General features: G+C 42.9%; 2 protein-coding genes and 1 long non-coding RNA gene across 6 annotated transcripts in view; 2 read left to right on the forward strand and 1 right to left on the reverse strand.

Annotated features, from left to right (window-relative positions):
* Window positions 1-14,165, forward strand: part of LOC113966011 — an 18,757-nt gene extending 4,592 nt beyond the window's left edge. Inside the window, exons 2-4 of one of the 2 annotated variants that reach the window (XR_003533691.1) lie at window positions 3,846-3,909; window positions 4,811-4,927; window positions 14,054-14,164. This is a non-coding gene — a long non-coding RNA (uncharacterized LOC113966011). Of the gene's footprint in view, window positions 1-3,845; window positions 3,910-4,810; window positions 4,928-14,053 lie in introns of both variants that reach the window. The other variant, XR_003533692.1, reaches the window with a different exon arrangement.
* Window positions 14,166-43,409: 29,244 nt separating this feature from the next.
* MRTFA (myocardin related transcription factor A) lies at window positions 43,410-92,363 on the forward strand. The gene is made up of 14 exons (XM_027680170.1): window positions 43,410-43,914; window positions 61,980-62,045; window positions 76,565-76,620; window positions 78,527-78,602; window positions 79,295-79,456; window positions 80,884-81,059; window positions 81,503-81,658; window positions 82,172-82,422; window positions 82,763-82,934; window positions 83,214-84,329; window positions 85,523-85,636; window positions 87,460-87,633; window positions 88,011-88,071; window positions 88,504-92,363. The coding sequence occupies exons 1-14, from the start codon at window positions 43,788-43,790 to the stop codon at window positions 89,001-89,003; spliced, it is 3,207 nt and encodes a 1,068-aa protein (XP_027535971.1). The 5' UTR covers window positions 43,410-43,787; the 3' UTR covers window positions 89,004-92,363.
* An 836-nt stretch (window positions 92,364-93,199) lies between these two features.
* Window positions 93,200-121,489, reverse strand: SGSM3 (small G protein signaling modulator 3). 3 transcript variants are annotated; one of them, XM_027680174.1, is made up of 23 exons: window positions 121,438-121,489; window positions 120,590-120,638; window positions 112,149-112,232; window positions 110,798-110,883; window positions 109,541-109,607; window positions 107,936-108,144; window positions 107,680-107,787; window positions 106,593-106,736; window positions 106,013-106,208; window positions 105,654-105,799; window positions 105,006-105,233; window positions 104,073-104,127; window positions 100,411-100,538; window positions 99,950-100,105; window positions 99,343-99,397; window positions 98,863-98,912; window positions 97,488-97,640; window positions 97,319-97,389; window positions 96,933-96,981; window positions 96,629-96,714; window positions 96,162-96,284; window positions 94,727-94,787; window positions 93,200-94,371 (listed from the first exon to the last, which is right to left on the reverse strand). In XM_027680174.1, exons 3-23 carry the CDS (start codon window positions 112,153-112,155, stop codon window positions 94,288-94,290), a joined length of 2,262 nt encoding a protein of 753 aa, XP_027535975.1. In that variant the 5' UTR covers window positions 112,156-112,232; window positions 120,590-120,638; window positions 121,438-121,489; the 3' UTR covers window positions 93,200-94,287. The 3 variants fall into 3 exon arrangements, with proteins under 3 accessions (XP_027535975.1, XP_027535973.1, XP_027535974.1); XM_027680172.1 differs by having other exon boundaries at window positions 107,936-108,147; XM_027680173.1 differs by lacking the exon at window positions 121,438-121,489 and having other exon boundaries at window positions 107,936-108,147; window positions 112,149-112,227; window positions 120,590-120,611.
* Between the last annotated feature and the right edge of the window lie 407 nt (window positions 121,490-121,896).

Genomic DNA, 121,896 nt, shown 5'->3' on the forward strand with positions numbered 1-121,896 from the left:
GAATGATTTTTTAAAAAATTATTACTACTTTTACCCTCTTTAGTGATCTTTATAGCAATATAAGAAGTTTTGCAACATAATGTGATTACAGTCTGCATTGTAACTTAATTTCTGTCCCACTGTGTAAGATGGACCCAAACCTGGATGAGAGTTTTCTTAAAATGATTGGTAGGACCAAGTTAATATTAGGCCTAATATTACTCTCTGAATTCTCTCTCATATGTCCTGTCGGGCATGCTTTACTGGAACAGATCACTTGGAGTCTGAATCTTTTCAAAGCTTCCATCTGAGAGGCAGGATGGGTGTTGGAAGGATGTGATATGGGTTCTGCATTGCCGTATTCAGATCAGACTTGCGAATCCTGTCAGTGAGTTTCTGTGTTGTTCAGACGTGCTCAAGCTCCAAGTCACCAGTGAAGGCAATAAGCCATTGTAATCACCGGAATAGCAGCCATTTGGCTTGAACATGTAAACACTGACATATAAACATTTCCATTGGATGGAGAAGTTTATCAGCAAGATGAGGCTTCTGCATTTCTTAGAGATGACACTATTTTTTCTTCAGAAAATCTAGGACAGTAGAGTTTTGCCTGCATTGACTGTATAGTGGGAGGAAAAAGGAGTGTTGGAGGAATGTTTTGATTGTGCTATGAGCAAAGAATAATAAAAGCAGTTTAACTGTGGAATTTTGCCAGAAAATGTTTCAGTTATCAGATTAATCTTTGCTCACTTGCTGTAGTATAGGAGGAGCAGTAAAGAGCTTGCCTTTCATTACACTTGTAAGGCTGTTCTGCTGAATTTTTGTGAAGTTTGACTTGGTTTTGAAGGCAGGGTGTGTCTGTGTTCTGTCTTCAAACTGGATTGAAATTCCATGGAGTGAGTGAATAAGGATAATGACAGGAATATATTATACCTGCAGCATCTCTTAGCTTAATGGCACACACGTATTACAAAAAAGTTGACGACTGTCCGTGCCTATTGCAAGCCAGTTTGTCTCCTACTTGGGGTTCAGATGGCTAAGAGTAAATCTCAGGATGCAATTCTTTAACCACCTCTGATTGAGCAGGAGCTTCGATGACAAATAGGACTGAAAGTTTTAAAGTTGACCTTTTATTGGCCAGAGTATCTGGAAGAAAACTTTAGTTCTTCGTAGAGAAAGAAAGATAAATATCTGGTGTCCTGGAGTATGAGTTTTACATGGGAGAACAAGGATGTCTGGACTCCTAAGAAGACTGATGGAAGTGCTGGAAAGTCAGGAGAAGTAAATAAACTGAGGCAAGGAAGTTATTGCAATAATCAGTCCTGTTTTCTGAATGTGTACTTGCAGGTACACACACACACACACACACAAGTTCTTTTTCACAAGGATAGTGCTAAGTTTTTGCAAAGATGCCAAAATCACTGAGTGTATGTGTGTCCCATATTGTGCCAGGTGAGCTGTCTGTCCGGCCTGGTGTTTGACTATTGATTACAAATGCCTTGGAAGGGATGTAGAACTGGGGGTGTACAGAGAGGTTCTTCCCCCTCTGCCTCACCCTCCAGCTGAGTAGGAATAGCCTGATACATTCTTCAGACCTGGAATATTTAACAGTTTGAAGTTTTCCAGAAAAAAACTTGCTGAAGAAAACACAAAGATTATTTTGGTTGGTTCTGGGGTTTCACTTCTGTAAAAGATTAGCAGATGCCCTGTACCAAGTGGTTGGACTGGGTGATCAAGAAAAGACTCAGTGTGGGAGCTGTTTGGATTCAAATAAGATTCGGGAGAACGTGGATCATAAGTGCTGGAAATTAAATGCAGCAGCCTGATGATTGTCCAGCTTTATCAGCGCTGTTGTAATCTAATATTGGAAGATAATATTCAATGAGCCAAGATTACTGGAAATCAGGGATTGTCCAGCAGAAATCTTCAAATGAAACACATCCCTAACTTTTCCACGCTTTCGTGTGTGAAAAGTGGTTTCAAGGGTACCTGAGTCTCAAAAAAACCAAAACCCCAAAGCAATCAGCAAACACCAAAATAAAAAACTACTCAAACTCAAAAGATAACAAAAACTGGCACTAGGGCAAAGATTTAATATATGGATAAATATCACTCACTTATAATTTGTGATTTAACAAACCAACACCATCACAACCAAACACTCCATACCTGAATTTTGATGTTATATGCTTAATGCTGTCAGAAGAATACTCCAGCAAAATTATTTTACCAAATTATGTCAGGTACTTTATTATCATGTTGGAATAGCAAACTCTTAACAATGGTTAATTGTTTACATCTTTGTGGAAGACTTTCCTTGACTTTCTGAGGCCTTTTTGCCTTGCCTTTTAGGAAATCTAGGATCTGCAATTCTGTGAAAAGTACATTTTAACTATATACTTGGTTTTGTAGCCTTGCATCATTATCATGTTTTCAGTTGTATCAGTTTGGCTATTTATTAAAGAAAAGTAATTGCTTGTTACAGATTCTCACGTTAAATTAATTAAATGGTTGTAAGTAATTCTAAATATTGACTTGATGACAAATACTGTAAGAGGTGGCAGAATGACTTCTTGATTCTGTGATAGAGCCATGATTAATGTGTGCTGACACATTTTATTCAAAGAAAAATAGAAACATTCTCTGTAAGGGAAGCCTCTAAAGTAGTAGTGTCACCTTTTTTTTTGATTTGTATCTATATTGTAAATCGCTTCTTCAAATTGTTAACTGGAGAGTCGACCTAGTAGGTGTGCAATTCATTACTGTAGCTGCTGCTAAACCGTGGCCTTCTTTAATTTGTTCGGTGGGGGTCAGAAAACTTTCACATTTTGTGATATGCCAACTATCCAAGCATTGAGACTAATCAGTCTAATTGGTCTTATTCCTTCTGATGTTGAAGTAGTAGATAGCTCATTCTATTTTGCGTTTCATTGGAACTATGTTAATGCTTGTGTCCAAAGTCCATCCAGTCTGAAGTTTGTATTTGGGGAGGTGCCTGTTTTTTTTAATTTCATCTTATTGACAGAATATCATGACATCTCAACTGCAGTTCTGTGCTTCTGGTGTCTAGGAAGCCCTAAAGTCTGAAGAGCTTGGAGGAGGAAATGGAATAGAAACTTCATGTTTAAACCTTCCTATGATGATGTGTATTTTTTTAAAGGTGTCTAAGGAAATAGGAGTGAAAGTATGGCAACTACAAACCAACTTCTGATGCCTGCCATTTGAGACAACAGTCTTCCAGAGCCTCTGAAGTAATTTTTTTCTAGTCAAGTACTGCTATGCACACCCGTTCAAGCTGTATTGCCAGAGAAAAGTGGTGTGTTACTTCAGTACATTTAGGAGTTTTTAAGGTGCACAGGAGGGTTATCCTGGGCCCTCACCCCCCCAAAAAATGGAATTCCCATTGCAGTCTTGACAAATCTCTGAAATATACTTTTTAACTTTTCCCTGTTTTTGTTTGGATGGATGTAATAAACTAGTCTTAACAGGATACAACTTCTACCATCCAGTGTTTAAGAATGATTTCATTACAGGGACAAGAAAATTGAGTATCATTTGGTGAATATTCTGCCTTAGTAGATCTCAAACACTGCATTCTTCAGAACTGACTAACCAGCTGTCCTAAAGTAAAAGTTCTGCTCTGCAAGTAGCATGGGTATGTATATACAAGTGTGGCAGTCTTGATGGTATTTCAGTCCAACTTCTGTTGTGTGTGACAAATGAATTAAAGATTTTTTTGTAAAAAGAATCCTAGATAAAGAACTTTGCTTCTTACTCTTAAAGCAGAAAATGGACTGTGCTGTGTTTAGTGTTGTTTGTTTGTTTGTTTTTAAATCTCTGACTATTGGTCTTATTTTCTCTTTCAGTGACTGGGGAGAGAGCTGCTGGCATGGAAGTTAGCTGGGTTTGTCCGTGGGAACTGTGAGTAAGGTGTGTGTTGTGTTCTTTTTGCTGTCTTAAGTCTGCCCCTTTTGTTCTTATGTGCTGAATTGAAAATTGCTTGTGGTCAGTGAATGTGAGGGATAAAATATTTAAGTATTTTGAATTTGCATTAGTGTCAAGTGTAACAGCTATGCAGCAAGGACTTTATAGTGTTAACAGCATAAACAGCACACTTACCCACTTTTCAATGCTGCTGAGCAATTATAAGACTTCTTGTTTTAAAGAAAGAAGCAGAGCAGGTTGAATTTGCTATCCTTTGAATTGGCAAAGAACAGCAGCGTTCCAATTCCCCCACCCCTCTACCATGTTCTTTACTCACATTCATTAGATTTACATGTTAGGGAGCACTTCTTGAGTACTTGCTACTTCTTTTCAATAAACTGGTTAACTTAAGCAAGACTGTAATATTGACATATGCTTCTCTGTGAATCACTGAAGAAAAATCTTACCAATTTTTCAGTAGGGGGGAGATCCAAGGGTGGTTCTTGTAGGGGGGAAAAAGGGAACAGATCATCTAGTAACTCAGTCTCAATTGCTGGGATTTTCACTTAATGAATGTCATGCTGGGTAGTAGAATATGCCGATAAATGCAAAGAAATTTGAATTGCACACCCAGTGTCCGTTGATGGGGAGGAGAGACAAAATCAATTCAGATTGGTTTAATTTCTGTAGACAGTTTCATAGTCATGACTAAAGAATGTGACTGGAGTCAGAAAACTTCTTCCAGACTCTGTTTCAGACTTTGGTTTCACACTGTACTTGAGGTAATTGAAAGCTGTCATTTTTTCAATGGACCTTGCTCCTGATTTTTTGTTTGTTTGTTTAGGTTTTGTTTGTTTAGGTTTTTTGTTTGCTTTTTTAATGAGATCTAACAAATCTGTGGTTACAGGGCTCAGATTGCTAGCACAGTGGGAAAACAAGCATGTTCCAAGGTGTAGCTTTCCATCAGAACAGCAAACTGAATTGACTTGCTCTGTGGCTGCAGTCACTACTTGAAGGAGAGAAGGTGAGAATTTCAAACTGAGGTGAGGTGATGCAATATGGACCTACACTCTCAGTCACAGCCTAGGATCAGACTGAATTAGTTAAAATATAAAACTACTTCCTCAGGCACACTAAAGTAAGTTACCAAAAACATTGCCTTAAAATCCTTAAGATTCTATAAGTTCTGCAGTTTTGCCTGCTGCTTTGTGCTGACATGAATGCTTTTGCCAGGAACTGAACTAACTGAAATCTAACTACTTTATCTTGTTTTAATTCTTTTTTTTCCTTTTAAAAATTTATTTTCTTTTAGTCTAGATTTGTTCCCTGGGCTGTCTTTCCTTTCTTGGTCAAGTCACCACTTTATTATGTCCCAGATCATCCAGTTCTTGTCCCAAATTCCAAATCTTCTTGAAGATTTGGAAAGTGTATTGTTTGAAAGTGTATTGTTTCTTTTGAGGTCTTATTTCCACGCTTCTCTTGTCCAGTGAATTTCTCATCCCAATCTGCCCTAAATCCACATTCACCAAGAGTTTCTTCGTATTTTCTCAGCCATGAATTTCCAAGTCAAAGCTCACATCTGGCTGCAGATTGTCGGCATTCCCTTTTCTAGTTTGCTGCAGTCTCCCTGTTTCCATTGGTTGTTGGCATCTGTTGCCACATGCCTTTGCTGCTGGCTGAATCCATTGCTTCCACTAGTTGCCCCTATGGGGTGGGAAGGAATGCTTTGCCTCCGACATGAAGGAAAACTTAAAAGATGCATCAGATAGCAGTTGCAAGGAAGTCAGTCAGAAGGTGGTGAAAAACAGGCAATCCTGTTCTAAACACACTGCAGTCCATCATGCGTTTCTTTGGCAGCAGTGCAGGCTCAAACAGCTTGCTCCCTTTCTTGGCTCCCTCTGTTTTGCTGGCATAGCTGTTTTTGTGGCCATGGTGAGCCACTCTGGGGAACACATGCTCCTGGAAAGAAGTGTTTTCTCCTAGATTATTTTTCATCTGGTCTAGTACATGTTGTCTCTGTAAGATTTGTGTTGGTTTCACAATGAGGAAGGTATGAGAGCAGGAATGTGTAGCAGGCTGCTTAAGTTGGCACCACTGCTAGATGTTTAAGTGTGCTCTTTGACATTACAGTTAAGTTGATCTTTCAGTGTGCTGCTGTTGCAAAGGCTGGTCAAACCTCTGCACAGCTGTATGCTCCTACTTCTTCCTTTGCATCAGAGCTTGTGATTGTGCAGCCCCAGGGCATATCCAGCTAGCTGACTGATCCTGGAAAAAATGGTTTCTAATCTTTTGCAGAGTAGATTGTCTCTGGTTCGGCTGACCTGAGTCACCCTGTGGGTGCACAATCATTAGATCAGACGAAAGGGAAGCTGCAGGAACCAACAGCTTGGTGGCAGAAGGCTGGATTCCTCTTTTAATTAGGATGTTGAGCTATATCATGACCAAGGCCTAAAATATGCTGGTGTACCTATTGACACATGACACCTGAACATCACGTCTTTTTTGCTCTTTTGTTCTTTGAACTTCAGCGGAAATTGTTGTTTCTTCAGTAGCCATCATCTTTAGTCTCACAAACTGGATCATTCATTCAGCACACTAAGAGGTATGATAGAATTAGGTGTCTGTAAAGTACTTCACCAGTTTAAGGCTCAGCATCCTCTAAAATTGGAAGAGTGCCTTCCTCATTCATACTTTGAGCTTAAATAAGATCTTCAGAAATTGGTAGAGAGTTCATTGGTTTTTTTCCAGCAAGGATTGTTTATTATAAATATCACTGTGAATCTCAAAACTAGCTTTGGTGTTATCAGTTCTTCTGTGTGCCCAGAGGTCATGAGATTGAAAGCCACAAAGTTCCTCCAAATACATATTGAAGCATGAAAAGTATTTCTTAAAAATATCTGGAATGGCAAACTACATTTCTTAGCCTATTTGTGGCTTTAAGAAATGAATGTTTAACTATGATTTTTCAAGACCTCTTAAAGACTTTCTATCACTGCGAGACTGAGTGAAACAAATGTATTTTATGAAGGAAATACTTAGGACTTAAGAAATATCATTCTTGATGAGTGGTTATTAAAATTGTGTGCAAAGCTGTTTGTCTACAGCACAAATTATGCAGTTGATTGTTTTGCATCAGATATGCATCTTTTCTCCCTCAAGTCCTCACATCTCTATACAGCTGTTCATGCCTTTTGTCTGATAATATTGCTTGCCATTTTCTTGCTGACCCAAGCATGTTTTGACTCTTGTACTGATAGATTTGCTGGAGGTGGTAGCAGAGAGACACAATGATGATTCAAAGATATCCTCTCTTACTGTAGTGTTACTGGCACAGTACACATACAAATACAGATTCTTTAGCTCAGATAAAGTTGTGCTGATTTGAGTTTTACCAGCATCTTTGTTCACATGTGTTGCAGTCTTTGGCTTTATAATACAATCTTTGTAGAGTAGTGGCTTGTGATTATGGTAAAATGGACAGCTTACACCTCCAAATCACTAGTTCTAATCCAGAAAGAATTTGGTTACATTTTGACTGCTTTTGCCTCCTCCTACCCCCAATTACTATGAAAGTGAAGGAAGCTGATGACAGGTTTATTTTGCAAAGACAAATGTGTGTGGAATGTGTGTGTTAAAATAAAATTCCATGATCTAAGAAGGTCTCTCTTTAGTGATCTGCATAGTTTGGTTTCTTAACGTCGTTCCTCAGGAACAAGTTCTCAAGGCTGTACCCCCTCCAGGGTACAGTCTGTGATGTTGCTTATTGTATTATATAAGTAAGCCTTGTTGCTTACTGTATTATATATACTTTATGGACAGTTACATGTTAACTCTCAATTAAGTGGAGAAATAATTCTGCCAACAGTTGCATGCCTGAGTTAAGCTGACTGCCAGGAAACAAAATAATTTTTTTAATACAAGTTTGGAGGTCTTCCTGTTGGTGATTTTTCTTTGCTATCTAAAGATAAAAGGAATATCTCTCACTATGATTGTTTTAGCTTTTCAAGCTAATGTGATGCTTCTCTTCCAGCTGCTGAAAACTTCACTTCTAGGTTATTCTTTTGATTTGTGATGACCTGGGGGATAGAGTTGCCTTTGGGCATGCCATGGCATTCTCTTCCAGTCTTCTCACTCATTTCAAGGATTTGTCCACTTAAAGCCTCTTTGCCCCAAGATTGCCTCTTCTCTTGACTGAATGATCTCAGCTGGCATAGTCATTTAACAGAACGCTGCTCTTGAGTTTAAAATAAAAAAAAAAAAACAACTGTCTTCTCAAAATAGCCCAGCTGCACACACATGCTGTTGCTATTAGGTGCTGGAGGTTGCTTAGCAATTCTTAAATCAGTAGGAAATTACTATTGCCCTGGCAACTCGGCCCTAAAATGCAAAACAAGCGAAAGCTGTTTAGAGAGGTGTCCTTTCTTGATCTGGGAATTGTGCTTTCCTCCTCCCCCCTTTCTACCCCTCCCTCCAGTGCTTCTCTGATTTTTACATACTTATTTTTAAATTCCTTTTATGTTTTGATTTTAAATTTTAAATTCCTATATGTTTTGCTCTGGTTATTGAGGTTTCACATTAGGGAAGGTAGTACTGTTCTTTGATTCATTTAAATACTGTCAAGACCTTGATTATGCCATGAGTATGTGAATATTGCCAAAATCATGCAGGGGCAACACTGTGCTCTCAGGAGCCAGGAGTGCTCAAATTATGTTGCTATAAAGCACTAACCCACTGTCACAACAATACAAGCAGGAACCATGACACGAGGGGGAAGATGGGACTGCTCAAAAGAAACAATAGACACTACTTGTAAATATATAAATAATCATTATCCATTTGAGACCCCTGGTGGCCTAGTGGTTAGCGTGCAGGACTTTCACTGCTGCGACCACGGGTTCGAGTCCCCGGTCTCCTGGCCTGATGGAGGTCGTTAGCCCTGTGAGGCCATCCATCTATGAGAAGGTCACTCTAAACAAACCTACGTCCTGAGGACCTCACTGCCATTGTCCAAGCTTGCTTGGCCCCGGCAGATGAACCTTAGGATTAAAGGGTGGGCTCAGTTCAGCGCAGGCTGTGTCTCACCTAAAAAATCCATTGCGCAGGCTGGAAAGGTAAAAAGACCTTTCCCCAAATCTTCGTTCGTGAAGATGGGCCATTATTATATTATCCATTTCTGAGTTCTGAAGGCGTTCAAGACACTTCAATTTAAGATAGACAAACCAGGCAGAGTCAATTTTACACAAGGTACAAAATTAAGAACCGCAGCCATTAATAATTTTTAGAAAAATATTATTTTTATCAAACCTGCAAACTACAAAGACTAAAGTGCTCGGAAGCTTGTTTTACATGGTAGCTTTTTAAGTGCATCCTCTTGCCATTGCAGCACTATATCACAGTAAACACACAGTAAACCTGACTAGCTTACTTGCTGGTGAAAAAGGTATTCTACTTTGCATTTACCATATGACAAAATTACTTATAGAAATTTCTCTTAAAGCTGCTCATCCAGAAACACTGAAGGACAGATCAAACCCTGGGAGGGGAAAGGGGAACAAAATAGACAGACATATGCAGTATGGAGACCTGTCTGACCAACAGTAAGCTAGTGAAAAGAAAACTGGGAGGGGGAAAAGGGGATTAGGATTAGTTTCCTGTCATTTTAGCTCCATTAATCATCCCATCATAAGGGCAGGCAAGCACTAGTGTTGGCACAGGGAAGCAAAAAAGGCATGTATCCAAGACCGCCCTTTTGGCAGGAGCTTAGGCCAACTTAGCTGTATCATACAACCACATCCTCTGGTTAGACACAGAACTGGCATTGCCAACAAAAGGAGCAGTCCAGCCTGCTCATTCCTCACCGCCTGTCAGCCAGCACAAGCTGAACAAGATCAAGGAACTGATCTGTGTTAAATTTGACCTGGCCACACACAAACTACTAGTTTTAATCTGCACCTGTTGCTAATCTGGTTTGCCACCCAGCCACACAAAAACTTGGCTATCATGAGGGACTATAAAGCACAAGGAAGTGAAAAAGAAATCAGGATGGCTACCTTTGATAGCAGTCATCTGAAGGTTGGAGATAGTTTAATCTATCCAACACATGCATGGTGACACAGCTGTCTGTGTAGTTGGCAATAGACTGGGGAACTGATTTTGAATATTGAATATTCAGGACGAAATGGCTGGTTTTCAGCTAAATAGATTCCCCAGTTGAAGACGGGTCAGCGTAGGGATAGAAATGAGCAGCTGGACAGTGGAGGATTTAAGGGTTGGTTAAGCTGGTGTTGCTGCTGTAGAACATCCGTGTTATCACAGCCAACTCTTGTCCCAGAAGCAACTGGCCCAAAAGTAGAAAAATGCCATGATAGAAAGCTTTTGCCTGGTTAGGCAACAGATGCAAATCCTTGAGGCTACTCATCCTGAAGCCCTTATTGGGGATAAGAAATACTTGCTCTTAATACTGTCCATCAGCTTCTGGATGACTCACTTAAAGATCATGATATGGTACATTTCATTATGGGAAAGTTTCTAGTCTGTTTGGAAATGACAAGAAAACAAACATTGTAAAATTTTAATTAGGTTCTAAATATTAATCTGTGTAACTAACTGATTGATCATTTTACAATGACAGTTATAGAGTGGTATAGCTGCCTGGGAAGTCTAGAAGCAGCCTTATGTTGGTTGCAGACAAGGATTTCATGTCTTTGACAGGACTTCCAAATATTGCAGCATGAATGATTATAAATCCTCAAAGCATCTTTCAAATGCCTCTATGCCCTCATCAGGCTTTTAATTGAAAACATTAAAATCAAACTCATCCAATTACAGCTTTTATTGTAGTCTTGAGGACTGGATGCCTTTTTTTTTTTCAGTGTGGGAATATGTTACATACTAAGACTTGGCACTGATCTGAAAAAGAGTTCTCTTTCCCTTAGGTAGAGGCTGGATGTTTGTATGTAATAATGGTATAAGCTGGTTCTCTCCCTTGTGAAGTGCTGGGACAAGTGTTTATGATGCTACAGGGCAAACTACACCAGGAATCTGATTTAGCAGCAGTGTAAAGCAGAAGACTAGCTTTTACACCTGGGTCAGTTTTCTTGTTGGTTTTTTGTGTGTCATTGCCGATTCTTGTTCTGGCCTGAAATGGGAGATAATGTGGAGAAAGGAGAAGGCAGGCTTACCTAATGCATTTAATGGTTCATCCCAGTTTAGTTTTATTTGAGCTGCAACCCTGCTTGGAGTAACAGAATTGTTGTCCAGACTGCTTGAGAGTCTAGACAGTCAGGCTGATATTTTTGTATTTTGTGGTGATGTTCCACTGCACTATGCTGGTTCAAGTGTGCCTTGTATGGAGGAATTGATCCAGATGAAAAATAACCAAGGAAAAATTGCATTTCAGCTGAATCAGCAGGATGTAGGGGCAGAGCAAGAATGACTGTCAAGTCAAGGTTTGCTTAAGCTGTGTTCCTTTGATTTGGGACAAACACTGAATGACATGCCAACTAGAATTAAGCTGCCTTCCGTCTCTGTCGTTTTCTGCATGAGTTAGGAAATGTGCAAGTTCAGGTACAACTCTGGATAATCCAACTGCTGTGCTGAAGTTTCACTGAACAATTTAGTGGAGAAACTCTGGTTTATAATCCCAGTACCAATTAACACCATTTGGTATGGTGTTGCTCAAGGTCATGTAGTAAACTGGTGTGTGAGCACTGATCTCTTATTCCACTTCTTGTTGTCACTGGCTCGGCTGGACTGCTTTTACTGTGGCTTGGTGCTGTACTTTTACCTACATTATATAGTTCCAGTGGTCTGGATAATGCATTATATCTAAATTAGGGAAATAGATTCTGTTTTACAACACTGTTGTTAAAGTGGTGTTTGAAATGTAATTTTCCTAGTTCATGCAGGTTACAAATTCCTCTTTAAAAGAAAACCCATTATGTCAGAAGTTCCTAAGGGCATTTGCTGTTTACCTAGTTGAAGCAGATCTTATGTATTTGAGACACATGAAGCTTGGTTTTCCCCTTTTGGGAAGAGGAAGGAAATCTTTCTTTTTTAGAGTAGATTGAGGAGGGAAGGTTGAGTCTCCTGCCATTCCAAATCCCTGCAGGGTGGGTATTAGATATGTCTGTCACCTGTTTGTGATTTCAGGCCTGGCTGCGCTTGCCCTTCCGCATGAGCTGACCATCATGTGGAACCAGGCAAAGTGTAATGTCTCCAGTATGTCTCCTTCAATAAAGCGAATTGGCTTTGGCTCCTCTAAGATGGTGAGAGCAGTCCTTACCAGCCAGCCTCCTACCTGAGCAATTACTCTTCCTTTTAGCCCCTTTCCACAGGTTTCCCATCCTACAGGGACAGGCCTAAGGCCAACTATATCGGTCATGATTTAACTCTTTCCAGCCTTTGCAAAGATTGTTAGAGTTTACCAAACTCTGTTCTTTTAAATCTGTGGTTTAAGAGTGGGTGTTTCCAGGTTTTCTCTATCCATTGTAAAGAGAAGGGCATGATCCCATTTTTTTCTCTTTTCAGATTACTGTTACAATTTGCTTTCAAATGGATATGATTCTGTGTTTACTTTGGACAGGAAAAATATCAGGGCAGGGGGGGTAGGCACTTTCTAGCCAAATTTTAACTGAAGTAAAAGCAAATGCTTCGTGTGGCAGTAAGGTTTGGCTCAGTCTCATTTGTTTTGTTATAACAAGTACCATTTCAGTTTGGTGGTTTTTGTTGTTTTCTGAGTTTTTTCCTCCACCTTTCTTTTCTTTCCTTTCCTTCAGATCATGACGTAGGGTCCTGGGAATGAATGTATGACAGCATGGATGAAATAACGTATATTCATTACCAGTAAATTCTTACTGTTAACTTAAATATACATTGAACAAATTTTTGAAACAAATGTACTGCTGCTTATAACTTTGTTCTGGATATTATAGAACAAATGTTACTAATCAACTGAAGTATGAAACTGAAATGCAAGTGGGGAAAATTACTATTTGAACTCCTTTGTCAGCTATCAATTTGTTGTTGTTGTCACACTCATTCAGGTTAATTATGAGTGTTAAATGGAGAATACTTAATAAAAACTGTATTGTTAAACACATTGTTCCAAGTTAATGCTTTTTGATTGATTTCTGGAGGATTATCCTGATGGTTTTTACTTTGCTTCTTTGCAGGTTGCTTTACCTGCATCTTTTTGAAGCTGAAGGTTAGCCTCTGGAAGTACCTTTTGCTTGCTAAATTATGACAGTGCAGCAGAGTCTTCCGAGTTTAGACTGGTTGAAACAGCAGCATACTAAGAAGCAGGAGACTTCCGTCTTCATTAATCAAAACCAAATACGATTGCCCTTGTGTAATGTCTGTTGCTGTTTAAATGTTGACACAGTAACCATTTCACTGGAGAACTTACAGCTGGTTTGTTTCTCTTTAAATTACTGATCAGAAAAGAATTTTAATTTGAACATTGACTACTTATTTAAAGAATTATGGAAATATAATGAAACACTCTAAAATTGCTTATTTCGCTAAAGCCCTTTATATATTGCACATTTTGGTTACTGTAGCTGAGACAGGCAAGTTTGTTCACTTTACGTGGAATATTTTTCTCTTATTCATTTTCACTGATTGTGACTGGGGAAGAGAGAATGAAACAAGAACTATTTTTTGAAATGCAGTTGATTTTATCTGAAAATCCTCATTTGTTGTACTCAGCTGTCCTTCCAGATTTATTATGAAGGATTACTTTACCTGATTGGAATTCAAAGAGACAGTTGTTAGAACACTGTTGTTGATATAAAAGGACAGCAGTCAAGAGTTCAGCAAGGTTCTAGATTGAGTTGTTCCAGTGAAGTCAGCCTATCTGTGTCTTCTCAAGATTGGGTTCCTAAAGGACCAATAGTTGAGAATGTTCTCATACTTTTAAAGAAAATGATAATAATCTGTAGTTTCATCAGTAGTTGTGTGACGCTGTTGGAGGTTTATGTAGGTTTTTAAACTGCTGAGCATAGCAAGTTTCGTTCACTAGTTGGATTTGGATTGATGATGATAACACAAACTCTGTACTGAACATGTTTCTCTATAACGTGGAAGACACCACGATGAACTGGACATATGGCGGAGACTCTCATGTGAGATTTATGGGTTTGTCTTGCAGGTTGCCATCACGAAAGCCAAAGTGGATTTCTCCGGCGTGGTGTGCCTGCCCCCTTCCGTCATTGCTGGAAATGGGCTGGACGGAGGCGGGGCTGGCGAAAATGATGATGAGCCGGTGCTGGTGTCCCTTTCGGCGGCCCCCAGCCCCCAGAGCGAAGCTGTTGCCAATGAGCTGCAGGAGCTCTCCTTGCAGCCCGAGCTGACCCTCAACCTCCATCATGGCCGAAACCCCAACCTTCCTCCGCTCAGTGAAAGGAAGAATGGTAAGTGGGACAGTGCACTCATGTCTCATGTAGTGTGTCGTCACTAAGGAAGTACTGTGGTGATGTCATGGTACATGTTCTGATGACAGATCTGCTTTTTAGTGCTTCTTACAGTGGTTTTTTTTTATAAGAAGAACTAATAATGTAGAGTTCACAAGACTGAGTTACACTAATTGATTAGAAGGGTTGATGTTACTGGCTGTGAAGGTTCCACAGAGCTCCAGTGATAAATACTTTATATTATTGTTTTAGGTCAATACCAGACACAGCTTCCACGTACTTAGTGGTGACTAAATGTTGTGCAAAGCTGAGACAGTCAATCAAAGGAAGCGTTAGCTCATTTTCAGACTGTAGCCATCTGTAGATCCATTTTCTTTGCCACCTTGGTCTGCACTTACCAAGGGTGAGTAACTTGCTCACTGCAAGTGCCTGAAAGGTCATCAGACTTATTGGAAGGAGAAACAAGACCTAGAGTGAAAAATTTAATATCCTAATAGGCCTTCTGATCCTAGAATGAGAATGACCTGCCTATGTTTCTCAAGTTGCAGGTACCTTATTGGCAACTATTTAGTGGGTGACAGTTTAGTGGCAGAATACAGGGTCACTCAGCGACCGGAATTCCTGGCTTTGAAAGACTGTTAACTGTCTGAAGCTCAGGGTCACCAGGCTGCTGTGCACATTCAGCCTCATCCTGTGACAGACTGATGAAACCATTTGATGAGTGGTGGCTTCTGTTTGTGACTTCCTTTTGGTGATCTCCCTTCACTCCATCCTCTCAGGTGTACGTTGGTGACTCTTGGCAATATGAAGGTCTTGCTATAGTCTGAATTCATGCTGTCACCTGCGAGGTTACTCTGGATTTGAACATAGTTGAGTCCTGTGTGCCTTATAGTGTTGGACATTGTAGAGTTGCATAGCACAGCATATTGGAAATGCTGGGGACCTTTGGAGTGACTTTACAGCCAAAACAAAATGTTTATGGTAAAGTGATTTAGAATATTTGCAGTAATTTGGATTAGAGGGCTACCTCAGTTAACATGCCTAGATCTTTATGTCCAGAAACTAAGCATGCCCTTCTCTGTCTGAGTAGTGTATCAATATTTTACTGTTTGGAAGAATTAATTAACTTAAACCCAAAATGTTGTTTTTTAAGAGTATAAAAAGAGTTTCCTTACATTATATCATCATTACGTGATCACAGTTATGTTTACAGGCCTTGAAATGGAGAAAATAGAAACTGCAAAAACAGAACCAAAAGCTTCTAATACTTAATGTTTGCAGTCTTCTAAGTATAACATAAAAGACAACAGGTGGAGATAAAGGTGATGATGGTAAATAGAAGAAAATTGAAACATTAGCATGGTAGATTGATTTCAGCACATCTGAACTAGTGGTACACTGGGGTGTTTTATAGTTATGAAGACAAGGAGAGATTTCAAATGGAATTTAATTAAGATAGTATTGAAACTGATAGAGAGCTTGAAGGCAACATGGGAAAAGCACATGAGCCTTTGTTTCCAGCACCTGACAGCTGGCCACCTTAAGGTGACATTGTGATTCTTCTGGAGGCAGAGTTCTTCTCTTAGCGAATAAGGCATGATCAAAGGTCCTGAACTGGGAAGAAGCAGTTAATTCTTGATGCCACAGGGAAAGGGATACTAGTGTTGGGAACAGATGAGAGTACCTTTTATAAAAATGAAACTTCTAGCAGCACTTTGAATGATATTGTTATGGTCAGAGGAAAGCATATTCTGTTACAGGAATGAAAGAGTCTTTCAGTTGTTTGATTAAGTTTAAATATTGGTATCTTGGGAATATTTTACAGAAATAGATGGTTTTCCTCTATCAGAATAATGTTATTTTTATGGACTCAACCTTGGAGCTATTATCACTGTGGTCTGCAAATCTGCTTGACTTGAACAGGTTGTGGTTTAAAAGTATTTGAAAAGGAACACCCCTGCCCATACCTTTTGCCAAAGAAAATCGGGATATTCCCGGAAATGACTCATTAGGTGGGTCTTTTCAGAGCTGATTCTTTATCAGGGCTCAGCACAATAGTGGAAATTTTACTGCTGGAGGGGCAGCTTTTCAGACTAGACGTAAAGTCCAAAGTTCCTGATCTAGACTACCTGAATATTCCTTATCTTTGGAGGTACACAATGCTTTTTTCTCCTAGGCTGCAGTATGCTATGTGTTGTTTGTGTGTACATTCATTAAAGTATTATGGGACTGAAAAGTGCTTTTGAAATATGGTTATCTGCAAACTGTCACAGCATAAAAGAATACTTGGCTTTGTGAGCTGTTGAGAAATATAGCTGATGCATTTTGAATTAATAAATGTCTTCCTTCAATTGGGAACTTCTCAGTTATCTTGGGGTGGAGGTTGCACAGTGTTGAAAGCTCTTGAGCTTGTTAAAGCTCCTTTTTTAAATGTGGTACATCTTTGTTGTTGTGCCCTCGGCTTCAAACATGTTAAAAAACCTTTAGAGATGATCTCCCAGTTGAGATGGCAATCTGCTTAAACATTTGAGCAATCCAAAGTGGTTGTAGAAGCATATCTTGTGCAGTGGAACTGCTTCTGTGACAACTTGCCAAATTCAAGGTATGAGGAAGATTCAAACTGAGCAGCAGTGGGAGGGGAGGAGATGGTAAGTAAGAGACATGCTGGAAGCTGCCTATCTGTGTCAAAGGGTCTCCTGTTTGCAGCTCTAAACAGGCACTGCTGACTCACAGCTAAACTAACTATTTATGCTGAGAGCTTCTAATAGATTAACTCTTTGTGTAAGTTTTGCTAGACAGACTTTTCTTATCTGCAGATATCTGTGGAAAAGTATTACATGGATTTGTACTGAATTTGTTACTTCAGGCTGTGGTTCTGGAACATAAACTATTAGCAGAGTTAAAATAGAAATTTCTTTGGCCTGTGAAGCATCATGGAATTATGTATCCCATGGGAGAACTGGGAGTGCAGTCCTGTATACACATGATGCCATATGCCCTAGAACAGCAGATTCCTTTTTTTTTATTTTTTTTTTCCTTCTCTTAGAACTGAAGAGCAGCAAGACACAGTTTCCGGGGAATTTGTTGTTGGGTTTGGTTTGTTTCAGACCCAGACCTTTCTTCATATTCTCCCTTACCACAGCTACATATTATCCTTATAGTCACGCCTAGCTAGAAGGATAGGTACACCTAGATACATGGGTGTAAAGACCTTGAACATCTTGACTGCATAGTTGTTACTAACTTACTCTGAATTGAAATGCCATAAAAGATAATAGGGATATGGAGCTCCAATATGAAGCATTTGAACATAAGAGAGAGCTTAGAAACAATTTTTTGTCACTTCAGTGGAAGGAAGCCTTATGTGGTAAGGTGTTAGTAAAGTATTTTGACACAATTATTAGGTTCTATTCATACATCAAGCTTCATGGGACATTTAAGGTGTAGATATTTAATTTGTGCTTCACAGTGAATTTTATACCCAAAAGTCACATTCCTTTTCCTTTTCTACCCATGTTTGTCAAGGCCTCAACTTTAACTATGAGAGATTACCTCTGACTGACTCATTTGTTGCCACATGAGCCAAAAAAAGTCATTACAGAGTCATCTGAATCTCTTCAGTATATCTTGATTTTTCTCAATCCCCTAAACTAAGATGCCCAGATAACTTTTCCCAACCCTTAGGGCAGGGTTAGAGCAAGTCCCTGATGAATGTATTTACAAAAAAAAAGAGAAAAAACCCAGATGATGCATATTCAAATCTTATGCAGTTCGATAATTTCTAAAAAAAAAGTCCTTCTACTTAACTTCCATTTGAAATTATGGTAATTGCTCCATTTCCCCCAGATGAATTCATAGTTATCTTTGTCCAGTGGACACGAAAAACATTATGTTACAACCCTATGATAGTCTTGGTTTCTTCTCTCTGTAGGCTTGTTTAAGATGAGTAGCATTCTTTTGAATGAACTGTTGCATTTAATGATTACAGGTTCGGACGAAACTTGTACCAGCTTGCCTGTGTTTGGGGTTTACTTGGTCTGGGATGCTTGCTTCTACAAAGTACCATATGTGTTGGGGGAAGAGAGACTAGTTGGAATGTATGGAATTTCAGTGTGACTCAAGTCATGTAACAGGCATGTGCCTTAGGTATCAGAAGGTACTCCTGTTAGCATTGTACGAAGCATGGGATAAATAGTTGCTACATAAGTTGTTGGTAATTATACTCACAGATTGCAGAGCTGAACTTTTTAAATGCTCCTGAAAAGTTTTAGTGCCTATGTTCCTGTGCCGATTTACTGTTAAAATACAGGAGTATTAGGGCACCTCATTTTATTTTAAATAATTGTGTAGGTGATTGCTCCTATAATTCTTTTATTAGGCTAGACATTCCTATCTCCCTCCCCTTCTTTCCCTTTCCCATCCAGAACTAATTACACTGAATGCAGTCAGTTTCAAATATTTCAACTATAACTTATTACAGGGGGTTTGCAGATTTTTTAAGTGTCTTCTTGCAATCGTGACTTTCGAAACATTAATAATGTTTTCTTAAAATCATGTCATAAGCTGTCCTTTTTAAAAGTTAATGATGTAACTTGCGAACTCATTTAAGAAGTTAGGCATGTTGACTTATCAACAAGGATGATATTTTGTTCCTGAGAAAGGGTTTTAAAGAGACAAGAGTATTCTGAAATGATTTTTCAGGTTTTGTGTGGTTTGTTTTTAATTTTTTTTCCTAGTACGTGTCTGCCTTCTGGAGTAGTGTAAGTCAAAGTTGCATTTAATTACCAAGCGGTGGTAACTGCCTCATCCAGAACTTACATGTGAAGAAGATTAAGTCTGTATTGCAAGAAAAAGACCAAGACAGGAAATGTATAGCTTTCTCTGATCTGTCCTTCACACACATTCCAATAAGGCTTGATGTTTTCTCTTGTGTGAGAGTAAGGGGAATGATTGTTAGAATAAAAACAACCAGTCTGTCTTGGATAGATTTGTGTTAAGAGACTTTATGTCCCTGGAGACTATAAATTTAGCATGCTGTCTGAAAGTTTCTGATGGAGCTATGAGATTCAGAGAGTGATAGAAATGACTGGCCTGTTACTGATGGGAGCTACCAAAGAGCTGAGAAGTGGTAATCTCCTTGAAATATTTAAAACAAACTTTTAAATAGTGATGGGGGAATAGTTGAGCTGGACAGGATAATGCCAAAGGCAGCTTTAATGTGGTGGCTTTAACAAGTTGGCTCTCAACAAAGTTTTTGTTTGTTCCTGATTGAGTTAACAAGACTACTGCCTTTCTCCAGTCACTGATTTGTAATATTCCTCTCCCTTCTGTTTTTCCTTTCCAGTTTCTCTCTTTTTTCAGTTTGCCTTTGAGGTTTCAAGGTTCAGAGGTGGATGAACATTAGATATAATTTGATAGCTGCTTAAAAAGCATTCCTTTTTCATGAATTTAAACTGCTTGCTAAACAAGTCAGGCCCAAATCTGGGCAGCTGTTTTGTCTGTGTTAAGGACGTCTGTTGCTGGTTTTGCCGTTTTAAGTATTAAAGGTAGGAATGGGGAAAGGAAGTCTGGCTCTTTAAAGGGAGAATGCCATTCAGCAGGATTCTCAATCTGTTCTACTTAAACAGAGAGTGACTACTTCATGCAAGAAAGATTGCACTATTTCACAACAGTCAATTACTGCTAGTACTTAACGAACTGAATCCTAGTTTTGGGATGCGTGCTGCTTCTGTAACATGTGGCTTTCCTTATGAAAACGTCAAGGTTTCTGTTTTTATTGGGATCCTATCAGCCACTTCTACAGCTGTGACTCTCCCCCTGCCTTGATCAATGCATTACCATGAAGTATAATGAAGGAATCTGTCCGAAGACATTTGGTAGTGCAATCTTCATCTTCCTTGCTGGTCAAATAAGCCACATCCTGGTTAATGCTTTAAATTTCGTATGTCTGTTCATGGTCACTGGTAGTGCATACTTCAGGGAGTTAAGTGATGTTCCTGGACACTGTAGGAAAGATTTCATTTCCACTTCACTCATACTGCTTCCTTGTATATTTTCAGGTATTACCACAAAAATAAATGTACATTCTACTGAAAATCGATGTTTTCCTTTATTTATTATGAATATAGATATTCAGGGTAGGTGTTAAAGTGACTCATTTCTGTCTCTAGTGTCTCTAAATTCTTGGGGTACAGTGCACTCCTACAGTTCCTTTTCATAAGGTTTGCACAGCAAGAATGAACATTTAGGCCTGCAATATTTGCCTAGTCTGCCTGCAAATGTAGGACTGCACAGGTGGTATTTGAGTATGAGAGAATCCCAAATGAGCTCGTTCTTGTCCTTTTACAACACGCTACTGATGTAGGAATGAGTGGGGAAATCAGATAAATACTACAACATCATCACTGTAAGGGATTTTCCTGCATTGTTTAAAGCTGATAAATGAGTTTTGCTACCTCCTTTAAAGCCCCAGAGGCGTTTCTATGTGGGAAGGAAGATATGTTTCTAAAACCTGCCATGCTCTTCTCTCAGCAGCCACGCAGCTGTTGGGGAGCTCTTGCATCTGAGTGCTAGAGAAGCCCTGGAGTTATTTAAGATTGGAGGGGTCAAAAAACAGTGCTGAAGCAGATTTGCACACCCAGTTACTCATTTTTATGAATACTGCTGTGGCAGGAGAGGGACTCGGACTTGCTACAAAGGGATTTAGAATCTCAAATTTGGTCTGTATCTTAGATGTACAGCTCAATATATTTTTGGGCTTGGTACAAAGATATGCAGTTACTTAGATGACCTAATGAGAAATGATGATGAGCCTTGTGGAAAAGTGGGGAATAAGGGAAAGCTGCTCTGGGGACAGAAGCATTGGAATTAGTTTGAGAAGATAATTAAATTATCTGTTGGGCAAATTACTTGAGACTCTTTAGAGACCAAAATTGAATTTCCTTTCTGTTGGGAGCTAGAATCATCTAGTGAGGAAAGACTTAATTCTATTTTTATCTTTTACTCAAGAAATATCTGTCTATAAAAGTTTTGTCCACTATCCCAAATAATTTTAAACTGCTTATCTGGATGTGGGAAATATGACTTAATTTTTTTTTTAATCTTTAGACCAGTTGGATGGAGGGTGTGATCCACAGGGGGAAAAGTCTGAATGAGAAAGGGTGGGTTTTTTTGTTGTTTTTAAGAAACAGACACTACCATCTGTTAGAGTAGCTCAGCTTTAGTGATCAGCAAGGGGAGTTGATTAGGGGAGTAGTTTAATTATTAGGAAAAAGGACTGATAAAGACTGAAGAACAGTGACTGATCTGTCAGGAGGATATGTATGTTTTCCACTGTGTTGTTTCAAAGCTGAGGATGTCTGCAAGTTTATGTTAACACTGGGTCTCCTTGTCCTTGGAACGAAATTGCCTCATCAGCAGAACCCCTTAGGGGATTGAAAGTCTGACCAAGACGTCATCCTCCTCTTATAAAAGGGGGAAAAACTGCCAGTTCTAGTATCTCTGACCCCTTCCTCCCCCCTCCCTTTTACTTACAGAGCATCAAGGGGCGGACCTTTCTTCTGCAAACTACACATCTTGCGTTCTCCTTTGAGTATTCATTTTTCTTCTAGCAGTAATTTGATTGTGGGCTGTTCCAACTTGCCTGTAGTGAATAAGCAGAGAACTGCATGTTGAAAGACTTGAGTTTTCTCACTAGGCACAGTTTTCATACTACATACGATGAGAATTTCTTGCAAGTTTTGAACGAGATTAAAGTTGAGAGGTCCTCTTGGATTTATTTTTTTTTTAACATACCTGCGTATCTCTCTCTCTCTATAAAAAGAGACATCTTTAAGGGCTTGTAACTGTTGAGAGAAGGATCGACATGACACTGCTGGAACCAGAAATGCAGATGACAACACTCCAATCAGGTATCACCCCAAACAGATCCCATGGGTAAATTTTGCTAGTGAATCATAGTCGCTGAACTATATAGGAAATGCCAGGAGGCTGTGTGACTGAGTAAAGGCAAATTGGAGAGCTGTGGTGACTTCATGTGCAGGTTGCAGATGAGGCTGGATGTTAAATACTGTTCATGTTAGAGTTTCGTCAGAGATAAAGTTATCTTTCTGTTCTTCATTTGTTGGTCTCCAGTGTTTAAATTTAAGTGGCTTATGAAGATTAGGAAGTCCCAGTCAAGGCTAGTTCTTTTCCTAAAGAAATTTCCTCCATTTAGCTTTTGACTGATTTATGTGGTTTCACTGTTAATAGTTACTTTTTGATGAAACATATTCTCATATTCATATACTTTGGAGAGCTTTTAAATTGCGTATTTTGGGAAAAACCCTTCTCCTTTGAAAATTCCCAATACTTGTTTTACATCTTGAAAGACCGTTTCCTTGGGAATGACAATGGTATTTTGTTTACATGATTTTGTCATAAATACTGTGGCCTCTTCCCGATACTGTGCTTACCTGTTAGAGTTGCAATTCTGTCATGTAAGACATGCTAGAGTGAGAATTATCTGTTACTGGTAGTATGATGTACTTCTGTACGGTGTTTTTATCTGAGGCTTTGGAACATTATGTAGTTGTGAAACTTAACAAATATATGTAGATATAAATGACCTTTGCTCTGTGGATGGGAACAGATACTGTAACCTTGGTAAGATTTGACCACAAACTAGTAGTAGCCTAGGAGTTTGGGTTTGCATTTGTATACTCCTAATCTCTTGTGCTGCATTACCTGAAAAGCAGCACATAGGTAATGCTGAAAGTGTCAAGAGCAAAAACAAGTATGTTGTTTCTGAAAGTTAAATGCTTTTTCTTTTCCTTAAGTAGTGACTTGGAAAGAGACAAGTAAAACTATAACTTCATAGTTTAATGTAAGGGTTTTTTTCCCCAAAAATTGCAGGGTTTTTTTTTTTCTGAATTTGTGGTGTTAATTTCCTTAGCTTAATCTTATGTTTTGTAAAATATCTGTGCAGATTGTGTATGTCTATAAAGATCTTGTATGACCTTTATTTTATAGTCTTGACACACAATTGTATTCTTTGTTGTTTAGTGAACCACAGTATGGGTTATTTTTGTACCTGTAGATAGGAAAGACGGGCCTACATCTTATGTGGAATACGTAGTGTTTGTCTCAATTCAGAATGGTGTTTGGACACAATACATCATTCCTCTAGTTGTACTCTTTTAGTCTGTGAATTTTGGAGGCAGGATGTAGACCCTAGCAAGGTATTTGGTATTGAACAGGATGCATATGGCAGGACAGTATCTAATCTGTGTTTGTTGTAAAGAAAGCTGTTATGTAAAGGCTTGAAAAAAAGATGTTTACCTTAATGCACTTTGTTTCTAATAAGTTTTTAAACTTTTTTTTCCCTCCAAACAAGGAAGAACCATGGAATTTACATTTCAGGGTTCTTTTAACTGAATTTGTGCATTACATTCTCTGGAAATTCATGTAATAAAGTAATACTTGTTAAAAGTAGGGAAACAGCCTTCATGTCAGTATTACTTTTTCTCAAAAGTTTTTTTGTGGCTGTGTTTCTTTATTTCTTTCAAATTATGGAAACTCCTGAGGCTCACATTTAATTCTTAGGGTGAGAGTTTCTTCCACTAAAGAGTACTTGTATGGAGCTTTCGCTTAAGTCAGCTAACCCTAGTCCTAGATTATGCAGTGGCGTTCTGCAGTGTTGAGGCAATTTCCTGGCAAGCTTAGCTCACATAATGAAGGATACAGATTTATTGCACCTCTTCCATCAGTGGCTGCTCTCTTTTCTCATGGATCAACCACTGCTGGAAAAATATTAAGCAAGAAGCGGGCAAATGTTTACGTAAATGGATTCACAAAATTGGTGGGGAAATGAAGTGTGACAACAGGATGGGAACCATGTGCTTAGTAAGTTTTAAAGATCAGTCTTGAACAATGACAGTGTATGACAAGCTTCTAGATAAGGAAAATGGCTACTTGATGATGAGACCAAATTGTTCAGTTGTAATATTTAGAGACTTCAGCTGCTCTTGATAGCTACTCTTATTTGGCTTAGTGAGGTAGTTGTCTGTTGGACAAACTCTGTGAGAATTTAGAGACTGAAATTGGATCTCCCTTCTGTTGAGAGCTAGAATGAAGAAATGAGGCAAATGACTTAACTGAGGAAAGACTTAACTTCTCAAATCTTCTTGGTCCTGATGTTCATCTCCAGAAGCCCTACTAGAAAGATGGAAGTCTGAAACACTTGTCCCAGTCAACTCATCAAAGTTTCTGAACAGCCATCGAAGAAATAGGAGGATCAGTGTCTAAGCTTGGTAAATAAATTATCCTGGCAGACTTTACACAAGCTCGTACTCCATAGACCAGATGTTCTTAGAGCCTGCAGGTCTTAAGGCTGTGCTTATTTAATGCTTGGGTATAATGGGAGTCCACTCAAGAAGTAACAGTATCTGAAGCCATAGTTGACCTAGGACATAGTGTTTGTATTCCGTGTTGGTGGGCACATAAAAAGCAACACCTTTGATACTAAAAATGAGAAAACATTCTTAATGTTTCAGAGAAAGAACTGAAAGGGAGATTGCAACTTCGCTATTCTGGGAGCAGAATAGCTTAAGAAGGGAGGGACTGTTTCTTCAGAACAAAAGATAACTGAAGCAAGAACAATATGACTAGTGAGAGGTGCCTGTTGTATTAACCAGAAAAAATCACACACACCTGTCAAACTGAAAAAATGAGTTGTAAAAAAATCAATGCAAGTGATGACAGCTGAGGAAGGAAAAAGTAGAAGTGAAAATCAGACTGAAAAGACATTCCAAAAAGGCAGTACACTCAGGAAAAAATTGCAAAAATGAGAGCAAAAGCTTAACTGCTCTATTTGGCCTCTCATTGGACTACTGAATTACTTGAAGAACTGTGGTATTACTGATCCAGTCATTCAAAAAGTGGTCATACACAGTGAGGAAAAGTTCTACATTTATTTCAATAATATAGTTTTGGAAACAGCCCAGTGCCATTTTGTGTGTTTTCATTCTGTTGAAAGTGAAGATGATGTGTAGATCTATAGCAAGCTCTTAGCAGTGGCAGCTCCCTCATCAGCGTTTTTCTCCGAGAGTTACTTGGTCATATTTGCTGCCTTGACTGTCTCAGCATCTGACTCATTTGTTTTCTTTATATTTATTAAAAGCTTGTTGTTTCCTTCCCATTATCTACTTCAACCTAATCTCCCTAAGTAGCATCTTTTTTTGTTCCCCTGAAGCCTTTTTGTTATTCATGTCACTGTCTAAATATTCTATATAGAGATCTTGCAACTTCTTTGCTGTTGGTCACTGTTCAGTCAGGATATGGACCAAATAGTTTTTGATATGACCTGGCTTTGTAACAGATTGTTTGGCCACTGAAAGAATGAGTCATGTTTTATTTCTTTTTCTTTTTTTTTTCTAATAAGGAGGCAAGAGTGCTGGAAGCATACATTTTTGACACAATCTACGAGTCAGTAACACTTAAAAATGTTTTTGGACAACCATATGAGGGACTCATTTAACTGAGGGAAATCTCAGGAGTCTTTGATGTGCTGCTGGCCTCTATATGCGAATTTTGTGCTTAATGGCAAATACAAACTTTCGAAGATAATTTCACTTTCTTTTTTATTTTAGTTGTTTTTGTCAGAAATTTCTTTTTATGACTTCTGCCAGGTGGCTGGGTAGAAATGTGTGTCCAGTACACATACAGTGGTGCAATCAGCCAGAGAGATAAACCCTAAATTTCAGATCATTTCTTTCAGAAGTTTTGCATGGATTGTTAAGAGTTATGGCCACTTAGGGTCATATAGAGTCTGTGCATTGCCAGAATTAATGGATGTTAGCACTTGGCCAAATGGCCACTTCCGTTAATGAATTCTATTTCCTTATAATTTTGCTCTACTTAAAAATCTTTGTTTACTGTTCTGGGTAGCATTAGTTTGTTTGCCCTGTCTTGGTGTATGCTGCACATTAATACTTGTCTCTGTTTAATCTTAATTTCTTTCCGTGAGTATACTGAAAAAAAATTAAGATGGTTCAGCACAGAGTGAGCTATCAGATACCATCTTTGTGTTTTGATATGCTTGTTTTATTGGCCTGCTGAAAAAATATCTTAGAACCTATTACAGATCAAGGCAGGTATGCAAACCAGAAGCAGGTTGTTCTAAACTGTCAGAAGTCCAGTTTAGATCAACAAGAGGATTTTTTCCATGCATATTTGTTGAACAAAAGAGATGTTTTGGAGTCAACACTGTAAATGAGCACAGAAATAATCTAGTTCCCTATAGTGGATAAAACTTGACTTCTGTGGTCTAAATTGCTTTGCATCCAACTAGTCTTAAATAGAAACAATTGTTTCAGCTGAAAATTAGTGTCATCTTGAGTCAAATGTAAAAATTCACTAATTTCTGAGGGAAAAGTTGGATTTTTGAGCCACTTTAGCATATTAGGGATACATTAAATTCAATTTAGGAAAAAACAATGCTGATCCCTTCATTCTTTCTTTCAAAGCACAGCTCTCTCTTCCCTCTTTAAAGGATTTAAGTTGAAGTACTTTAGGGATGTCAGCTGCTAAACTGCTTTTAATGGGAAGAAAAGGAACAGGCAACATATCTGTATATTCATAGAAAGGAGATGTCCCCCTCTTCAGCTGTTTCAGGAGTGACAAATGTCAGAGCTGGAGTTTGTGGTTGGTTTTCTCTTTTTCCTGTTTTAAATAAAGTTTAAATTCAGTATTGGCTTTTGGTTCGCAAAGAATGACCTCTCCTTTGTGCAGTAAAATGCCTTTTAACTTCATCTGGTCTTTTTCAAGTACCTGTTACTAGGATTTTTTTCATTACTGTTGTTTTCATTTCCTAGTGAGAGGTTTTCCTAGGTTTTTTGCATTTCATTTTGTTTGAATAGTAGAACTTTAAAAGAAAAAAAAAATGGTAATTTCCTTCCCCCTTCTACCCCCCCTCCCCCAAATTCGGAATTTCAAGACTACAATGAGTTCTTGAATCAGCACAATTGGAATTTTGATTTGGATGAAGGGTGGAGCTGAGGGGAAAACATTCCTAGCTTTAGAGTTTGCATCATCACTACTTTAAAAATAGAACTTTTGATTTCAGTTTGGAATCTATGGCATTTGGAAATGTAACCTTTTGTATCTAGGTAGCAAGTTCCTGGGGAGTGTAAAGAGTTCCCTGGTTGCTGGTACAGTTCCCTGAGTGTGTATATTCTCAGTAGTGATAAAATGACTCTTCACTGGCTTTTAACCAGAATCCTGCATGTGATTCAAAGACTGAACAAAGTTATGTGAGCTTCATCATCGTCATGCAGTGGGAATTCTTTCCGAAGCAGCAAATGGGATGTTCCTGAAGTCAGATTTAAATATGGAAATTTTTATGCCAGAGCTACTAACTGCACGAAGTTCTGGGTTGGCTGTTACAAGTCATGGAGTGAAGAGTGTACAACTGTAAGCTGCACACTACTGAGTTATTCCATTCATGAAAGATTTGAACATAACCTTTTACTACCTTTTATCCCTGTGATTAACTATTGAGTAAGCAAATCACTGTTGTTGTGTTAGCCAAAACAGAGTTAAAGGATTGTACTGAAACTAAACATATAAAGGATGCTTTTCTTTCTTTTCTTCCTCCCCCCCCCCGCCAAGAATGACAGCCTACAATAAAAACTACCCATAGAATCACTTAGTTGAGCAGTACCTATTTCTATGGACAATCTTAAATTTAAATAAGAAGCTCCTGGAAATCTATTAAAACAGGGAGTAAGCATTAGTTGAAGTGTTAAATCACCTTTTAAAAATAATATTTTTTCCTCCATCTCCTTTGAAAATACTCTGTTTATTCATTTTATCCAGTGAGCGTTACACTGTAGGTTGAGAAAGAGGGAGTAGGAAAAAAAACCATTCAGGCAGCTTTTTGTCCTTACCCATTCTATGAACTAAGAGGAACTTGTAAGGGGGCACACACAAGCTGCACTTGTTCTAAAACAGTGGAGATGTGGTAGACACAAAATTATTCACCGGCTCCTTTGTTTCCTAACTCTTCTTATAGCTCCAGCTTACTTTAACATGTACCTACTGAGAAATAACTTTAGGATGTTACTTTTAGGTCTGTACATGTGTGTACGTGTGTACATGTTAACCAGTTTCCAGTGTACATAGTAAGATTCTCATCATCATACTGCATTTTTTGTATCATTCACCAATTGCTATGAAAAATGAAAGTTTAAAATGCATGTGAAGTCGTGTCTGGTTTTATATGTTATAACTGTAATCAAAGCAGAGTCTTCCTTGCTGTGAAGTTAATGCATAACGTATAATGGGCCTGGTTTCATTTTTGTCATCATGCTCTGTAAGTTACCTACTCATTTACATGATGAAAATGAATCAACCTTTCTTTAGGAACATCGTTCAAGTGCATGAGAAAAATGAAATAAAAAAGAATTACTTAGATCAGGTTCTTGCTTGGGGTCTTTAGCACAATTGTATAGAAATTACTTAATGATTATGTTTGTAGGCTCAGACTGATCATTTTTATCTTTGTGGCTCAGGCAGATCATAGTCACCTTTGTAGCCTGTCACTGATTTAGGTTCTGGATTAATATCTGAATATGTGCTATGCTGAGTTTCTCTAAACTGGTGTGATGATTACACCACTCATACTTTGCCTAAAGGGATACAGCGCAGACATGCATCCATTCTGTCTTCCAGTTACCTGGTAACTCCTTGCTATCCAGTGTTTGTCAGATTTAAGAGATGACTAATGTTTAACAAAGTACTCAAGTTTCCATTCCTGTGTGATAGCAGAAATGTATATGAGTGTTTAGAATCAGGATTATTATTTTTTTTAATAATGGGATTCATGCCCAGTCTACATTATGATTGTAGGCATTAAAATAAAATTTTTTTTATGTCTGAACATCTGTGTGAATCAGTCTCTAATGCTCTAATGTGTGCCCAGAGCTGTATGAATCAGTGATGGGGGTTATAGGTAACTGTTGATGTTTTGGGAATGTCTCTGATGTTATTGTTTGATGCCATGAGGAAGCTAATATAAATAAATTTTAATATTTAACTGTTTTATCTGATTTTACCAGTCTCAAATGACTCCTGCAGCACAAACCAAACCCTCCCCCAAACCAAACAAAAACCCCCACAAAAAGTCAACCCCTGAAATCTGAAGTAACCTACAGCTTTGTGCATTTGGATTCTCCTTGCTGCTGAGGTGCTGCATGTCAGTTCAGGCTTACAGCACCCTCTGCTGTTCTGACCCTAGGGTTCTTCCAAGGAGAGACTGGCACTTGTTCCAAATTGCCTTTTCCAATGGAGAAACCTCAGCTGGTTATCTTGAGGTGGTCTGATTTTTCATTTGTGACTAAGGAAACACGAGCCCTGCTTTATGGAGGTGAAACTAGAATCTTTATCTTAATGGAAGAAATATTGCCCCACTCACCCATAAATTTCTTAGTTAAGAGAATTTTACTAACAGAATCAATATAGGAAACTAGTTTAATTACACTGGCACAGCTCCCTTTTGTGATTAACATTAGCGTGGTTTAAGAATGCTGTATAATTTAGCAATAGTTTAAGTAGGTAAAGAGTCATAAGGAAACAGAACTGGAAATACTCTTCAGGGTCACAGAACCCACTCCCCTGCTGCTGCAAGTAATCAGGTCATATACTCCCCTTCATAACTATATCAAGCACCATTTTAAAAAGTGTTAGATTTCTCACTTGTACTGGAAAGCTGTCCTAGAATTTCTCTCTGGTTAAAAATCTTCTCATTTTCAATATTAAATGAGCATGTGTGCCAGTGGCTTTCAGTGCAAATAACTTCTTGTAGTTAAGCTGATGCAAACCTTTAAAGCAGGCAAAATGTTTTCACTAAAAGAAGCTTCATGTACTTACAAGATCCTTAAGTAGGCAAGTGCTAAAATAGTATCTGCTAATGTGACCTGCTCAATGGTTTTTTGTATCTTTCTGTAGTGATGCTTATTTTAAAATATTCTCTAAGTAATGTTCGTGATGCTTCCCAAGCATTATGCACAGCATTGGATTCCCAACAGGTTAGGAACCTATTTAATTATCCAATGTGAAAAGTAGGTTGAGAAATGTATTTATGGTTCTTTGTAGTCTTCCATTTACTTTGCCCTGATTGTTTTTCCTCAAAAATGAGTGTATCCCGAATAAAGAAGTTGCAGCTTCTAGTGCAGCACAAGTGGGCTTGATCAGCCTGTAATGATAAGTGACCTTGATGAGATTTTTTTGCCTTTTTTTTTTTTTTTATTCTGCTGGAGATACTCTAAAGCTGTTGTTCCTTGTCTACATTTTTCAATGTTTGAGATTTAGATTTTGTGCTCATTGATGTCAACTCAAACATATACCTTTTAATAAATCAAAACCATTTATTTTTAAAGTTACTATCTTGACACTGAGGTACCACCAATTAAAAATTGCAACTTCCAAAACTTTTGGTTCAGAAAGTACCTTGAGCTTGACTTACTGCAAAACACTCCTGAAACTTAGAACTTTCAATGTTTTTTCACTAAAGGCTGAACTAAACAGAAAACACTTTGCAGTCTACCTTTGCTGACTTCATGTTACCGCTAACTAAGCAAGAACAAGATCCAGATTAGTAGGCTCCTTATGGAAAAACCTCTATTACTAATCTTATCTTGAAAACCCAGAGACTAATGTGAGGGTCTGGAGTATGTAGTGTATGAAAAGTGGTCTCTCAGGCAGGAAAACTTCAGCCCATTTAAAAGTCAAAGCATCTTTAAATTTAAGCTAGAAAGTTGCTGTTAACCTTTAACGGACCAGAAAAAATAGCAAATTTAAACAGACATGCAATATTCTACAGAATTTGAAGTTTGTTTTTTAATTTATTTTGATTTCCATATAACTTGAAGTATACAATACCCAATCTCAATTATTTTGTTTTTATTTCTGTTGTTCTTTTCTGATACTTGTTTTCTTATCCTTCTTGTACTGGGCTTTTGCATTATGGTTGCAGGCTAAGTGGTTGCTTATAATAAGAGACTGCTCCACTCCTCCCAGTTTTCCTTGGAGAGAGGCACTCACTGTTTGCTATGGTTGTTGATTTAGTGCCTGGGAAGAATGAGGTTTTTTTGGACCCCTTCCTCATCGCTCCCTTGCTAAGGGAGCCTGCGTCATTGAGAAATGTTTAACCTTGTGGCCCTGAAGCAGGACTGGAAACTTTTCTGCAAAATCTACAAGCTAAAACTAGATCTTGAAAATGTTATTTACGTGAACTACTCTTTCCTTTGATTTAATTGGGACAGGAGATTGCAGAGCTTGATTTAGAATTTTGAGTAGCAAGTAATTTGGAGAGTTAGCAGGGGGGAAAAATAATTTCTTTAGTGAAGATGAGTGAGTAACTGATTTAGGGGAGGAGGAGAGAAGAGTTGGGGGCAGAAAACGGAAAAGTGTGGGAGGACTGTGTGGGGAAAACTGTCCTAAGATAGCAGTTCTGATGTTGTCAAATACTTAAATAATTCTTTCTAATTCATGTAAGGAGGCTGGGTGTGCATAATTTTATTCCTATAACATGGTGTTTTCAAGATGCTGATAGCAGAAGAACATCCTCAAAAAGCATCATGGAGAAGGCATTTTCAGACTTAAACTTGAAGTGTGAGTTGGTTGTGGAGAGCCAGGGACCTAAATTGTGATGGGAATCTTATTTCCAGAGCTTTGATCTAATAACAGATACTGCTTCTCATATATGTCTGATTTTCCCAGACTGTCCACTTTTTAACTTCCCCTCCTCCCCCATCTGGGCCATGGGGGTTCTTCTAACTCTTGTGCAGAATTTCCAGATGTCTGGCTTCCCTGCTGGAACTACACTCCATTAACTGAGAGGAAAGAAGACATTCAGAAATCCCAGACATTTCTGCAACATAACCATAATAAATCTGACATATCATGAAAATGTTGTGCTTTTGCTAATTAAGTATATAGTGTGCTTGTAGTACAAAGAGTAATCCTGACGTGCCCACAGAGTGGGGAATTTATTTCACATGCTCCGGCAATCTATACAGCACACGTTTGTATGTTTATCTTCAAGATACTCCAAACAGAAATGTGGCAGCTCTGTCTCTCAGGGCCAATCTGTTTATGGTAAAGAGATTGAAACTAAAATGAAGAAGCTTGATTCAAGGGTGAAATAACAGGAAACGGTTTTAACTGACCCAGTGATTTGTCATGACCAATGGAAGGCGTGGGAAGGGGTTGTGCTTTCCTTCACTCCTCTTTTTCAGCAGTGGCAGCTCAGTGCACCTGCTGCTTAGCCCCAGCTAGCTTGGACAATTGGGCTTTTCTTATGAGAAGTCTAATTCACTTTTGAAAACAAAGCCATTAAAAAATACCCACTTTTCTGGTGGATCAGTGAGCCAAATTAACTCACTGAACTTTCTTATGAAACCGAAAGCCATCAAAAAGAAGGAATGGTGAGAAGTGGAGCAAAGTGCTAGATTATTTCATCTGGCTTGGTAGCATCACTGAAACTGTCTGTACTGATAAGTGAAACTGAGGAAACAGATAAACAATTTCAACTCTGAGTCATCAGTAGGATGAGAAAACAGCTGAAATCTAGATCATGGAACCAGTGAATGGTGGTAGTGGTTGGGCAGTAAGTCTAGGAGACAGGCAGCACAGAAGAATATACAATACATGATAGACTCAAATAATTAAGAAATGTATTAAATTAGAAATGAGTGATTTTTAGGAGAATATTAAAAATGAGTGCATTTCCCCAGTGTGAAGTTTGTCATGTTAGAATTTACTTTCTTTTCACTCTGCTACATATCTATGAATGGACAAGCAAGTCACTGGAAAACGGTGGTTACACATCTGTCACAGAATAGTTGAGGTTGGAATTAAAATCTAGATGTCATCTTCCCCAGCCCCCCTGCTCAAGCAGGGCTACCTAGGGCCAGTTGCCCAGTACTGTGTTTAGATGGCTTTTAAATATCCCAAGGATGGAGACTCCACAACCACTCTGGGCAATCTGTGCTCAGTTGCACTCACAGTAAAAAAAAGTTTTTCCTGATGTTCAGAGGGAACCTCCTGTGTTTTAGTTTGTGCCCATTGACTCTGGTCCTGTCAGGCACTGAGAAGAGCCTGGCTCTGCCTTGTTTGTACCTGCCCTTCAGGTTTTTGTGCTTATGGATAAGATACCCCAAATAAGATCTCCAGTATGCCCATGTCTCTCCTGTACTGGGAATCTTGGAGCTCAAGCCAACATTCCAGGTGTGACCTCATCAGTGCTGAGTAGAGGAGAAGGATCACCTCCCTTCATCTGCTGGGAATATTCTTCCTAGTGCAGCTGAGGATAGCTTCCTTAGCCTTCTTTGTCCCAAGGGCACATTGCTGTGTCATGTTCAACTTGGTGTCCAGCAGGATCCCCAGGCCCTTTTCTGCCAAACTGCTTTCCAGCCCCTCAGCCCCCAGCATGTGCCGATGCACCCTTTGGGTCTGATCATTAATTCAATTTTCAATCCATCTCACTGTCTCCTCATCTGACTCATACTTCCATCAGCTTCTCTATGAGGATCTTGCAGGAGGCAGTGTCAGAAGCCTCACTAAGTCAGGGTAGACAATATCCACTGCTCTCCTCTTTTACACCGGGTCTATCTCTCCACACTAGCTGAAACCTAAAGACAGTTTTGCTCAATAGCTGTCACGCGCAGGCAAAAATATTTTCTGATAGGAGGGAATTGTGAGTTTATAGTAAATTCTGGACTGACTATAGCATAGTAGCTAAAAGTAAGCATATAGCAATGTCTGTGCTGTTAAAACTGTTTTTGTTCTAAAGAGTTAGTTCGTGAGTGACTTCTGTTACTGGCTGTTAGATGTATTGGGAGTGAGCAGCCAAGTTCTGTCAGATCATAAGAACTGGCAGCCATTTAAAAACCATATCTTTTTCCTTTGCATGTTTGTCTATTCAATTAGGTGATGAACCTGTTTGCTTTTATGTGGTCCCACTTTAATGGTCCTTCTCTTGTGTATGGATTCATAAAATAGATTCAGTAGTCAATGAAGGATGCAAGGATTTCTAATTCCAGTTATGACACACGGACTCTGTGTTTTAACCCAGTTTATCCAACCAAACAGTTTTTTAATAGAATTGAATTGCTTAGAATCCATAAATGCACGGTTCTGACTGACAGGTTCTGGTAACTTATATCACGAAAGTCTTAAAGGAGTGTCAGGGAGCTGCTGAAAAATAGTGACCAAAGAGACTTCTCTGCATATTGTTTCAGGGGAACTCATAGATTTAGGAGGAGGCAAGCAGAACACAAAGCTGATGTCTGAATAGAACGTAATGTTCCAAGCACACTTATCTCTACAGTTACAACCACTTAGACTACAGGCCTTCCAATGCTTTTAAGTGTGTTCAAAGTTGGGGATTAAAACTCCTAAGATTTGGCAGGTTTTGCTGGGAAGAGGGTGCACCCTCACAGTTACTTACCTGTTTTATTTTGCTTTCATGCTGGGATTACCAGAACTCTTGGATATGAGATAAAATTTGTTTTTAAGGTAAGCATGCTCTTGGCAAAGGAGGCTTGTGTCTTTGCCCACCACCCCCTTTCTTTTGGGTAACCACATAGGTCAGGTCAAACCACATGCAGTATGCTGTGCTTTCCCTAACTCTAAATTTTCTGCCTTCAAATTTAGCCAGTGATTTTAATATCATGGGCACTTAAATTGCACTCTCACGTATGTGGAAAAGTCTTTGAGGCAGAGGTTTGGAACATGGATATGTGCAGGCTAAGTTTGGGATATAAAGCTACAGCATTAGTTTTTGTGGCAATTCCCAGTACATGTGAACTTACGCTGAGGTACCAAGCAGTAAAAGCAGCTCACCTGGTTTTCACTGCAGGGAGATCTTGTCCGTGCAAAATTGCTGCTTCTTGCTTGAGCCTGTATTTTGCTGAGCTTTTTTCTCCCATCCAGACATGATTCTTCTCAAATGCCTGGAAAATAAGATCTATTGTGAACTGCTTGAATGTTTTAGATCAATTGAGGTTGTTTGGGGAAAATACTACATTTTGGTCTGGTACCTGTGAGTATTGTGACCAAATCACTGGGGAGAGGCATAAATGATGTATGAACTGGGAGAAGTTAAACAGGTTTTTAAGATGAGACTGGATGTGGCACTTAGTGCCATGGTCTAGTAACCATGGCGGTAGTGGATCAAGGGTTGGACTTGATGATCTCAGAGGTCCCTTCCAACCCAGCTGATTCTATGTTTCTATGATTCTATGATCCAAAAGTCTGTCTCCTTTTATAGCCTTGAACAGCTTTAGATAAAGGAAAGTAAACCTTTGGTTGATGCAGAGTACAATTCATTTAAAAATGTAGTCTTTGGAGAAGGAAGGGTAGTACTGTCAAAACTGCATCTTCCTAAAGTGATGGGCAAGTAAGTGTCATGATGCAACTGAATCCCCTGAAAGCATTAAAGGACTTCCACCGTAGCAGAACCAGAATATTTTTCCTGCTAATCAAAAGCTGAAATAATTTAATGGCATGCAGGTAAAAGCTATCCCAAATCCAGTCTCAAATTCTCTCCCTCTTAAGGTTCATGCTTTATGTTGTACTTTAGGTCTGAAATGTCTGCATATGTGGAGGAGGGATGAATCCATACAAGATCCTGGAAGTTCTTTCCGGGATCAGTGTGTCCATATCATGAGTTTAAACATTGTCTCAAACCTATTTTATGTTGTAGCTGTGATTGAAACTCAAACATGCTATATATTTTTATATTGGAAACAGGAATTCAACTGTTGAAGCTGCCATGAAAGCTTGAGATTGGCATCTATCCAGAAAATATCTGAATTTCAGCAATAAAGGAGGAGTGAGCATTTGACATTGGCGGTGATTTATAGATCTTTGGCAATGCAAGAACTGAGTTTTGCATTATAAAGAAAAATTTATTTCCTGTATCAAATAATCCTGACGATAGCTATTTTTTACTGTGGGGTGAGATGAGCATCCATGACAATGGAAAAGGAGATCGCTTATAGTGGCAGCTAACCACTGAATTGGCTTAGAAGTATCATAAAACTTCCTCTCCTACTTTACCTCAACCAAACCTCCACTACTGTCTGATTGTGACACTTGAACCACTTTTACAGAAAAAGTTAGCAGTCAAAAAACCCCCACATCTAAGATTATTAGCATAGGCTACTAACTTATTAAATGAATGGGATGGTTTATGGTCTTTTTAGAATTATACCTCCCCCATTAGTGAATAGTTTTTTCAAGTTGTGCAGGGGTCCTCTGCAACCATAAAGGTCCTATGCAACCATAAACATTTTAATAAAAATATAGATTCTGGGATTGCAATTCTGTATCAGATTAACCAAGGATAATTATCATTAAGCCTCAACAGTGTTGTTATTGCCCGTGTAACTGATGTGTTTAGAGAAGAAACAGGAGCTTTCTGGACAAAAGTCACAATCCTGTAGTGATGGTTTACCTAGTAGCAATTCTGCTAGTATAAATTGAGAAGCAAATGAAGGATTTGCTAATCCTTTCACAAGCAGTGCATGAGCATCGAGTGGAGCCTGGCTGTTTCCTCTCTTGCTTAGGTAGTTTAAAAATAGACTACATTTTCCAAGCGTTTGCAGGTGACCCCTTTGAGCAGCAGGAGAGTTTGATAAGAGAATAAACCTTTTATTGCCAGAAACTGAAAGGATGTGGGAGGGAGAAGTGCAGGATATGTGTTGCTCAACAACCACAGAAATTAGTGACATAACTTCTCAAACTCTTAGACATGCCTTAGCATGAGGGGAAGGGTGTCTTTCTTTCTACTGTCCTTTCCCAGTTACTCCCTCCTGAAAAGAAATTGCTGTTTTAAGACAAATTCAAATTGCCTCCTTTTCAGCTCTGTCCTTCTCACTAATCCCCTTGGTCTGGCAGCCAGAACTTCCTCTTTTTTCTGCTCTTGAGAGCAAAACAAATGTTTTGGGCTTTGCTGTTTTCACTTGTTCATAGTGAAAACATATAGTTAAATTAAAGCCTGGAATATCTGTAGGAGGAAATGTTTTGAAAAGTCTTGTGCTCAGTGTTCTTCACTGGGCACAGTATATATTCACACATCAGTGCCATTCGCTTAAGAGTTGGTCTCGATGATCCTTGTGGTACCCTTCCAACTCAGAATATTCCTTGTGATTCTGTGTTTATGATTCCTGAAACCTCTGGATATTCCTGCCTGTGCGCAGTGGTGGGAGAAAATGCACATCTGCGTGTATGTGAGCACATCTGCCTACCCCTGGAGAGGTTAAAGTTATTTGAGGTGCATGTGGATATATTAGCAGACTAACTGTAGGCAGGAAGGCTGATAAGAACTATTTAAACTTGAATGACTCGCTCTGGCTTGGAACCTTTGATTCTTTTATAACAAGTATACTGTTGCTCCTAGGTATGAGCAGGGAACTGTAACTCTTACTTCCTTTGGTCTAAGCAATTACTTTAAGAAAGATGGGTAATAGCTGAACTAAAGGAATATCCATGGGAATTTTGTTGCAATTCCAGCTGGAGCAGCTCTCGGTTAAGCCCCTCCCTTGGAGATACCCACCCCACATTTGAGATGTGGTACTTGATGTGTGAGCTCTCACTGTGAAGCTCGTTGGCTTAACCAAGGTAATTTGAGCTAATCTTCCTAACTTTGCACTGGAACAGAGTGAGAGCATTCATACAGCCAGTTCTGGGGGCTCACCAAGGGGTGGTAACTTGAAGAAGGGCTAGTAATTTTGAACTGTAGAGAGGTATGCAACAGTGTTTGCATCTAACCAGAATTTATCAAACAAAATGGTAAAAATAACAAATAAAATGTGTTTGAATATGTGTTTTTAATTTGCTTGCTTGTTTTTGTTGGGCTTATATGCGCAGTAGGCTGCAGTTGTTTGGGAACTAGTTATAAAACTCCTTTCTCTTAATCACTCTGCTTTCCTTCTACCCTCTACTGTGAAGTTTTCTGTCATGGATAGAATCATTCCACTGCTTTGGTCAGAGAAATCCACCTGGTAGTTGCATTTCTTCTCTTGGCTAGAAACTTCTAAATGGGCAACACCTTTTTGTAGTCAAGGAGTGTATATGCAGCTCTCTAGAGCACAGCATTGACAGAATTGCTGCCAGTGGTTTTCTAAAGAAAAGACAACAACAACAAAAAAGTGAATTTAACCAACTTGTCTTTAAAAGTTGCACCATTTTTATTGGCTATGAAGGCAACATATTCTGAGCAGGTGTTACACTCCCATGTAGTAGTATCAGGAGCATGTGCTGTATAATACTTTTCTTTGGGCATGATCTAGAGTAGGATAGACTTCTGGACCATTTCCTTCTCTTTACCACACCCAACTTCCTGATTACAACAGGTCCTGGAGGGAGGAAGGACTGGCATGGTCAATAAGTGAACCAACATCTCCGCTTCCTCTCTCTCCTTCCCCTCTTTTCAGCCCTTTTAACAATATTGCCATAGTCTCTTTGCAGGTGAACTTTGGTTAGCGACTGATTTTTTGGTTTGGGGAGGGCGAGGTGGGAAAATCAAAAGTTTTGGCTTTATTCTGTCTCTCTTTGCTCCTCAGGTCCGCAGAGCCTGGGAGAGAGGCAGGGCTGAGGGACCCAGTGTTAGCAGAGGGGGATGGGATCACTGCTGCTGTCTTTCCACACCTCGCTTACCATGTTGACTTGCCTTTCTGGTTGGAAACTGCTTATCTACAGAGTTAATCAAATACAGATCAGCGGCCGCATTCCTTGGGCTGAACTGATTCTTCTCAGTCCAATGTTTTGCAGATAGGGATCGTGGATTTCATGTGCATGTTTTCAGGGAAAGACAAACTGACATCTTGGATGAATCCCAGGGAATGGGGTGGGTGGCAGAGTTTATATATGTGCTGGGGGTTGACTTGGCTCTAGCTGCTGTGTAAAGTTCACTTTGACAGCTGAAAGATGCAGAGAGAAGCACTTTCAGAATTAGAGACAGTGAGGTAATGAGAGAGTGACATAGGAAAGGAAGTGGGGAGGGGGGAGGTGGAGGAGAGGGAGGGCTCAAAACTCGCCTTGACATCATCTGATAGGTTTTCCACCCTGTGCAGCAGCTATTTTTATGCTTTCAATTCACAGTAATTACAGCTCAATGACAGCCAACTTGCCAAAAGTGGGGGTGTTGGTATATCCCGGAGTGGGCTGGGGAACTGAAGGGCTGCTCAAAGGCTGCGACAAAGGTCCAGGTTCCCAGGCATTGTTCCTGCTGCTGTGACCTTTTTTTTACATCTGCATGGTGGTTTACCTTTGGCTACCTGTCACATCTAGGAGTTTTCTGAATGCTGACTGGCAGCACTAGCTGTCACCAGTTAGTTTAAAAGATAAAAGTACGTAAACTTCAGGCTCTTCCTGAGAACTGGAGAAGCAAAAATGTACAGTGCTCCCAGCCTGGCTTTTCTTCCTCTTCCTAAAGGTCACTGTTGGTAGGAGGCAGGATCCTGGGAATATCCACAGTGAACTCACATTACATAAATGTGATCCCTAGCTGAGAAGAAGTAAGCAACATAAGTGTCAGCATGAAGTTTGTATTTATTTTGAAGTATAAAATGAATTGAATCATGAGACATCAAGGACATAAAAGCTTTACAGTGATATAGGTACAGCATTCTATTAATTTTCCAGCTTTTGTCTGCTTGCTAGAAATATCAGAAATAGATCTTCAAATATAGTGGGCTTCACACTTCTTTCTGAGGTTTCATCTTAGACCTCGACTGAGATCTTTCTCACATTGCCCGAGTGAGCATTTTTTGCAGCTCTTTGCCAGTTTTTAGCAGTACATTGTTTATATTTCATCACTAAATTGTGTGCATGCAGATCATTGCAGGCATTGTTTTGTCTGAGAACATTATTACTGGGGGAAGAAAGACAGAGAAACCCGCATTTAGCTGCAGGGAGGACTGGAGGTGAAAGGAGGAAAAAAACGCACATTTTAAGATGGTGGTGGGGATTGTAAACACATTTTCTGTCTGATTATTAATTTGAATTTAAAGAATCCATTATTTTGGTGGGGAGGGGGAACTAATGATGCAGTTTTGTGTAATAGCTGAGCTCATCCAAAGTCTACCCTGTGTCAAGATTGGTGTGTCCCCTTTCTCCCTTCCCTTGGCTTTTGAGGATAGAAAAATAAAAGAAGATAAAGTTAATGAATTCATTAAAATTTGTTCAAAGTACTGAGTAGGTGGTGATACCTGACATTCACATACAAGTTTTGCTTTCCTTGCCCACCAGGCCTCAGAACGAGCAGCAGTATCTGTGCAAGCTGTGTGTACACCTGATGCAGCATCTTGAAGAAGAATACATTCCCACACTGTGTATCTAATTTCATACTTGAAAGTCAAAGGATATAAGGCTCAATTGATGTCTCATAAGATAGATTATGAAAATTGGGCCTGATGTTTTTCAAATGAGAAATCTGTGGCAAATATGTGGGTCCCCTTGGTAAAGGTGATTGTTCTGCCAACAGCAGAGTAAAGGTTGTGCAAGATACTGAATGTTGGGCATACATTAGTGAGGGCTGACCCTACTCTTCTGTACTGGTTAGGCAACTGAAACTGCTGATGGAAATCCTACCTCTGCCGTGAAACGAACTTGCCTATCTGCTCTGCTGATTTCCAAAGTAACTGTCAGAACTACTCATCAGGCTTTACTTGTTCTTACAGTGCATTGATATTTCTGTCCATGTGACCATTGATCAGACTTTAGATCTTTTTTGAGTACATCAGGATCCAATAAAACAATTAAACTTTTGTTTAACTTTTTCATGCTCATAAATGTGAAAATAGTGTCAGTGTTTTGTACAAGACAACTTGTTCTTGGTCTTTACTTATCTATCAGAGTCCATGTTTTGCAAGGAGGTACTCCACAAGTGCTTGTTCTTGTGTTGATGATATCCTCCAACCTGGGCCCCTTGGAGTTTGTCTTCTTACTGCATGGAGGACATTATCCAAGTCCTTTTTGGAGTGCTGTGGCCCAGATAATTTGGATAATTGCTCCTTCTTTCAGAACACTAAATAATGCTATAGGACAAATTTGATGCTGTAAGACAGAATTTTAGAATATCTTACTCAGGAAATAAAAGATTTATCTAGCTACCATTGGGCCAATCACGTGTTTTTCTTTCCCAACTGTTTTCTACAAAGGAGGAAAGAAAAGTAGGTCTGTGTACCTATCTGCAGCTCTGCAATAATACATTGAGAGGATCAGATCTTCATCAGTTTCTTCATCAGAACTTGGACAACATCTTAGAACTGTGTTGGCAATACCTGGTACTGGCAAGTTTGCTGGATAGAGCAACTGGTTCACATTTCCCAGGTTTCATATGCTGTAGTGACCTGCTAACTCAGAGGCCCTGGTTGGCAAAATAATAGCAGGTTCTGACCTCTGTAGCTGAATCTTGTAATTTTTACCATCCAGACGGTATATTGCTTGTCAGAAAAAGTAGAACTTGGTCTGGCACAGGACAGTTGTTCTTTAGTTATTACAGTAATTATGGGACCTCTGCTCAAAGTGTCAGGCTTGACTCAATGTGCAGTTTTGTGTTGCTGCTGAAAGGGAAGATCTGGACAATGTGTTTCTTTATCTTCTTCTTCATCCTGGCTTTAGCACTCCCAGGGCAGTTCTCCACAGTGTCATCACTGCTAATGCTTGCACAAAAGCAGGCTCATCTATTTATGCAGTAGTTTTACCTTATTGGCTAAAGTTCACTGTGAAATTGAACCTTTATCTGACTTTTACAAATCCTAAATTTAAGATGAAAGTTTCTGTTCAGTATATGTTGGTAATTTAGGAGTAATGCAATTACAGAGCTTTAGATAATAACCAAAGGTATTTTTTAACCCACAGGAACATTAGAGTTTGGATTCTTTCCTGGGTGAAGGTTGAACATTTCAAAGTAAGAACAGTACCGTTGAAAGTACTCAGAAATTTCACTGATGCCATCCAGCATTTGGTTGAACACCACCTTTCTTAGGTATTAGCTTCATTATTAGAGACATTTTTTTCCCTATGATTGTAATTCCAGCCTTGCTTTATAAAACGGCTTGAATGCCTCTCCAGCTATTTGGAGATGAGAAATTTTTGTCTCAATTAGGATGGGAGCACAATATGAATTGGAGACTGTTCCTACAGTGTTTAGAGTATTCACCTCTTTATTTTTGTAATGTCCATGCGGTTATCTTTGTTTCAGGCTTGTAGAATGACACTGATTATTCTTTATCTTTTTTTTTCCTGGAAAGATACAAGAATACTTTTTTTAGGTATTGGACAACTATCTTTTTTTGGTTTTGTTTGTTTGTTTGTTTTTTTCACCTCAGACTTTATTGCACCTTTTGTGATTCATTTTTAGCAAGATTAAAACCCAACAAGGCCACCAGCTGTATGGTGAGAGTACCTCCTGGCTGTGGCTTGGATAGAATGTGTTTTCTCCTGGCCACTTCCAATTCCAGTGCCATGGTGGGCAGTATGTATGACCAAAGTTTGTCAACCATATGGCGTCTGTTCATGATGCACATGAAAAGAGCGCCAGATGAGGTGACTGTGTCCATACAAGCACAAATTCTGAAGTTCTAGTGCTTGCAGAAGAGGGTTATTGATTTGGGGTTGCAGATTATCTTCAGGTAGGTGTTTCTACTAGGTTGGTAGAAAGGATTTAAGGAAGAAGAGATGAGAATATGTGCTTGTACAGAAGTAGCCTGCTGTTATCTGTATGTGGTCTCAGAGCAAATGCATAAGAAAACTGTTTCCTGAATTATCTGTTCATCTTTCTGCATAACGAAAACTCTGAGAGTTTAAGCAAGAGGAAAGAAAAGGCATGTGGCTTCTGTGCTCAGAGCAGTGGTGTTCTCCTGGCTGTGTGCACAGCGTGCTTACAGTGGGGAGGTGCAGGGGGAGAGAGGGTACTGCTCAATCACATGATATTGCCTGTCTGGCAGGTGTCTGTAGTGTGAGTAGAGAAACCAACTGTTCACTATTTTGGGTGAATGAGGTTGGCTGTTACTGCAAGTGGCCCCACGAAGAAGTCCATGCATCTGTTGATAAGCAGTGCTCTGCATACTGGGATCCTGAATGCTTATAGCTGCTTGCTGAAACAGTGAAGATTCTGTCTCAGCTTTGAGATAGTAGGAAGAAAAATTTTTCCAAGAGACTTGCTGATTTTAAGCTTTAGATGTTGGCTGTCAGGATTTGTCTGTGCCTCCAGAACCTCTCTGTTCCTATGCAAGCACAGCCTTGGAATCTAGCAGTAAACTGATTTTTTTTTTTCCACTCTACCACTCGGTGCACTGACCGAAGCCTAGTAGAGAGGGATTGACGTTGGGTCTCTTGTGAGGATTTAAGCACCCCTTCCACTTGCCTGGGACGCCTCCTGCATTACAGAATCTGCCTTCAGGTCCAGGGATTTCCTCTAATATGTTGGATAAAGCCAAGACACTCCAGCCTGCCTATGTCGGGATTGTGCCGCTTGCAGAGACTGTGTCAAAGCAAGGGAAAAGCTGTTCAGGCACATATCAGGATTCATACCACAGCTTACGAGAAGGTTAGCAGACTCTGCTTTCTTTATTGTAGACACTGTATAATTAATTTGTGGTTTTGCTTTTGTTTTGGTTTTTGTTGGGGTTTCCCCCCCCCCCCTTGCATATTGAATCTGCCTGCTTTTTCTTTTCTGGGCAGTAGTCCAGATTTTGGGTTTCCCACTGAGTCCTGTGACCTGTTGTCCCTGAGGGTGCTCAAGCATGTCACTGGACAAGCCTGGAGCACTGTATGTAGTGACTTGCAGTGTTGGACCTTGAGACAATTTCACTTGCATTTGGGAGTTTTTAATTTCAAACTTTTTCTTCCTCTCCCCTATGTCTGTAGGGCTCTTGTGAACAATGTTTTAAGGCTGTTTCATTAAAGGTGTAAAGGCTTGTTCTGGAGTATCATGTTTTCAGTTTCTATATGTTGTTGTTTTGAGAGTGTGCAAGGAGTGTGGTGTATATGTATAAATGTGATTTTTAGATAGTAGCGTACTGCAAATATGTGTGATTTTTTTAATGACAGTTTGACAATTCTGAAAGATTGTGTAAACAAGCAGAGGTCAGGTTTCAGGGAGTGATACCTAGAAGGAAAGAAGAGGATCTGGAGGTATTGAAAAAGATAGAGAAGATGAAAAAAGGCAGTGATTGATTCATAGCGCACAGCATAATAAATAGCAACAAACAGGAACTGGGAAAAGATTACAGAGAAGAACGGCAGAACATCACAAAATGCCAATAGCAAACATAGCAATATTTGTGTTTTGTCAGAAATATTGGAACTGTCTGGCTACAAGTGAAATTTTAGCAGGAACTTGCAGGAGTGAACAATGATCTGGAGTACAGTGGCCTCAGAAGTAAGGTGGTGACTGATTTCAAGAGCGAGTAATGTCATCTGAGAGGAGGGGAAAATAACTTTTCAGTGACATTTTGGAGAACAAGGTAAAGTAAAGGGGGAAGGAGTTGAGGACAAGAATCCAAATAGAATAAGACCATGTTTGTTGCATAAAGATGACCAGCATGTAGAAGAGGATTTTAGCAGTTGCAGTTAGAGGATTTTTCTCTCATTTGTAGCTCTAGGCCTGCTGAGGCTGCCAAGTAAAACTGCTAAGTTTCTGCCCCCAACTGTCACTCCCCCTACCAAACCTCTTTATCATCTATCAAGAGTTAGCTTGTTATTAGCTTTTAAAAATATTGCTGGTTTTTGTTGCATGTTTTCATTGGAATATTCTTTGTTGAAAAAATATGGAAAAGAAAAAGAAAACTGAAGTCACAGTCCTCAAATTCAAGTTCAGGAGTTATAAATCCATTAGTATAGGCAGTGTTCCCAGATTACTTTATCTGCTCTGGAAGCAAAGAGCTGCAGCACATCAATCTTGTGAGATAAAAAACAACCCCAAATTTTAAAAAGCCAGAACTTGCATCTATCCTGTATTTGCAAGGCATTGATTTTCACAGAAGGTGAGCATTCTGCATTTGGATGTGCCAGGGTACATCTTTCATCCAGTCACTAAATATCACAAGCTGTACAGTGGGATAAAATGCAGAATGTGGAAAAAGCAATTCTGTCTTACTTTGAACAATATAAAAAGGTTTGTCACTGTCTCAAGTTGAAGTTAATTAAGGCCATTGAAATCTTGTATAATTCTGATTGTTGAAAAAGCTGTGTAGACTCTGCAAAGTAGCAACACCATCAGCCTACCCCACTGCTAATTCTTGATACTCTAATATCATATGTGATGAGGAGGTAACTGCTTTCCACCGGCTACCAAATGAAGACAAATAGATGCTGCCAGCTTCTTTCATATCAGATGAGGAAAATAATAACCCTTTAGCTTTGCTGCTGCTCCATTCAAGTCTCCTGCAGTCTGGGGATACCTGTTGTGTTTATGCTGTAGCCTGCACTGTATTTTACAGAGCCAAATCTTACTGGTAGCGGAGACACAGATGCACCCACGTGTAAACCCTTATGGAAGCTCTGGAAGTCCATAACTAGCATTGAGCTGAAACTATAATGACTGTTGTACCTTACTTTCTGGTCCCTCTAAAAATGGGATGGCTTAGTTTTGTTGTCACCCAGAAGAGAAAATTCATGCATTTCTCTTCCTCACTTTTTACACCTCTTAATAAAACTGGGCAAACAAGGGCTGTCTGTATTAATGCTCGCAGTGCTCATACCTGTTCTCTTAATGATCCTCATGAGAAGTGGATATCTGGAATAGACTATGTCTTGCTTCCTTGCCTCTGGAAAACAAATGGTCTCCTAAATCTGATTTATTTCCTTTTTTTTAATTAGGACTTGACATTGAAGTTTGGAAACTGGTGATCCTTTCCTCACATGGGGAAGTCAAAGAACTTATGTGTGTATTTTTCGAAATATGTGTTAGGGCAGTTATTTATAAAATTCCTAGAATTCAGGAATCCATAAACATGTTTTCTATTCAAGAATGCCTTGGAATGATTTAGTTTTCAAATAACAGAGCCCGGTTTGCAGTTCCTAGACCAGTTAACACAACCGTAGGGTACCCCCTCATGAAAGATATGAAGAGGGAATTGCAGAAAGCTGCTCAAAACCCAGTTAGTGTTCATGTGAGTCTAGCTTAGAATTAAATACTTCCAAAACTAAATTCCAACTTTTCCACCTCTGTACTACCTCTTTAATTCATTGCTCTTAAACTAAACACTTTTTTTTGGCAAGTCCTCCCTTCAAAAATGTTCAGTGTGACTCGGAGGCTGACAGTGAGACTCACCTGTCTTTTTCCAAGATTTGTATCTCAGGGCCCAGACACAGGAACAAGTTCCTGCATGCCATCTGATCTGCACTAACTGTGAGCACATTCTTGGTCTGCAGCAAATGGGAGGTAATTTGAGTTAGCTTAGCCTTTGATTAAACTATTAATATCTGTTCAGTACTTTGAAGAGATCAGGAGTCATACAAGTGCTTGTTAACATACGGCTTTCTTCAGGAGTGATCTAGACCTTGCTGTCATTACACCTGCGGGCACCTGAAGGTCCAGCTGGCCCGTGGCTGTGCCTCACCCAGTGGGGGTCAGAAGAACCTACACGTGTAGACTTGGAAGCTCTCAATCCCAGGGAGATCCCTGGTAATAGGGCAGCCCCTGTGCCTGAGGCATTTCACGGGAATGCAGGGTGACATTTTTCTGTAAAGGGTGATCTGTGTCTTGCTGCTTCAGAGTGGACCTGAAGATGTTGTGGTAGATGTCAAAGCGATGCCTCATGCAAATGCAGGGGTAAGCAGTGTCAGAAACCAGTCACAAAACACACAGATGCCTTTCTGAATTATGGCCTAATGCATCCCACTGTTCGGAATTATTTATGCAAGTAGTGCTCTGACACATTAAAACATAGAAAATGGTGTTGAACGTACGGGGAGCTCATCTGCTGGCATTTCGTGTGGCAAATCCAGAGGCACACCAGAGGTATGTAGTTAAGACTCCCTGCAGCCTCTTGTTGCAACCATGGAGTGTGACTATGCTTAAAGAGGTGCAATGAAGGTAAGATAATAGTATATTTATGTGAAGTGGCTTGAAGTTGGCTGGCAATTTTAATTTATTTTTTCTTAATTGCCAGTGTGCCTTGTTTGACTTTGAGGACTAGAGGTGTTTCAGAGTATTTGTTAACTTTATGACACGAGTGGGAAGCTTAGGGAAAGGGTTAACACTGAATGACCAGTGTTTTTATAAGTCAGTTGTTATCAGTGGAAGGAGAGTCATAACATTATCTCTGGAGTTGAATTCACATATTTTTTTGGTTCTAATGCCCTAATGTGTTTTTGGTTTTTTTGGATGTGACATGTTTTCCCCTCTTGCAGTTTACTGAACTATTCCTGTCAGTGTAATGATCCCCAGCTGTTGCTTTAGTCCTAGCTATTTTCAAGCTGGGAATGGGAAGAGGAGGAGGAGAGGGACAGAGGCTAACTTGTTTACCACACTGTGATATACTTAATTTGTCAAAAAAAGGCTACTGTGGTGCTTTCTTTAGTGCAAAGTCATACTAAAAGGAAAGAGTTGCAGATTTGGTCCTGCAAGAGGTGTAAGGACTCAATGCATGCAGAAAACAAAAAATAATAGAAAGTGGGTGTGGTGCGATGAGTACAGCTGTCAGTAGCATTTATGCAGACAATGCTTTGAACTAGTAACGATATCAAGTAAAATTTGCAGTGAGTACTTTCCTGCCCTGTCAACTGAATTTTCTTCACAGTTTAACTGAGCTTCGTGTTCAGTGGCAGTGGTGTTGAGGTACCGATAATCCCAGCAACTGGAAAACATGTTAATAAAGTTTGAAAAAACTTGGATGGCTTTCAACTTACTGATTTTTTTATAATTATCTGTTGTTTCTTTTTTGAAGAAAATATCTGTATTTTTACTTTTAAACAGCAAACGGCTGATGCTTAGACTTCCTGGGAGCTGTTGAAAAGCTTTTTTGAAACAGAACTATGATTTTTAAACTCAAATTGCTGGTTTTTAATCCAGAAACAATTTCTGCAGTTGACATGCTTGTTCAGAGTCCTTGCTAGGCAGATGTCACTGTGACTCTCTTACTCAAACATGAGGGTCAGTGACACTTGTGGTTTTTCTTTCTGTTTTTGGATCCACCTCAGGCTGCCTATGTAAATTTTATCTCAGTACTTTTATCATCTCTAAGATCTGTCAGTAACCTCAGATTTTTCATCACCTGCAAGTCGTTGGTCAACAACTTAGTGAATATCTATATAAAAAATAAGTGCCTGCTTAGATCTTTGATTTCATGCCTCAACTCTCATATCTTCAGTCTTTTCTGAGCATTGAATTACTGCTGCATCAATAAATTTTAATCCAAAATGTAAAAGCAGCACATTTCTTGGCAAGAACCTCTGCAGCCTATGGTAGAAAATGGGATATGACTCCTGATGTAGCTTAAGTTTATCAAGTTAAAGCGTGTAGTGAGCCTGCGGGGCAAAATGTGTTCCTTTTTCTTGCAGGAAACCTGTGAGCAGATGTATAATCTGCTGAAGGGCATTATCATGAAGCAGAGTTCATGGTTTTCTTTCTTTTACTTGGGCTAGTAAAAGTAGATGCAGTGTTTTTCCCTGGCATGTAAAATTTACTAACCTGGAATCTCTCCAAACTAAGAGCAAACCTGCAGTAGCTGAAATACTTTGCAATATGGTGATTACTAAGAAGAACTAAAAAATGGTTTTTTTGCTCATTAGTGTATTCAGGATGTTTCCTGGTGTTCAATGAGATGGGTAGAAATGTGCAGGTGACCTTCTATCAGAGTTTATTGTGTCTAATATCAACATTCTTCCAAGTAAACAAAGATTTGAACTTACCAGCCTGTGGATCTGCCATCTAAAGTTAGACTTGGCCTGATGCAGCTAACAAGAAATATGAAAGGCCAGTAATAAGGAAGAGGGTATATTGCTTTGTGACATGGATTCTTTGCAAAATTAATGGTGAAAATTGGTGAAATGCAGGCTTTCTGGACAATCTCATTTTAATACTGGCTTTCAGAAATAAACAGCTCTAAAGAAAATCTTTTGTTAAAAAAAATAGCTTTTTGAAAGTTTTCAGTGGAAGCCTATGGATTTTTGTCCATGATAGGGACAGGAATCGTCTGTTGCAATCATGCTTGTAAAGATTTCATTCTGTGGTCTCCATCCCCTAAGGCATCTCGTGGGCCTGTCACCATTCTGAGGGTATTTCCCATAATGACTGTGTTGCACCCTACCAGCTGACACATTTAACATCTTTCTGGTAACCTTCCTTACTGAAACACTTGTCAGGGCACAGCTGGATTGCTGAGGACAGAGCTGGCTGATGCTCTCCGGGTGATAGAAGGAAGAGATCCACTTTTGATTTTCTCTGTGTGGAGTTTCCCTAGCTTCATGCTGCTCCATGTTTGTCTAGTATTCAGTGCATGGAGACTATAGCTGTGGTTTTTGTAGGAATTGAATGTTGATGTAGCTATGTTCTTTGGTTACTCACCTCTGCAAATTTCACAGCAGTGCTTGAAGGCAGAACGTACAAACTTCCGTTGCATAATTTGGTCAGTACTACAAGCAGCATATAACCTGTCCCTGAAAACAGTGTGGGTTTCATTACTTATTTTGGTGGATGCTCTTTTGATGCGCTTTTTCATTACTTTCACTTTCCTAGGCTTTCATGCCTCTTTATGCGTCCCACTGATGTGTAGGTCCTTCTAAGCCTGCTTCCAGCTCACTCCCTTTTCCACGCTCCAATGTCAAATTCTCCCTTTTCAGAAGTGGAAGGCAGCATTTTAGAAGTAGATGCTAAACTAATAGTACCTTTGCGTCTCTCTGAGAGACTGTTTTAGTGCTGCTAATAATATCTGTCACACTGACTGCAAGCAGTTTAGGGCAAGGATTGTATCTTCAGGGCTGACATGTGACAGTTGATCTAAGTACAGCAGTTGCAAACACTGTCCCCACGTAGCCATCTTCTGCCTCACTGCTGGAGGGAGCAACAGAAGGGAAACGTGTCTGCCTTTCACTTGCTTTTGGTCAGTATGTTAGTGAAAGCCCATCTCTTTCAGCAGTTGGAGAGAATCTGGCAGTGTTTGTAATCAGTGTGGGAGTACCTGCTGCTGCCGGCAATGCCCTCTGTGCCCTTCAGTAGAGGACTGAGCCAGCAGGAGCATTTTAAACATCTACAGAATTTGTCCACCAGTCTGAAGTCAGTGGCCACACAGGCCATTCTGGACTGCTGGGGTTTTTTAGCTTGCTAGTTGACCTGTTACACAGAATTATATTATTTCAATATTTATAGCTATGATAACACTTGAGAACCACATTAAGCCTCATAGCTGGATTTGTTTTTAATGGTGTGGATCTTCCCTCATGGAGAAACCCAAGAAAGTCTGTCCTGGAGATCTGTAGTTCAGAGTTTTGAAAGAAAGTAAATATCCAAAGAGAAAGGAAGTAGAAAGCAGTAGATAGATGTTGTGTGGTCAGTTCAAAGATTTTGAGGGACTTAGATGTGTTGTTTTATGTGTAATGCAAATTTTGGGGATCAGCTTCCATGTTGGGCTACTGTTGAGGAACTGATATCTAATGTAGAGTGATATGATGGTCAAAGCTGAATCTTGTAACTTTTTTACATTTAGGAACAGAATTCTAATAGAATTTGTATTTAAACTCTAAAGAAGGTGTCAAACTGTTGCAGCACAGAGGCCAAAATCTTTGAACCTCAAATGACATGATTGTGGCATGTGTTCTTCGCAGTCTTTGAGAAAACAGCAAGGATGTTTCTCACTACCGTGAATTGAAAAAATATGGTAATTCCTTGTAGTATCCACCTGAAATTCTTGCTAAGAGAGGATGCTAGGGCTTGGACAGAAGCTGATGACAAGAATGCTAACTAGATAGGGAATGCTCTGAGTCTTTATTTTGCATGTAATATGCACATTGGACAAAGCCACTTTTGTTTCATGTCCCATGAAATAACTGTCAACACGATGAACCGTCTGAAGCTGGGAGATGCTCAAGCTAGCTAATTTAAAATTATAAGGGCCAGCTTTCTGAGTTCTCTATATAACTAGTTAATTACTTTTGCTAAAGAACTGCTGGATTTGTATTTAAATTTGCATACTTCTAAGTCTTTTTTTCTACCACTTGTAGAAAAACACATTTGCTCTCATTTGCATTTGGTTTCAGTCAGCCAAACATCTTTAGGTGGTTAAGAATCTGAATGGTTTTCGAAATACAGAATTATTCCATGTTTTAGTGGAAACCCCCAAAACACAGCTCATATGTCGAGGTGTCCCAGCTGTTGCCACAGAAGATCTGCGGTATCTTGACTATTAGATGATTCTTGTGAAGGAAACTTTTAACCTCTATCTGCAGAGGGTGCCCTGTGGCAGAAGGAAGGCTGAATCATTGGGCCAACAACACAATCTCAGAAATGTTTGAGGAAGTTTTCAACCTCGATCTGTGAGGCTCTTAGTACACTGGAGCACTCAGCTGTAGCAGAAATTGAAGTCTGGGAGGTGAACTATGAAGGAAAAATATTAGACCATGTCTCTTGATGCTCTCATCATCAATTTTAGTGTTATGAACGTGTCTAATCAATCATGTGTTTTATGGATGTGTCTTGGCACTGCCTCAATACTTGATATTTTTTCTGCTTCGAACCTCACAAAAACACATCCCTTGAGCCCAGAGTTTTAGATACAGTGAAAAATTGTTTGGATTCTGCTGTACCTCCAAACATGTTTTTTCTTTTTTCTTCTGTATAATTTTTCAGAAAAAATATAAAAACTCCTATTTCCCATCTTTATGGAAAGCAAAAAGGTTGGATCTCTTTCTTGTTATAGGCAGAGATACCTCTATCTTTACAAGAGAAAAAATGAAAAGGGTTCAAACTTGTTTTTCCCTTGTGTAGCTTGCCTTTTGTACTGTCATGTTAGTAGACAGCTGTAAATCTAATTGTCAGGATATATCTACCCATTCCTTCTTTTTTCTCATTTGTCCCCATCTGCCATGTCGTATTAAATTATCTGAGAGAATTTCTTTCTAGGGTTGTCTTTGCAAGGTGGTTAAGGGCAATGTTAGTTCCTCCTTGTTCATTGTTTCATGGGAATATACAAATCACTATAGACTGTGACTCACATTTTCACAGGAGTTGGGAAATTCTCTCTGTTTTTTCACCCTCAAGACTTCTCTTCCACCTACAGATAGTAACAATGAGTATATAGATGGCATCAACAAGCACTGATTACAGATACAACAAGCACTAATTACAGATAATATTTACTATATTATGATACCAGTGGGTCAATTTTAGGTAGACCTTTCCACCTAGGTATTTTGTTACAGGTCATCTTGTTGGATCATGCATGGTAGCCAGATTCCATAGATATGGATATGTGCCTAGTTATTCACACACTTAGCTTTCACCTAACCAGTATTACTGAAACAGAATGATTTTATAAGAATCAGTACACTGTACAGAAAGCAAACCAACTTTTCCTGTTGACAAGCTTGTTGCACATTTTTACATGTTGCATATCTTACTAAATATACCACGTTACATGTATTTCAGGTTAATTTCTTAAAGTTGTATTTTAACAGTTTCAGCAAGTGCTGAAATGGACTATTAGGCTTACCAAGATTTTATGGTCAAGAGTCGGCTTCTGTGTGTTCAATAGAAAGACTTACGTACTAATAGTAATAAATTTATCTATTTAAAAATTTTAGTATCAAAGAAGACAAAGCTGGCATTGCATTAAAAAGTAGCAGTGATTAAAATGGCATTAAGTCTCCATAAGTCTTATGTGTTTAATGGAAATGGCAGGAGTTAAGTCACGGAGAAAGAACATAAAGGTAAATGCTGTAAAATGCACTGGCTGTAAAACTGCTCGTCTTAATTATAAATAAACATGAAAAGAACCCTGCAAAATTCAGCATAACTTTTGTAGTAATAATCAAGTTTGCAAATATTTAGAGTCACATACATGAGTAGCACCTGTGAAATAAGCATGTTCAGTTGCGTGCAATGTTGAGGACTAAGGCTGTAAACTTCTAAGGCTATAAACTGATTCTTCCTTTGATATCTGCACATTTTACCACCCCAGAATGCCAATGCTGACTTGAGCCTTTGAGAACCACTAACAGGAGTAACTGTTCTGTCCTGTCTGGATCTTAGATCATATTTATATCTTGGTACTTGGATGGTGCTACTGTTTTTGTTATGTAATGCTGTGTCCTAACAAAACTAAAATTACTGTAAACTGTAGTTTTACCTTCTAAATACAGTTTTGAATTAACTGTGATCTCCACATGTATCAAATTTGGTACGAAGCCTGAAAAATTACCTGCTGAGGTAGCTTGTTGTTCTGTGCTCACAATGTGAGCTGGCTACCTTGTGGTAATATACAAGGATGGAAGGAGATCCTTTTACTTTTGACTGTGTACATGCTTCTGATTCCATATTCTTTGGGGACCACTTTCCTCTGTAGGTTGGGATTTTTGATTCTGATAAATTACCTGTATCAAAGAATCTGTATTTATCTGTCTCCACTAAGAGATCTATTTAATGCTTCATAAAATTGACTCATTAAAAGATAATACATGCAAGTGTTCCATCATCCTTTGAAAATATTTTTTTTAATGTTTCCTATTTCGTATTTCTTTTTCAGTAACATCCTCCCAACAAAAAGGGACTATTGCTCTATACCTGTTTTTTTTTGTTTCTAGTAGCCAAAACTAGTCTTCTGGAACATGGTCATATAAACAAGGCATCTAATATATCAGCAGACATATGTAAACTACGTGTCATGTCAATGTTTTTATATGACCCAAGAACATTTTGGGCTGTAGAAGCTTTGAAGAGTGTGATTATATCAGGAAACAAGCCTTCTTGTCCTAAGGGTGAGAGTCAGTTAATTTTCTCTCTTCCTTCTCTTTTTATGTTCTTAATTGACCAGTCGCTCCTTTTTCTGTACTTTTCAGCTGCTTTTAAAAGCTTCTGGGCATTTCAGAGCCTGAAAGCTTTTAGAAGTGCTGGATGGAAAAAGCCAACTCTAGTGTTATGTGACCCACATTGCATCTTTGGATTATTACTAGCACATCTCCTGTGAAATATTTTGAAAATTGTTGCTTTGGAGGTGAAGGATGTGCTCTGTTTTTCTAGAATCACTTGATGGAGGGTTTAGATCTACATCAGGCAGAATTGTATTCCTGTTCTCATCTGTACAAATTTTTAATGTTCTCATAAACTTCCTAAGAGGATAAGAAAGTAAAGGTGGTCATGAAAAAAGTTTCAAGTCCTCCATGCTAGACGCCTTTGAGGCAGCTGAATGGCTTTCTTGGTTAAACCTCCTCTTCAGCTTTGTTCCTACAATCATCTGTGTTGGACCAGCACAGCTGGGTAAGGAGTTTTATCAGTGTTCCCCAAGTTGGCATGAGACACCTTTCCAGCTCAGCATATTGCAGCAGGACATGCTGATTTCTGCAGTGCTACTAAGAAATCTGCTTTCATCATTCATATGATGTGCAGTAGGGAACTGCTCCTTGATCCTGGTTTTGTTTCCTGTTCAGGATCTGCTTCACAGACGTCCTCTTTGGGTGTAAGGGAGAGTGATCCCAATCCTATTCCTCACAAAGAGAAGACCACAGCATGAATATAAATAAGTGGCTTTTGCCTCTAGTGTGAAAGGTTCTTATAACAGTTGAAGAGACCAAAACAAATTTTCTTTCTAATCTTTACCCTCCCCAACTCCATTTTCTCCGTAGCATGGTTGCTAAGGAAGAGCTGAGGAAGCTGCCTGCATTTTAATAGCAGCCATTGTTGCCTGAGTAGAGAAAAGAGGTAGTGGAATGAGAGATAGTCTCAAATAGTAAAGAAATAAACTTCTACTTAACTGTCCCTTTGCCCAGGCTTGCTCCAAGATATTCTTTAAAATGCATTGAGATGAATAGAACCCTATGGCTCCTATTCCCAACAGTGGATGCTTGCAAATTGTGAGGATCAACAGTGTATCTTCTGCTTCTCCTTCACCCCACTGAGGGACATGAGTTTCTGGCATCCCTTTTCCAGGGCAGCAAAGTGTCATATAATCCCTGCAGTTTGGGTGTCATTTACAGTCTGCTTCACTTAAATGCTTCTCTCTTAACTGCACAGTCTGCTTAAATGCAAAGCCAGCATGTATTCCCCATCAGCAGTTAGTGGATTAAAATGCTGTTAGGCTCAGAAAAATGCCTTTAAAGAAAAGCCCCAAAAGTTAGCTTTTCTTTGTTGATAACCCCCATTCTAGCACATTCTGTGTGGTGTGGGGTGTGTTGTCGACAACATCAGAAAAATGCAACTCTAAAACAAAAAAAGTAATCCGCCTCAGCAATTTAAGTAGTTTAAAATTAATTTTGACCATTGTATTCTCACTCATTGATCACAAACTATCAGAGTTGAATTTTTCTTAAAGTTTCTTGTGGACACTACAAAAACTTTGGTTCACTAACCTCCCTTAGCTGCTTCTATACAGAAAGGTGTTGCAGCTGGAGTTTAGCTGCCCCTGCTGGTGTTTGAACAAGAATCTAATCTGGCTTCCTGTTGAAGCAGGAAATGGCTAACACAAGTCAATATTTGTTTTGTAAGGTGGCACAGCTGAAAAATGCTCAGAGACCATTGTATGGTGTGAAGGAAGGGTTTTCTTACCATGTTTCCAAGAGACTGAATTCAGTCAGAAATGTAGGATACGGCTTCCACCGAAAACAACAGCTGGTGCACTACATATTCAAAAGCTGAATTGGGCACTGGCTACTGGTCAAATGTGACTATTTCATCAGAAACTTAGAAAAAGGTTCTCTTCTCAATGTAATTAGAAGGGCTACTGGCCAAGTGGTAAGTGGAAAGGTGGCTTCATCCTTCAAAGCAGTAGTTACACAGCACTGTGATGTCTGAGTTAGGGGCCCCAGTTCTGCACAAACAGCTGTGACAATTTTGTTCAGCAAATATCCCATGTTGTCAAAGCTGTCTTTTATTGTTGCATATTATAATTAAATTGGTTGCATACAGGCTGTTGGCTTAATCTAACGGTGTTATACACATTGGACTAAAAAATTGGGCTTAGTGCCATGTTTCCTTAGGCTGTGTTCTCTGACCCTCACAAAGTAAACATAGTCAGACCTACTCAGTGCTAGCCCAGTGAAAATTCTCCTAAAATACCTTTGTTGCTACAGAAAGGTAGAGGTGTTGAACTAAGTGACAAGTTTCCATCCCAGCTCATGCTGTATTGAAGCTGTCTTGTGAGTTAAGAGGATGCTGTAGCACAGTGCATTCAAAATGGGCTGTGCATGCAGAGGTGGTGAACAGCATACAAATAAATGACTGTGAACCCTTATGAGCATTAAATTGCTTTTTAGTGCTTTTACTTACGCTTGCACTTTCCTCAGCTTAGATAATGAAGTTAGGCTAATTTCACTTGTTCTTCAGTGGTTTCTCTTCCTAATCACATGGTTTATTCGTTGGGTTGCAAGGATGAATTTTTCTATCAGGCAGACTGCTTTCACTGAATTTACGAAATAAATCACGTCTGTGAGCATTCAGCCTTCATAAACTTCATTAATATGAAGTTTATGTCTTGCACTCTCCCATTTTGCATGGGTATCCCAGCCTGAATTCCAGAAAGTTCTGCCTCCCTCAGCCCCTCTATAGGATTTCATTTATCCATAGCAGCCTTCCTTCCTTCCTGTTCTGCACTGCTGCTCGAGCTGTCTCTCTTGTAATCCACCCTATGTGGATTAATCATAACCTTGGTTGGGCAACCTTGAGTATCACTTGGGATTCCTTAGAAGAAAAGGTTTTGTAGCAATGTGAACACAGACTCCTTTTGGCAGTAAGTCTGTATTCAATATGACATTATATGAAGCCTCACCACAAGCTGCAGTTCACAAGCCATGTGTTTCCCTTCACTAGTTTTTAAAAAATAGGAAATGCAGAATATTTTTTTAATTTGTTGTCACAAACCTGTCCTGGTATGTGACATAGTCTTTAAAATGAGATTTTTATTTTTTTTTCAACCTTGAAATGCAGAGATGCAGAATCTGCAGTCTAGTCACACTACTAAATACAAAGTGTGGTTTAGAAATAGAAGAGCTTTCAGACATGTATGTGTAAGGGCAGGCACGCTGCTGCAGATTTAGACAACGAGCTGCAAAAAACAACTTGGCTCATCGTAGATATTTGTTTTTGCTTCTGCTTGCTACTAATGCACTGCTGTGCTACAACTGGAATTGTAAGTGTCCTGAAAGTGTCCATAGGGGTGCAGCCTCCCTATATTAAGTATATACTGCTGAATCTGAGCTGCCTCCAGCTATGAGTAGCTGGTCTTGAAATATGCCTGTGGCTTCCCTGTTGAGGAAGTTTTATGCTGAGATGAACAAAAAATAATCTGACTTGCTGTATTTTACTAACAGGGTATCTCTGTTGATGGTAGCTATATCGCAATATTATTTGTCATTTAATACATCCCCCACCACCTCAGTTCTCTGCTCCTTCTCTGAAACTGCTGGCAGCAGTCCTCTATACTAGCTCCCAAATTTCTCTGAAATGTTTTACTAACTTTTGGAACAGTCCATTAGTGATATAAAAGCCTTGTTCAGACATTAATTCAGAACTTTTCATACTTGTGAAATAATTAAATTATGCCCAGTTTCGAGTGGGAAAATCAGACAAGCATACAAAGCCCACAAAATGTTGCATAGACTGTGTCACAAGTTGAATGAAAAGGTGAGTAGAAGGGTACCAGTTTGGAACTTATTTTCTGGCCAGCAGTTATATACTCCCCTTTATATGACCTGATTTATTCTTAATTTGAAAATTAATTTAAAGGTTAATTGCAGGGATAAAGGAAACAGAAGATTGTTTATTTGTGATTGAAAGACTTACACTTCAGTCTGTCTTAGAGTAACTTTGAATTTCTCTGGTCATTCTAGACCTTTGGCTGAGCTCCATGTACAACAGCCTTGGATTGGTGCTTGGGACATCTGTTAATCTATATATAGGATTCACACACTTGCACATGTAAACAGGTGATCTCCTAAATATATGAAATGGCATTGGGAACTCCAAGTACTTATTTAAGCTGAAATGTAATCAGAAGTGAACTGAAATAATCCTTTTTGCCTTCTTCCCTGCCACAAAAGTAAGCTGTCCTGGGAAAAAAAGTGCTTTATGTGCTGATTATAACTTGTGCTTAATATATATGTATATTCATTCATAAATCCAAGGAATTACTTAGCGCTTATTAAAAGTATTCTGAAAATAATCCTTTTTTTATTCTCCACTTTAGTTCTCTTGATAGTTGCTAGTTTCTTACTGTTAAGGGACATAGGGTTTAAAAATAAAAGGTGTGTATCATGGGTAGAGAAAAAGGGTAGTAGATGGTAACTGATAAAGAAGTAAGATATATTTAGGAAATTCATAAGGGAAACTGAAGTCACAAACGGAATTTTAAGTCATTTGATGAAGTCTATAGCTGTCTGGCTGAGACTGATTCTAATAAATCTGAGAACAGCAGGGAGACTTCAGAAGAGCGAAAGACCAGTAGCATTTTGCCTCACTGCAGAAGGAGGATGAGTGAGTAAAGACTGGCTCATCTGCTATCAGTTCCAGGAAGAAAACAGTGGAAAATTTGATAAAGAATTTAGATGGTATAAGAACAGTATAATCACACTGTTCAGCTTTTTAGTTTGTGAAAACGGCTCTGCTCAAATGTTATTTTGTTGTTTGGGTATGTGAAATTTGGTTGCTAGAGGTTTTGTCTGTTTGTAATAGACTTTTATAACGTCTTTAACTTAGTAGTGTGGTATATTTTGGCTTTAAAAAGTATATTTGAATTTATTGAAGTACTGCTTAGTTGGATTAACAACTGACTGTAATCATCGAAAGCGTTTTTGGTTGGGATCAGCCCTGTGCCGTCTGGAAACAAATGCAAGATGGGTAACAGTGTGGACAGAACAAATACTATGGTGGCATAAATAATGATGTTTAAAAATGGTTTAGATCATTTAGGCAAACTGAGACGGTTGAGCAAAATGTGCATCAGTACAGGTGAGGAGAGTATGCACCAAGGAGCAAAAAGTGTGTAGGAGCTTTTTGCTGAAAATCCCTGACTCTGTGAGGTGAAAGGTAAAGAGTAGGTGTAGTTAGAACTGTGAAGGAAAGTAGGTGGTCGTAGCAAATGGCAAAAAGGGCTAACATACATTACTAGATGTGTAAATGGGAAGACATGAGTAATAATAAGATTATCTGCACTTAAAGCTGGGGAGATGAACCTGATGCTATAGGTCTGCACTTTGTCTGTATACATTTAGTAAGATGTGCTAATTTAGGGTGTGGATATGAGTCCCTGAAATGGCTTACTAGTGGAAATAATGCCATGCAGTGAGAGATTTAATGGACTGCTACCTAATGGGGCAGAAATCACTTAGTAGCAATCTGCTGTTGGAAGTAGGAAGTCTAACTCCCACCTTATGGTAGTGCTGGCAAATATCTGGTGTCCTGTTTGGTAAACCACAACTCCTGGCTATATGGTCACCCTCTTAACTCACTCATGAGAGAATTACTCTGTGTTTTCAGTGGGCTGTGGTCCATGTCGTGTCAGTGAGTCCATCCACCAGTCAGGTGAGATGATGGGGGGAGTGAGAGCTTTCACACTACAGCAGCAAGCTGTTGGATCGAGTGCTCATGTAGATGCAGGTTTTAATACCCTCAAGACGAATCCAGCAAATGAAGAGCTCTGAGAGGAGGCCAGCCGTGAGGCTGCGTTAGCCCTCACTAGCACAGAAGTAGGAGTGCAATCTCATGCTGGGTAGGAGGAAGAGTCTGGAACTACCACTTCTGTTTGCAGTTTCACAGCCAAACGAAGGGCCTGTTCCTTCCCCTCTGTGTTCCCTCCTCCTCATTCTGGCTCTTGGCTGATCCCACACAGAATTACCATGGTGCTCTGTACACCCTCCCTCCCTTTCTCACTTCCACGTACTAAAGAAAGTAATTTCCTGCCAAGGATGCATATATTAAGAAACCATAGTTTGTCTTAAGAAACAGAAGAGAGGTAACTAGTTTGCACACTCTGCACACAGAGGTGCCTCCACAGGTAGGAGGTACTCCTCTCACTGTCATAAACCTTTCAAAGAAAGGTACATCAAGAGTCAGTGGAAGTGGAAGCTAGACAAATCCAAGAAGAAAATTAGGTGTGCATTTAAGAAAGGGTGATTGGCTGCTGTGCAAACAACCAAGGAAGAGCTGGATCTCTTGTTTAATACATATGAAGACCAGAACCCTTATTGGAAGATGTATCTTAGTCAAATGCAAACTGCAAATAAGAGGTTGAAAGAAACAGGTAAAATGTGATGATGTCTGTAAGTAGATGTAGGGGCATCTTCTTAAATTTTTTGATCCCTGCTTTAGGGAGTGTACAGGACAAATTTGGATATAATGTATGAAATGAATGTACTGGACAAACAAAGTACTTAAAAAAGGAAGCATAAGAGTTATAATGAGATTGCATAGTTAGACTGTAGAGCAGTTTAGCTCTCTAGCAGTTTCACAGCATTTTGTGGACTTTTCTTATGTGGACTATACAATAGACATAAGCTTGAGAGAGAAATTAAAATTAAAACAGGGGAGATACCTTGCCATTAATTTTATAATAATTTATGTTGAGTATACTTAGGAGTTTGGGCTTGATTGCAAATGGGATGCAATATCTATTCATACTCAGGTTGTCCTAATTTGATGTTTGTGTCTACACATGCATGTGAATTTTTTCTTCAGTTTTGAAAAGTTGCTTTCATATGGAAGATGTCTTTGACTGTAAGAACAATCTAGAATGTTGCTTTGATTGTGTAGTTTAAAGGGAAACTGCTGTTATAAACTAAATGTTGAAACTATGACTATTCCAGAGATTGACATTAGAAAAAACCCAGCTAATTGCATTTCACACCGGTCATGAATATGTTCTGTTATGCTAAAATAAATACGAAAAATTCTAGTGATAAGGGATTTCTTCTGCAGTGGAACAAGGACACTTCCAGACATATCCATGGTATTTCACTTTCACGAGTTGTTTCTGAAGGTGAATTTCTGAGCTGAGGAAGGAAATCAGCCTTGTAATTTAGAGTAACAACCAACAATTTTGTCATATCATTTAATCTGCACATGGTAATTAGAGTTTTCAGGAGTCATTAGCAGCTGGGATGTCACTCTGTGTTTATTGGAGGACTGTCAGCCAGTGTTTGTTTTTTAATATTAATGGTTTGGAAAACAGTTGGTGCTCTAGAAAGAATTGAGAAACAGGCCTGGGTTTGTGGATTTTTATCACCCTGCCAAGACCCTGCGCAACTTCCTTTCCCTCTGCCCGCAGCAGCATACGGAAACCTGACTGCTGCAGGCCACTTCTGCAATTGCAGCAGGGCAGGGGAGCAGGGTGGGAGCGGGGTCTTTTCTTTCTGCTGTTGGCTAGTGCCTTGCCACCCAAAGAAGAAATTAAGATGCATTTGAAAATGTCTCTTCGGTTGTTTCTTGCACTGATGGGTTTCCTTCTCTGTCCTCTCTTTGCTGTCATGCAGTGCTGCAGTTGAAGCTCCAGCAGCGACGCACACGGGAGGAGCTGGTGAGCCAAGGGATCATGCCGCGTAAGTACCACTGGAATTCTTTGTCTTGGTGTTTTTGTGCATGCTTTTTTAGTGGAGAATGGTTTCCCCAATGATTTGAAAGATCAGATTCCCTGCTTCTGCATGAACACCATGGTATATGAGCCCCACCCTGTCCCACCCAACTTGGTCCTTCTGAAATGTTGGTGTGCTGGTGTGGGGCCACCTCCCATACTGAGGAAGAGAGTAATGACTGCAAGTGTAACTGTCCTCCAAAACAATGCTTGCATTTGATCACACTGCGCAGTCTTCAGGAGAACATACTACGTTAGAAGTGCCTTGTATACTTGACACATACTGCTAATCACTCTTTTAACAGGCTTCCTGCCTCTGCAGTTTCTGTTCTTGCAGTTTGTCAGCTCCCCAGACCTCTGAGGCAGTACATACATATTCTATAAACTGACTGAAAACAGGCAGTGTGTACAAGACCTTAACCAACAAGGGACCCTGTTTTATGTTTGTAGCTAGAAAACATGGCTAGAAAGAGCCATATGGGCATCAGCCATTCCTCTCCATGCAGGGGAAGGCAAAATCAGTGGAGCCAGAGAACATTTCTGGATGAACACAAGCTTTAATAAATTCACTGTGAGGTTAATATTGGAGAAGATATTTTTCTTTTTTGTTCCCCTTCTTCCCCTGAAAATGCAGAAAGATATCTGACAAATAGTTTTGTCATCCTTTGGTACCTCTGAACTAGATGACTTACAGTTCACAACTTGAAGCAAGATCAAAGAACGAATGTTTTATTTTTGAGGTCCTCTCACTTTCACTCATCACCTTTAGTAAAAGGCAACGGATCAGGTATGTATTTTCTTCTTTCAAAAGCTTTCCCGTTTCCCTCTTTCACAAGCTTTACTTGAAGACAGTGTAGTAATGTGGAGTTTCTCATTCTTTCTATTTTTGGGGTGCACAGTGTAATATGACACAGTGGTGTGACTTAGACTTTGCCGAAGGTGCAAGATTAGACTGTCAGCTCTCTCTCTGAATGAAGAGAACCTGTTGTAGCACTCTGTTGGCTGGAGTGGCTTGCTGGAAGGCGGTGATCTTCTCAAGATGTTTCTGGCACCCCTACTTAAAATTATGTTACCAAAGCATAAAGGAAAGATTGTCCTGTCTGGATATAGTACATCATGCCTGTTGTCTTATTTTTACTTGGGGAGCTTGTGTACATGCTTCTACAGAATACACTTCTTTTTGGATGAAAGACTAGTGTCCCAGTTAACTGTGCCTTTTTACTAATGCTTCTCAGAAGAAAATGTGCCTGACTTCTTTGTGGTCTCCTGTTTTAGGTGGATATGTATGCAAATACTGTATTAACTTATGTTCAGTACTGACTTTCTTCAAAGTGTGGCTGGCCGAACTTGTGATTCCTGAGAGGGGTCTGTTTTACAGGCCTTTTGAAAATGAGGCCCTTGCAAGTAATTCAAGTCAGGCATCCTGAATAATTAATGAGTCTTAAATTTGCTTAAAATATAGCCTAAATTACTAGTCTTTGCAGATTTGTGCCCTTCATTACTTCATTTTTATCTCTTACACGTGAGTTTTGTGATGGACCAAAGAAAAACGTTTAGTGAAAAATAATTGAGAAAATATTGGTGACACATGAAAAGGTCTTTTCTGCAATGGAGAAAAACCACTTTAGCACATCTGTTCTAAACATGATTTGAAATTAGTTCCTCCCAAGTAATGGTATCATTTACCCATACCTGCCAACTGGAAATAGCCACACATAGTTCCCTGAGCCATTTTTAATGAGAAGATCAGATGTGCGATAAATTGTGACACTTAAAACAAAAGACCCATTTTTAACCAGAGAAGTACAGAGGATGACTAGGGACCATGTTCCTCCTAAAAGCATTACAGAGGCATGACAGCTTTGCTTCTACTTTCATGAGTCCAGAATAGGTATTTTTATTGATGCTGGGAATGTGCAAGCATCCTGTTTTCTTTCATCTCTCTGACCTGCACCCCTTGTCTGTGAAAACATTTAGGTACTTAATCTGGTTCCCCTGCCATCTCCTACTGAACACAGCTATACTGGACTATGTGTCTCCCTCTTGAATTCGTTAGTCAAGAACCAGGCCCCACACAGCCCTTTATGATGATTCAATCATTATTTTCCATTTGGAGAGTCTTAACACTCTTGAAAGAATTGTGATGGTTGCGGTTGTATCTACATTACAGCTTGTGTCAGGAATGTGCTTTTGAAGTGAAGCTCCTGATTACACCTGCCTACTCTACTTTGCTTTGCACCATGAAATGAAGTTTGAGTGTTGGATTAAATTGGGATGAAAGTAAAGTGGAAAATATTCTGCCTAGAGCTAATATGCATTCAGTCCATGGGACTAGACTACAACTTGTCTGGTACCAAACCTCCATTTCACCTTCACTTAGAGTGTGGATGTCAGTTCCTCAGCATCGACCTTGTTTCTGTTTACATTTGGTCTTACTATGCTACCCCACATGTTCGTTTAGATTAGCCTTTCATTCAGATCAGTTCCTGTATCTTGAGGCAAACAGACGTGGAAAAATCCATGAGCCAAATATGGGAGAAGTAAAAGATTTGGTTACACGTTAAAAGCTATCTAGGATGAAAACTCACTTTGGTACCTTTGGTTCTCCTGAGTGCAGTGTAAATCTTACATGCTGTTTAGATTCAACTTGGTGCCCAGAAAGAGAAATTTCATTTCAGGCTTTCATCAACACAAGGTTTTCGGACAGTGTAAATGTGAGGAGTGGGAGAAGACACATTTGTGTCACCTTAAAACAAGCGTGAGAGTCACGCTACTCCTGCTTTGCTTGTTCATAACAGAACCGGGAATTACTTACTTAGTGGAATTTTGTTTATATGATACAGTGGAAAGGCAAATGTTTCAACATTTTTTTACCAAGTACACTTAATCTCGCTTGAAGAACCTTCCCAACCCACCAGCCACCTACAGTAGGGCTATACTTCACTGAAAGATTAGTGTATTGTACTAAGAAATAAAACATTTATAGGCAGTGACAGATGATTCAAAATAATTTGGGTTTATGCTTCATTAATTCTTCTTGCTTTTCTGTTACCACTTCGTGTAACCTTTCCCTAGCAGCAGGATTCATTAGTTGAAGATTAAAATTCTCAATTGCCCGTAGAAAAGAGATGGGAAGCAGGTCTTCACCTGCATCTGACGTACCTGTGATTAGAGCTAGAACGACCGTATCTTGAAAAAAGGAGAGCTGAGTTTTCATGTTTATTCGGGTTTTGGCCTATTTTTTGACAGTGCAAATAGACAAGCTTTTTTGCTATTTGCATTTTTTTGTAGCTATGCAGAGATGATTTTCATCTTCTCATCCTCACAAAATGCAAGTTAAACAAAATCTGCCGTCTGTGCTCAACTCTTTGAACTCTGTCATGCTGTAGAAGAACAGTCAGATGCTGTCATTTTTTACAGTGTCAAATTTAAAGGTTACAGGTATTGTAAGGTTTTTTGGGGGAGTATTAAACACCCCATTTTTCACCCTTGAAAAGAATATTTAAAACCGTAGCCAACGTACATCTGAGTAGAAAGATATGTGGAAAATATCTTCAACTAAAACAGCAAAAGTTTTTAGGGGAAAGACATTTGGCAAATGTAGCAATACTCTGCTATGCAAAATATGTGCCTCTTTTTCTCTTTTGCAAGATTTAAAGCTTCACATGCCCTTTGTTTTATCCATCAGGATTGTGATCTTTGGCTTCTGGCTGCAAACACAAAATGTAGGCAAGCATGCAAGGTTGTCGTGTGGCACAATCCTGCAGGAAAGCTGTTTTACCATCAGATTTATCGAAGCAGATGAAGCAGAAATAGATAATTTCTGGTAATGTGCCTTGTGTTGCTCTATAGTACTGCTTTGTGAGTATCTGAAAGATGACACAGGCAACCTTTGGAAAGGGCACTGTCTGGACTGAAAGCTGGAGGGAAGGCGGCTTCTGTATAGGCTGAGAATTTCCAGGAGCTCCTTTTTCACTTTAGTGTATCTGATGTTTGCCAGTTTTTGTGCCCACATCCAACTCCTCTGACTGTATGTTTATGTTCTGGGATGCAGTATATACAGAATGCATGGCTGTCTGTAGATCCAATAAGTATGGAGTTTGTGCTGGTTTTCTAATGTGACTGCTTTTACAGGTGCTGAAGTGTTTCCATGCCATAGGTCTGTTAATAACACTCCAATGCGGTTTTCCACTTGGATGTGCAGCCTGGTAGATGTTTGAGTGTGTTTCAGAGCACAAGATTTGTGAATCTTGTGCCGCTGTGTTTCAGACTCTCCTGAGTAGAGTGTATTTTTTCTTCAGACTACATGAAGGGAGCGTGTCATGGTTCAATTGCAATGTGTCACATGATTAGAAATGATTGTTATACAGCAGATATCTAATGATTATAATCTGACTAGGTCTCTCATATCACTAGCTGCATTTTTTTGTGGCCATAAGATTATTAGAGAAAATGTAATATTTGTTATAAAACTACAATGCAGTATTTGCTTTTTTGGTGTCTTTGAGACTTTACTGAGGACAAATTCTACAGAAATTGCCATTTACTGGGGTTACTTGGTGATCTAAGGTACAGAATATAGGTTATGCTTTGGCATATCAGTGTGGTTCATCATCTTGACAAAGCTTATATTTGGACTTCTACATCCAGCATAGCTACCATCACAAAAAACCAAGGATCTTTGAGGTACTGATTTCAGGAAGCAAAATGCTTTCCACCTGGGAGTTTCTAAAGTTAAACCATACCTTTAGACTTTACCATCTCAACCCCCAAATTTGGCTATACATACACACTTGTGTTTGTGTAGTAAAAATGCTATTTCTGCTTCAGCCTTTACCTGATAGTCTAATCACTTCTCACCTTTAAAAAAAATAGTTTTTTAAATACTTGATGAAAATTATGCACTTCCAACTTAATTGTATGGCTCTATATTTAATATTTATGATCATATTTTCTTATTTATTCTTACTTCTTATTATGAAGCTGGTCAATTTAGAATATGTGCTGTAATTGAAGGAAACCTGTCAATTGAGGATATAGTCAACTTTTGGCTCCTGTTACACACAATACCTACAGTAGAACATATTAAATGTCAGAAACAAAACAAAAGAAGAAAACTAGTTTTATAAATTGTTTAACTGTTAGTTGTGAAGGAGGAGCATCTTTTTATGTATGTCAAAGAAAGGAGAGGCAATAAGCTGTTGGAACATACACAGTTATCTAATGTGTAGTATTTTTCATGGCACAAACTATTCTGTCATCCTGCTGATGACTTCAGGTGCAATTCTTAATGCCTCAACTATATTTTGACTTCCACATAAAGGCTAGGATAGATGAACTGCTATGCCTGTGTGGAGTTTTACGGGTTCCATACTGTTGCAGTGTGGCCACACAGTCGACATTTCAAGGTTGTTGTGTGTTATATTTGAACTGCAGCTAAAGCAATTGCTTAAACACCCTGAAATAGCTCTTCCTGCTATGTAATGTGTCCCCGTCATTCTCTCACTGCTTTACATATCAGGTCTTTGTAGTGACATTCCTTATAGTTTTATGGAATCTTATTTATAGTAACAAAGCAAAAATACAAATGTTTACTTCCCTGCCATCTAGTGTCTGCTACTCTGCCCATTGACAACTGCTTCACTTTCATACTTATAAGTAGTACTTTCATTTAGGATAAGGAGTTAAAAACAAATGTATGGACTGTAAACATTGTTAACTCCCAGAGTTGTTTAATAAAATGTCCAAACCTGTAAAGTCTTTAAGATCTAAAAATAATAGAGAGTCTCATTGTCAGAGGCCTAATAACTTCATCTAGTTTCTTTGTATTTTTAGATATCTGTCTGTGTGTGTTTGCCATGTGTTTACATAATCTGTGATTAATAAGACATGATCAGAGGAATAGAGTTCATTGTGTTAGTGACGGAAATGTGCTGTTTGCCCTTTCTGAAATTGTAGACAAGTCTGTGCTCAGGTGTTTGATAGGCTGCATTTAGTCCTTGATCCCTGCCATGATAAAAGATTTAACTCTGCCAGTTGCAAGAGAAACATAATCATCTGGGGGAATAAAGTCTGATATGTAATGCAGTTTTTTTCCTGTCATATTCCCACAGTCGTCTTAGGTTCATTCTTACTTATTTGCTGGAAATGGTCTCTCCTTTTTGTGGCCTCACACCTTCCCTGCCCTGGACACTTCAGAAAGTTGTCGGAAGAGTTTGCAAAGGCTGATTATCCATCCAAGGAACAGGCATGAAAAGTGGTCTAGGAATGCATGGATCAAAGGGTTTCTGGTAGAATTTCGTTGTCTCCCTTTTCTTCTTCAGTTTGGACATGGTGTAACCTTAATTGTAGTGAAGCTTTACCTTTTTTATTTTTCATTGCGGCGTTTAGGGAGTCTTTTGAATGCCAGGAGTTACTGGCAATGGGCAAAGCAGGTTATACATTATCTGTAATTGCTGTAAATGTTTTTTGACACAAAGCCGTAGCCATAGTCACCCACAGATCTGATAACTGTTACCATGGGTGACAATTTCCATCTTGCTCCTAAAGGGGATAAACTTTCAGAGAAATTGCACATATCTGTTAGATTTTAAAATAACTCAGTGTTGGGCCTTGAAAAATCTTAGCCCTTTCTGTCAATAATGTTTACTATGACAAATCTATACTTCAGACTTTTCACAGAGTTAATGAAAATCTTAAACTGCATCATAAGGGATATGCTGCTTAATACAGTTACTGACAGTTTGGCTGAATGTGGGCTCTGGAGTGGTGTCTGGTCCAGGCGTTGGAAGCAGCTCAGCCGGTGGTGTTTCCATGGTGAGCTGGGCAGAGGCAGGGCACCAGAGTTCCACCTGTACGTGTGCTTGTGCAGCCAGGGCAAGCCCAATTCAGGGACCTGGAAAGTGGCTTTTTTGGGGAAAAACAGCTCCATGAGCCAGTACACTGTGCAGGCTCATGAGTGTTGATCCATGAGAAAGGGTGGCTCTATGATGTAGGGTGTCAGGGAGGCAGGACTTCAGCTCTGGCTTCCAAAACAGCCCGGGACTCTATCTGTGTTGATTGGAGCAGCTCGGTAGTAGGGAAGACTTGGTAAAGCTGTAGCACTGTAGCTGTAATGCCATGCTTTGGCAGTGCTGGCAACAGTAACAACGTGGGAAAGAACCTTTCTCCGGCATTTGTTCTGTTTGGGACTAGGAACACTCATAATTCTTTGATCACAATAACATTGTTATTGAAGGGTGTCATTGAAGGACAAAGCTATATTTGTTTGGGTGCCAGAGATGTGCTTCTTACCTTCATAAATATATTTAGGTTGGCTTTTTTAGGGTAATCTTAATTTTTAATTTTCTGAGTTTATGTAATTTGGGATTTGAATAATCACAATTTACCAGCTGTGGCTTCTTTTCCTATCCTTAACTTGATACTCATAGTTTAGCCTTAATCCAAGGTCACTTACCAATGTCGGGGTATGATATCAGCAAGAATTCTCAAGTATGATCCGATGTGTGTACTGGATGTGAAACTCTCCGGAGCTGCTAATGGAGAAAAGGGTGCTGATGGAGATCTCTTCTCTCAGCTGTGTAATCCCCAGCCCCTTTTCATATTTCTACAGCATATTGCTCTTTGATACTGCCCCACTAGCAAGATGACAGTCCCTTCTGTGTACATGACCCTGTTTTTGAATACCTTTTTCTTTCATGCTATGAGAAATGCTTTTTGGAGGTGGGGTGAAGGTGAAGCGAGGAAGAAAGTGCCTTGCTCTGTGGTTCAAGTTTTGTGTCTCTTACCAAATGCTATGCGTTGGGAGCCCCACCCTGAACCGACAGAGGAAGTCATCAAGCCTATTTGCAGCACTTTATTTCATCTTTTTACGAAAGCATAGTAAACAAGAGAGTGTAACCAGAATTTGGTTGAGAGCAGGGGGGAGTAACTGCAGCAGAAGGCCTTCTGCCGTTCTGAATTAAATCAGTGTGTCTGAGGTTGGGTTTGACGTGACACAATCTTCTCTTTGTCATAGCAAGGGAAGGTTTTTTCTTTCCCTTAGGAATGGATCTAACTGAAGAGCAAAGTATTTGACTCTGTATTCTGAATTTAGCTGTAGCCTTTTTACAAACATTGCATGTTGTCTTACCGACTGATTTGCAGTTCAAATGTCACCGTATTGTCTATGAAGAGCTAGATACTATGGCCAAGGAAAGCTCATGTGCTGCCTCTCTTCTGTCAGTCTACAAGTCTGATAGCCTTGAGTAGTGATCTTACTGATTGCAGAAGGCTTTGCAGCCTCTCCTCCCCCCAAGACACTTGAGCTGTGAGGATCTGTGTAGATCCTTTTGCCTTTCTTTCTTCCCTGTATTTGGTTCCTTTCAAACCTCAGTGTCTTCTGTCAGTTACATAAGTAAATGCAGGGTATATGGATATTTTGACCTCTTCTTAGTAGCTGGGCCAGTCCCTTCCCCTGCTGTGTTTCATTCTCAGTGTCTCAATCTAGTTCTGATTCCACTTATTTCTCACACTAGGTAACAGGAACCTGAAGATCTGCATATGAATGTATTTGAAAGCAGAGCTAAAATCTGCTTTTGTACACTGCAGGGTAAACCCTGAACAGTAATGTTTTGAGCCATTTTACCCAGATTTTTGTCTCTGCTGTTATACTGGAGATTTGGGTTTGATTCCTGGGCCTCGATTCAATCTGTTTATAACAGCACCAGTTTGGTGCTTTGCAGCAGTATCTCAAGGTCAGGCTGGATGGGGCTCTGAGCAACTTTGTCTAGTGGAAGGTGTCCCTGCCCATGGCAGGGGGGTTGGAACGAGGTGATCTCTAAGGTAGGTCCCTTCCAACCCAAATCATTCTATGATTCTATGTTTCATTCACACTTTGGCATCTGCAAAATGTGGCTTGGACTGAGGGAACACTGAAATCATGCATTGCAGTTTTGGTCCCAGTTTCATAGGAATTAATACATTGCTTTGAAGGAAAGATCAGCAACTTTTGTCTCTGTGCTTTGTATGGAAAGGTGTGCATCAATGTAGATGGTCTTGTGTGCTGCTGCTTAGCTTTGGGGGGGTCAGATGGAAGGACAGTCGTTGCAATGTATAGCTGCAACATTTTTGAAGCAGGGTGGAGGCACAAAACAGTTGCATCATTGATTTGCAGAGAGATTTCTCATGGTAGCTAAGGGTGTGACCACAAAGATACTAATGCTTCACGAATTCTGGAGATGCAGCATCAAAATGCTCCACAACAAGCAGCAGAGAGACTAAAAAAATAGACTGTATGTGGTGGGAGTTTCAGGAGATTCTTGCTAGCTAGCCTGTCTGTGGTAGGAATATCATGTCCTGCTGTCTGTCATCTAAAGGTGAGGGATAAAGCTCATCCTTCTGACAGCAGATGTTGCAAACTGCCAGACAGTTGTCCAAGTGGGACAAAGGTATGTACAACTCAGTGAAGGGCACCTGCTGGACTGTGCTGTCCCAAACCCTGTTGGTGATGCTATTGTCCCTTTGTCACTGAACCAATTTTAGTGCTTGTTCCTCCATTTGTAAAACCAGGCTGTTCTCTTGTGGAGGATGGGACGACTTGAAGATGTGGGGGCTGTGGTTCAGCAGCGTGAGGGCTCCTGCTGCAATGCTGGCCTTAAATCCAGCCTCTCATTTCTGACTTGGTCTGGCAGGGCAGTTGTGCTCAGCTTTGCTGACACTATTATTTGTGGAGCCATGCTCTACACCAGCATACCAGTCCAGGTTAAAATAACTCTTTCAAAACAACTGTGATCTGACTCCACAAATGGTTTTGTCAGCATAACCGAGGGCTAGCATGCTTTATCCCAGGCCTAGGTACAGGAACCAGGGCAGAAGTGTAACTGCAGTTTGCTGCTGATGAAAACACCACATACATATCATGTAGAGACAAAATCAGAAAGGCAGGCAGGAGGTTCACCTGACTGAAATTGGGCATTGCAGAAGTTACTTCTGCATTCTCACCTATTTCTTTTCTGCATACAACGGGAAACAAAAACTCAACAGCTAATACTACAGTTGTAGTTTGGCAAGTTTGGTGGGTTTTTTTGACAGAATCAACTAGGTTGGAAAAGACCTCAGAGATCATCGAGGCCTCTGGCAGCACTCTGTTCTCATCAGGGGCTCACTCAAAGTTGGCTAGTTAGTTGGATCAAGGATTCAAACCAAGGTAACTCCGGGGAGGGGCAAGTGCCATGGGGAGGTGCTGGAGTTACTTTATGGCGATAGTTCCGTAGTAGAGCTCCCTGTGCAGTGCAAGTACAGTTGGAGCATCAAAGGCAAGGCAGAAACATGTGGGACATGGGAATGGGGAGAAAAAGAGATCATTACTTAAACTGGACCTACCAGCAGACTAAATATTTGTTGAACTGCCTCCCAGGGAAGTCAGGGTGTTAAATATGTTTTTGCACTTCTTGGACAGTGCTTGAGACAGGCTTGCCTGATGTTCTTGGAAGCAACCTGGGACTATTGAAGCTGCCTATGCAACTGATGAGGGAACAGTACTGGAATACAGGCTTGGTGTTAGACTGGGAGGGTGTGCTAAGCAGGGCTTTTGGGTGGAGTGGGAAGGGAGAAGATCAGTGTTTGACATGAATCAGTATTTTCAGTAATCTGATGTAAACGAGGGAACAGTCTGCATGTTTATTAAGCTTGCAGGTTAGTAGGGTGGGAGGAAGACAGGATTGGGACTCACAGTATTTGGAGAAGCCAAGAATGGATGTGGGATAAAACCAAAGAGAAAGGCAGAATCTCTACGTTTTGTAATGCTAAGTCAGTGGCATGAATTAAGGATGGAGAATGGCTCACTAGGTAGCAGCTCTACAGAATAGGATTGGAGACCTTTCATGGTTTGTGAAACAAGCATAAGTGAACATTATGCATTTTATGTACACAAAAAAAAAGGCAAACTGGCTGGGACATATAACTGAGAAGTGTTATTTAATAATCATTTAACTCTATAAAAGCTGATAAATTCTAGGCTAGAATATATATCTACCCAGTTCTGGACACTATACTTCAAGAAAAATGCAGATCAAATGGAAGTCCAAAAGAGAGCAAACAAGCAAAGGTCTGGATAGTGTTATCTGTAAGGGGAGATTGAATCAGCTGGCTTTGGTCATTTATATAATGGAAGATTGTAGGAGAACCAAAGTTTTCAAATATCTTAGGGATAGATGCAAAGAGAAAGAGAATAAATTGTTCTTTTTAATGATTGCAGGTAAGGCAGGAAATAAAGAGTATAAACTGTAGGAAGGGAAATGTAAGTTAGACATTCAGAAAGTTTTTAAATAGTAAGGACATCTATGCACCAGGATAATTTCTCAGAAATAATATTGCATTTTTTTCATGAGAGCTCTCCCAAGAACAGGTTAGACAAACTACTGTAAGGAATTGTTTAGTATATTTTGTCAAGCCTGAGCAGTCAGAAAGCATCAGGTGATTGGAGTTTCCTCATCCCTAACCATCTGTGGTTGTATCTGCTGCTTCAGGTACTGAGGGCTGTGGACATGGATCCTGTCTCAGTGATAAAATGCTGCCCTGTGCCCACCTGGTTAGCAAAGCATTTGCTCCACCAGCTCAGCCACTCATTTAGGTGCACTGTCAGAATGAGCCAGAATAGCTGTTATGGCTTTATTGGGTAATTTTGGGTAGAATGGATAAAGCAGCACTTTGGTGCAAGTCAGACAGTTATGGGGGACAGGAATAGTTTTGCAGGGATCAGTGCTAAGTGGCCAGGAAGGGCAGTGGTAGGAGCTAGAAAAGGGGCATATCTGCACTGTGGGTTTCCTGTAGAGCTTATCCAGAGCCTTACTGCTTCAGAGTTCTTCAAAGGATTATATTTTTCCTTTTCTTTCATTTGCTATAGTTGAGTTAACTGAGTTGCTCCACAGCTCTGGGCTAAGTAGTCATTTCAAAGCCAGAAAAATGTGCAAGGCTTAGTTAACTTCAAATGGAGTATGATTTTACAGTAGACACCCTCTTATGACATGTCTGCCCTATCCTAGATTGCTGAGGGAAGCAGTGAAGGATTTGTGCCCTCTTGACATTTTCGGAGTTCGAATATGAAGTCCTCTGTCATGTTGCCAGCCCAGAGAGCCACATCTCAGTGCACGTTTCCAGAGGACTAGTCACGACAGACTGAAATTGTTTTTTACAGATTGTTCCTGTAGCAGCTCTGCATTGCTTACTATTTAATGTGCATGTGTTTCGGGGGAGGGTTTTTCTGTTTTCCTGCTCAGGGATTCTTTTCTCGCTTTGTTCTTCTGTATTGCAAGAATTTTCCTGGACTACCTGTGACACCAGCTGAACTCCTGAAGTTGACTTTTCTGACCGTTAGCTGTGGTCAGGGAAATGTCACTTAAAGGTCATCTACTGTCTCATACTGACAACAGAGGTAGGCAGGAGGGAGAGAGCAAAGAATTACTGCTGTGCCTGCACATTCTGGTGGTAGAGAGCTTTTGACGACTCAAGTCCTGCTTCACTTGTATCCAGGGTAGATGTTTATGCAGATTTATATATTGCATGCTATCTTTGCCCAGGTGTACCTGAGCTTTTATTTCACTCTTCTGTGATATGCATACAATGAAAGGTGTGCTTAAGTTCAGGCATGTACATATTCACAAACAGTTCATGTGACTTGAAAAGAGTATTTGTTTCTTGCTCTTCATTGAAGTGCGATGGCCAGACTGCCCAGGAAGCCTCATTGCCTGCATCAGCTGTGCCTGAGGCCTAGTTGATGCCTCAGCTAGCCAGTGAAGTTTTTTGCGTTATTTTTCTAGTTATTGCAAAACCATATCCCTACCATATCTCTTTGGTTTATCTCAAAGTGCATTTCACAGCTTGTGCAACTTTCTCTGGTTATTTCTATCCATAACCAGATTGTATGAAACTAATCTGAACAGGAACTATTTGCCGCATTGTTGTAGGGGTCTGTATACTCACTACGGTTAGTTTTCAGTTATTGTTAATTTATTCTACAGATTATTCATCATTCACTTCTGTAGTCTGAATTCCATCTATGATGCTGTGGTGTGTTCAGAATTCCTGCCATTTGGAGTAAATTCTACTTTTTAGCCCATTGATGTGAACCTAGAGGGACTCTCTGTATTACACAGAACACGTGTGTCCTAACACCTTGTCTGTGGCTACTCCATTTCATTCTGTAGGAAAGAGTTTGGAAGGCTATACATGCATTAGGAGTAGTTTCTTACCTTGCATTTATGCGAGGGCTTTTATTTTTGAATAGTCTTTTGAGATTTCATTATGAAGTTACATTTGAGAAATACTTAATCACTGGTCTTAATTTAAAAATAACATGAGCAGATTATGTTTCATAGGACCTAGATACAATACTTTAGAGCTACTAACTGCATGAGTTTAGTTTTCTGTCTTCAAAAGACGTGCAACTTACATTTAAAGCTAAAGTTCTTTAACTTTTCGGTTTAGTTTGATGGTAATTCCGGTAGTTTAAAATGTGAATATTTCAGAAATATGAAAAGAAATTATTATGGCCCCTTCAGCTAGTTCTCAATACAAGCCACAATATGATTGTTTAAAAAAAACCAAGCTACTTGCAGCTTCAGGGAAACTGTGAGGAGCTAGTGACACTTACCGTTGTCTCCCTCTTTCTCTGGTCCTACTGTGGGACGTGAGGTTTGTGTGCTCCAGAGGAGCCAGGCAGAGTGAGAGATTCCTCCAGGGTTAGTGCGGTCCTGGACAGCAGAGGATCAGTTTCTTAAAACATGATCCGTTTTGGCTCTGGTTTTATACAGGGCCCCAGGGGGCGAGAAGGTCTGTTATATGGAGAGCTGCTGTTAATTCCTCAAGTTGTGGTTTTCTGTCAGCAGACAGATGTGCTTTCCTGTCCAACTGTTCCTGTTCTCACGACAGTTTCTCTTACATGGAGCAATATATATGTCCTGTGGACCTGCAGAATTTGCAGCTAGCCCTTCCATGTACGCAAAACACAGGTGCAGATTAAGGGGAGACTCGGAGCTTCCTTTGACATCAAAAGACAGTAAAGAGGATTTACAGTTCATTAGGATTGTCCTCCACCCTTCCAACCATTTCACGTATCTCTTCAGTGTTTCAGAACCATTCTCTTAAGGGTCCTGGATATCTTACTCTCCGTTGAAGCTTGTAAAAGACTTTAGTTGGGGGGCTGTTTTTGATTCATGTTCTTGGACCCAACTGTGTGAACAATGGTTAGTTTGACTAGAAGTGTACCTGTATTAGACTCTCCAGCAGCCCACAAAAACTTCAGGTCAGTTCCTGTGTCTCCCGTGCTGTCAAATGGAGTATGTCAATTCACACTGCTTTATGCCAGCTGGAGATCTGGTCCAGTGTGTTGGAAGATGCAGGAGGCAGTTGCTGTGGTGTATTTGTTAACTTAGTTGGCCTGAAATGGTTGTGAAGTGAGAGAACTTCCATCATTCTAAGTCATTCTCCAAATGTTTTTCCTCTCAACAGCTCTGAAAAGTCCAGCTGCATTTCATGAACAAAGAAGGAGTTTGGAGCGGGCCAGGGTAAGATGCAATATAATCTTCAATGTTTTGGGAAAGTCAGGAATAGTATGTCTTATGTTTTGGGTGTCCGGTAGCTGTTAATGAGATGTAGAAGGGAATTGTTCATATTCTGGATGTAACACAGCACTGCATAGTCAGAGGTGTATTGGATGGGATATTCTGTAGCTTGCATGTGGTGGTGGTTAACCCTTAGTGAACTGGTTGTGCCTAAAACCAATTGAATATGGTGCCTGGATTTTCCCTGGAGTCTTCTTTCTGGAAGTCACTGATACTCTTCTTTCCCACTCTCCATACACTTTACATTTCTGTTTTTATGGTGTCTGTTTTTCCCTTAAGTGCTCTTACCATATTGAGCTCAGTTCTATCTTGGAGGAAAGGTTTTCTGTTACCTGCACATGCAATTGTGTATCTAGGACATTAGAAATTGAAAATTTAACAGAGAGGATCCCTCCAAAATCTTGTGACGCTGAAATTACAGAGACTTCTGACTCTATAGAAAGAGGAAGCCAGGCATCACACTTCATACAGCACCTTTGCTAACTAGGGGGTTTCTTGATGATTTCTGTTCCTCAAAAGGCCTCTGGGAATATTTTTTTTCTGATTAGCCTCCAGCAGAATGAAACCTGTTATGACTGCAAGGCTAAGTTTTGTTTTAAAGTGAAAGCAACATAAAAAAAAGAACAGCTGCAATTAAGACCTGTAAGGGAGTATTAGCCCTTTAAACTGTGGAAGGATTGGAACAGGGGACCCTTAAGACCAGTGATCCAAAGGCTTTTGCTTATTTCTCCTCTTTTTTCCTGAAACATTCTTATTAAGTTAATATTTTGATGTGGGCAATTGACCAACTGTGGTGCAGTTTTCTGACTGACTAATTTTTTTTTCTCTGAAGGCCATCCTGTTGGCCAGTACTTCCCAGTCTGTTACCCACTGCTTCCAGCTTCCCATTCCTGGGCTGTGTAAAGGGTAACATGTTCAGCCCAACAGGGTCATCTCTGTATATTGCTCTGTAATGCATGCTTCAAAGACAGAGCTAAAAGCAGCTCTGGAAGTGAAATGCGTATTTGGCTTCTGCCCACCAAGGGGCTGCATGGGGTCTTGAGCTTAACAAATAACATATCTTTAAACAATTGAAGAGTATGACCAAACCACAAGTCAGTCCTGAATGCCAGCAGGACATGAAAGTGTTTGCTGTGAACAATGGAACCAATGCATTTATCTTTAATGTAAAAAGAAATGTCATGAATTTCACCCTGACACAAGTTAGTGGTGGTGCATAAAAGGAGAAAAGAGAACTTTAGCTCTTGAAGAAGTCTTTTCCAGTTTCTGTTTGTGGAGCAGTGTTGTGCAATTAGACTGAGGTGATTACAGTAGAAGGTCATCTTTAGAGTAAGCTCATTGTCTCGGTGCTCTGGCACAGGTGATAGGCCCCTTCTCTGTTCTGTGTTTATTTAGATCTCAGTAATGACTAAAGGAGACCCCTGGTGGCCTAGTGGTTAGCATGCAGGACTCTCACTGCTGCGACCCGGGTTCGATTCCTCGGTCTCCCGGGTAGATGGAACCCGTGTTTGCCCTGTGAGGCCATCCATCTATGAGAAGGTCACTCTAAACAAACCTACGTCCTGAGGACCTCACTGCCATTGTCCAAGCTTGCTTGGCCCCGGCAGATGAACCTTAGGATTAAAGGGTGGGCTCAGTTCAGCGCAGGCTGTGTCTCACCTAAAAAACCCATTGCGCAGGCTGGAAAGGTAAAAGACCTTTCCCCAGATCTTCGTTCGCGAAGACTGGCCATTATTATTTATTATAATGACTAAAGATGGTTGTTTCTCTTCTTTGTGCCATTCAAGATTACCTCACTCCTGTGTCTGATCAACTGAAATTGGTTCTTGCTTGTCTGTTTTTGCTACAGACAGAGGACTATCTGAAACGGAAAATCCGGTCCCGGCCAGAGAGATCAGAGCTGGTTAGGATGCACATTCTGGAAGGTATGGCATGTGCTGAACACATTGACAATTGACAATTGACATTGACAATAAACTTTATCATAATTACTTATTTAACAGGTTTCTATTTTTAACAGCTTTTCTGTTGTGACTCCCAAGTCTTCCTTTCACTTGGGAGTGGGCAGAAGATCATGCCTGTTGCATGATTCCTTGGGAGGGATTCAACTCTGCTTGCTTGGAGATTATTCTCAGAAGAATCTGTATGTGAATTCAAATTGTGCGGTTTTGTGTAGCTGAGCAACAATGGAATAGAATGACCATGGATTGCTCTTCTACTAAGCTAAGACACTGTGAAACATCCAGGAGGAAGTGAGGCAGATTTGATCTATTTTAATAAAAGAGGGAGTGCTGTGCTGCTGCTGAGCAGCACATCTTTGGACACAACCGGAAAGGAAAAGATGAATGAGAATTGGGTGACATCAGTTTGAGAACAGTAAAGCTGTCTTATTCTGGAGTCACAAGGGCTACTGTAGTAATCCTTGTAACTTAAATATACATAGTATCTAATGTGTCTTTATAGTGCATAGTTATCCATTGTTATCTGCAACCATTTTTCTATACAGTTACCTACTGTGATCTACAGTTACCTTTCTGAATAGAATTAAAATACTGCTGAAGGGCATGGGTTGACCGTTGCTGGATTTATGCCATTTTATTTACTTTCCCCCAAACAGAGACCTCAGCTGAACCCTCCTTACAGGCTAAGCAGCTGAAGCTGAAGAGAGCCAGACTGGCAGATGACCTTAATGAGAAGATAGCGCAGAGGCCAGGCCCCATGGAGCTGGTGGAGAAGAATATCTTGCCTGTGGAATCGAGCCTGAAGGAAGCTATTATTGGTAAGGCCAGAGGAGGATCTATGCTGAGGGCATTTCCCACAGGTGGCTGTGATTAACTATCAGTTCACCTGCCTGTCTAATAGAGTGCAATGCCATGGCTGGCCTTGTTTTCCTATCTCAGAATCATGGGCTTTCAGCCCCAAGGATTCTGAAAAGCAGAACTCCCTCTGGCCCAGATAGTGCTACAGAAACATTAAATTACAGGGAGTGTGGACATCCCAGAATAATGTGAAAGGAACTGTATACCCTAAAGACTTGAAAGAACGTTGAAGATTGAATTCCCTAGATTCTCTCCTTAAAAATCTCTCTCTCCCTATAACATGTCAACAACCTTGGTTAGGAAGAACCCACTGACTTACTCAGATCAGCGAGAGGAGACAGGATATAAACAGGTGTGATGAAACAAAAGATGTCTGTGAACTTAAAAACTTCAGAGGATTCAAACCCTTTAAAAATAAACCAGAACAGATGTAAATCATGCCAGCGCCATTCCAAGGGCTGAAAGGAATGCTGAGGAATAGCCTTCCCACTGCCTCAGCAGTGCTCTTTCCTGTCTCCCCAGACTGAGCAGTCTGTGTGTCTGTGGTTATTCATCCCCTCAAACATGCACAGCTACTTTAAAGACAAATGGGACACAACTGTGAGCAAGACGGAATACTTTTCATAAAAAAGGAAAAGGACAATGTTGTGAGAGAGCATGGCTTCACTGTTGAACAAGAAGTAGTCAAGGGAGGGTGAGCTTGTGAACTGGATAATAAGAGGTGTGCCTTCCTTCTGACTAAGCAAAGTACACCTCTGGATTTCTGTTGCTTTTAAGTGAGGTGCAAATGATAGTATTTTCCTTCTTAACAGGATTAATTTGAGAAAATGTAGTCTAAAAAACATTGGTACATTACACATGTACACTCATGTGAATTTACCTGCTGGGCATGTAGATAGACAAAAATGTTAATAGCAGTCAGGGCCATCACCACTTAATCCATAGCCCTTTTTGCTTGTAAGACTAGAGGACAATTTGGGATTCTGTCTTCCAAGACGGAAGAATCCAAGAGAGATTCTACCTTCCCACACACAGGATGAACACCAAAGAAACCATAACTCAACCTTACACTGTCTGACCATCTTCTTCTTTGGTGCCATGCCACAGAGCTGGGTTTGGGCATAGTTAAGTGTCTCTTCTTATACTTACTGATCTTGTCTGGCTAAGAAGCAAGGGAAGTGGTTCCCCCCCAGTCTGCATCATTTTATTCTACTAGTAGCAGAGGTGAATGTGAACACTTAAACCTGATCCAGTTTGGGCTCTGTTCTCTCATGTTCAGTTGGTGCTTTAGGCACAACTCTCTCCATCACATCATTGTCTTTGTGAAACATCGCGTCAAGTGATTTCTTGTTCCGCTTTACAGACATGTTGATGTTTGTGTTTTCAGTTGGACAGGTGAACTACCCAAAGGTTGCAGACAATTCCTCCTTTGATGAGGACAGCAGTGATGCCCTCTCCCCGGAACAGCCAGCCAGCCATGAGTCCCAAGGGTCTGTCCCATCACCGATGGACTCTCGGATTTGTGAGCCTCTCCCTAGCACCACTGGCACATCACTAGCTCAGGTGAGAATGTGGAGGCCTCCTGCAGTGCCCTGGAGCTTCACTGCTGAGGATCCTAAAAAGTGAGACTGAGGGATCCTTAAAAGGTATAGTCTGTGAGATTTCACATGGGGTCTTGGCTCCGTGGGGTGTTAGTGACATGCTCTGCCTATTTAGAAGCCCTTGTCATGGTGTCAGGTGGGGAAGTGGATGATCATTGCTTGGTGATATAGCCTCTGTGCAACTGATGCTGGCAGGCAAAACTGGGAGACACAAGTGTGGGATTTTGGTTCCTTTTCTGCCCTAGGAAGTTGTGCTGCTTCTCAGGGACAACTGAAACAGTGGGTTAAAGGAGTCTGATTAATGATTTGAAGCCTGTGCTCCTTCCCTCTAAGTGGACACTTCCTGAACTCTGTTAATTTCCCTCCTCATAAGTGTACTCATTATGCCTTTTTCTGTCCCTGCAGGGTTCATCCCAGTTGCAGATTAGTGCAGACACCAGTGAAACTCTTTTCCTACCTGAGCAGCCACCCCCGCCTCTGCCACCTCCGCCTCTTCTGCCCCCTAGTCTTACCAATGGAGTGGCTCTTACTGCTGCCAAGCCCCCACCAACACTCATTAAGGTACTATTTTGGCTGATTTCTTCATTGTTGTAGTCTAAAGGAAGATCAGGTGGTTACTCTGAAGCAGATTTGGAGTTGGAAGTATTAGATTAACAGATGCAAAGGAAGGAAACTTACTTCTCACTAGTGTCTTCCTCTGACACTAGTTGTAACATACTTAATAGGGTTTTCTGCTCCATGATGTATTCATCTTCTATAAAATGGGTGCTGAATGCAAAATGTTTTGAATCAATCTGAATCAGTGTTATCCCTAATTAGAGTCGGTGAGTCTGCACTGGATGAGCAAATGATCTGGTGTGCTGGGAAAGCTGACCTGCATTATGGTGCAGTGTAAGCTGCTGCCGGTGCTGTGTCTACAATGTTGCCTGAGTTAGAGAAGCATGGAAAGACCCTCAGGTCAATGAACTGGAGAATTTCAAAATGAAAATCCCAGTGTGTGTTCTGGTTTACATGGGGTGTTATGTTATATCAGTGTTTCCATTCTTACTTGCTTCCTCCTTTTCTTCTAAATAGCAAAGCCAGCCCAAGTCTGCTAGTGAGAAGTCTCAGCGCAGTAAAAAAGCCAAGGAGTTGAAGCCGAAAGTCAAGAAGCTTAAATATCATCAGTATATTCCCCCGGACCAAAAGCAGGACAAGGGAGCTCCTCCCATGGATTCATCCTATGCCAAAATACTGCAGCAGCAGCAGCTCTTTCTCCAGCTTCAGATCCTCAACCAGCAGCAGCAGCACTACAACTATCAGACGATCCTGCCAGCCCCACCAAAGTACGGGTCCGCAGTGGCAGCTCCCTTAGGAAGCACTTGGTTCCCCAGTAGTGTTGCCAGAGATGTGATGTTTTTGGTGTGAGGGTGTAACACACTCAATCTTGTAGGTTACAGTGGGCCTCGAAAAGGGCCAGTGCCAGATGAATCAGACAAAAGTAGTTGAAGTGAATTGGTTGGCACAGCAAGGGGCATGGATATAGGTGAAGGCATCGGTGTGCTTTAATGTCTAGGGCAACAGTAGTGACCCAAATGTTTCTGAACTTATATGATTGTTGACACTGAGGGCCTCCAGTGCCTTTCCACCTTGGTTTTGATGTCTGTGTCTTTTATTTTCCTGTAGGCCTCCAGGGGAGCAGCAGAGTGGTGCCAGTGCCCCTGCCGTGCGCAATCTCTCTGCCACAGTCAGCAGTGCATCTTCAGGATCCTCCAGTTCCAGTGGGTTGATGAGACAAAACAGTAATGCTGCGGTGGGCAAGCCTGGCCCTCTCCCTGCCAACCTGGATGAGATGAAGGTAAATGCCCCGTGAAGCTGCACAGCCCCTTTTTTGCCGTTGTCAGCAGGCAGTACTGAACAATGTTGCTGTCCCAGAGCGGGGCTGAGGTGGACTGACAGGAGTTAGTGACAGCAGCTGGGATTGCTACCCTGCAGTCTGTACCCGAGGTGCAGGTTTGATGGCCTTCAGAAGGATCAGTTTAGTCCTTTGTCTTATGGCTCTGGTAGCTTTTGATAGTTGTTTGGTTAGGAGTGTGTGTTCTCTTAATGTTGCACTCTTTTTCCTCCCCTGCATCAGGTAGCAGAGCTGAAGCAGGAGCTGAAGTTGAGGGCCTTGCCTGTCTCAGGCACAAAGACGGACCTGATTGAGCGTCTCAGAGCTTACCAAGAGCAGAACGGTGCAGCCGGCCAAACAACCTCCGCTCCCAAATCCAGCACAGCAGCTGTCCTCACAAAAGCTGCTGAAGTGGTGGTAGCCTTCCCAGCTGCCAGGCTGAGCACAGGGCCAGCCCTTGTCACCACTGGCATTGCACCAGCAGAAGTAGTTGTGGCCACAGTCACAGGTGGCAGTGTGATGAAGTTTGGCAGCACAGGCTCGACTCCTCCTGTTTCTCCAACTCCTTCTGAGCGCTCACAAATGAGCACAGGGGATGAGAACTCGGGCACCGGAGATACCTTTGGAGAGATGGTGACCTCACCCCTGACCCAGCTCACCTTGCAGACATCTCCAGTGCAGTTCCTGGTGAAGGAAGAAAGCACCAAGTCTGCCTCCTGCAGCATAAATGCAGCACCCAGGTCAGAGCGGTGTAGCACTGGTAACAGCAGAGATGCAGAAATCAGGGACAAAGACCAGATGCTGCAGGAGAAGGACAAGCAAATTGAGGAACTCACCCGCATGCTGAAACAGAAGCAGCAGCTGGTTGAGATGCTTAGGCTACAGCTGGAGCAGGAGAAGCGCTCTCAGCAGTCACAACTGGCCCCAACGGCTGCGGGAGAAGGAACAGCCCTCGCCTCCAAGCCAGGAACATTTGGCACCCAGGTCAAGAGTGAAAACGGTTTCCTGAGTTGCCAGTTTGCGAAGCAATCCAGTGGCCAAACAGACCAATTCAGCCCTGCACCACCCGCTAGCCAAATGGACACTTCGAATCCAAGCCCAGTGCCAAAGAAAGCCGTGATGGTGAAGCAGGAGGTGCCAGCCGCGGAAGCAGAGCCGTTGTGCCAGTCCCACAGCCCGCGGCTTTTCCTTGGCCAGCAAGGGAGCGCCCTAAGTGACCTCATCAAGGGCACCCCTCCCCCCACCCTCATCACTGACTCCACAGGGACCCACATCGTCCTCACCGTGACCAAGCAGAGCGCCGAGAGGCAGGGCCTCTCACCCCACGGAAAGGCAGGGAGCAGCTGCCCGGCCTTGCAGGTCAGATCCCTCAGGGGTCAGATCCCATCGCTCCTGCGGGCAATTGGATTCCTCTCTCCACTTCCCACTCCTATGTCTGAGGTTACCATAGGATGGTAACTTACTTAACAGGGTGGAAATTCAGTGCAGTAAAAATACTGAAAGGGCTGAGCTGCTTGCTATGGTGGCCAGTAGATAGTGAGTGGCTTTGTAAAACAGAGCAGTGTAAGCAGATCTTCAGCAAAAAAGACTGGAATTTGACAATGAGCTGTGTACAGCAATGCACGATTGGCTATGTGCATCACAGGCTGTTCAGCATTCTTCCAAACACATGGTTCTGCCTTTTGTCAGGCAGGATCTCGGGCTTGGATGACAGGGTTTGCTGCCACAGTTCACTAGTTTTTGAAAGAACAACTACGCCCATGGTACTAAAACAAGCAGAGTGTATTTCACCTCTTGTCCTTTACTGGAGAGATCGTAGTTGGAGTGATAGATGGGTCACTTTATCTACCAAGAGCCGAAATCAGACCCTGGAAGCAGACAGTTTGCCTTTTGGCTGCTTTTTGTTTTAATGCGTGTCAGTATTTCAGTGTTAACAGAGTCTTTCATCAGAGGTGATTTACTATTCCCCTGCTGGCATGAGCTCACCACTTAACAGAAGTGTTCCAAGCGTTTCTTCCAGGAAGGGATAAATATGTCCAGGTTTTATAGCATAAGTCAAACCCCAGCATCTTCCATGACATCAGAGAAGATTTCCATTCTCTGCTGGTACATTTCTTGCACTTGCTGCAGAGCAAATAGCAGTGTCTGCCATCAGGGACAGGCACTGAGCAGGCTACGTTTGCTGCGTAGCAGGTGAGATGCCAGGCAGCTGTCCAAATACCAGCATCCATTGTCACCCTTGATACCCCCGAATATCTAATCTGAACTCCAGCTGTGCTCCAGAAGGGCACAGGTCTTGTGTCAGGTCTGTCAGCCCTCAAGGCATGTCATGGGTAGCCCAGGGATTTAGACTGGTACTACCTCCTCTTTTAGGAGTCTGAATCGCACCCCAGTCTGATTTCTCTGCTCAGTGAAACAGAACGATTGACACTGAATTTTCTAAAGAATAAAGAGTGGGGAAAAACAAACTTTATAAATCCTTTAAGAAACAAAAGCCCTGTTCCATGTGGTGCCTGGGGAATAACCTGTTATGGATACACTTTCCTTTTCAGAGAGTACAATCATCACCTGCTAAAACTCCCAGCCAAGCGCCGTGTCAGCCACCTGCAAGCACCCCCCAGCAGCCCCCGCAGCAGCAGCAGCCCAGAGGACTGAAGCAATCCAAGGTAGCTTGCTGTCTGCTCACTTTTTTCCTTGTTTGTGTTTGCCTGCTGCCAGAATTTGTAACACAAGGGCAGTACCAGTGGGTGTTTTAAACAAGCATCGTTTGTGGATTAAAAACGAGAGGCCAAAGTGGGCAGCCTTGGTTTATAGAGGTGTCCCTTACTCCTGAAGGAGTGCAGCTGAACTGAAAAGGTGGCTGCTGCATGGAGAGAGGGTGGTGTGGGCAGTGTGTCTGCTGCTGAAGATGCTGTGTGAGCTCAGAGGGGTAAAAGGAATGTGACATTTTACTCTCTGACACTGCTGAGCATGCTGTCATTTCCATTCCCATGCCTTGAGCATGCCTGTTAATTACCTCTCTGTGAAGTGCAATGCTGCTTCAGGAAAGAGAGCACCTCTGACTTTACCCCTTCTCCAGGTGATGGCTGTAAAGAGGATCTGCTGTGCATCTCCTCCCTTTCTAGCCTGCTTAGCTGTCTCTAATGTGTAATTAAGGTACAGAAAGATTACGAAGAGTTTTTAGAGCTTGGAGGATCACTTCTGACTCTGTTCCTGAAAAGGATTTGAAGACAGGAATCATTTCTAGTGTAGTCAGAGTGAGATATCTACTTTGCAAAGAGTCAGTCAGTGCCTTGTTTGCTTTGAGACCTTTGAGAAAGTGCAGAAGGTAAAGGAAGGCACCTGTTTTCCTCAGAGTCCCTTAGCCTGTGTGTTGCAGAGGCATCCGTGGGACTCTCCCAATCCTTTTGCCTCTATGCAAGGTCAGAAGCCAGGTCTGCAGGTGGTCACGAGGCAGCTGCCCCGCACCATATTTTCTTTCTTGGCACCTCCAAACCTGCAGCCTTTCTTATCCAATGGTTTCCATAAACAGTCCCTAAAAATTGGTGCTTTTGGCAAAACCGGCTCACCCGCTGTGTCAAAAAAGGTACCCTCCCAGCACGTCCCCGTGGCCTGTGTCACAGTGATGGTTTCCTATCCCTCTCAGGAAGAGAGGGGACCCCAGACCAGCTCTGCCAGCTGGGGCCTGGCATCCCTCCTCTACCTGTGGGTCACAGAACAGATGAACAGCTTTCCAGGGAAAACAGGATGGGGAAGGGCATCAACACTTACACATGTTGGAAGTGGCGTTCAGCAGCTGCCCAGGGGTCACTGCTCCAGGCATGCAAGTTTCAGTGTGGGTCATGCATAGCTGCTGTAGAAGCAAAGGCCTGATCCTTGTTTGAACTTTTCTTATGGGCAGTTGTGTGCTGATTCATCTGGTAAAGCTGAGTCACAAGCACCACTTCCTGCAACCCTTGGGGTTTCCTTTGGAGCTCTGGTGCTGCTGAGTGCTCTGGTGCTCTCCGCCCAGCATCGGGCTGTGAAACTTGCTGCCTAGTGAGGCTGGCTTGTGTTCCCAAAGCAGGCACTGCAGGGGGATGTGGGTAAAAGACAGGCCCTGGATATATTGCACTGAGTAGGCTGAACACACAAGGGAAGTGCCCTCTCTCTCTCTGAAGTGCTAGAGGATTTCCCCACTTGGACAGATGGGGCTCTCCCCATCCAGGAGCAGCGAGGTAGTGGTTTGTGGTGTGGCAGCTTTAGCATTAGAAAAATCAGCAAAAGATTTCCAGCTGTGAGTTGGAGGGGAAATCTGTCTTCCTTCCTTAAAGCCAGGGCATAGTGCACAGAGTCCAGGGAAGAAGGCAGACTGCTGAGAGTAGATCCGTGTAGACCTCTGTGCAGCACTCAGGAAGCGAGGGGTGATGATAGCCTCTCAAAGCAGCCGTGAGACAGGAGTTGATGTGGACTTTTCCCTGATCACCCCTTCTGCCTTCATTCTAAACAGCCCTTATCACAGCCCAGCTCTCCTGCTGCCCCTTCCCCATCCCAGATGGACCTGGAGCAGCAACAGCACACGCCGCTTTTTGGAACTCCACCTGCTCTTCCTGTTCCCTCTGTCCCAGTGAAAGAGCCACCACCAGGCTATGAAGAGGCCATGAAAAAACAGCCAAAGGCCCAGGTGAGATCAGTTGTTCTCCCTGGTTTCCTTGGAGAGCAGATGAAAAGCTGCCATTGTAACTCTGCTTAGTTTCCACTGATAGGGAATGGAGACATAACTGCACCTTCCCAGTTAAATTCCTTCTGGAGGGTTTAGGGCAGACCCTAAACCGCAGGTAAAAATTCCAAGCCACTCACTGCCAATTGCCAATCATACTTTCCCAGCCAGTAACAGCCTGGGGTTATGGAGGACTCTGGTGCCATGCTCTGTGTGCTCATTCTTGGTAGATAACAGGCCCATCCCTGGAGTGAGGGAGGAGAAGCAGCAGCCAAGGGTGTTGCTGGAGGTGGAAGCTCCTCTGGTAAATAGGAAGCTAATCCTGCATTTGCTCTCCTCAGGAGAATGGCTGTTCCAGCCAGCAGATGGACGACCTGTTTGATATCCTCATCGAAAGTGGAGGTAAGGAGACAAAACCAGCATTTCCCACAGTCTCTGGGTCTGAGTCTGGGGACTGTAGAGCACTGAGAGGAGAGTCTGTCATGGCCCCAGTCTTTTCTCCACTGTCCCTTGCAGTGCCTTTAGCATGGGCAGTAGTCATTAAGGCACGGAGATGCCAGTCAGACATTGGTATGATTCTGTGATTCTCAGCGGCTCTGCTGCATCAGATCTGGGCACATGGCTTCTGAGATACTGGACCGAGACTGAATTCCTCAGAGGTGGGCTGAAAACTACCCATAGCAAGGCAAGCACAGGATGAGTTTTCTTATGCTGCTGGTGGTCAGTGATGGCTCAGTGTCAGGGGGCTCCTGTGGCCCTAGTGGGTGGGAGGGATCCTTCTGATGTTCAGCCAGGCTTTTCCTCACCTGGCCTGCCTGGTTGTTCCCTGTACAGAGATTTCTGCTGACTTCAAGGATCAGTCGTCCCCAGCTGGGAAAGAACCACCTGTGGCCCCGGCCTGCTCCCCACCGCCCAGCAGCCACCATTCCTCAGAGCTGGCGGTGCCAGTGTCCTTGGGGCAGCCGGTGCCCGTGGGCCGGCTGGAGGACTTCCTGGAGAGCAGCACCGGCCTCCCATTGCTGACAGCAGGCCATGATGGGCCGGAGCCCCTGTCCCTGATTGATGACCTCCACAGTGAGATGCTGAGCAGCTCAGCCATCCTGGACCACCCGCCTTCACCTATGGACACCTCGGAATTGCACTTTGCTCACGAGCCATCTGGGAGCATAACCCTGGATCTGGCTGAGGCTAACTTGGACAGCATGGACTGGCTGGAGCTGCCAGGGGGGCCTGTCATGAGCCTGGCTCCTCTGAGCACCGCAGCTCCCAGCCTCTTTTCCACAGACTTCCTTGATGGACACGATCTGCAGCTGCACTGGGATTCTTGCTTGTAATTCTGTGAGCAGAGACTGAAGGGAATGGGAGTGGGAGGGCACAGGCATGCAGAGGGAAGAGGCCAGTCAACCAAAAAAAAGAAAAAAGAAACAAGCTCCTAGTATTTGTACTCCTCCCCCTAACAGTGTCCTTCCTGCACGAAGCCGGCAGTGGGCCAGGCCAGGGCAGGGAGAACTGCTGCTGCAGGGGGAAGAAGCTGCAGGAGCTGTGGGGCTGGCGGCCTCCTGCCCACTCCATGCAGCCTGACCCAGTCCAGGTGAGAGCAGAGCCAGCAGCCCCTCTTCCTCCAGGCAGGAGCAGTGACGGCAGTGCATTGCAGCCAGGAATGAGTTCCCTCACGTGGGACAGAGCTGGGCCTGAGCTGTTTCCAGAAGCAGCACTCTGCACCTTTCTGGGATGGGCAGATAAAGGGGGTTGTGCTGCCCCAGCATGGTTGGTCTTAATGGTTGATCTTAATGGTTGAGGAAGGGGATTCTACCTCTGGAGCAGGACACAAAAGCAGGAGAGCTGGCTGGGGGTCTGGAGAGGCTGCCCTCTGCACCACCTGCTGTCTGTCAGGGGAGGGTCTGATCTGCCGCAGGGCTGTGAGGAGCTGGGCAGAACAGGCACCTTTTCTAAATGTAGCCAAAGGGAACCAGGGTGACCCACCAACCTGGTAATGTCTAAGCTGGTTTCCCAAATATTGCTGAGCTTTGCAGAGGCCTGCCTGCCTGCCTGCCTGCCTGCTTCACTCACCTTGGGCTGCAAAACAGATTTTTAAGGTGCTAAAAATCAGGTCCTTATATGTTAAAACTGCTGTCAGTCACACCCCATCACCCCCAGCTTCCACAGCACTTGTGACATCCCCAGGTGAGCAGGGCAGTCAGGCTGTGGCAGAGGTAGGGACAAGAAAGCGCCTGTGTGCCCTGGGGAGCTGGTAAGGGGCACAGCTGGCAATAAGCAACATATCATTGGGGGCCACGTGCAATCTGTTCTCCTGCCTTTGCTGTGTTGGTGCCTCACTGTAGCAGGTGCCCCAGGGATGGATGTCAGACCCAGTAGGTGAGAAAGGGGAAGTGGCACTGCAAAAGGGGGGTTGTATGGCATGGCACAGGTCCTGGCTCAGTAGTGCAACTGTGAGGGCCCCTTTCTGGGGAAAAGTGCAGGCCTAAAAGCATGTACTGGACAGCTGACCTCTGCTCTTCCTTTCCTCCTGTCCCATGGGGTAAAAGGCAAAAGTAAATGGCAGCTTAGTGTAAGCTGGTGCCCTGTGTCCCTGCAGGGCCCCAGGCTGGTGCCTCGGGGTAACTGCTGAATGAGGAGTGGGTGGACAAGCACCCCAAGCTCCCCAGAGCCATGACGATACTATTCCTTGTGCAGGGTTCTGTGTTGGAAACCCAGGCCTGTGGCTCACTCTTGTGCTGTTACTCCTGTTACTTTTAAATTCCTGTGTTAGTAGTAGCTCACGGCCATACTAAGCAGGTGGGACATGGCTTAGGTGGCCCCATGCAGGCACCTCGCTGCACAGCTGTCCCAGCTTTGGCACTAAGCTGGGTCCAGGCTGCTCTGGCTCAGTGAGGTGGGGGAAGCCATGGCTTCTGAAATCATACGGACCGAGGTACTGACCCTGCTCAGGCAATGAAAGGATCAACCACCATCCTCAATATCTCCTTGAGGATGCTGTCCCATCTTTCCCTTGCACTGGGCTGCAGTGCTTCCTGCTGGGGAGGGGTAGCTGTGAGCAGCCACATGCTGCTCCCCTGCACCTTTGGTACATGGGCCTCTTCTCAGGGGGAGGCTGGGCCACAGCAATGTTGGCACCTCTGCTACATGGAGGAGCAGGTGAATGCCAGCCCTGCACAATGTGCTCTCCCTCAGCCATTAAACTGGCAGCTGGCTGTAGTCATGTCTGAGCTGGGAGAAACTCCTGCTTTCCTGAGCCCTATTTGCTTGTTAACTGCATGGGGAGCCACTTTCTTAATTATTTGCAGGGAGAGCCTGCTGGCAGCTTCCTTCCTTTCTACCCCTTTCTCTCTCCTCTTCCCCCCAGAGCTGTAAGCAAGTCAGAGCCTCTTATCTGCCTCCCTCAGTGTTTGGGCTGGGGAGGACACTGTCCCCCTTTCCCCTAGGCTTTCTATTGCTCAAGCTACAGCAGCACATCCTAAAAGTTAGAATAACGGAGACTGGTCGGCACCCCCTTCACTCCCCTGAGCCCTCCCTAAATTCTCTCCTAGCGCAGTCCTGGTGCTGGCTGGGAGCAGTGAGTACATTAGCAATCGCCTTGCAGAGCTGCCACCAGCTCCCCTCAGCTGTGGGACCAGGTGGGTGCAGGAGGTAAGGGGTTTCTTAGGAGGAAAGTATGGGTGAGGTGGGAGGATCTCTGAAATGCTAAGGGGAAAAAGTGAGGCTGCCTGTTTGTCAAACTCAAGCAAAATCAGGTTCTTTTAGCCCCCAGTTGCAGTAGCCCTCACAAAAACCAGCTGTGTGATTTCCTTCATACAAATAATTACAGAGCTGCAACCAGTAAATAAAGAATGAAATTATCAAAGTGCAATGAGCTCCTAGAGGAAGGTAGGAGTGCTCCAGCTGCAGTCCTGGCCTGTTACCAATTTACCTCTTCCCTGGGGTTGCTGGTGAAAGACTGAGCATACGGGTGCTCCCTTTCACCTTTACCCGTCCACCTGTCCTGCAGGTGTGAAACTGTAGGAAATTAGTGACCCTGACTTTGCCCAACACACTTGGATTGGCTGATGGGCTGAAGAACCTCAAGGAGCCCAGACGATACAGAACCATGACCTCATCTCTGGAGGAATCCAGCTGACCTGCCAGAGCCCCTCTGCACAAGGGGCTTCTGCCAGGAGAGCAAGTGATAACCCTGTGCCTGTGGGCAGAAGGGAAGATGGTGCCTCAGCCCAGGAAATGTTAGAAAAGTCTTTTCCCCAAGCAGTGCCCAGAGCAGGCTTGCCCAGTTCTCTGCTTTCTTACTATTATTTGTTTGAATAATAGTTCAATAGTTCTTTGTCGGAAGAGGTATTCCCCTGGACATACATTTTTGCACCCATTGGGAAAAATGAAGTCTGATGTTCTGCCTCTACCTTGAATGTAATCCTGAATCTTTCTGCTGTAACCACTACTTGTTTGTAATGTGTATTTGACTAGCACGCACTCTCCCTCTTCCACTATGCAGCAAACGGCAAGGGGTGATCAGCACCATCAGAACTGGATGGTGTTGGGGCATCAGATCCAGAGCAAGTTTTCAACTGGAAAAGGATAAAAGTGACAAGTTAATGGGGGAGAGAATCGATCTTTAAATTGAATTATTTTTTCAGTTACAAATATTTGAAAAAAAAATCCATTTTATTAAAAAAATTCCAAACAGCCACATGCTCAAAAACTTCTCTGCTATGCTGGTGGGAGGCCTTGGGGCCACTCTGCCTTTTCCAGCTAAGGGTGAGTTATCCCTCTGGGTCTTTCTCAAACCTGAAAAAAGCAGCTTAAGTGGTGGTGCCTCATCCTTTTCAGCTGCAGGGAGATTCCCTCAGTGTATGGAAATTACCTACCCTGCAAGCAGAAGTAGGTCTTACACTAGAACAGGGGCAGCTTTTTCAGCCTCCCCCAGCCCAGCAGGCTGGTCTGGACCCCAGCTGGTGGTGAGGTGACACTACCTCTTCCACAGCCACATGCCAAATGAAAAGACTCACTTTGACATCAGTACAGACTCTGCAACTTCCACCCTCCCAAAAGCTTGGGCTTCTCAACAGAGTTCTCCCAAGGGCCTGTGCCCTGTTACTGTCCCACTTTGCAGATAAGACTTCACCTGCTTTTTCTGGAGACACCTGTACAGACAACACTGCTGTCTCCCCTACCCAGCCCTGCTTTCTGCCAGCCCCACTCCCTTTCCTAAGAGCCCTCCTCCTGCAGTGTCCCTACAACACCTAGTTTTCAGTCTTTCTTGCTTTTCTGGGGCTCTGCTGCAGAGCTGCACTTCAGGGAGGGCTGGTGGTGCAGACACAAGGCAGGGCTGCCACTGCTGGCAGCAGAACTGCCTCTGCCCTGGCTGCTGCCTGACCTCGTGGGCTGCTCTGATGCAAAGAGCTCCCTCAGTACCAGCACAGATTGAGCAGAGACCTCAGCTTGAAATGGGGTCGCCATTGTCAAATGGCAGAAATTAAAAACTGAGTCCTGGCCCTGTCAAAAAATAAGACAAAGCCCAGCACTCTCCCAAGATGCAGTTTTTATTTACAAACCCACCAAATAAAGGAAAGTAAGAATCTAGTGTCATCCCATGAGTAGTTTGTGCTCACAGACAAGCACTTTCAGTAGAAAGTCACAGACTCCATATCCAGAGCCACCACCACAAAGCAGCAATTCTCCACTCCTGACCCATGTCCCCACTGCCACTGCAGGGCGAGGAGGATGAGTTAAGTCTCCCTGAGCCAGCTCCAACTTAAACCTTGTCCTGAGCTACAACAGTGCCAAAATATACACGTTCCTGGAGTAAATTTACAGCTTTTTGGTTAACAGTAAAAATCATCTAGAGACTAAAATGATAGCATGAAACACTTGTTTAGGGGAGAGGTGGTTTTTGTCTGCTCCCAGAGGAGACAAGGACCATCCCCTAAGGCTGTTACAGTAGTAACAGGCTGGTAAACTTGGGCAACTCTTGTGAACACCCCACACAGCAGTGCTGGGGAGGTGGGATGATGCTGATGGCAGCTCCCCCTTCTCAGCTCTGGCTCCAGGCCAAAGGAACTTGTCCAAGTGTCCCCCCCACAGAGGGGAGCCCTTGGCTGGCATGGGGAGGGGATGTGCTCTCCCTGCTCCTCTAATGCACCTGCAGTGCCAAGTGCCAACGGCTCCAGCTTTCACACATCAAAGCCACCCCGCAAGGGCTGTCCCCACAGCCACAGCCACGCTAACACACCCACGCTGGTCCATGGGGCACGAGGTGCTCCGGCCAGGCTGTTCCCTCAAGCTCTGGTGGGGAGGCAGGGCTGAGGCAAGCAGAAGATGGGGATAGCAGAGATGCAGAAAGCTGGGAGGGGGGCACTTGGTTTTTGTAGCCAGAACACACTTGTCCCTTTGCAGCACTACCCTTGACCATCACCTCCCTTGGGTTGGCAGCTTGGCCTCTCGGTGCTGCTGCCATCTGTCCCAGGTGGTCTGGCAGCCCCCCCCCGAGGGGGATTTTGTCACAGATACAAGTGGGTGGGGTGGGGGAAGGCAGGGGGTGAGACATGACAGGGGTGGGGGAGAGGAGTGTGTGCAATCGAGAAGGTTTCCCAGGATGGGGCAGGGTGGGGGTCACCCATCTATGTCCCAGCTGAAGAGATGGTGCTTCACGAGCATGTCCTGCACTCCTTCCTTCAGTGGCTTCTTCTCCTTCTCCTGCAGGACGACAGAGACCTTGGGTGAGTGCACCACACCCAGAAAAGGGAAGGTCGTGTCTGCGGGCAGAGCCCAAGCACACAGAGATCTCCAGCACCCATACAGAGCAGCCTTTGCACTTCCCACCTCTGCACAGCTGAAACAGGGAGAGGCCCCGCGGTTTGGAGAGCACCAGGGAAGGGGGGGCCTGCCATTTCCCTCTGCCCCAGCTGGGCAGCGGCAAGCAGCCCCATCCACAGCCTCTGGTGCTGGCTCAAGAGGAGGCAGAGGATGGGCTGGAGCACAAAGCTGGGAGAGGGAGGCAGTAAGCAAAGCCCCCGGCTGAGTGAGAGAATGAGAGATGCCACCTACTTACCTCCCTCTTTATTGGCAGCTCCCAGTCCTGAGAGAGGCTGAAGGCAAATTTGCAGAGGACCCTGCAACAGAAATGGAAGAGAGCGATGGTAAAACATACCCACCCACCCAGATCACACTCCCAGCCTGTGCCCACGACTGCTGCCCCAGGCACACCAACGCACTGTCTCCTCAGCTTGTCCCAGCATGCTACTAAGCTTACAAGGCTGAAATTCCTTGTTGGATAGTGTTGAAAAGACAGCAGCAGTCACTCATTCCCTGTTTACCCATCGCTGGGCTTCAAATCTTGCCAGGCCCAGGCTGGGAAGAGAAGCTTGAAGATGTGACTCAAGTGCAGCCCCTACAGAGCCTGGTACAGCAGCATAGGGAGGCAGGGGCAGCCCTGGGCTCTGGGGCACTGCAGACACGCCTGGCTAAGGGCTGCACGCAGCTGGCAATGGGGGTTGAAGGTTCACTCTCCAGAAAACAGATCCCTGCCAGCAGCACCTCAGAGTTTCTGCAGCCCTGCCTCTCTCTCCCTGGAGTAAGAGAAGCATCCTGACTCTCATGCAGAAGTGCTGCAAGGAGTTGGCACGGGGAGCTCCCTTGCTGGCTTGGCCAAGTACGACATAAGACACGAACCAGTCGCACTCAGACCTTCGGCTGTGCTGAACTGGCACTGCCCCCATGCTGTGAGAAAGCAGCCACAGGACATGCAGCACAGAGGTGGAGAGAGCCCCCTCCCATTTGGCAGCAGCGCAAGGAGAACCCTGTGGTATGTACACACAGGCCTGCTCTCGATAAAGATGCTCCCACTGGGTCCAGAGGTAACTTGGTGGTGCAGACAAAAGCAGCAACCAGGCTGGAGCAGTGGTGATGGCAGGGGATTTGCCCTCCAGCTCCTTGAGACTTCACCTGGCTTTGCAGAGTGCAGGAAGACCAGGAGCACACCCATGGATGTGTGCCCTGGGCTCCAAGTGACGTGCTTTGTGTGAGCTCAGGCACTAAAGGCTGCTTCCAGCCCCTGACATCACTCCCTTGCTTAACTAGGGAGTCAGTCGATGACCGACTCCTTCTTAGCCAATGACAGTCCAACTATCTCCCTAGCACATTCCCTGTTCCCTGCTTGGACTTATGGTGGCTAGCAGAGGATATAGGGTGGAAAAGGCAGTCTCTCCATCAGAGCAGTTGCAGGACACAGCAGGAGGTTACTGCCAGGCAAAGGCTACATGCTTGTCACAACAGGTCCCCAGCAGCCAAGCTCTGCTCTTGGATCAGGCAGGCACAGTGCCTTGTATTAAACCATCTAGAGAGCTGCTGCTGCCTCAGCACACAGAAGGAAATTTCTGGGCAGTCCATGCTATGACACACTGGAGAGGGCCCAAACTCAGCCACAGCAAGGGCCACCTCCTGCAGAGAAGGAGTCCATTCCAGACCCTGCCCATAGGGACACTTACCTCAGCTCACATTTGATCTGCACCCAGCCGGGACTGCGCAGGAATGACCAGGGATGGAACCACTTCTCCACGGTCTGCAGGCTTGAGCACAGCACCTCCAGCCACAAATGCAGCACCTGCTCACTGCAGCAATGGGGTAGAGGCATGTTACTCAGCTGAAACCAGGGAAAGAACCCGCATCCCTCTGGGATTGTCTATTTTCAGCCCAAGCCTTGACCCCAGTCCTGTCCCCAGTGGGAACAGGATAACCCAGTAAACTTGTGTGAGCCACTCCATGCAAAATGAGCTACTTCTTCCAGCTAGGATTCAGGCCAGCTCAGTGAATAAGGAGCAAGTCCCACTCAGTGGCTGCAGTGAAAGGGGGGAAAAAGACACTGTGGCCAAAGATGGATTGAAACCACTGCTGCCCTTAAGCCCATTGTGTCCCTTCCCCAGCTCCTTGCACCCACAATGGCCAGATGACTCACTTGAGTCCAACACAGATGAGAGAACGAAGCTTCACGTCCATCTGTGCATGTGCAGCATCGTGTGTCATGTTCACAGCCTGAACTGCCTGCAGGGAGGGAAGATGTGGTTACCACTGGGCAGTCATTTCAGCAACACAGCCATACGCTGCCCTCCCTGGAGCTCCCACCCTCACCAGTGCCACCTGCTAGCACCAGAGGAGCTGAGAAAGGTCTGTGAGATTCTCAAGCATCTCCCCCCAGCAGCCTCCACAGGAAATTTCCTGCAAGTAGGAGCTGGGCTGAGTGGGCTCGGGGCAGCACTCACCCGGTAAAGCAGCTCCTCTGGAGTGAGGACTTTGCCGTCTTCATCAAGCCTGTAAAGATCACAGCAGAGACTTAGCTAACCCCAGAGCCACCCTGGGCACACACAGGCCTTTCCTGCTTCATACCACAACAGCTCTTTTGCTACTGCTGAGCCCAAAGGGCCCCTGCAGCCACGAGGGAGCAAAATACAGATCCAGATGCAAACACAGGAGCTCAGGGAAGGGAACAAGAGCCACTGCCGGCCCCAAGTCAGCACAGGCACAACCACAACCGCAGGAGGATGAGGCAGACCATGACCCTTCCCAAGGTGCAGAGCAGCATCAGTTTGATGAGCAGGCAGGGGCAGGGCACAGACCCATCCACTTGGTGTGACTGAAGTGGCCTTACCTGTAAGTCTTGCAGAGCACGAGGCGAGAATACACAGAGTCGAAGTCCCGTTCCACTTCCCGGCTTGCAGCCTAGAGGAGCAGAGGGACAGTCAGCACACTCTGCCCTACAACCCCCTCACCCCAGCCCTCTGGCAACACTGCCCCACGAAGGAAACTGGGCATCTCACCTCTTCAATGAACAGCCAAGGGTGGCAGGGCCCTCCCAGCAGAGACGGCTTCTTCAATCCATGTTCAAATATGGACTTCAAGGCTGGACAAAGCGTTCCTCGCACCAAGTCCGTCACCCCTTCCGTGACTGAGTCATCTCCAGCAATGGAGTACTGAGGAACATGAAGAGCCAGCTCTCAGCATACTGGTGAGGGGGTAGAGCATGGAGGTGGTCCGCTCACCTACACCTTCACTGCACAGATCAATTCTACTCCCAGGTGCCAGCCAGCCCCCACCTCCTTTACCCCTTATGTGCTTTCATAAGGCACCATGTTCTGTGCTGCTGCCCGGGGATCTGCTGGGACACCAGGACCTTTGTGCTTTGGTGGTCCCCAGGAGACCACACAGGTGACCCCAGCACCATCGTGGCAGTGTTCAGCACATTGGAACTGCTGCACTTTGGTGTGACACTGACTGAGCTAAGGTATGGAGAGGGACTTGCACTGAGGGTCTCTGGGACTCTGTAAGGTGGTAAATGTCAAGACAAATAAGGAACAGATAGGAATTTCCAGGTCAGGGGGGATATTGTGTTAACAATCCTATGAGTGGGATCCTCTCTGTTTCCACGGCTGGGAGGAGAAACGCTCAGCAGTACAGAGCATGTTTATACACAGAGAGGTGATCTGCATCCAAGGAACCAGCCCTGAGAGGGGGGGAAGAAGCAAGTGGGGCTTAGGGTCGGCGTTTGAGCTCTTCCTCACATTCCAAATGCTAAGGAGAAGAGGGAGAACAGGGCCTTCTCCACTTCCCCTGAAAATTGCTTAGGTCAACAGCTGATGATGTTTGTCTCCTACCCATTACCTCAGCCTTGGGGACATATTGACGCATCTTTTCTAGATAGGTGGTATCCCACCACTGCCAGTTGTGAGAGGAACTGAGACAGAATGCCCCCTTGGGCAGAGCTGTTTGGGGAGAATTCACTGTCATGGCCACAAAGCATGAGCACAGGCACAACTTCAAAGGAGGAAAAGAACACAGGCAGCAGGGAGAAGACAGAAACACTACCCACAGAATCCTCCTGCCTACCTGCTTGCTGCTTTCTCAGCTTTCTTGAGTTTCATCTCTAGGGTCTTTGCAACCCCAGGCATCCCACACTGGCTGCCCTGGAACCCTCTGGGGCCCTCATTCTCCACTTGGTCAGCACGAGGAAGTTGAGCAAACAGGCTTAGGAAAATAACCTGCCCCATCACACCACAAAGCGCTCAATAGCCAGAAAGAGCAAACAGACTGAAAGAGGGAAATACATGGCTCCCTTCATCTGTGTTTTTTCAGTTACGACATAACTCTTTATTTTAATGTGGGGAGTTTTTTGTAGTTCTGTTTTTTTTTAATTACCTCTTTACTCCGCTCATCCAAGATTTCCACAAATTTTGCAGGAAACCAACCTACAAAGAGAGGACAAAGAGATAAGCCTGGCAAAGACACCGAGAAATCCCTACAGAGAGCCCAGTGGGAGCTGAGAATAAATCAGAGTTCACAGGGCCCAACCCCAAAGAAGGAAGCGAGCAGCCTCAAAATCACAATAATTAAGGCAGCTGCATGAGGAAACCAATTACAGGACACTGCCTACATGCAGCAGTGATGACATGCATCCAAACACCCTGTGCCAGAAGAATGGAGCCTAAACTTGCTGTTTGCAAGAAGTAACCAGGTCACTGCTCTCATACCCTGCTTTAGCATTTCTTCTGTCCCTGGCAGATACTCTGGGTACCTGACAGAGCCTTTGCTGCAAATGTATGAGAGCAGTTGCTGCGGATGAATGGATGCTCTGCATCCGGGCCCCACTCTCCCCAGTGCAACCCATCCTGTTCTCACCTCTCAGTCCATTCAGCTCTCCCACCCAGCAGTGCTCATCCTTCTGGGAAATGATCTGAAAAACAGGGAGAGGAAATCACCAGTTGAAGAGAGTGCAGTGGCAGGAGGGCTACAGCTGCCCAGTTGTGTGTCCACAATGACAAACTGCTTTCTTTTCAACTGTTTTTTTCAATGCTCTCTTCTCATGTGGCTTGGGGCCTTCAAAGGCACAAAGCTACTGCAAACACATTACCCCTGTTCTCCCCAGTTTCAGATGGGACACCCACAGCTAAAATGCAAATGGATGCTTTTACAGTCTTACCACAGCTCAGTGCACAGTGTTAAACCAGGACTCATGTTGGATCAAATCTGCCTTTTGCACAGCTGTATGACAGCCAGGAAAGGGACTTTGTGGATGCAGTGAGAATGACCCACAAGATAACACTCACAGGAACACACTGCCTCACCCCCAGGCAGCCACCAAAACACCAGCTGCTTCTCTTGGGCTCCTAACTGGGCTCTGAGCTCATCTCCTCCCTTCTTTCTCTGCAGAAGAGGTAGTGCAGTGTCCCAAACAAGCTGGGTCTGCGTGGTCCTGCCCTGGTCCCTGTCTCATGGGCTGACGCACCGTGATGATGTCGTTCTTGCGGAAGCCCAGCTCATCGTCATCGTGGCGCTCAAAGTCCAGCAGTGCCTTGGCTCGCCGGCGTCGGTTGCGAGAACAGGCCACATAGTTCTCGTGGTCCCGCTGGTGGCTCTCCATGCTGTAGTCTGGAGTCAGATCCTACCATGCATGTAGATGAGAGCAAAGAGGAATGAATAGCAACAGGTGACTCCCAGCTGATCTGCCAAAGTTTGCATGCCGCTGTTCCCACACCTTTTCCTCCTCCTAGCCAGCAGACAACATCCCAGCACAGCCCTCCTCCACCAGGGATGGGCTAAGCGAGCCTCACCCTCCACTCGTTACACCTGGCATGTTCCTTCTCAAGCCCACATTTCAGGAGCATTTGAACAGTCCTGTTCTGTGGTGGACACTCAACACTCATGCCTGGATCACACAGCAGTGCATATCCAGCTGTTTCCACTCACAATGCTGCAGTTCTTGGGATCCACACACTGGAAGTGCCGTGCCACCTGGAGAATGGCCTCACGCAGATCAGCCACCAGCTCTGTCTGCTTGATGTTCTTGGCTTTCAGTGCCTCCAGATCATCATCCCCTGGTGGAGCCCATGCAGCAAAAGAGAAGGTGAGGAAAGGAAATCAGGTACAAGGTGTTTATTTTTTGTTAACATTAGAAATCATTGGTTTTGCAGAAATCAGAAAAGCCTGACATCAGAAGTGCCTACACTAAGGCAGATACTTATTGCCAATCTATTCAATAATGTAAATAGCAAATACCAATTTGACTGGATCGAATTTTAAGGATATGATATTTCAAACCACATATGGAACTCAAAGATGTCATTTTTGGTCTGCCTGGGAAACTCAGTATACCAAGGTACTACTTTAGAGAATGTCTACAATATATAGTTGGCTGAATGGTGGGACACAAAACTGGGGAACTTGCAATAATCCTGTCCAACTGAAAGTACCTTGAAACTGAATCACCTGTTGATTGAACTACTTCTGATATTTGTATAACTCACTGGCTGAGAGCATATTCTTCACTGAGGCTTGAAAGAGATTTGAAAAACCATGACAGCCCATTTCCCTGTGCCAGTCTAGAAGCCAGAGCCACAAGAGAAAAGCCACCACCTGCTTAAGACCTCAACCTCCCTAAGAGCCAGATTTCAAAGGTTTGAAGTGTATAGAAACAGTCATAAGCACAAAGTAAAAGTTGCTAATTCACCCAGGAGTTTTTATAGCCTATCTCTATTACTTTATGCAGAAAGATATCTAATGGCGTGGATTCTTTAGACAGTTAATGTATCTGAATGCCATAAATACTGGGTACACAATGTTTGGGAACAATGAATCATTTGCTTCTTTTTCTAAAAAAAATCAGTTTGTTTTAAATTCAAAATGTATTTTCATACATCTTTTTCATACATTTGTGCTCCCTTTATAATATAATGAAGATGCGGTAGCTTGATTAACAAAATCAACATTTAAAACAATGAATTTTTCACTGAACTCCAATGTTTATACAAACACAGCTTTTACTCAGGACCCAAGTAAATAATTGGCTAGCAAATTAGTACTCTGCTTATCTTTTAACAGCAGTGCAGAAAACAATACAAATAAAGCGTGGTCTGAGCTGTACAGCTACTGCAACAGCTTAACACATTAAGCTTCTGCTTATTGAAAAGTGACTAACAATATCTTTTAATCATGTGATCCTAATTGAAAAGACTCAAATTTTAGAAATGTAACTAGAAGCACAAAATTAGATTTAAAATTATTTTTATAATTGTTTTTTGTTTGCTAAATTAAATGATTGGAGAATCAGACACACAAATCTTAAGAGAAAACTGAACCTTGCTTCTAGACTAAAAAAACTGTAGGCCATAGTTACTCACAGTCTAATCAACAAAAAACTAACAAAATCTCCTCCTCTGTGGCCAGGGGCAGGAAAGAGAGCATGCATGAACTCTCACTACAGATTCGGACACACGAAGATTGTAAATAGATAGGTTATCACGTAGATATTGGGGATTCCCAGAAAATTCGTGTGATTAAAATAGAATGCGACTAAAGAAGAAACCCAACCGCAGCTGCACTAGCTCTGTGGGCTGCCCTGGTTTACATAGATCACTGATTCTTTCTGTTATCATTCAGTCCCATCTGGCCAAAATACCATGCTCTTCCCTCTGCGTTCAGATCAGTCCCACCGAAACACAAGCAGAAGACATGGGAAGCATTCTCCCATCTTAGAAGGTAGACTGTACAGAAGAAAGCAACTAATGTTTCTACCAGATTCACCTCACTGCACTCAACATGACCGCACCTACATTTCCAAACAGGAAACCAGTGCGTGATCAGCCACATATGAGGAAGCTCTACTTTGAGCCTGTGAAAACTGACTAGCCGCACAGCTGTGCAGAGGAGGACTAGCTCTCCTGCATTCTCTTGTTGCAGTGCCCATCCAACAGGAAAAGGGCAACATGAACATCTTGCTCTCCACCAAATTACTTTTCACTGTTTCTTTCTATTCTGTCATTGGAAATCTGGTTCAACTCCCTGAACCTCAACTAGAGAAAGCCCTGGCTGACCTGATCTAGCATGAGCAAGAGTCTGGCTTTGAGCAGAAGAGGTTGGAATACAGACAGCGAGAGGTCTCTTCTAAATAGTGCTCCTGTGCCTCCTGTCCAAGTTACTACTACATCTGATTCACTCTAAGGAAGAAGAATTAAGCTCTGGGTGAGTTCTTATTCCCTCCCAAATAAGGGCTAAGTACCAGTTCTACACAGTAACTATCACAAGCAGAAGACTTTCCACTGCTCAGTTGTCAGTTCCCAGTATAAGGTGAACTTATCACATCCAAGCTTTCCTTCTTCTCACTTGGGCTGAAGTTCTCCATTCTGGTCAACTTCTTGTTTTTAACCAACATTTTAAATACTAAGAATAATGTTAGGTAAAAAACATGACAGTCACTGTACAGAAACCCCACTAAAATGAGAAAACACTATCGATCATCTCGATTCTACCACTGATATATTTTGGAGCTTGAACTTAAACTTTATCTTTGTGCATGTGTATAACTCACTATCACCATCACAAAATGACGCAAATATGGTAAAGGAGACTGTCTGAGACACAAGAAAGATGCATGTGGCAGCCAAGTTCCCTGCCAGTTCAGTCTGTACTGACTGTAGGATAACATTATATAAAGTTGCTTAAGCAACTTTCCTGCATTTCTTCACTTCTGCATGCTTGACTTCACAGCTTCATTGGTTATTCTACTAGAATTTTTATAAGTAATGCTCTATGTGGAAGCATGGAGAAAGCCTGTGACAATATATCACCTTCCTGGAGAACATCAGAAAAGCTATTCTCTGGAAAGACCAGTAAAACACAATTTTAGATTTATTCAGGCCATTTCAACCACAACAGGAACACTGTCTGAACCCTGTAAATTTAGTATGTTGTCTTCCTCCAGAAAAAAAGTTCCTGTGGTGACATGTGGCAACTTCAAGAAAGCTAACCAGTTGCAAGGATGGTGATGACAGTAAGGCTTACAGTAGAAGGGACTCTAACAGAGTCAAAGAAATAAGTTAGTGTTAAAACCATGAAAAACCTATTCTGGCTGTGTGCTTTCTGGACATAGTTTGTCTTAGCTCATAAGTGAAGAAAATTAAGACTCAAAAGTGTTCACAGCACTGAACTCTCAGAGTAAGTAAAGGGAAACATAATGATGTTTGCATTTATAAATTTTGATGGGTGACGCACTGGACATCCCGCCCTGTCTCAGATCTTCAGAGGTGTTCTTGAACCAAGCAGAGTAACATCAGGAAAGTACCACATCCAGCCTGTGGACTGCATATGGTCTGCCAGAAAATGTGTTTGCCCTGTTGGTCAGTGCAAGGACATCACAGCTGGGCTGAACCTGCTGTTGCTCACCATTCATGGACTAACAGTCTAAACTAAAATTTACTTTCTGAGCTCAGATCAAAGCAATCAAGTAGTAAACTGCACTTCTTCCCTCTCATCCTTCAGTTCTGGCTCCCTTCTCTCCCTGCTTTGCTCACTTCCCTCCCTCCTAGGCTGCAGCAGCCATCCACAGCACATGAAGGGCACAGGGTTGCCCTTACCGAAAAGCAGAGAGGTGATGCCAGATTTCCTGCGCTGAGTCCTGCGCCGCACAATCTGAGGGAACGGAAGAGAGAAAACAAAGTGCACACATTAGGAGAGATTTCAGAAATTAAATAAAGCAACCCTCCACATCAGTCAGCTCTGGGTAAGGCGTCCTGACAGCTACCATTAGAAGGGGCAGGCAAGCGAACTGGCAGTTTTAAACAGGAGTTGTTCTAGTCCTAACGCAATGAATCAGCTCCGCTGCTTGATCTGTTCCATGTGCAACAGGTTATTTATAGCTTAATTATTATGAAAGCATAATTGAAGTTCGAGAATCAACCACAACTCACGTGAATAATTTTATTTGTTGCCAAAAGCAGCTACACATGTAATTGTATATAAATTTTTAAGTGGATAACTATTATAGTTTAGAATTGCAGGAGTGTCTTGTCTGCAACTGTAGATTTTAGTCCAAGTTTAAACACAGTTGCATTTTTATTCAGCTTCTCAAAGGCAGTTGCTGCTGTTTTCTGACTCTACATTCCAAGATTATTTTACTGTACCAGTTTCTTACTAACGGATTTAATCCAGTTCCTACTCTGGGTGTGCTTCAAGCAAATTCTGCCAAAAACATATGTTGTTTCTTTTAGTTTCCATTAATGAAATATGTTACATTTCATCATAACTCTCATTAATGATAATTACAATCAATGCCAATACCTCTTTCATCTGGGGATTTATCAACCAGGACTGATCTGGCAGCATTTCATTAGTATAGACTGTCCTCCAACTTCCCAATACCTTTTCTCCTACAGATGACAAAATTATCCTGGAGCCAAAAATCCTCTCAAACAGGAGGACCTCTTGCTTGCAAACAGAAGCAGGGTGGGAATATGTAAGGGAATGGTAAAAGCAGAGCAGCAGAGGCAGGTGGGACTCTGTGCACTCACTTTGGATAAATTGTTGACGGTGGTGCTGGAGTTGAGCAGCTGCCCTTGCTCAGCAATGAGGTAGGCCAAGTGTTTGCGGCGCTGGGTCTCCACTGCCACATCTGTCAGCGAGCCAGCCACACGCATGGCCTCCCGCAGCAACACATCTGCGTCTTCAATCTGACTTGGGATGTCTGAGAGCGTGTTGAAGATGGAGGCAGAGTTCTCCGACTGGATTAGCTCATCCTCCTGCAACAACACAGTGATTTTTTGCCACACTGAGCAGTCAGAACAATGCTCATCTCTTAGAGCATTCAATAGTGCCACACAAAGCTTCTCAGATGACCATAAATCTGGCAAAATCAAGGGGTATCTTGGTTTAGGTAAGATGCACCCTCAGGTTGGGATCTAGACTGAATAGAGAGGGGCAGCTGATGAGGTTTAATTATGGGGCAACAAATGATGTATGCACAGGAAACAGCAATTACTAATGTCCGCAAAGTGCCTTAGAAGTTTTTCACAGCCTCCAGTTCCGAAGGCAGCAGGAAGACGTCTTCCCTAGCACACTCCCAAACCACATACAGCAAATGGATACAAAACCTTCTTGCCCCTAAATCTCAGAATTAAACATTGAAGTACTATAAAGGAGGAAGAGGAGTGGGGAATCACCTTCATACTTAGCATGCCCAAAGTGACTTGGAACAGCACCAGAGAGCCCTCGTAGAAGAAGAGGTCCCAAATACGCAGCAGCAGCTTGATGTGGACAACACTAGCAAAAGAGGTGAGGAACCAGTGCAAGGTGATCAAGGAGAGCTCTGTGAATAAAAACACGAAAAATAATCACAACAGAAGAAGTCAGTCAACCAGTGAAGATGGACTCTTCTAAGGGCTGTCCTCCATGCACTGCCTCCAGGGTCAGGAGGCTTGCTCCTCTCTCTATTGCTCTCCCTTTGTGAAGAAAGAATAACAGTCTTTGTCAGCACGTCATCCTGGCAAGAAAAGCTATGGTTTCTAGGGCACACTTTTACCAATGTCATGCTCCTGAAGCAGCTTGTCTAGGCGAGGCAAGTACTGCACGATGAGCTGCCGCAGGACACGCTGGTCTGTCTGCACGCCCATGAGAGTGGTACTGAAGTAGGAGGCAGGAACCAATTCCTCAATGATAGCACACATCATCCAGAAGGCATCTTCCTCCTCCAAGAAGAGCAGCAGAGAAGCAGCCACCTAGGATTTTGAAGGAAGAACAACTGCATGTCCTAAGAGGAATAGAACTCTTTCCCCACTTTCTCACGTGGACAGATGGACCAGTATCTAGGTGACAAAAATCTTCCTTCTGCAGCAGCATTCCTGCAGCCTCCACTGAAGGGATTTCTCCTCGGTGTACTGCCTGCACCCTCCCCAACAGATGGACTGAATTCTTCAATATCTTTGGATATGTGGTGCTACTCTGCTCTCCCTTTCCTAGGAAAAGTATTCCATGTGGAAGGGATTTCTCTTCAGCTCATGTGGAGACCACAGTATCTGGCAGCACTACCTCAAATCATTTGCTCTGCTGTTGCGACCACAGACACAATGATCCCTATTACAAAGACGCTGAAAGCAGATTACCATGCCAGTGCCCTGACAATATCCAATCTCTGGGTAGAGCCAGGCAAGTCCCCGTAGTATCCTGCGTAGCCTTGGCACTCCGATACTGTTCATGTTGGAGAAGCAGGCATTGCTGGGCATTGTGCGTAACAAGTCCTTTTCAATCTGTCAGCCATAAACAAGGACAGAGTCAGCTTGCAGCACCTGAACAACTGCCTTCTGCTATCTGCACTTCCCCATGGCCCCGTGCTTCAGGGAAGTCTGCCTCCCACACCCATCCTCAGGCACCGAAGAAGGTGGCCCTGTCCGAGTACCTGAGTCAGTTTAACAGCCTTCACTGACAAGGGGGAAAATGCCAGTGCAGACAGTGACTTGCTGACTCCCAAGAAATACTCGTCTAAACTCAGGCCCTAGTTTCACCACTGACAATAGTAAGCACACTAGTTGGGAATTTCACCTGCCTGGATTGCAAGCAAGGCTTCCCAAAAAACCTATTCCAGAGAAAAACCAACAATCTGGCCACATCTGTGAAAGAGGACTTAGGGGTGAAGAACCCACAGATCTCCCTTGAGCAGTGCTGTTTCTCCTTCCAACTATTTTGACCCTTCTTGGTGAGAGGTGAACATGTGCAGATCTCAGTTTCTTTTGCTCCCTCCTCCCACAAAAAGGAGAGATCAAAGGAAAACACCCTGAGGAGACCCTGTTAAGAGTCTTATTAGTGTTTAGAAACTTTGTGTTTGGGGGAACAAAGTCAGGCCCTGGAAACAGCCACCACAACCTCAACAGAGGTGCGTCTGTCAGCCTTTCACCCTTCATTTCCCTCAACGAATATCAGGATGTTTGCTGAGATGCAACTGCAGCACTGTTTTTTAGCCTGCAAGTAGCATGGGTCAAACCCCTTCCCTGCTGTCCTAGGAAGGAGCAGAGCTGCACAGTTGCTACTCCAGCAAAACAAAGGAGAAATATGCCTCACAGGATTAAGGTTTAGCAGGATTCATCCACACGTCCCCTCAATTGTCCCTGCTGCAGGTGTCAGGCAGACACCCCTTCCTCCTCACACAGCTACTCTTGCCCTTCTCCCCACTCAGCATTAGGAAGTATCTCCAACCTGTTTGGCAGCAATGGTTTCATCGTTAGAGCTGTTTTTTACAATATCCCGATATGACATCTCCGAGTTCCTCTTCTTCTGCAAAGCCCCTGAAAGGCGCATCCACAGCTGGGGGGACAGGGTGAACAGAGATAGGAGGAGTCACTCAGAGAAACACAGAAAGCCATGAGCTGGCAGCCTCTCAACCAAGAGATCTCATTCCACTATCTCTTTACTCCAGGCAGGAGCGCCCACCCAGAACAGGCAGCACTCTCACCTGTGGCCTCATGCTATGTGGGATGCCAGCTAGCACCAGGGAGCGCAGCTTGTCTGAATGGGGTAGGGTGACCTCAATTTTGTCCCAGGTGAGGTCGCCCACGTCATGGTTGTGTGTGAATTCCAGATGAGCCTGCCACTTGAGCCTCTGCTGCGGCTCCTCCGTCAGTGGGACCCCCAGAAGCTTGCTGGAGTTCGGCTCAGCACCATCTGCTTCAGCAAATGGAAGGGAAAGGAATGGAGACAAGTGAGACAGGGAACATGAGAGAGAACAAACACAAGGCAGGGTGGGGAATAGGATGGCCATCTGAAAAAAGGACGTTAAAAACATTCACATCTTCCAGTTAGAGCATGGAAAGCCAAAGCTTGGTTTCTAACTGCCTTCTCCATGTAGCAAATTTAATGGTCATAAACAAAAAGCACTGGGACCTTGAGAATTAAGAAGCTGTCGGCAGGCTTCTAGTCTCTACTTACTCATGATTTAGAGCACAGTGTGGCTGGAATTAAACAAGACCCCGGCAGCAGCCATCCTGCTGGGTTTTATAAGAATCTGTAAATCAGGTTGACAAAAGCATAGCAAGCCTCAGAGGTGAAAAGCAGAAGCTATATGCTCATGGAAGTAATGAGGTGCAAAATGTTAACTTTGGGGATATTTAATCATCAAAAAAGCTTTAGCAAGGACACCTCCAAATTCACAATGAGAGAGCACCTTAACCTGAGGCTGGCTTTCTAAAATAGACACTTTAGTACAAGTACAGGTTTGACGTAAGGCGCTCTTGTCCTTAATCGTATAATACATTCCAACAATGTGGTCCAAATCTTTCTGCTGATTTTATAATGCACAAGTCTGTGAAATTTTCTGGCTGGGAAAAAAAAATCACTGTGTCCTGTCCTCATCTCCAGGTCATGACTTCAAAGAGGATCCTCTGTAACTTAAGGTGACTCATGGCACACATGCCCTTGCACTGTATGGCCTGAGCCCTGGAAACATCCTCCAGAGCATATAAAGCAATTCCTACACCTCCTTTCTCTCCCTCTTTGCAAAAGTCAGCTGTCGTAGTTCAATGCTCAGCTGCAATAACTCTCCACATCTCCTCCTATTCGGTCGCCTCCCTCCATATCTTGCAGAAAAATTAGGATGTGGGGTTTACCCATACAGTTTGTCCTACACTTTGCTGAGATGCTGAGATAGGCAGAATGAATACTGCTGCCACTCATCTTGGCCATGAGTTTTTCAACAGACAATGTTTCATTGTGCCTGCTGTGAGTGCTTACAATGCTACCGAACACAACACTGTCAACTGGGAAAGTTGCCCTTCCCCAGCATGCAGCTGCTAATGGAAATGGTAACCCCTCTTAACTTTTTTCTCTTTTACCCAGGGCACAAGCATAAGGGGATGGAAATGACTTCTGCATAGTCTATGCTCCAGACTCCCATAAGGCCAGCACATCTAATTCACTTGATTACAATAGCAGGATACAGAAAGATGATGACAGGTGGGTAGACAAGACCTACCACAGAATGGTTGCAAAGCCACCCTGCCATACTTGGAAGCACAGGAAGGGCTGCACACAACGGAAGTGGGAGGGATAGGACTGGCTTTACCTTCCTTGTCAACTCGGAAACCAAATTCATCATAGCGAAACTCTGGCTGCTCGACGGATTCTTCTTTCTGGGAGATGTGAGGAAGGAAAATAGACACTTTCACCACTTTAGCACTGCATAACTGAACAGAGACACATGGATATTGCCCCATCCCGCCACTGCCCGCATTGTGCCCTTTGAGCAATTAGATCCCTTGCCCTTTAATTTTTAATGCCTCACACCACAATTCCAAGCTGAGCAGATGTTGCATACCATTCGCATGTTGACCTCTCCACGGAAGTTGTGATGCCTTGCCATCAAACCTGTACAGATTTTCCTAGCAATCCTTTTTCCAGCAGGACTTGAGCTCAGCCTCATATCAAGATCAGAACTCCCCACTTGGAGGGGCATGGAGTCCTCCTTATGAACTGAGGAATACACACACACCAGCCAAAGAGGTCTCTGCTGTCTGCATTGCTAATGCACAGCAGTCCCTTCCTGCTACCTCTGTGCACACACTGCAAATTCAGCTCCCTGCACTGTGCCATCTCCTGCCTGTTGCTCTCAGATTTTCTCTGAAAGACACCAGGCAAAACTGGGATTTGCACCAAAGGAAATTAAGATCCATGACCCAAATCTCAACCTTCCTCATCTGTGCTCACAGTTGGCATTGGGGGATACACACTGGAGGTTATAACTAGGCTTCTTTTAGGACTGAAAACCTACAGATACCTCCCTTTTCCTGCAAGCCCACCTGCTCCTCCTGTAGTGACTCTTGGAAGCACTGAACCCAGGCAGCACCCCAGAAATGTGCTTCTCACATAGCTCCACAATAAGCTTTAATCTGCCTCATTGGGCTCAACTGCCTTCAGCAAACTGCAGCTAAGTTACGAAATTCCATGGCTGCTTCCTTCCTTCCTCCTCTGCCCACCTGACAAGCCTTGAGGCTAGCATTTCCTGCCATACACAAGCCATCCAGAGTAGCTTGATGATGACAGAGGTTCCCTGACAGTGTCAACATTTTTACAGTGGAGCAATAGTTGCAAAACAGCAAAGCAATAATTCACACAAGTTTCTTTGTACTCTGCAAGATCCTCTTGCAAAACCCAGGATACAGCCACAAAACATGTTAAGTTTAAGTGTCCACCACCAAAGCACCAGAGGAAAAGTGTCCCTCTCCCTCCTTTTCCCTGCGGCTTTCAGAGACCACCAGAAACCACCAGGGTCCCTCTACTTTTGCTCAGCCAGAGAACACCCCCTCCCTGCCCCACACTATACCTGTGTGTATTTTGCCAGGATGTCCTGAGGCCAAATGCTGGGAGTGAGTGCTGAGAAGGGACCCCCGGCAGAGGGAGTGTGATGGCCTAAACAGAGAGAGATCGACACATAGCAGTGAAAACCTGGAAGAACACCCTTGGGAAGAAACACTTAATACAGATTGTTTCAGCAAGGGAAGGACTCATTCAGCAGTTTGTCGTGACTGCCACTCTAGACAGGGAGACAGCTCCCACTTCACCAAGGAAGCCAATAATTTCAGATGGTTTTGTTCCTTATTACCGAGTAAAAGAGGCGGAAAGGCCAAATGGAGTTCCCTCTAAGAAAGGGATTTTTAGGAAAGAGAAATAGTTCTACGGCATCATATGATCACTCATCTGTTTGGAAAAGCCGTGCAATCAGTGCCAAGACAGAGGAATTGCCACCAAAAAAATATTATTATGGAGAAGTAAATGTCTCCGATGGAGGCACCAACCCCAGCACCAGCAGCAATCCAGAGCTTACTGAAACTCTGTCACTCAGACACCACAATGGAAAACCAGAGCCTTCAGCAAGATGCTCAGCTGCAGCCTTTTTTTCTAAAAGGGCTGGGATATTGTCAGACCATGGATAGAGAGCTGCAGCAATGAAAGTATGCGTATTATCTTGGTCTTTTCTGTTCTACCAATCTCAGGTAGAGTGCCACTGAACAGCCTCCCTTGGAATACACGTTTTGCACTTAAAGCAGATCAACATGTCCCAAGTCTTCTATTGTTCGTATCACCAAAGCAAAGGTTTACTTGGCTTTGAAGTATAGTCTCCCCTCAGGGTTATATGCCCTGAAATAATCAGCTGGACCAGAAAGGAAGGTTTAGACAAAAGTATGGGGTGGGAGAGTTGGCCACTACAAGAAAGAGAAGACCTAGTTTTAGTAAAGCTTATCTCAGTAGTCCACAGTTGAACTCCAGTTATTCTTCAGCCTTCTGCCTGCCCTGGAGCTACCACTGTACAGTAAAAATCTCTCATAATCACCAAATGAGCCACCAACTTTGGGGCAAATCTTGGGAGGAGAACAGAACCAAGCAAATCTTATGAAAAACAGGGGAAAGAAGATTACATTTCAATGTTCTTTTTCCTCTGTGTTCAATGGTTGAAAAGGCTTCTTTGGGGTAAAAGAAGGAACTGAGTTCACCCTGAGCGAGAAGGCAGCTGGGTCACAAAGAGTGGGGTGGTGTCCTCGCTCCCAATTTAACCAGACAATATGTTAATATAAAGAATGGCTCTTGGAACTAGGAACTTTCTTTTATGAAGTTTCTGCTGAAGAAAGAGCAAGCAACCAAACAAGCAGATACTGAGTCCATTTCTGTCTGCTCACCGGACATTGCACTAGTTAAGGCTGAGTAGCAGAGGCTGTCAGCAGGTCCAGAAGTGCTGTTCGCAGAGGTCAGCGGTTACTATCCTGTTAGAAAGAAAGGGCAAGGAGAGAATTCAATTAGCATCTAAGAACATGGTGGGAGACAGAGAGATCCCTCACTCACAACTTCTCCACATGAAAATTAAATCCCTTAGTATTTAAGTTCTGCCCCCACAAAAAATAAATTCCAGAGACTGGAATTTCCTCTTGGTTTTATACCTACTGACCAGTTAGAAAGAGCACACTGCCATTTACCAAATTCCTTGTGACCTTGCCACCATTGCTGATCGAAAGAATGTCAGAAACTAAGACAACTTTTATCACCTTTTCCATCACATATTGTGAGTCCTATATTTAATTACGAATACTAAAAAAACACACCATACATCATCAGTCTCTGAAGACACTGACCATGGAGAAGGGACAGAAACAGTGAAAAGGGTTTAAGGGGGTATCGTTAGGTGCAATAAGCCTAAAAGATTTTAGTAGCAGCATCACAAAGTACAGGAGCGCAGTGTGTAGGGGTGTGGAGACACAGCTCTCTGAAGGATGTGGACATGGACAAGATGCTATCAAGTAACTCTGCAATGAGCCAGGAACCAGGCTCCCCTGAACTAAAGCAGGCAATAGAGCTCAGATGATTAAACAGCCCACATAGCTCCCCTCCTTGCTTTCCTGACACTAGTTAACAGCAGATTTTTATGGGGTTTTTTTATGGGGATTTCCAGGAAAACAATGGAATAGTTCAATAATCAGAGAGAGAGATTCTGGACTTTAGGATCAACCTTACAATTTATGTGTGGGAGGCAGCAAGAGCCACCTCTAACAAGCAGATAAAGCCAGTGCTGGGATATATCAGTCACTTGCACTTCCTTGGGAAAGAACCTGGGAGAAACTAACACTAACACATCTGGGATGGCTTTTCCAGCTTCCCCTTTCCAGTAAAGCTACTTATGACTGTAAACTGCTAAAAGTAGGAACCCGAGGGATTCATCCAGCAGGCCCTGTCAAAGTTGGTTTATAGTGCTGAATAGTACAGGGTTACATTGCCTTTGCATCTCAGTGAGCTTTCCAGGGAGCACTTGTAGTCTGAAAGCGACTTGCTACAGCACTCCAAGATAAGCAGCTGTACAACACTGCAAAAGCATAAAAAACATCTGTGTCTGGAAACACAAATGGTAAGCCTTCCTCCTCCCAGATTTAGACAGTTCTCTGCCTGAGAAAGGCTGACATGGATCAACAGATGCTCTGATTTTCTGACACCAACTCTTAGGGCAAAAAGAATAACAAAGAAACCACAAAAAAAAAATCCAGCTTTTATTTCTGAGAAGTAATGTTGTCCACAGGATGGTAAGTTGTTTACCCACCAGTTCTGTAAACATTTGTTTACCTCCCCATCACTCTAGTCCCATTTGTTCCCTTAGCACTAACTCTTCTCTCAGTAGCTTAAGATGTAACAACAATTACAAAATGAGCATCTGCATACTCGTATTACATGGGAACGCACACAGCATGCCCACCAAGCAGGTACATTGGCTGACAGTACCGATTTCCCTTTCAACATCACTGTGAACATATTTTGATGTTTTTCAGGCTTATCACTCCCTTGCAACCATGACTGATCTGCTCCTGAGCCTGCAAAGTGTCCTACTCTGCCTTCTCTCAGCCCAGTTAACCCTGTTTCCAACGACTTTTACTAGGAATGCAGTCACCATGTGAAGCATCTGCCAAGCTTCTCATTGCTTCTCATTGCCTCAGGCCTGTGAGTAGGAATCCCTCTCGGCCATTATTAACTTTCATTGTGTGCACAATCGCTGCTGAACCAACCTGCGATGGAGGAGCTGGGCCAGTGTTTGGAAGAGCAGGAGAGTGCTGAGTGAGTTTCTCCTCATCCCAAAACAGGTGTAGTAGGGGGAACACCCTCCTTGTCCACGTCACCACACGCTGGCCTCCACCTTGCTGGGGATCACTCCCCTGCCTGCTGCCTGCTCACTCTCCTGTCCCTGACATTAGAGCACTGAACTTGGTGGGCAGGTTTTTCCAGCCCCTGGTTCCTATAGAAACGTTCCTGCAAGCACTGATCTGGGACAGAGCCCAGGGAGAGCGTGAGGCTCACCGTGCTCCTGGCATGGCTGTACAGAAGGGCAGGGAGAGAAGCAAGAATCACACCAAGAGAAGGTTCCTGCTGTGGCACACAGAGGCAGAGTGCCAGGGACTGCCCACAGAGCCAGGCGTCTCCAAGAGAAGGTGCTGAGGCCACTGCACCAGCCCTTCCAGCATCACAGGAACCAGGAAGAAAGTTCCCTGGCACAGCGAGGCACCATCCAGGGCGAGACAGGAGGCGGAGGAGGATACCTGGTATACAGTAAGTTCTTTCCTTTGACTGAAGTATATAAACCTAAAGCAACTCTTGAACTCTCCTAGCCAAGAGACGAGTAACAAAAGGGGCTCCCACAAAGCCTGTGAAACCACACGTGTGAAATTGCTACAGCTCCTAGCTGGGTTATTTGCACAGTACACACTTCTGAAAACAAGAAACAGTATGAAATACAAAGGAAAAAACACATCAGATCGAACAAATATTAATGGTAACTCCCAAACCCTCAGAACTCCAAAACTAAAACCACACACACATTAAGAAGCATCTCCCACGTTTAAAGGCAATTTAAGTTTCCTATATGAAGCAATCTTGGCCACATAACAGGCAGTCCTCACATTTTGAAAGAAATATACTTTTTGTTAAAATGCTAATGGTACCTGTTATTTGCAGATTTATTTTTTGTGTTCAGACTCTAAAACAAATCACACCACCATTGGTTTCAGCCTGCTAGAAGACAGCTATACTGAGTATGTGTACCTGAAAAAGAAGGCTGCAAGGGAAGCGTGTAGTCAGCATCAGGTACAGCCACTTGAAGCACTCCACCTGCAACGCCTTTGCTGGAGTTGCAAATACACACCATGCAAGATTATAGTTAGTTTCTTTTCCAGCGTAGGCGTCCTTTATAAATGGATGTCTGCAAAGGAGACCTGCAAATTTACTTCCACTTGGCAATATTGTGCCTCCTCTGGACATGCTGGCTCTTCCACACAGCTGTGGTATGACAATTTCAATTACCTGGCTTCTGGCAAACACCAGATAGCAATCTCCTGCTGCCTATGTTTTACTTGCTTGGCCTCTTTTGCCACGTGATCTCCATATAAGCCTGTGGTGATAGTGCCTGGATGTGCTAAGCATGAAATGATGCTCTCTAGAGCCTTTCAGTAGGATCTTAATTTTGGGACAGAAACTCCTTCTCAGGAGTGTTATTCCCCTGCTGATTTTAGCAACAAAAAAAGGTAAGAAGCCAATAAAAAAAGAGCAACATACCTCTAGCAGAAAGACTATGCAGAAGACAAACACTTCACAAAGCAATGTTTTTGTATGCTAAAATCTTTACAACTACAAAGGAGCCACTAGTAAACATCATCAGAAGGACCAGAAAACTTTTGTTTTCCAAATTATAATCCTGACTTGCTCAATGAAATGTCCAAAGGGAACTCTCAGCAGGAAGCCCTTGGCTTTCCTTCCCTTCCCCCGTCAGTGTCTCCCTCAGGTCAGGCAAAGGCATATCCTGGAGCTGCAAATGCCATTAGTCCATGAGTCAATATTTACTTTGCACGCAGAGTCAGAAGAAATCTCCAGCTTCACAAACAAGTACATAAGTGAGCAAAGCACAGACACACACCCGACCAAGGGGTGGAAAAGATGCAGATAATTTCTGTCCCTTGCACCCTGACACCCTAGCTTTTTAAAAAACGCAGAATCCCATGCAGACACTGACACGCAGCAGCTGTGTTACACTGTTGGTGAACCTGGGTCATTCCAGGAACTATCTGTTCAAGGCTTACAAACCATGACCAGCCTCACATTGCTTTGGGTGTTGAGCAACACGCTGCAAATGCAGGCGGGAGGCGCTGAGGGAGCCTTCGTGCTTCCTTTCTACAACATGACTGGGAATGAAGAGCTGGGGGACTTTAACTGCCCTCAACCCGCTTTCTGATAGAGTGGAAGTGAAGCAGAGATACACCGAAAACCTAGAGCAGGTCTTGAAAGGGGGATGCGAGACCTGGAGAGCAGCGAGGGGGAGGCTGTGACAGCCTTGCAGAGCCGGGTGGGCAGGCAGGAAGGATGGCAAACTGCTGACAGTGTTATGCACTGACTGCAGAGGCACCACTCAGGACTCCAGTGCTGCCCAGTCATCAATTGGGATCACATACTGACTGCAGGAATGTGGTGGGGCAAAGTGCCTCCTCCCAGCTGCCTCAGGGAACTTAGAGCAACACTTAACAGAGGCAACAAAAAGTAAACTGGAACTCTGTGTCTCCTGCCATAAAACACCTTGTAAATTCCTGGCCTCATTGGAAACGTAATTCCATGCAGAAATGTAACTAAAATGTACTTCAATGCAACAGTTCTGTACCCTGTTCGGTGTCCAGCAAGTCTGCCTGCTGCAATGACAGAGAGCCCCACTGGAGCTGGAGGTGCTGAACCACTGACAGTTTATACAAAAGGAACAGAACAAGGAACTTTCAGTTTTGTATCCGTTTCATCTCCATTTTGAAAATAAGGATGTGAAAAAGCAGAATCCTGCTTCCTACCATTTATGCATTGGACAGACAGACACAGATGGACTTCCTGATCACAGTTCAATGTGTCAAGCCTGCCTCTGAAAAAACTCTACATAACACCTGCTTATGTAGAATGCAGATATCCTACATATGAACAGATATCTTATTTTCAGAGCAGAACTGCCTTTTATTTGCCTGGCTCCAAAGCAAACAGTGTGCCAGCTAAACGTGAACTGCACCACCGTGGAGAAACTCTTGTTAGCCAAGACCCTTGGGAACAGAAGAGAAGGAGTTTCCCCTTTCCTGGTGCTCCCATTGCACGAGTGGTGAAAAGATGGGACTATAGAGTGCTCCTTGCATCTCACAAAGGATTACAATTGAGTACTAAAACAACAGTTGTTGGGGTTTTCTCTCTGCATTGAATGAGGTTAGAAAAAAAGGCCAAGATACCAACTAGCATGGCGTTCACTCTTGTTGCACAGTAAAATTCTCCTTGCTTCCAATGCAGAGGCAAGAAAACCCATATGTGCCAAAAAAGGCAATCACCCTAGTCTCCAAGGCTTAGGGTAAAGGCAACTCCACATTAAACACCACAATGCAAATATAAACCAAAAGTTTCTGATTACTGTCTAAGGAGGCCCCAAACACACCTTCCATCACAGTCAGGTACTGCACAATAAATGGTCACTTTCACCTAAAAGAACACAGTGCAGGACCAGGGCACTTCTGCAGAACTCTATAGAAACTTGTTTTCCCCAAAACTCCCCAGAAGTGGTTTTCACCTTCTGGCCCATGAACTTCTGCAAGACTGCAAACTATTTATAAGATGTCTGAGGAAAGTAATTGCAACTGTCTAATTTCATTTCAATACAGAAGTTTGAAAGAAAATATTTCTGCTAGAGATGCAGGGTTGCACCAGGCAAAGAAAGCTTGAAAGACACTTGTGACAGTTATTTAAAGTCAGGTATTGTGAAGTCTTTTATATGACACTCCTACTCTGAGTGGTGACAAGCAGTGCTATCCGAGGCTGTCTCCATCACCAGCCCTGTTGGCTCATCCCCGGTGAAAGTTTGATTCTCAAGCTGGTCTCGTCCCACTGTTCCCAGTGACAAAGGAACAAGAGCCTGAAGAGCGTCTCTTCCTTGACACAGCCTCAGATGGATTTGCAGAGGTTTAGCTGTCAGGGTTTGCTGTTACCTTGGTGAGGTGTCAGAAAGACTCGATTCAGGTCACTCCCCTGTACCTCTGTTGTACTATTTCCTCCAGTATTCACAAAAAAAAGTCAGATTCACCTCCCAGGACTCCAAGCAAGTCTCGCTTCATTTGGCTTCAGAAAATGTCTTTTAAAGGAAAGTATATCCCACAGCATTTGAAACTTTTCTCCTTCAGGGCTCTGTCTTTACAGAACTTAACTTTCTGAAGAGGTTAGTAACACTCAAAACACCTCTCAGGACTGTTTGCAAAGCCCTTATCTAGCATGTCATGTTTGACTACTTAGATCTTGCTCCTGCAGAAATTTACATGCACACATAACTTAAGAGAAAAAAAACCAAAATATACAATGACTGTTAACATTTGTGACAAAACAAGACAAAACCTCTGATATTTCCTGATTCTGGGGATCAGGAAGACTTCTTCTCCAGAAAAGAAGGGCTGTCAGGTTACAGACACTTTCTCTCATCTCTGAATCATCAAATACTTTCCAGTCAAGAAATACTGCACTGTCTGTGCAGTAACAACAGTTCTTTTAGTCATACTTATAGCAATACACTATTTCTTTTTCACTTATCTCACAAATCACCTTTCTCCTAGGGTGATTTTCTTAAGACGGAAACAAAATTGCTCTGTTACTAATATACCTTGTTGCATTCCAGTTTAAAAAAAGCTGAGGCTTCCTCAGAGACAAAACAAATGTGGCAGGACAACATCCTCCTCTTTCCTACCTGGTGTCAACAGTAACACAGTTGACAAGTGAGATTTTCCCCAGTGCTCCCACATACTTACCCTTTGTAAGCTTTATGTATTTAAAACCTAGACCCTGTGACGAAAGGTGGCATAGAAAGAAGTTTAAGCAAGTCTTTGTGTGGCTGAGGACACAAACCTGACGTGCCAACACCTCTCCATCCCTTGAGGGACACTTGGGACGCTGCATTCACAACACGGAATGAAGCTATTTGTTTACCTCATCCTACCTGACAGTTGCAAAATCTCTGTATCCTATCCATTTGAGCTAGGATAGAATCCAGGACACCCACTGGGATACAGATCACCAACTAGGATCACTGCTGATTTAGCTAGAAGAGCTGTGGAACCATATACACCAAAATATAAGGCGCCTTACCTTTACCACTGCAGAGAAAGTTGCAATACTTCTTAGGATTTATTTTTTAAAAGTTTTCTTTGCTTCTTATGTGCTGGTGAGAAGTTTGCAATTGACAGTCAGGAAGAGACATCATCCCGACCATTTCCAAAACAGTTACTACCTCAAATGTGGTATCACTCAGGAGGGGTGAACCCATCAACTCCTTTGTTAAAGCATCCCAAATACCAAACATGGGAAACAATTCTGCAACATGCAAACCAATTCACTAAGAATGGGACTGAGACTGGCAGCCCATTTCACACAATCTTCTTAATCAATCTACTGTTACCACGCCACCTCTGGTGAGAGAAATAGATTTTTAAAGGCTAAACATTTTGATTATTGTCCATCTGTTAAGATTGTCAAGGTCCTTTAGAATACTGACATTAGCAAAAGATCTCATCTTGCAGGAAAGCAAGTGACAGGTTAAAAGCACAGCAAAGAAGAAAAATCTAAATTACATTAGCAGGGACCCCAAAATTGGAGAGTTATTTCAGTCCTGAGCAGGTGTGCAGTACTTCCCTCACTTTGACTCTATCACTGCCTGACCAGCGCAATTCCTCCAGAAATATGCCCCTCCTGTCTGCTGCCCCTCATAGATTCCCTTCACCCTTCTTCAGAGGAACAGTCACTATGAATGACATCTCCCTGAGAACACCAAGCCACGTTATCAAAACGTCATCGTAAACAGTAATTGAGAAAGGAAGTATTTGTCATTTTAATCTGTTAAATACAGAATTAACATAACTTCGTATTAACATGACACAAGTACTCCCCACCCTGACCTCTTTAATTACATCATGCCTCTTCCCACCCCCTTCCTTCCCTTTTACTTTGTGAATTGTCCAGAGTAGGAATCCAGCCCTTGTTTCTGTGTAGGGAAAGCTACACACACAGTGTGCAGATCCAGAAATATATAATGAAATTGATTTTTATTCCAGTGGCTGTTTCTTTTCAGGCCACCACTCCAGACACTGTAGCAGCTAAAAAACTAATCTAGAATTTAGATTATCCAGCAAGAACTGTACTCTGATCAACAGCTCAGCAAAAGCACAGCAGTGCCCCACTCCTGCTAGGCTGGCAGTTCCTTCTTGAGTGATTTCATGATCCAGTCTTGCACTACTAAAAAAACACTGATCATAATTCCAGCAAGACTACTTCTCTCTCCCATCTATTTGCACAAAAGGATCCCTCATTTCCTGAAGGCACTGTTACTACTTTATCCTTACCTCCCCCCAAAAAATCACAGCAAGCCATGAAGAGTAGGGCTGAGACATCATGAAGTAGGAAGCTATGACATCACATAACCGCCCCAACACTGAAATCTACTTGTTTAGAAGGAAAGTACCTGCTTAAATTCAGACATCCCTCAAAAAATTAGGAAGGAAGCAAAGCGGATACAGGGAGGAAATTTTTCCTGTCTCACCCTTACCAGATCTGTGAAGACACCAAACAGCCGTCCCGGAGCCCACAGCCACTGCCTGCAATGAGATTTAAATCCGTGTGACAGCGGTTCTTCACTCCCTTGAATTTGCATCACTAGGTAAGAGGAATTACGTCTGTCTCCCGCCTTCCTAACATTTATTACAGCTGACAATCACGGGGCCTGCAGCACGTCTATTTGTGCCCACTGCCTAGAGGATACTGCCATATTTCCATCTCAGTTCCGTGACCGTTCCTTCCCCCCAGGAAGGACAGGAGACAGACTGTCTCTCCTCCGGGGCACCTCCGAAAAGGTGCACGCGTGGAGAGCAAATGAGTACGACAGAGCAGGACGGACGAGACCGCCGGGAGTCGAAGCCACAGGCAGGAGAAGAGGCAGGTGAGGGCAGAGGCACGTGCCGGGGAGCAGGGGAGAGGGCAGCCCGGCGAAGGGGCGCCGGCAGCGCAGGGAGAACGTGCCCCAGCAGCCCGGCGGAGGAGCCGTGCACAGCATGAGTCACTGGCGGAGCCAGACCCTGCGTCAGCGCAGCAGGTGCGCGGGAGCCTCCCCGGGGATGGGGGTCCCTCCCGGTCCCTTCCCCCGGCCCGGGCCCTGCGAGCGGCGCCGCGGCCGCGCAGCCCTTGCCCCACACACAGCCCCGGCAGCGGGGCCGCCCGGGCGGGGAGCGGGTGCCGGGGAAGAGGTGGGCGCGGGGGGCCTCACAAGGTAGCTCGACGGCTCCTGGGGAGCCCCCCCGGCGCGGCGGCAGGCGCAGGGCTGGTAGCCCTGGAGGGCGAGGGGTGGCCCGCGGGCAGAGCCCCCATCCCGCGCAGCGCCGGCCTCGGCCCCGCACCCACCTGCTGCCGCCGCGCTCCCCTCAGGGCGGGCGCCGGCCCCGACCCGGCGGCCCCGCACGCCGCTCCGCAGGCGCATGCGCGGGATCCGGGCGGCGGCGCGGGGCGCGCTGGGGGCTGTAGGCCGGGAAGCGCGGACGGGCGCCGGGATGCTGGTGCTCCCCCATCGCTCGGGGCCGGGGGAATCTCCCCTCCAAGCAGCGCACAGACCCAGGCGCCGCCAGTATGGCGGCAGTGTCACAGACGCGGGCTGCAGGAACACAGGGCAGAACCATCCAGAAGCGGGATTAGGCACAGAATCACAGGATCAATTAGGCTGGAAAAGACCTCTGAGATCATCGAGTCCAACCTATGACCGAACACCACCATGCCACTCAGTGCCACGTCCAGCCTTTCCTTAAACACCTCCAGGGACAGTGACTCCACCACCTCCCCGGGCAGCCTATTTCAGTGTCTAATCAC

This window comes from Neopelma chrysocephalum, unplaced genomic scaffold, assembly GCF_003984885.1.
Source record: "Neopelma chrysocephalum unplaced genomic scaffold, ASM398488v2 Primary Assembly neopelma1_59, whole genome shotgun sequence".
NCBI lineage: Eukaryota > Metazoa > Chordata > Aves > Passeriformes > Pipridae > Neopelma > Neopelma chrysocephalum.

What these genes read in the sequence shown, in the direction of transcription:
- MRTFA (XM_027680170.1), top strand. Translation starts at nt 43,788, where the DNA reads ATGTTGGATAAAGCCAAGACACTCCAGCCTGCCTATGTCGGGATTGTG. An exon ending in ATACCACAGCTTACGAGAAG is followed by an intron (nt 43,915 to 61,979) that starts GTTAGCAGACTC and finishes GCTGTCATGCAG; the next exon opens with TGCTGCAGTTGAAGCTCCAG. An exon ending in ATCCTGCCAGCCCCACCAAA is followed by an intron (nt 82,423 to 82,762) that starts GTACGGGTCCGC and finishes ATTTTCCTGTAG; the next exon opens with GCCTCCAGGGGAGCAGCAGA.
- SGSM3 (XM_027680172.1), bottom strand. An exon ending in ATCCCAAGAACTGCAGCATT is followed by an intron (nt 100,106 to 100,410) that starts GTGAGTGGAAAC and finishes CATGCATGGTAG; the next exon opens with GATCTGACTCCAGACTACAG. An exon ending in CTTGGCTGTTCATTGAAGAG is followed by an intron (nt 97,390 to 97,487) that starts GTGAGATGCCCA and finishes CTGCTCCTCTAG; the next exon opens with GCTGCAAGCCGGGAAGTGGA.